Source organism: Ovis canadensis, chromosome 9 (genome assembly GCF_042477335.2).
Source record: "Ovis canadensis isolate MfBH-ARS-UI-01 breed Bighorn chromosome 9, ARS-UI_OviCan_v2, whole genome shotgun sequence".
Taxonomy (NCBI): Eukaryota; Metazoa; Chordata; class Mammalia; order Artiodactyla; family Bovidae; genus Ovis; species Ovis canadensis.
The window spans coordinates 12,656,449-12,769,342 of NC_091253.1; the positions used below are offsets into that span (position 1 = coordinate 12,656,449).

Below are 112,894 nucleotides of genomic sequence, written 5' to 3' on the forward strand. Positions count from 1 at the left end.
TTCAACATAACTTAGTAAAAAAAAAAATACCAACACAAAACAGAAAACTTTTACTTTCTTAACATTATAACCTCCATACACATGCACACAGACACATAAACCCACACACAAATTGTTCAGCTCATTCTTTGACTAAATTTTGGTTTTCAATTTTACTCCAAAAAATTTGGCACAAGAGCTTGGTTACTGGAGGAAAAGGCTATAAGACAAAGTTGTGCTTGAAGTAAGTTCCAAATGGTAGTTTCTAAATATAGTGCTCAAAATGGAGCCCCCCATAGCCTCCACTTTCGCCTTCCCACGCCCACCTCCATCCCCTCCCTAACTCTTCAGCAGTGCCTCTGCACCAAGTTTGCATTGAGACCTTCCATCTGTCTGCTAAACTTCCCAATGGCCACATACCTCCTTGCACCCTCTCCCTCTCCCTCTCTCCAAGACTATTGTGAGGCTGGGGGATTGGGATCAACCATGAACTCCTTGTGTTCAACTCCTGCCTCTCTGGGAAAGCTGTTCAAGTTCCCATGGAGACAAAGCCCCCAACAGCACCTGCCTTTGAAAGTCCATCCAAACATGAAGAATAATCATTGATCAACCTGAGTTCCAAATAGCTACATAACTGAATTCCCTATTCAGGGTGTGATTCTAGAAAAGGAAACACCACGTTCTGCTCTTTCTCATACCATTATTTCCTGCTAATCTTCCACATGTAGAACTTGTCTTTCTAGTTTTTATTTTAATAGTTGCATGAGATTACATTACACAGGGGAAAAAATAATCCATGTAACAATTCTCTAGATGATGAATATTTAGGATTTATTTTGGTCCAACTTCAGTTAATTTTCACTAAGATAAAAATTACATAGTTTCTCCATAAAGACAAATTAGTGAAATAGAATTAATCCTAGCTCTCCAGAGAAACATACCTCCATGGAGTAATGATTTCCAACAGGATCCCAAAGTATCAGTGGGAGGCTTCCACACAATCTAACCGAGTCTGTAAAATTAAGTATTCTAGGTTAAAAGTTACCTATTTGTTAATAATGAACTTATTAACAGGAACTTTTCAAGCTCTGTTCACTTGGGAATCCAGGAACCATGAAAAGTCCAACATGCTTAACAGTGTAAGCATTTGTAGATTTTCCACAATGTATTTTGATGTTGGATTATTACTCTCGGAAGAAGATCTGATGTTGCCTTTCCCTCTCTGTTGCTTTCTCCATCTTAGGGTGTTGACCTTCTCCCCAATCCCACTGCTGAGCTTTTGGGGTTGAATGACTGTGGCATCCAAGGAAATACACCAAGCGACTCAGTGAGAAGCTTCACATTGTTCAGAGGCTCAAGGCCCCTTAGTCCAAGGCTGGAGCTGGAAAAAGCTGAATCGTCCATGGGTCACAGTCTGAGAACAGTCATCAAGGGATCCAAAAGTGATGCCTGAGGACCACATCCCATGGGAGAGGTGAAGGAGAAAGTGGAAGAACATGAAACCAGGTAAGACTTCCAAAGAATAGAGCGTTGGTCAGGACAAGATGTTCAGAAGAGGTATGAGAAGTAGATTGATTGATTGATTTTTATTGGTGACTGTTATTTTTACGAAACTCTACTATGCCAAAGAAGCCTGGGGAAAGCTGTTTGTGGGACTATTGGGTGTCCCCACCCTGAGGGAAGCAGGCAAGCCCAGCAACTGCAGCTTCTGGAGCAGAGACTCCTGGAAGCACATAGGTTTTCAGCTCTCCTCTGCTTGAGATGCTGGCTGGCAGCCCCTGGTTTCCAGTTTTTGTCCAAGACAAGTTTGTTCCCACCACCCTCACAGAGAGCTATCTGGGGTCTCTGGGCCAGTCCACTCTGAAACAAGGCCCCAGAGTGGCTTCAGAACAGGTCCTCTGCCTCCACTGAACTGATGGTTCTTTGCTCTGAAGTCACCTCTGCTTCAGCCCACAGCTGGGTCCTCTTCAGCTACAATTTATGAAACAGGCTCTGCATATAGGATGCATCAGTGCCAGGGGTGAGGAAAAGTGTTCTTGTCCACCTGGTGCCTGAAAAAGGGCTGGATGCAGCCCCCCATTCATTTCCTCCTTGCTGAACTTTGATGGCCACTCAGACTCGCTCCTCCAGCAGGGAGAGCTCCCTGGTGAGGTCTGTGACAGCACAGGTGGGGGCCTCCTGGGGGTGCAGTCCAGGGCACTCTGAACATGGAAGATGGTCTTGTGCTGCAAGGGGCGAGGGACTCTGTGGTCAGCAAACAGCACCTGTGGGGCCTTCAGCAGCTGAGATTGAATGATGTTTCCTAGTGTGTGGTTTTCCTTGTTGATGGTAAACAAACAGGCTTTGGGTACCTTAATGTCCTTGTTAATGGTGATCTTTTTCTTACCCAGGAAGGCAGAAGGGGTGGTCATTTCAGCAGTGCAGCTGCCTCCAAAGCCTCAGTCGCCACCACCACAACAGGAAGTAGATTTAAAGTGGGTGCAGCATCTTATCAGGACCATTGCCTGGCACTCGGTTAGCAAGTGTAATTACAGATGAGTGATGATGTATTTACTCAGCAACAACCTTAAAGTGATATAAGATCTAAAAATGAATTCCAAATTATTCATAATATTTCATCCAATCGAGGATGCTATTTTGTGTCCTATGCATCTGACTTCTTTAAATGAAATTTAATATGGGTAGAATGTAAAAACTAAATATACAGACAAAATCAAAAGAATGTGTAGAAGAATATTTGTACAATTTTTGTCAAGGAAGAGACCTTAAGATGACATATACATATGTGTGTGTGTGTGTGTGTGTGTTTTATACACATGACTCCAGAGAGAATATGTAAGTTCTATAGTCCCTAAAAGTACTATCTGTACTGTTGTTTCACTTAGGTTTTGTATGTCTAGTTAGGCTAGAACACAGTGACCAGATTGACCCCCACATATCAGTAGTGTAATCCTGTGAAGGTTTCCTTTGCTCTCTCAGCCCAGGCTGATGGCGTCAGGAAGCTTCCTTCTGTACCGTCAGCAGCCCCAGTCTGCCAGCCACTGCCGCGCGGAAGGGACGGAGGAGACAGACGGAGACCCTGAGCGGCTCTGGCCCAAAGCCAGCCCTGTGCCTCCTGCTCCTGCTCCATCGGCAGAGTAGTCTCACAGGCGATTGAAAGTTACATCATAAGGCAAATTATCCAGCTGGTTAGTATCGATTTATATTTATAAAAATGCATAAGGACATAGAGTTGTTTTGCTCCTTTTTTCAGATTTTATTGGCATATAGTTGATTTAAAATGTGTTAGTTTCAAGTGTACAACACAGTGATACAGTTATATATATATATATACACACATACGTATATACATATTCTTTATATATACTCCTTTTCAGATACTTTTCCCAAGTATAGTTCCCTGCGGTATACAGTAGACCCTTGTTGCTTATCTATCTATACATAGTAGTGTATATATGTTAATCCCAAACTCATAATTTATCCCTCCTAACCCTTTCCCCTTTGGTAAACCTTTCCCCTAGGCTTTCTACATCTGTAGGTCTATTCCTGTTTTGGAAGCAAGTTCATTTGTATGTTTTTTTAGATTCTATATGTAAATGATATCATATGATATTTGTTTTTCTCTATAAGGACATATACCTTGGAATGGGAAGGGCACCCCACTCCAGTATTCCTGTCTGGATAATCCCAAGGGCAAAGGAGCCTGGGCAGCTAGAGTCCATGAGATTGCAAAGAGCTGGACACAAATGAGCATGCACGGAAGGACATATGACTGTAATAATCAATATGGCTTCACTTTGCCCTACACACAGTTCTGAAAGATACTTTGCTAAAATGTTTTCAGCTCAGACAGCTGACATTAATGCTATTAGGTATTATTCACCAGAAATCACTGTGAAGTCTACTCTGTTTATTCAAGCAATTCACATCCCCAGCAGCTGGATGGCTGACCTATTTCACTGTAGTTGGATGATGTTACTTTTTTGTTTGCTGTTTTGCTTAAGTGATGCATTAAAATTTTCATCTGATTTTTGTATACTTTGTACCTCTGATTCCCTAGTGAGGAAGAAAATGTTTGTAGTCATTTTTCTTCTTTTAAATTTATAGCTTGCCTTTCCTTTTAACGGCCATTTGTATATTAGGAATAGCAACTTGTTATGTCTTCTGATAGTATTCTAATTGCATATAATTTTCCCAATTCATTGTTTTGCATAAGCTATATACTAAATACTACATATATAATGCACATATATGTATATAGGGAGACTGTGTTTTCCAAGTTTCCAAGTTTCATATCTACTACCTTAAAATCTTCCCCTTGAACAAAATGTTATAAATATTCTTCTACATATTATTTTATCTTTATTTTATAGTTAGTTTTCATATTTTATTCATATTAAGCTTTCACATGAAGACAGGGTCAAGGAAGAACTTCTGGGAGTTAGTTGCCCTTTTAAGTTGCAGGTTTTTCTACCATGTCTTTATATCACTCTTGTCCCACAGGTCATTTCTTCCTATTCAAACTATATCTTCTAAGTGTTTCCATTAGTGTCTGTGGAAATAGTAAACTGCTTTTCTTTTATACTTATCTACAGAAATTTTTCTTGAATTTACTCCATTTAATTAAAAAAATTTTAATTGAACAAGCACTTACTGTCTACTGTTTTCTGCTGTTTCTCCAATGTTGGGAAAAGATTTCCTGAAACACCAAAAGGGACCTATGTGACATGGTGATTCCCCATAGGCCCTTCCAAACCCATCAGATAAGATATGATTCCTGAGGCCAACATTCCCCAGGGTTTAGTTTACAGAGTGAAGCTTTATATTAAGGGGCCAATTTTCCATCCTCTAATCATCATTTGGGATTTGGTGGTGGGAGGGGAAATGTTAAAAGAATGTCAGTCATGTGGGGGAGGGACTGTCTTTTCTGTCCTCTTGTAGGAAAAAAAAAAAATAAAATCTGATTTTCACTTCCTTTTTTTCAGTCTGTACGTGGTTTAGAGGAAGGAAGTGCTTAGGGGAAAAATCAGTTTCCTAAAGTTTTTAGAACCCAAAGACAGGAGATTGGCTTTTTCTTTTGCTAAAACAACAACTGCAAACGGATATTTATATAAAGAGTTTGGTCAAACCTAACAACTTAAGAGTGTATTTTTAGATTTCTGCTTGGCCAAGGGGGAAACATAATAAATGAGCCTTATGTTCTTAAATGGGCATGCAGTTGAAATCAAAATATTTGCGCAATCTGACAGAAGTCACCAAGGACCATAGCTTTCCTAGGTGTTGTTAGAAATTGCCGAGCAATGACCCTATTATCATGGTTTTCTTTATTCCTTTTTCTCATAACTTATTTTCACTTTCAGTACTCAGAAGCTTTCTAGTGTGAATATGTCAAAGCAAAAGGAATAAAGATTATGTAAACATAGAGATACAAATACAGAGTTCAGTAACTCTGGCTGAGTGAATACAGGGTTGTGCTTCCTGCTGTGGATACCACCAGCTGCACGTGGCTCCTGACCACTTGAAAGGTCCTAATAGAGTTGTGCATAAGTGCTCACTCAGGACATATGATAAAAAACTATGTTCTGTGATTACATATTGAATGGTTAACTTAAACATACGATTAAAATTAATTTCAAGAATCTCTTAGAAGGAATGGAGTAGCCCTCATAGTCAACAAAGGAGTTCAAAATGTAGTACTTGGATGCAATCTCAAAAATGACAGAATGATCTCTGTTCATTTCCAAGGCAAACCATTCAATATCACAGTAATCCAAGTCTATGCCCCAACCACTAATGATAAAAAAACTGAACTTGAAAGGGTCTATGATGACCTACAAGACCTTCTAGAATTAACACCCAAAAAAGATATCCTTTTCATCATAGGGGACTAGAATGCAAAAATAGAAAGTCAAGAGATACCTGTAGTAACAGGCAAGTTCGGCCTTGGAGTGTGGAATGAAGCAGAGCAAAGGCTAATAGAGTTTTGCCAAGAGAATGCACTGGTCATAGCAAGCAAGCTCTTCCAATAACATAAGAGAAGACTCTACATATGGACATCACCAGATGGTCATACTGAAATCAGATTGATTATATTCTTTGTAGCTGAAGATGGAGAAGCTCTATACAGTCAGCAAAAACAAGACCAGGAAATGACTGTAACTCAGACTTTAACTCCTTATTGTGACATTCAAACTTCAATTGAAGAAAGTAGGGAAAACCATTAGACCATTCAGATATGACCTGAATCAAATCCCTAATAAATAGATTCAAGGGAATTGATATGATAGAGTGCCTGAAGAGGAATGGACAGAGGTTCGTGACAATACATGAGGCAGCAATCAAGACCATCCTCAAGAAAAAGAAATGCAAAAAGGGAAAATGAGTGTCTGAGGAGGTCTTACAAATAGTTGAGAAAAGAAGAGAAGTGAAAGGCAAAGGAAAAAAGGAAGGATAGAGCCATCTGAATGCAGAGTTCCAAAGAACAGCAAGGAGAGATCACTGCCTTCCTCAGTGATCAATGCCAAGACATAGAGGAAACCAATAGATTAGGAAAGACTAGAGATCTCTTCAAGAAAATTAGAGATGCCAAGGGAACATTTCATGCAAATGTGGGCACAATAAAGACAAAAATGGTATGAATATAACAGAAGCAGGAGATATTAAGAAGAGGTAGCAAGAACACACAGAAAAACCATATCAAAAACATCTTTATGACCCAGATAATCAAGATGGTGTGATCACTCACCTAGAGACAGACATCGTGGAAGGTGAAGTCAAGTGGGCCTTAGGAAGCATCTTATGAACAAAGCGAGTGGAGGTGATGGAATGCCAGTGGAGCAATTGCAAGTCCTAAAAGATGATGCCGTGAAAGTGCTGCATTCGAATGCCAGCAAATTTGGAAAACTCAGTAGTGGCCACAGGACTGGAAAAGGTCAGTTTTCATTCCAATGCCGAAGAAAGGCAGTGCCAAAGAATGTTCAAACTGCCATACAATTGTACTCATCTCACATGTTAGTAAAGTAGTGCTCAAAATTCTCCAAGCCAGGCTTCAACAGTACATGAACCGTGAACTTCCAGATGTTCAAGCTGGATTTAGAAAAGGCAAAGAAACCAGAGATCAAATTGCCAACATCTGCTAGATCATTGAAAAAGCAAGAGAGTTCCAGAAAAACATCTACTTCAGCTTTATTGAATATGCCAAAGCCTTTGACTGTGTAGATCACAACAAACTGGAAAATTCTTAAAGAGATGGGAATACCAGACCACCTGACCTGCCTCCTGAGAAGTCTGTATGCAGCTCAAGATACAACAGTTAAAACCGAACATGGAACAGCAGACTGGTTCCAAACTGGGAAAGGAGTATGTCAAGACTGTATATTGTCACCCTGCTTATTTAACTTATATGCAGGGTACATCATGAGAAATGCTGGGCTGGAGGAAGCACAAGCTGGAATCAAGACTGCCAGGAGAAATATCAATAATCTCAGATATGCAGATCACACCACCCTTATGGCAGAAAGCGAAGAACTAAGAGCCTCTTGATGAAAGTGAAAAAGGAGAGTGAAAAGCTGGCTTAAAATTCAACACTCAGAAAACGATGATCATGGCATCTGGTCCCATCACTTCATGGCAAATAGATGGGGAAACAGTGACAAATTTTATTTTTCCGGGCTCCAAAATCACTGCAGACGGTGATGGCAGCCATGAAATTAAAAGACGCTTTCTCCTTAGAAGAAAAGCTATGATCAACTTACGCAGCATATTAAAAAACAGAGACATTACTTTGCCAACAAAGGTCCATCTAGTCAAAGCTATGGTTTTTCCAGTAGTCATGTACAGATGTGAGAGTTGGACTACAAGGAAATCCGAGCGCCAAACAATTGATGCTTTTGAACTGTGGTGTTGGAGAAGTCTCTTGACAGTCCCTTGGACTTCAAGGAGATCCAACCAGTCCATCCTAAAGGAAATCAGTCCTGAATATTCATTGGAAGGACCGATGCTGAAGCTGAAACTCTAATACTTTGGCCATCTGATGCGAAGAACTGACTCATTGGCAAGGACCCTTATGCTGAGAATGACTGAAAGCAGGCAGAGGAGGGAACAACAGAGGATGAGATGGTGGGATGGCATCACTGCCTTCATGGATATGAGTTTGCATAAGCTCTGGGAGATGGTGAAGGACAGGGAAGACTGGCATGCTGCAGTCCATGGGACCGCAAAGAGTTGGACACGATTGAATGACTGAACTCTGCTGAACTGATTAGCAGGCAGATTTTTTACCACTAGTGCCACCTGGGAAGCCTAATACACACACACACACACACACACACACACACACACGTGTATATATATGACTGAATCACTTTTCTGTTCGGCACAATAAACTTCATGGTATCTGTTTTCTCTGTTGAAATGTGACTAGGAAAGCATTATATTTGCGTATGTGACTCACAAACTCTTTCTACTATGCAGCCCTGTAGTAGGGTATTGGAAATAAGGGCTGAAGTAAACGTACCTAGATTTAAATCAGACTACCATTGCCCCAGCCATATGTGGCCTTGGGCAAGTTACGGGGACAGTCTGTGCTTTCTGTTGTCCTTTATCTAAAATGTGAGTAATATAATATCCCCATTCTCATAGGGCTGTGCAAGGATGAAGTGATCAGAGCCTGGCACAAAACAAGTGCTCACTAAGGCTTGATTGTGTTATTTCTTACTTCGGAATCCAGAAGAATGAGAGAAATTTCTCTGCATGAAGAATCTCTCAAGTTAAAGTCAGGACTGTGCTGAAGTGATGCTCCTCTCCCCCTTCCCCGTCTTCCTCCAGCCAGCTTATTGTACTGAGAAGTCACACCATCCCTCTAAATATGGCACCTATCCAGGATTTGTAGATTCTCTAATCAGGTATGTTTGACCCTCCATAGCTCCATCCAGTGCTCTGAGGAGTCCAAAGCAATGAGACAAAACTGCAGGTGTTTCTTTTCTGAGGGCACACTTAATATTCACATATACATGGATCTGACTTTAACGAGATTAAGAACTTATTTATGACACCCCTGAAACCATGGGACATAGTCCAAGAATAGCATTATAATGCATTCTGTTGAGCTTTTGCTACATATAAAGTATCACCCCTAAAGGCTTTAAGTGATTTTTTTTTCCATGTAAATTTACACCATTGTTTACTGAAGTGGGTCTTAGATCTTCTCCATCTTATGGTGAAAAGGATCTCAGAAAGACTGAGGAATTCCCCAGTGGTCCAGTGGTTAAAAGCTCCATGCTTCCAATGCAGAGGTCTTGGGTTCGATCCCTGGTCAGGGTAGATCATGCGTGCTGCATGGCATGGCCAAAAGCAAAATCAGTAATTGCCCAAAGTTTCATAGTTAGTGGTGGGCAAGGACTGATTCTCGCCCAAGTCTGTGTGTGGATGGGTACTGCCATGGGGTCATTTTATTTCTCAGACAACTGTCCATAGCTTTTGTTGTTGCTCAGTTGCTAAGTTGTGTCTGACTCTTTGTGATCCCACAAAATGTCAGCAGGTCTGCACAGCACAAATCACAGTCCTGTGGAGAAAAACAAGCGCTCTCATTTTACGGCAAAGATGTCACACTTATGAAAATGGAATACTTATTAGGATCATCACATTGTTTCTGCCTGAGCATGACTTCAGAAATTATTTTCAGCATCTCCTGTAGTCTACTCAGGGTGATGTTTTTGAGGGAAAATCTGTATCTCACTCGTCTCAGCTGTCACATCACACAACACAACACTGAGCACATAGTTAGTGCCTGGTTAATGACTGCTCAATGAATAAGTGTGTGATTGCCTGTGCTACCAGCCAGAGCTTGTCAGCTGAACCTCAGAACACAAAAAGGTTTTGAGTGAGTACTCAGTTCTCCTAATATAACAAGTACCTTTCTAAGAGCAGCTGATTCACATCATACAAAGGTACAATGGGTGCTTTAGAACATGAGGGTTAAATTCCCACTTGGAACCCCATGGAGGACCTTCCTCAGATTAAGGCATAGTCTTTCAGGGCCACCTTGCTGTCAGTCAATGGTAACAAACTGGGACAAATGTGACTCATAGCCTATTTTTATAGGACCTCTGAGCTAAGAATGCTTTTACATATTTAATGGTTTATTTTTTTTAATGAATATGCAACAGACCATATGTGGCCCGTAATGCCTAAAATACTTACTTTTGACTATTTGCAGACAAAATGTTGACTTCTGCTTGAGGTCAAAGTGGCTCTATACCCAAGTGGAGTAGAACTACTTTACTTGGAAATATTTAGGATGGCACAGTGGTAATAGTATCCACCTGCTAATGCAAGGGATGCTGGTTCAATCCCTGAGCTGGGAAGATTCCCTGGAGGAGGAAATGGCAACCCGCTCCAGTATTCTTGCTTGGAGAATCTCATGAACAGCGGAGCAGGGCATTCTACAGTCCATAGGGTCACATAGAATAGGACGTGACTGAGTGACTAAGCATGCATGCACATACTTTGATCTGTGATCCCCAAACCAATCTGTCTCCAGCTGTAAAATTCTTATCTGCTTTCATTTGTACAAGAACACCAAAGTAACAGCCTTGCCACCTTCATCCCCTACCTAAAGCACCTGTGAAAAGGCACATGTCTTCCAGCAGCACAGCTTAGAGGCTGAGGCCTTGGGCTTTGGGGGACCTGAGTTCCAATCTCACCTCTTATTAAGCACCACTTGTTGGATGAAAAACTGGAGCATGTCAGTTAGTTTCCTCATTCACCAGCCATAAGGGCAACTTGCATGCTAAGTCACATCAGTCGTGTCCGACTCTTTGTGATCCCATGGACTGTAGCCCGCCAGGCTCCTCTGTCCATGGGATTCTTCAGGCAAGAATACTGGAGTGCGTGGTCATTCCCTCCTCCAGGAGATCCTCCCAACCCAGGAATTTAACCTAGGTCTCCCACATGGCAGATTCTTTACCAGCTGAGCCACCAGGGAAGCCCACATGACTTACCTAGGATTGTCGAGTAAAGCAGTACACCAGTAAAGGAGCTCTGAAAAATGAGGAAAGTGTCTGGTTGAGTCAGAACTGAAGACATCCTGGTGCCAGGATTCCCAGTGAGGCAGGAGGCCACATGGTCAAGAATCCAGAGGGTCCCCCACAGCAAAGGACAGAGCAGATCAGTGAGTCAGCAGCCAGGAAGCGAGTGGCAGTCAGAGCTTGCCAAGACAGAGCTCAGAGCAAATTTTAACAGAAAAAAAAAATGCAGTCAGGAAATATCCATGCAGCTAGAGCAGAAGAGCGAGGCTGGAAAAGGCTGGGAGGTAAGGAGTCTGGGGCTTGGATGGAGAACAAACAAATGGGAATTGGCAGCGGAGGCAATTTGAGTGTAGCTTTGACACTGCCAAGCAGCAGTCAGAAGGGCGTGGGGGTGAGTGGCATGAGTATATGTGAGTGGCATCCCCTGGGTGACTGGCTTAGAGAGGTCATGACTGCAGGCTCAGGGGCCATGGGGCAGACTCTTTCCTGATGGTAACTTGGTCCCAGAGCTGATTCACTGATGACATGATCAGACTTGTATTTTAGAAAAAATCAGTTGGCCTCAGAAAAGATGGATGGATTCACTGGAGAGAAATTTGAAACAAAATAATTTATTCTCAGCATAGCTTCTGAGAAAAGGCTATATCAAATCAAAACCACCTAACTGCGCGCACATTTCCCACTGGGTGCTTCCTCCCTGGTTCCACTGTTCAACACATTGTTAGTGATCCCTGTCTACTTCAGGCTGGAAACCACTTTAATGGGTACCTCGGATTATCAGTCCTCTTCTGAATGTGAGGAACTGTGATTCACTTCACTTATTCACAAACTTCTAGAAACACACTGCATTGGGATTTGAAAGCTACTGTATTTTTCCTTTTGTCATTTAGAATTAGCTTCATATTCTATTTCAGAAATGATAACCAAAAGAGTTTGTTTTTATGGAAATAATGAAGCAGAGGAGGATGCTTTACCATTTGTTAGTGGCATCTGCCAGTCTGCTTGGCAGCACATGACAGTAACTATCTTTCTTGCTTTATAGAAATGACAGACTTAAATATGACTTCATTTTCAAATGCATTGTGAAGGGAATGAGGTACATATCATGTGTATCACAAGCACCATAATGCCAAAGAGGTTACACCTGACTTTCTTAACACAGCCTCTGCAGACGTCATTTACAGCAAGAAAGAGAAGGTATGGATATTACCAAATGACACATGATAGCCAGCTGCCACTAGAGAATTTGACTGTGTAATTCTGTGGCATTAGAGAAGGGAGTGGCTATCATGTGTGTGTGTGTGTGTGTGTGTGTGTGTGTGTATGTGTGCACACACACACATATGTTGGAAGAAATTGTGGCAAGGTGATCAGAAAACACTAGTAGCATCAAGGACCCACAATTTTTGCCACAGATAATCCCCAGTTGCTCTTTCTCCCCCAAGTAGTTTGTTAACTCCCAGAACTAACTCCCAGCTCTTGAGAACTGACACTGAATAGTAACCATGAGTGCTGTTCACCAAGAATTTCTGGTTCTCTTTCCAAGCATGAGATAGGACAGTCATTTCCTGCCCCCTTAAAGTTCAAAAAGCACTCATTTGACATACCTTGGTCAATGAAGCATTAAAAAGTGATCCGTACCATATATGAGAAGAGGCTTCAAGGGCCAAGGGCTCTCTTATCCTCCTGGCATGACAAGAGGGTGGTCACTCCATCAATGAGGATTCCTGAGTGCCCACTAGGTTCCAAATATCAAACAGGCAGACGGGCAGCATAAGCAGAAGTGAATACGAAGATTTTGAGGTAAAATTGGTCTGTTTTGGCAAGTACTGACATCGGAGCCCTGACATAGAGTGCTACCATAGCTGATAAGCCTAAAATAGATGGCATGGCCAAGGGCTGGATGATGGACAACAAGCCTCTGGGTCCAGAACACTGGTCATCCATGTAATCGGAATTTTTGTTGTTGTTCAGTCACTAAGTTGTGTCTGAATCTTTGTGACCCATGGACCGCAGCACTCCAGGATTCTCTGTTCTTCACTATCTCCTGGAGTTTGCTCAAACTCATGTCCATTGAGTTGGTGATACCATCCAACCATCTCATCCTCTGTCACCCCCTTCTCTTCTTTCCCTCAATATTTCCCAGCTTCAGGGTCTTTTCCAGTGAACCGGCTCTTTGCATCAGGTGGCCAAAATATTGGAGCTTCAGCTTCAAGATCAATCCTTCCAAAGAACATTCACGGTTGATTTCCTTTAGGATTGACTGATTTGATGTACTTTGCTATGTTTTCCCAAAATTTTGGTAAAACTGTTACTGGTAAAAACATGATAGACAGAAAAAGTAGTTCTAGAGAAAAAGATTCAGTTCAGTTCAGTTCAGCCGCTCAGTTGTGTCCGACTCTTTGCGACTCCATGAATCGCAGCACGCCAGGCTTCCTTGTCCATCACCATCTCCCGGAGTTCACACAGATTCACGTCCATCGAGTCCATGATGCCATCCAGCCATCTCATCCTGGGTTGTCCCCTTCTCCTCCTGCCCCCAATCCCTCCCAGCATCAGAGTCTTTCCAATGAGTCAACTCTTCGCATGAGGTGTCCAAAGTACTGGAGCTTCAGCTTTAGCATCCATCATCCCTTCCAAAGAAATCTCAGGGTTGATCTCCTTCAGAATGGACTGGTTGGATCTCCTTGCAGTCCAAGGGACCCTCAAGAGTCTTCTCCAACACCACAGTTCAAATGCATCAATTCTTCGGCTCTCAGCCTTCTTCACATTAGAAGCAATATTAGTGGGATGTATAGATTACCAATTGGAGGTCTTTCACAAGGCACCATAGAAAGAGATCTTGAAAACAATCAAGCCATTCACAAACCACTGTAAAAGAGAGGCAGGAATTGTTCAGAAATCTGGGAACCTTCAGTGTTAGAAGACACAGCTTCCTCACTCCAGCAGGTGAAAGATGAAGCTAAAAGCTTTGAAGCACAAAAGTCAATTAAGATTCTGCCTGTAGCAGTAGTGTATCTAGTGAGCTGGATTTTGCCCCAACCCACATTCATGTGCTAAAGTTCTCAACTCCAAGAACCTCAAAACCAATTCAACCCTAGTTTACACTGGAGCTTTGAAAGGTGATAGGCTAAAATGAGGCTGTTAGGGTGGGGCCCTCATCCAGTAAAATTAGTGTCCTTATAAGAAGAGGAAGATGCAGAAGCCAAGGGTGCTGAGGGAAGAGGCCAGGGGAGGACACAGTGAGAAGGCAGCCTCCTGAGCCAAGGACAGAGGCCAAAGGAGAAGCCACACCTGAGGCACCTTGACCAAGGCGTCCAGCCTCCAGATAGTGCAGGAATAAAGTTCTGTCCTTAAGCCCCCCAGTCTCAAGTGTGCGGCTATAGAAGTCCTAGCCAACTAACACAGAGAACATGGCCAGCATGCTGCTGAATGAAACAAGGTGTTTCCATAAAAACCAGGAAATACTCTCAACTGGACCAGCTATCAGACATCCCAAAGTTCTAACAGTTGTCACCTACAAACTAGTACTTGCCATCATGCGCTGCTGTAGCTGCTGACCTTCAACACCCTCCGAAAGGATTTCAGGGTGGAGAGCGGAAATGAGGCACTCTGTGCTCTGGGGAAAACTGGCAGAACAGGTTTGTAGATAGATATTTTCAGGAACTGATTTTATGAGTCCAATTCTTGTATCGTCTCATATCTAGAAATGCCCTAAAATTCTTCATGGTGATGACTGTTCCTTGTGACTACCAGGAATCTTCTGCAAAAATATGTGGTTGATTGCATGTACTCCCCCTTCACCAAAATTGCATATATCCTGACCTTCCCCCCTGCCTCTTTGAAGCAATTTCTCAGAGCCATCTGAAATGTTGTCTCCCAAGCTACATATAGCCTTCATTTTGTCCCCCCAAAACCTTAACTCACAACTCTCACATTGTGCTTTTGTCAGTCGATAGAGTGAACAGAAAGAGAAAGGAATAGGAGTAAGAGAGCTGAGAAATTAGGCACATCTAAGAAATATGTGAAGGAAAGAATGGTGGGTGAGGATGCGTACAGCTGTTTGGAACCCTACAGGTCAGATGATGTATTACTCAGTTTGTCAGGGAGCAGATGAAAGACACAAAGCCTTTAACTACAGGGAACAGACAAGGAGGTGGTTTATGTCGACACAAGAGTGAAGATATCAGTTAGGGATGATGAGGTTCTTAGAGATCAGCAGCAACAGGAAACCTACACCAAGCCAAGGCCCAAAGGACTGAAGAAGGGTTCCCCTGGCAAGATCCTGGTGGGGTCTGAAGCCACAGAGGAAAGGTTTCAAGACAGAACCCAGGGCCACAGAGCTAGGAACCCCCGCAAGGAAAACAACAAGGTCAGGGATGGAGCTTCAGGATGGGGGTGATGATCCCAACCTCTCTCAAATTCTGCCCTCCAACTTCCTACCTCTGTGCTATGGTCTGAATGTTTATGTCCTCATAAAATTGGTGTGAGGTGACCTATGTCACATCTGATGGAGACAACTCACCCTCATCTCCCTCTGTTTCAGCTGCCCCAACTTCCAAATCATGAGTCCTCCATCTGGTTTGGTCCCTGAGGCCCTACAAGAGGCAGAAATGATGAACGCATATATCACACACTAAAAAATCAGTTTTGATTATTTCAAGTCCCTGAGACATTTGGGGGTTGTGTGTTTTGACCCCTCCCTAACCTGACCAATCCTGACTGGTCAGTGTAAACATTGAGTTAACAGCTATAGTTGAGTCATGGTAAGTTCTAAGGTAGAAACAATCACATCAGAATTCTTAAATCAATACCCCCATCAGGTGTCACTCTTTCGGGCCACACTAATTGTGGACCAGAAGGAGTTTGATTCAATTCTCTGCAACCCCCACCCCCTGCCCTTGGCCTCCCCAGAGTTCAGCTTAGGGAGCATGGTAATCCGAGTTGAACTTAATAATAACAGCTAATAACAAGGGCTTCTTTCTCATTTCATCAGACCCAATGAGCCCCTCCCAGGACTGTTCATACATTTGTAAACTGTGGTTACAACATAATGACTGGGGCAGAGAAGGGCCTGCTTTCCTGAAGCCCACCTTCCAGCATGGTGCAACCTCCCAGTAAAACTCAGCCACTTTAGCAGGGAGGTTGGAGAAATCTTCTCTAAACTGATGACATGGAAAGTAAAATCAGAATGGCAGGGAGCCAGCCACCTGAAGACAAGGAAGGAAAACAAAGTGTGATAAGGCCCGTGAGTGGGAGGAACTGGATGTATCTGGGGAAACTTTGAAAGTCCAGAGCCAGGGCTGAACTGGGCAGTTGAAGGAACAGTAGTGGAAGGAAACGTTCAAGGGTGGGCAGTTTCAGATCACATGTGGCTTTACAAGTCACCATAATGGTTTCCCAAGTAGCGCTAGTAGTAAAGAACCTGCCTGCCAGTGTAGGAGCATTAAGAGATGGGAGTTTGATCCCTGGGTTGGGAAGATCCCCTGGGGAAGGAAATGGCAACCCACTCCATTATTCTTGCCTGGAGAATCCCATGGACAGAGGAGCCTGGTGGGTTACAGTCCACAGGGTCACAGAGGGTCTGACATGACTGAAGTGACTTCGCCCACATGTAGAGGTTTAGGGTTTATTTTAAACACAGTGCAAAGGCAAAAGAGGAGTTTAAACAGAAGTTATGTTCTCTTATGAAGCTGCAAAAACCTCCCCCTAACTGACACGTGGAAGAGTTAAGAGGAGATAGTACGGGGACAGCTGAGAAGGTACAAGCTCACAGTGATATAGAGAAGAAGGCAGGTTTGAGATGTTTTCATATGGATTTTGGCATCTCCAAATGTTCAGTTGAACGAAGAAATGAGAGAATCAAGAATAACTCCAAGACTTGGCTTCAGCAGCTGGATGAGGCTGCTGCCATTTCACCAAGTTGGGCTTGGTCTCCATCCAGGTGCTTTGTTAATATTTGCATTTAATTGTGGCCATCAGTACTGTAACCCAGGATGGTGACTGCCTGGAGTTGTGATAGGAAGAGTGGAGGGAATATTTTGGAGATGCTTTGAGACAGTGCCTTCTAAGGAAAAAAGAAAAGAAGAACGGAAGGAAATAAAAAGAGGGAGGGAGAGAGAAAGAGATTGATTTTTCTCACTTGGGCATGAAAGAAGGATCTCTTCATGGCCTGACGTTATCCGACCTTGAAGCTTTAGTCCTCCCAACAGATTCACCCCAAACCTTTGGTTAAATCTTACCCTTTGGCCCAAAGAGTGAGAAGCTAGGGGAAAGCCCTATTTCCCTTTAAGGTTAGATCCAAACTATTAAAAGAAATGATTAAAGACATTTTGGGTGATACAAACAAACTTGAACACTTTATGAAGCCACAACTTCCTCTGTAGAAGAATGAAGTGGAAGGCAGGAAGCTTTTATAAGTTTAACAAACAAGGAAGAGTAAATAATTGGCCGGGGCCACAGATGCCAACTCACTTGCAATTGGAAGGCTTGGCATTCGGGATCAGCTGCCTGGATGTCCTGCATTTCTGGTCTAGCAGAGCATTTACAGGGAAAGTGACCTAAGTTTCAGTTTGCTGACATGCCCCCGCCTACCAGGCCTGAAAGTTATTTCAACACAACAGCTGCAGCACTTTTTCCTTAGGAGCCTTGGAGCATCTCTTGGACAGAACAAGCATCAAATGTGACTTCACTGAGGGAACCAGATGGAAGGCAGAGCATGAAACTTGTTTTTCCAGTTGAACAAAGCCAATCTTCCTCAATTTGTTGCCCCCAGCATGAGTGGGATAATTTACAAATTCCTAGTCTGTCCCTGGAGGCAGGAATGGGGGTTGAATCCAATACCCAAAGACACACTGAGTCTCCAAGTCACTAATCTCATGAGTCTGCTGCTCCAGCCTCCCTTCTTTCTCTCCCACAAGGTCTCCTTTCCTGGATGATGAGGCTGGCAATGCCCCTCATCCTACCCCAAAGATGGTAGTATCTGGACTTTAAGTTCCAAAGAACCAGACATGCGCTCTACACAGACACTTGCTGGGTTAGAAGAGTGGGGTCTTTTCCATATTTTAACTTTTTGGCCACTCATATGAGTCCATGTCAAGGGCTTTCTCTCTGTAAACATCTATGCTAGCAGTAAGGGGCTTCCCTGGTGGTTCAGATAGTAAAGAATCTGCTTGCAATGCAAGAGATCAGGATTTGATCCCGGGGTCAGGAAGATCCCCTGGAGAAGGGAATGACTACCCACTCCAGTATTCTTGTCCAGAGAATGCTATGGACAGAGGAGCCTGGTGTACTGCAGTCCATGAGGTCATGAAGAGTTGACATGACTGAGAAACTAGCACTTTCGTATTTCATTTCAGTTCACTAGTAGTAGGAGCTCCGACCCTGGACACAGACCAAGAGTTTTTAGCCTTGCTGCTTACTATGTGAGTGAACTTGAGCATTCCCTTAAACTCTCTGAGCCTTAGTTCATGTGAAGATAAAGGGTGTCAACTTAAAAAAATGCTCAATATGAGAGTTGCCAGGTAAGTTTTATTTGGGGGTAAAGTGAGGACTGAAGCCTGGGAGACAGCACCTCAGATAGCTCTGAGAAACTGTTTCAAAGAGGCAGCCGGAAATCTCAGTATATGTGTGATTTCAGTGAATGAGGAGTACATGCAATCAACCACATATTTTTCCAGAAGGTTTCTAACAATCTGAAGCTTTCTGCCAGTCATAAGGAACAGTCATCACCATAAAGGATTTTAGTGCTTTTCTAGATAAGAGGAGATACAAGAATTGAGCCAATGAAATCGGCTCCTAAAAATATCAAGCTATCTGAAGACTTCTCCTGCCAGTTTTTCCCACAACCCGGAGCCTCACTCCTGCTCTCCATCCTGAGCTCCTTTCATGGGGTGTTGAAAATCAGCAGCTGCAGCAGCACATGATTTAATCCTTGTAGAGGTAGAGGGCAAGTGTTCATGGCAAGGGCCAATTTATAGTTGACAGAGCTTTAGAGGAATTTCTGGAGAGTGTGCATAGATGGTTATCAATAAATAACTCAATAAACATCTCTCTGTGTATTTTTCTCTCAATCCAAAAATATTTATCTTTCTTAGATGTTAAAAAAGAATTAAATTTGTGATTTCAAAAGCAACATATTTAAAAATGTTAAGGTATTCACCTGATATAAGTCTATCGTTTTCCAGTATTAAAATTCTCAAATGCTCAGCTCATACTATGCTTTACTATAACTGAGAGTTGCTCCTTTCATAGTTGCTGCCATTCCATTTAGCTTCCACTATAAGTTCACTACAGGGTAGCTGTTTGCAGATTGATCTTAATAACAATGCAGTCGAGTTTTGAACCTATAATTCTTGAATAAGGTTGAAAACTAAATGACAGAAGATAAAACTGTAAATCATAGTACTAGAAGAGCAACTTGGAATATTCAAACAGATGGAACCCAGACATCTAAGATTTGTGATCTTCTGGCTCCTAATTATTATTCTTAGCAGCAGAGAGGATTAAAAATAGTTGGATGTCTATGATAAACAAAGAGGTAGCTTACACAAGATCTTTTTGGGTTAAAAATAGAAATATAAATAAAAGCAAAGAGGTCACCAAATAGTTAAAATCCCCTAGAGCAAAAATAGCCACTTCTGAGTTCAGCTGTTATTTGCAATAAGTTCCACTGATAGCCCCAGTCATTCTAAAAATGTCCCTTCATCTTATCCATTTTTTTCCTTAAAAGACAAAAAGGAAAGCAAAACAAAGCAAAAACAAAGAAACAGAGGAGACAAGTTATATAATCTAACTCTGGAAGACTAACCATTTTTATTTCTTATTGCCATTTGAATTGGAAAGGAACACTCAGTCCTAGAACATGGTAGTTCTTCTCGTGTTTCTTTGTCCACAACTACAAGTAGGAGATAATTCAGAGCCCTTGCCAATCAGAAAACACAACAGAGCTGTACTCACTTCTCATTTGTTTTTTAGCCATCACAGGCATGCTCCTTGAACCTCAAACATCCTGTCAGATCCTGGAAGTTTCACCCAGGCTTACCTAGAGTGCTTCTGAAAAGAAAGGCATCTGAGAAGGCTCCACTTATTGTTCTGTGAACATGTCATAGTTGAGTTGACTTCTTAAAATACTCTCCACCCTTGTTTCTTAATGTGGCACCAAAATGTAATCTGTATGGAAGCCAAAACTGCAGACATGCTGAATCTGTGAATACTGAGGAAGTGGTTTCCTTAGCAATAACTGGCATGTGAAAGTCAAAACTTCCTCTCCCTCTCATGTGACCTTTTTTCAAAGCAATTCAGCTCGAGGACAATAGAATTGAATTCCAGGCACCCACAGTGTTCATGAATTGCTAAGCAGTGATTCACCAAGCACCCAAATTACGATAGACAGCTTGAGCATTTTGTTAGTGGAATGGCTTAGTATTTAAATTTTTTCTCCTCACTCCGTACATTAGTTTTCCTCATTCCTCTTGCCCACCACTCTGAGATAATGCAGATAAACACAGTGGCCCCAATTAGTGATTAATATATGGACTTTGGACTGTTAGAAGTAGAACATTATATTACCTATGATATTCATAACTATTTGCTCCCTTTGGATAACTTCGATACTAGATAGTTATAGAAAGGTTTGGTTGATAAATAAAGTCTACTATTTGCTCAGACAAATATAATTTATTTTTTTGACTTCTTAAATGATATTTTAGAAGCACTGAAGATTTTACTCATTCCAAAGATCAATTTATCTTGACTCACTCATCCCACCCCACCGCCCCCCCCAAAATGCTGAATTTGTCTTATAAATTGCAGGTTCCGGTTGGTCCTTAGAGGTTGAAAGTGAAAGTGAAAGTGAAGTCACTCAGTCTTGTCCTATTGTTTGCGACCCATGGACTGTAGCCCACCAAGCCTCTCCATCCATGGGATTCTCTAGGCCCATGGGATTCTCTAGAATACTGGAGTGGGTTGCCATTTAATTTAACAATGTACCAAGAGCTGTGACCTGAGGGTGCCCTACTCTTTTGCCTTTGATTAATTATCAATGTTCTTGAGGGACATAAATAAGACTCTCCTAGGAATTTCTCTTTGTACCTCTGAATTGTGAATCTCAGGATCACTAACATTACTCATCTTCCTGCTACCATCGTCCTTTGAACTGACTTTGTAGTAAATGACGCCAGACAGACCCAGAACCCAGAAGCTGGGTGCCTTCTCCTCTGTGATCCTTCTGTACCCCAGGCACTGCCAGTGACTCTCATGTTTGCTTATTTCACTCTTGAAATGCATAAAGAGAGGACCTGGCAAAAGGAGTGTTGCGTAACAGTTGATCAATAAATAAGAGTTTTGCCTCTGTCCTCCATGTGGCTTCTCCATTCTAATAGTTTTCATTCAGTTTATGCCTGTCTGCTCCTGGTTTAATGTCTCTCCTGGACTCAGGCCTAGAACTTTCTTGTTCCAGTGGCCCCAACTGTTAACTACCTTGATGATAGATAACAGACAAATCCTGATAACAGTGTGAGGATCTCCAGAGAATTCATTCTCACTATGCTTGTGAGACTGTTAACAATCTGAGTGGCCCAAGCAAGCAGGGAAATCGTCCATACCCTCTGACAGAGGCAGAGGCCCATGCAAGTTTGCAATATTCTCATGGGCCCAGAACACACTGCTCTCTGGCGGTGAGAGAGCAGGGGCTTAGCGGAGCTTATTTCTCTCCTGGACATGTGGGCCATTGTGTGTGTCGACTGGGATTCCTCCATGAGAAACAGATCTCATTTTTGTGGCATCAGATCTGCGAGTATCCTCTTCTTCTCCTGCACAGGCTCACTCGACTTTGGGTAGTTACACTGCCAGTCTCACTAGTCCTGCATCACTGGATGCAGTGTCACAAGGGAAGCACTGAGTTGCCTATTGGAGTAAAATCCAGATGAAGACAGTGGGGGGAAAAAAAGAAAAAACAGTGATAAGGAATTGCAATACGTTTAGTGCTTATTTGTTGTTGACTCAGTTGGTCAGACAAAGGTGACTCCAGGAGTCAGGGGTGACCTCTAGACTTTGGAAACTTGGATAAGCCACAAGTATTCAAACTGTGTTCCATGGAGCCTTGGAGTTCTGCTTTGCTGGGGTCCAAGGACAGGTGATAAAAGGGACATGTAGCAGGTGGGATTCTGGGTGTCTGGGCTTAGTGAAGCTCTGCTTTTATCTAATTTTATATACTGATTTAGCTTGTTAAAAGGGGTCCTTTGGCCAAAAAAAAAGGTGCGGGGGAGATACAGGCCATGTATTTTCTAATTTCTTTCAGCCTTTATATTCTGCAATTGTGCAACTACGAACTTTTAGTTTATAATTCATATTAAAACAAATTATGAAATCCAAAACACTCACACAAACAGGAACCGCAAAGTTTGTTTCGTGACCAAAGACTATTTTAATCTTAGTCAGAATCTTATTAATGTCCGTTTTGGTCCAAAGTGTTGAGAAATACGTCATAGATAATTCAGAATAAATCTGTGGCAATCACTGGAGGGAAACAAAGACAAAAAAAAAAAAAAAGGCAGTGCAACCGTGAGGTTAACGTACTTGTAATTCAGTTCAGTTTTCCTTATTATTCTGGTGGTGGTGGTGAAAGTCCCTTACACTGGCAAGGCATTGTGGATTATATCAAATTGAGTGATTTTATTGATTCTTTTCAACCTTTGAAAATGTCATAGGTTTTGCTGGGTATTCAAAGTGAATATCTGAAAAGTAAATGATACTTTGTCCACAGGTTGGGCAATGTGGGAGGAATCACGGCCACAGAGTGGAGGCCGCCCTCATTCTGGCTGTGTGACTGTTCTCTAAGTGAGAGTTGGGTCACTCTCTGCACAGCCAGTTTCTTAGGAAGTAAATTGCTTGACACCTATTCCTCTTTATTCAATGTCTTCAGAAAAGGCTGCAAGTGAAGCAGTCAGCCTTTCTGGCATGGTTTTATCCCGATTACAAAGGCTATTGTTGAACGGTGCCAACTGGAATTCTTTGACTGTTAGTAGGTTCAGCAGGCTGTGATTACAATAATTACAGACCTGTGAAGGTCAAACTGACAAAACCGAATATAAACTGGGATAACCCACTGCACTGGTTCATTCCTTGCTCTTTGGGATTTGGTGGTGGTTGTTGTTAGAAGATTTGCCAAGTGATATTTGGTAAGAAAATAAAAATGGAAGTTGTTGATTTCACAATTTGGTTTGACCCCATAGAATCACTGTTCCAGGTAGGTCCCTATGTGAAGGCAACACTGTATTTTCAGGTCCAGGTATATTTTTGGTTCCATCACATTTCTCCCTAGTCATGACCCTGAGTTTGTGTGATGTATCTAGGTACTTTTTAAAGAACATTATGAGTCTTCAATATTTTACCCACTTATTTTTCTCTTTGTGTGACTGTGGTGCTGCATACAAATGAACAGATACGTGTGTTTGGTTCATCTGTGTATTGTTTTTGGAATATTTAGAAGCAATGACTCTCATGGAAAGAGAACCTACAAAATTCTACAAACAATAAATGGTCTTCTGATAATTGTCTAGCTAAAGACTAGAATAAAGTGACTTCTCAGGTACACTAAACACAAACAAGTCTTTATTTTCCTCTGTCTTTTTGATGGTTACAAGCAATAGTTTAGGTTATAATCAAGTAAAAATAGTCTGTTATCAGGTATACTATATGGAGAAGTACAGACAGGTAGGAAAAAATCCTCTCTGTACACAGATGACAGTGTTTGCACAGTGCTAAGAAAAGGCAAGGGCTCAACACAAAGGCTGGATGAAGCCAAAACAGTGGAAGTGGGTGGAAATTAATCAATTCACAGAAATCCAGATGTTCTGCATACTGAAGCCAAGTCTCTGAATCCTGACTGCCAGAGATTTTCATGTTTCCTCCAGATGTCTGCTTTCAGGTAGAGACTGTCATCTCCCGTGCCTGATTTCATGATAATTTACCACATTGTTCAAAATTTAGAGTGGCTATGACAGGGATAAGGATAGGGTAGTGTAAGTCATTGTTCATGTTTCAGTAGAAATCCCATTGTTAAAGGATACTGTTTTAAAAAAAGAAAAAGGACAAAATCATGCCTCTCATACAAATGTCAAATGAATGCATGTTACAGATTCTATTTAACTCATCAATTAATGAGGGAAGCAGTAAAATGTTATAGCCTGTTCAAAGGAGAGTTCTGAGAACCTTCTATGGGAGGATAGTGATACATATAGAGAACAGATACAGATGTAGATATAACATAGATATTTTAGGGAATTTTGAAATGAAGTTACAAATAGATGCAAAGATCTACCCACAATTGCATTTCGCTGGGTACGATTATTTTCATTTCTGTGGACAAGGGTCTTTTGCATTTTCATCAGTTTCTACAAGTACAGAGCTGTATAATAGCTTAGACAATGAAAGGCAGAGATAACCCAGAAATGTGCACTAAATAAGACACTGACTAGTGTTTTTTTTATTCAAATTTCAAAGTCTTTACTGCAAATGTTCATAAAAGACTTTGTTTACTAAGGTAAAAGTATTTATGTCTACAAATATTTCCAAAACTCCCATAGGACTTTTACCGAACATCACCTAACTGACCACTTTCTTAGACACTCTCAGCTATACTATTGATTCTTATATATGTCTTGCCTTACTACAGCTCCTTGTTTTAATTGCATCCTATTCATCACATTGAATAAGATGAGGGAGGCATTCCTGCACCTATGACCCTGGTGTCAGCCAAACACACAACGTGACACTGGGCAGATGGCTCAAGAGTAATTTCTTAGTCACATTTGCTTTCAGCCAGGGGAGAGGGACATTGTGCCATCCTGCATTACACAGGGCTGCACTCAGTAACAGAGCAAACAGTCAGGGCCATGGGGGGCAGGCTTTGTAGAGTCAAGAGGATGAGGTGCCCTGGGGTTCCCACAGAAGGATGTGACTGGTTTGTTTGACTAAATCCACAGAGGATGAGATGGTTGTATGGCATCGCTGACTCAATGGACATGAGTTTGAGTAAACTCCGGGAGCTGGTGATGGACAGGGAGGCCTGGCGTGCTGCAGTCCATGGGGTCGCAAAGAGTCAGACATGGCTGAGCAACGGAAATGAACTGAACTGGCTAGCAAAGAACTTAAACCCATTATACAGGGACCAGCAAGAACTATCCCAGGTTTGTTTGCTCAGGAGGGTTGATTGGCTAGGGGATATTTTCTGCTGGGTTGAGTAGGGATGGAAATGCGTTAGCCCATTCGAGGTCATCTGCCTTTACCCATTTAACAGTGAGCCTTCATCTCAGGGCTGATGTCACACTTCTCTAGAGTAACAACCAAATATAGCCATCAAATAAACAGTTTCTTGACCTCCTACTATGTGCCAGGTGTGCTTCCAGGCTCTGGATATGCAGCAATGGAATAATAAAGATCCCTTCTATACATGCCAGGAAGAGTCGATACGCAAATATAAAATACTTCGTATGATAGAGTGAAAAGAGCAATGAAGGAATTGTAAGCAGGAGATGGAGAAATGGAGCAAAGGTGGATGGAGGTGGGACAATGCCTTGGAAATTTTAACTGTGGTGATGGGAAACCTCAGGCAAAAATGACATCTGAGCTAAGAACTTGCGAGCCAGGACAGTGTGTGCTGAGGGAGCCTGGAGATGGAGAGACCAGCGACATTTAGCAGAAAGATGCGTTTGTGTTCACGGGTCCAGGATGACTTGAAGAGTGAGCTGGGGCAGGAGTGAAAGGAGATGAAGACACAGAGGTTGGAGCAGGAACGGGATAGGGCTTTCTAGCCTTTGATTTTTGCTGAAAGAGTTGGGAGCCCATTGAAGGAATTAGGACCGATTGACTGGTTTCTCTCTTTCATCTTTCGGAAGAAGTACTGAGAATACAAAGACTGCTCAATAGATTATCATCAGATCATTGCAAAGGAGGCAACCCCTTCCTTCACTGCTTTCCATGATTGTCAACCATGTTCACAATTAGAGGTAGGTGCCTTCTCCCCTAAAACACACACTCACTGCAGGAAAATGGGCACTCAGAGAATACAGTGTACATAATGTTGAGTTTTTGAGGCAATTCCTATGTCTTCCCTGATCACATCTCCTAGCATATCTGGGTCTTCTGCCACAGAAAGCAGAGGGAAAGGAGACACTCACACACTTATCAAGAGATATAGTCTTCCCCTACTCTTGCAAATTCTAGAATTTCCTGCAGCTCTCTCCTACAGGCCAAGAAATGTTTGAACTTTAATGCATTAAACATATTTCAACTAGCTTTACTTCTTCATAAATTTGGTTTATGTGATGGAAATATATTTCAAACTATATAACAGTTTTAAATTTTTGCTAGGATGGACTCAACATATTTTCTTCTATGAACAAGTCTACATATAAAAACAGCACATGTTTTACATTCTGAGATCAGAAACTTGACTGCGCATAGTGCAGTTTGACAGACAAGACTCATAACTTTGTCCACTCATGCCTTTCCTGAATAAATAAATATCTATCACTGACACAATCTCCCCATTTTCCTCTTCTCCCTCCTTGGCCATAGGTGTGATGCTTACACCATGAGTGTTAGAGAGAGAGGTTGGTATATATAATACAGTGAAGAGTTGGAGATGACGAGAAAATTGGAGGACTCACTTCAGCTTCTGCAGAAGAAGTGAGTCATTCTGAGTCCAGAAGCTGATGGTTTGGTTTTAACCAGATTAAACAGCACTTGTCATCAAGATTCAATTCAACCACAACTCGATCCTGAGAGCCTACTTCCTCTCATCCCTTCCAGAACCGACCATGCACTCAATGGGCCATTATTGTCATTCTGTATAAGGCACTCTGTAAGTGCAGTCTCTTTTTCCTATTAGACTAGAGGCAATTTAAGGATAGAGACCACAACTTTGTCATCCCTTTATCCTGAACACAGAGCCCAATGTCTCATACATGAAGGATTCAAGAAATATTGTAGATGGTTCCATACTGTCAGATTCACAAGGTGTGGTGCTGTAACATGAGAGAATGGCACCTGGTTCCACTGCATGATTTCAGGAAGGTCATGGGCTTCCTATGGCATCACTGACTCGATGGACATGAGTTTGCGCAAGCTCCAGGAGTTGCTGATGGACAGGGAAGCTTGGCATGCTGCAGTCCGTGGGGTTGCAAAGAGTCAGATGCAACTGTGCAACTCAACGGACTGATGGGCTTCCCTGATATCTCAGTTGCTAAAGTATCCGCCTGCAATGCAGGAGACTCCGGTTTGATTTCTGGGTCAGGAAGATCTGCTGGAGAAGAGAGAGCCTTCCCACTCCAGTATTCTTGGGCTTCGCTTGTGGCTCAGCTGGTAAAGAATCTGCCTGCAATGCGAGAGACCTGGGTTCGGTCCCTGGGTTGGGATGATTCCCTGGAGAAGGGAAAGGCTACCCACTCCAGTATTCTAGCCTGGAGAATTCCATTGACTGGATAGTCTATTGGGTTGCAAAGAGTGACTTTCACTCCACTCCATTCTTTTTCAGAGACAGCATCATTACGAAACAAAGCCACTATGGGCAGTGGAGTTTGGCGGTATTTCTTTGGTGCAAACTCTTGCTTTGTGTGCAAGAAATCAGCTTACTGATTCTTTTTTTAGTAATTCTCATGCAACCACCATCTCAGATGGCAAAGAATCTGCCTGGGTTCAATCCCTGGGACTGGAAGATCCCCTGGAGAAGGATATGGCAACCCACTCCTGGATAATTCCATGGACAGAGGAGCCTGAAGGGCTACAGTCCATGAGGTCACAAAAAAGTCAAACACAACTGAGTGGCTACACTGTCAGTATCACTTTTCTTTTTTCATGCAACCACTATACGTAATCAAGGGGGAAATCGTGACTGATGAAACATCCAAATGGTCATACCACGAAACAGGACTCAGGTAAACTATAATCTATTTTTATCAGAGTATTGGGTGCCTGCTCAGAGGGCAGCATGACACTGCTGGGATTATTATGATATTCAATATTCAATAGTGTTTTTTCTTCCTCGTGCATGTCCGGGGTGAGGAGTTGGGCTTCATGTTCTGGAGCAGAGCCCTAAGGGAGAACTGCTCAGGGAAGCACACGTGGCAACTTCAGGGCCATCGAGAGGGGAGACCACAGGGTCCTCTGACTGACCCACAGAGACTAACAGCGATTCTTTAAAGTGTTTCCCACCCTGCATTATAAATACCCTCCTATACCCTCCAGGGCTTCATTGATTCTGCCAAATGTGATAGCTTCAGGCATGGGGAGAGCTAGATGGTGGAAGTAGCCAGTGAAAGAGCACGGATGGCTGGTGGGATGCCACTCGGGGGCACTTTCGGTCGGGAACTGACCATCAGAAATCAGAATAGCTTTGTGCAAAGTCGGGACCCTGAAGGATGCTCATTCATGTTGGAGAACAGCCCCCAGCTGTCTTCTTCAAGCAAGCTGGAGACCCAGCTGGTTCTTTGTCCAAAGAAAGGAGGCATCCTGGCAAATGGGAGACGTTGAGGTTACAGACAGATGGCTTCTCTCAAAGAAAGTTTTGGGTAATACTTAAATAGGCACAGCATCTCTTCTAAGGGACAGAAGGTTTCAGGGAAGGTCCTACAGGTAGTCAGTCCTCTGTCTTTACTCCTAGATGGAATCAAGGGCCTCCTGGACCAATTTTGGCTCCATGGGCCTGTGCATTCTCAGAGAAGCCCCACATCGAGTCTGAAGGGCAGGCAAATGAGAAAGCCATGGGAACATGGGACACCAGAGGAAGGGGAAGAGAGATGAGGGGATGGACACTCCCTAGGGGAGAAAGAGACAATTGTTCAGGGCACTCTTGATGGCTCGGATTAAGGTTGAGTCAGTAGGTGCCACTGGCACGGATGCCAACAAGGGGGACAGAGACTGGCACCCCTAGTGGCCAGGCTGGCTGGACATCTGCAGCTGGTCCTGCACACTCTAGATAGCCCTCTGCATTGGCCCTGATGTCACTACGCTCACGGGGGCATCAGAGGTCCTGTGTCCTCGTGGGCAGCATCCTGTCTGGGGGAAGGGGTTTTCTGAAGATGGAATTCTGCATCTCTGGTGAGGAATTCCCCACTTGGACAGCCTCCTTCGCCCACTTATGCCTCCCGCCTCCCTTTCCTAAGTATAATCGCTCTTTGGAATTCTGTGGGCGGCAGGGGTTTTCTCCCCAGCTCCTGTGCTCAACGATGTGGAAAGTGAAGGACTAAGAACTAGGACGCCTTCTTTTCGTGAGCATTTTGATGAAAGGACAAGTGAGAGTCACAGATCTTCAAGCAGGTGGCAGAGGAGTCTGGAAAGCCTTATTTATCACCAGGAGTAACTCCTTTCTGGACCATCCCAAAAGATTGGCATGGGCCCAACAGCCCAGTTGGGAGAGAATCCTGTTTATAGAATAAGCGAGGTGGTGGGTAGCTTTAACAGCATTTCTCTCCCTCCTCTAAGCCCCAGATCTGTCCCTCTAACACCAGTGTCCTCTTTGCCATTTCTCTCTTTCATTAAATGCCTTTGAAGTGGTGGATTACTTTTTTTTTTTTCCTGACTTTGAAAATCCTTCTGGCTAGTGGATTTCAGAAATGCAAGTGCATTAAACTTTTCCCTCCTCTTTTGAATTAATACTATACTCTAGGTTTTTTTTTTCTTTCCATTTTGGGGGACCAACTACTGTGTTGTTTTATATTACATTCTCATTTCAGAACTGTTTGAAAATGGAACTCATGCCATGCACGTGAATATTTTGCCTCCTCTTGGCTGATTTAATCAGCATGGATACCATTATTCATGCAACTGCATGAATAATTTATTTCACTGTTGTAAAAGTTTAATAAAAGTTTTCTTGTCTTTATCAAATTCCATGTTACTCTTTGTTCATTTTATAGCAGCAGCATAATCAGAATATAAAGCAGTGAATGGCTTGGACTGCAGCCTTGAAACTCGGGTCAATTTTATTGCAGTTTTACCTATGATTAAATATGATTTAATACATGGAGGAAATATAGTACCTCTTTAGATCTAAGCATGACCAGCTCTAACCTGTCAGCAACACTTTAAAGTTAGACAAGATTTGGAATCTCATTGTTACAGCTGAGATGCCAGCCTCATTTGTACCATTTGACAAACAATGTGGTTTTTGTGCGTGCACATGTTTGCACATGGGCATGCCTAGTATGGTCTTCTGCTACTGCTGCTGAGTCACTTCTGTCGTACCCCTCTCTTTGTGACCACATGGACTGTAGCCCTCTGGGCTCCTCTGTCTGTGGGATTTTCCAGGCAAGAATACTGGAGGGGGTTGCCATTTTCTCCTCCACGGGGTCTTCTCAACCCAGGGACTGAACTCACATCTCCTATGTCTCCTGCACTGCAAGCAGATTCTTTTCCACTGAGCCGCCAGGGAAGTCCATAGTATAATGATGAATAATGATTGATGATGAATTCCTAATCCAGACAAGTGCTATTTCTTCACATAAATAGAGACACTGAAAACAAAGTTTTGTTAAGAATGATTTGTTCCCCTAAATCTCCAAGTTATCCACTTTTACACAGTGAAATGACTCTATTGATTAAATGTACCTTACTATTTATGTATGTATCTTTAATGTAGTATGTCAGACCTTATAAACAAGAGCCATCAACATTTATATCTACATGTAAGTCAAGTCACATTATTATGAAATTTTGAGTGCTGAAATTGCAAGCACACTCTCTTCTTACCATCGGGCATTACATAGCTGAAAGGTAGAAATTAGCTCAAGAGGGCTATGAAGAATCCAGGGACTTTATCTTGTAAAAGACAGAAGCCTATAATGACATATGATTTAACTACAGAGTATAAAGGGTTACTCATAACTCAGAAAGTGTTCACTTGCTGACACAGATCCACAATCGCTTATTTTAAACTCTTGAAGTCAGGATGAGTTTCATAAATCAGAATTTGGGGGATTTTAGAGAAGTAATAAAATACATCTACTACGTATAATGTAACATCACGCATGTGGCTGAGAGCAGCCCTCTAGAATAAAATGTTTAGTATTTCTTCAAGGAAAATTATAAATGCTCATTTTATATGGGTTAATTAATGACTGGAAATATTTTGTGTCCATTTAGATCAGATTTGGTTGCCAAATGAGCTCAGATCAGTTCAGGTTTTACTATAAATTGTCTGGTTGGGCTCTTTGACACTGTAGAATGGTGCCTACATATCAGTAAACATCTCTAAGTGCCTGCCTGCTCTGGATTCTCTGTTAGATGCCCTGCTTAAGTCAAGTATGACATAGTCTCTTCTTCCAAGGAGTCTAGCTGATGAGTTGCTTAAGCAAACTGATATTTACGTGTGTGCTTTGGATACCAAAGGGAAAATGAGAAGGACCATCTAGATGATACTGGGGATTCAGGGAAAATTCCTAAAGAATTTGTCATCTCTAATCTCACCAGAAATACTTTCATGAATAAATATATATATATATATATTTTACACACTTCCTGAAGAATTGTACTTCTATACCTGCTTTGGGAACCAAGCAATCAACACAGCATAAAATGGTAAACCTCAAAGATTCCCCATGGGTAAAAGTGAACTTTTACTAGATTATGCCACAGTAAGAAACTATTTCTATATTTCAGTGGTTTACAACATAAACAGCTTATTTCTTGTCCATGTTACATGTAGATTGTTCCATGTGTTTTCTCTTCCCTGGGATGCAGACTGAATGATCAGTTCTTACCTGGAACATTGCTACTCTTTGAGAAAATGAAAGTCAGTTCTTGGCTGAATTATGCAATGACTCTCAACATATCTGCCAGAACTGGCACATGGCATTGCTATTCATAATTCACTGGCCAAACCAAGTCACATGGTAAGACCTGATATCAAGGAAGCATAATCTCCCAACATGGATGTCCCATAAAAGCACCCTGTAACATCATACAGCAAATGTTGACATTAATACCATCTACCCAATGACTTCCTCATTCTATCATACATATTCTTCATTGACCAGCCACCCTGTCTCCTCAAGTCAACAGCAAGTGTCTCTCTATTGAACAAGTGGTGAGTCAATTCCCTCAACTAGTGAAAGGGCCTTTCGTACCAGATGGAAAATGTATCTTGTGTAGTGAAAGTAGTTTGGAAAGATGTAGGTTGATGAGAGACAAGAGTTAAGAGCTTAGAAGAGGTATTGGCCAACAAAGGACAACTGGGCCTTTGGAAATGGGTAAAAAGTTCAACAACAACAACACCCAAGCAACAGCAAAAGAGACCAAACATTTCTGGAATCATATATTAAACTATTTCAATCATTTAACTAAAATATAGAACATTTCCACATAGAGCTATCATTGAATGAATGCACTGTGATCATTCAGAAAGATTCATCAGTGAAAATTCATATACGTACTTGATAACCTAGAAACATTTGTTTCCAATCATGTATCCACTGCATTAGGAGCATAGAATAAGATGCTGCAAAGATAGAAGATAGAGGATTAAGCATTTGTTTTCAAGATCAACACATGATAATTTAATTATTTTTTGTTTGTGGAACATACAGTGATCCCTGGAGGAAAGAAGAGCAACTTCATAAAAGACAATAAAACTAGTAAATATGCTGCACTCTATCTCACACTCTTAAACACAGTATCCTGTTTTGGTCTTCCTATGATCACAGAATTGTAAGAATTGTAGAGGTCCCAGAAAAGAGGAACAAAAAAAGTATTAATGGTGTCCAAATGTGTGTATATAACATATTACATGATATTATATATAGTAAGTGAATGTCTAAGGCTATATACAAAGATTATATTCCTATATTTATGAAGAAAGCTATCTGTAAGTTATAATTTTTAAAAATATTGCTTCAAGACACAATCAAAAGAAATGGAATTTAGTTGAATCTTGAAGATCTTGAAGCATTAGTCATACACATACGTATTTGGTTACAGCAATTTCCTATAAATATTATTTAAATATTACTGAAATTAAATAATCTCATAATTCAATGTGTTGAATTCAACAATTCAATAATTGTTACACATTTCTATTTTTAATTTGATGAATAATTTCAACTATGGCCCTTGTTTGCAATCATCAGAAATGACTATTTAAAACAGAAAATGAACTAATTGTAAGGATATAGATGTTTCAGGTTAAAACGCATACATACAGCCATGAGACCACTGTTCCCACTCTAACAGAACAAAGTAGACAATTATAAAATCATGATTTGTTTTTTTTTCCATTAAAAAACTGAAGATTAAAAGGTATACATATTGATTCAAGTCTAAATGTAGTAGAGCAAGAGACCTACACAATATTGTAACAAATGTCCCCCAATAAAAGTGTATCTGGTACAGGATGCTCGGGGCTGGTACACTGGGATGTCCCAGAGGGATGGTATGGGGAGGGAGGTGGGAGAGGGGTTCAGGATGGGGAACACGTGTACACCCTTGGCAGATTCATGTTGACGTATGGCAAAACCAATACAATATTGTAAAGTAATTAGCCTCCGATTAAAATAAATAAAATGTTTTTAAAGTGTATCTGGGAGAGTGTTACTGCTACTGCTGCTAAGCTGCTTCAGTCATGTCCAACTCTGTGCAACCCCACAGATGGCAGTCCACCAGGCTCCCCCATTTCTGGGATTCTCTAGGCAAGAACACTGAAGTGGGTTGCCATTTCCTTCTCCAATGCATGAAAGTGAAAAGTGAAAGTGAAGTCACTCAGTCGTGCCCGACCCTCAGTGACCACATGGACCGCAGCCTTCCAGGTTCCTCCGACCATGGGATTTTCCAGGCAAGAGTACTGGAGTGGGTTGCCATTGCCTTCTCTGTCTGGGAGAGTAGGTAGGGATAAATTGGAAGATTGAGGTTGATATATACAGGCTGGTGGTGGTGGTTTAGTTGCTAAGTCATGTCTGACTCTTGCGACCCCATAGACTGTAGCCTGCCTGGCTCCTCTGTCCATGGGATTCTCCAGGCAAAAATACTGGAGTGGGTTGCCATTTCCTTCTCCAGTACACAGGCTGCTGCTGCTGCTGCTGCTGCTGCTGCTGCTGCTGCTGCTGCTGCTGCTGCTGCTGCTGCTGCTGCTGCTGCTGCTGCTGCTGCTGAGTCACTTCAGTCATATATGGGAGAGTTGGACTATAAAGAAAGCTAAGCACCAAAGAATTAATACTTTTGAACTGGAAAAGACTTTTGAGGCTCCCTTGGACTGTAAGGAGATCAAACCAGTCGATCCTAAAGGAAATCAGTCCTGAATATTCATTGGAAGGACTGATGCTGAAGCTGAAACTCCAATAATTTGGCCACCTAATGTGAAGAACTGACTCACTGAAAAAGACTCTGATGCTAGGAAAGAGTGAAGGTAGGTGGAGAAAGGGATGAGGATGAGATGGTTGAATGACATTACCAACTCTATGGATGAGTTTGAGGAAGCTCCAGAAGTTGGTGATGGACAGGGAAGCCTAGAGTGCTGCAGTCCATGGGGTCACAAAGAGTTGGACACAACTGAGCAACTGAACAGATGGATATATAAAATAGATAATTAATAAGGACCACTGAATGGAACAGGGAACTCAATTCATAGTTTGTAATGGCCTATATGGGAAAAGAATCTTAAAAAGAGTGGATGTATGTATATGTACAACTGATTCACTTTGCTGTACACCTTAAACTAACAGAACATTGTCAATCAGGTCTACTCAAATGAAAAAATTTTAAAGAGAAAGAACAGAGATGAAGGAATCATGTGCCTGAATTTAGACTATACTACAAAAGTACAGTACTCAAAATATATGGTACTGGCACAAAAAAACAGAAATATAATTCAATGGAATAGGAAAGAAAGCCCAGAAATAAATCCATGTCATTGTGATCAATTAACCTACTACATAGGAAGCAGGAATGTACAACAGAGAATATATAGTTTCTTCAATGAGTGGTGCTAGGAAGCTTGGACAGCTCATATAAAAAAATCAAACTGTACTGCTTTCTCACGTCATATGCAAAAAGAAACTCAAAATAGATTAAAGTCTAAATGTAAGACCTAAAATCATAAAACTCTTAGAAGAAAACATAGGTACTATGTTCTTTGGCATCTTAGCAATATTTTTTTGAACATGTCTCCTTAGGCTAGGGAAACAAAAGCAAAAAAAAAAAGAAAATTAATGGCACTATATCAAATTAAAAAGCTTTTTCACAACAAAGGAAACTATCAATGAAATAAAAAGGTAATCTACTGAATGGGAGAAGATATTTGCAAACAATATATTTGATAAGGGGGTAATAGTACTTTGGCCACCTCATGTGAAGAGTTGACTCATGGGAAAAGACTCTGATGCTGAGAGGGATTGGGGGCAGGAGAAGGGGATGACAGAGGATGAGATGGCTGGATGGCAGCACTGACTCAATGGACGTGAGTCTGAGTGAACTCCGGGAGTTGGTGATGGACAGGGAGGCCTGGCGTGCTGCGATTCATGGGGTCGCAAAGGGTTGGACACGACTGAGCGACTGAACTGAATATCAAAATATACAAATGACATACATCTCAACATCAGAAGCAAACAACTGATCTTAAAAATAGACAATTTTTTTTTTCAAAGAAGGCATGCAAATGACCAGCAGACACATAAAAAGATGCTCAATATCACTGATCATCAGGGAAATGCAATTCAAAACCACAGTGAGATACTATCTCACATCTGTCAGATTTGGTTATCATCAAAAAGACAAGAAACAACAACTATTAGCTGGGATGTAAGCAGAAGGGAATCCTTATGCAATGCTGATGAGATTGTAAATTGGGGCAGCCACTATGAAAAATAGTATTGTGGTTCCTCAAAAATAAAAATGGAGCTGCCATATGAATCAGCAGTTGTACTCTTTGGTATTTGCCCAAAGAATATAAAAACACTAATTTGAAATTTTTTAAAAAAACTAAACACATATAAATGAAATAAATTTCAGAAAGGCAAGAGCCCTTCCTAATACAGAAAATCTTTAAAATGCTGGAAAAAAAATGTCAATTTGGAATTCTATACCTTACAAAACTAGCCTTCAAAGTTAAGGTGAAATAAAGATCTTTTCAGACAGATGAAACCTGAGAGATCTGGCTCTAGTAGAAGGCCATTTTAAAAATTTCTGGAAGACATTCTTTAGTCTACATGGATCAGAAGAGATTCAGTGAAAATAGGTGACACAGCTCAGGTAGTATGGTCATCTTTTATTCCTTAATCAGGTGTTCAGTTTCTACAGGCTCAGTAGTAAACCAAGAGTTGTTTTTTCACCCCCCATGGGAAGAAGAGCACACTGAGGAAGGCTCTGTGACTTTTCTCCAGCCTCTCTCTTCTGCTTTTTCTGTGAGATCTTTACATACATCCTGATCTACCATAAACATTTCAAGTATCATCAGATCAACTGATTCTGAGTCAAATGGCGGAACTGCTTTCAATGAAGCCTGACTTAGACAAAGACTCTTTTCTCTAGAACATATTTCTTGCAAATATGTCTCAAAATATATTGTGGAAATTAAAGTTGAAGCAAAAAAAAAGTGAATTATATGAATTCTATCATCATGAATATATCATCCTCTGAAATAGTACAGTACTTACATTTAACAAACAACTTGCTCTGATAGGATTTCCCAGGTGGCGCTAGTGGTAAAGAACTCACCTGCCAATGCAGGAGATGTAAGAAAGCGGGCTCAATCCCTGGGTCGGGAGGATCCCCTGGAAGAGGAAATGACAACCCACTCCAGTATTCTTGCCTGGAGAATTCCATGGACAGAGAAGCCTGGCAGGCTTCAGTCCATGAGGTTGCAAAGAGTCAAACATGACTGAAGCAACTTAGCATGCATTCACATAGTTGAAGCAAATAAAATATGTATGATGAATTATATCATTCTCTGATATAGTACAGTAATTACTTTTGACAAATAACCTGTTCTGATCATTTATTGCTGATTAACAAACCACCTACCCTAAAATTTAGTGATTTAAAACTGCAATGGTCATTTATTTTTACTTACAAAACTTCAATTTCCATGTCCCTGTGAGATAGGACAGTTCACCTTTGTTCCACACAATGTCAGCTGGAGTTGCTTGTTTAGTGCAAAACAATGTACTCAAGGTCAAAACTGTTAAGCGACAGCTGTTAGCCGGAGACTTAGTTGGGGTAGTTGGTTGGGGGTCTTAATCCCCCTCCAGTGACCCTCTCCATGTGGCTGCTTGGGCTTCTCCATGCCTGTTAGCTCAGTTTCAAGAGCAAAATTCCTGTAATACAGAACATGAAAACTGCCTCTCTCTTAAAATCTGGTCCTGGAAATAGTCACAGCATCATTTGCACTATGTTCTATTGCTCAAAAAGTTACCAAACCCACCCAGAGTCCAAGGACAGGGCAAAAACTTCTCCTTTTAATGGGAAAAGCACCAACAAAATTCAAGACTATCTTCAATACACAATATATCATCTACACTTTCACATCCTCATAGCACTTCATAGTTTACAAAACAATTTATCATGTTTCTCATTTGATTTTCACAAATGCCATTCATGAAGAAAGGATAGAAATATTTATCCCAAGTTTACATAAGAAACTGAAGTTCAGAGATATTGACTATCTCAGTTTTCAAATACCAAGTCTAGATTTGTTATTATCTTCATTATAATGTGCAAAAGACTTCTATTTCAGGCTCAGTGTGTACTAGGAACCCCACATCTCTATTTTCTTATGGATAATGAATCTGTCATGCAACCCCAGAATCAGGTGATCCTAAAATTGAATAAAAATGCTTCAACCTCACTAGCACCATCCTGGAAGAGTCTGGAGACTTTCTTGCCATAAATCATCCTTCTTTGTTTTGTTGGCTTTGACTGTGGATATTCAACTTGTCTCAAAGACACCAAATATTTCCTTTTATCAGGTGAAGTTGCTCAGTCGTGTCCGATTCTTTGTGACCCCTTGGACTGTAGCCTATCAGGCTCCTCCGTCCATGGGATTTTCCAGGCAAGAGTGCTGGAGTGGATTGCCATTTCCTTCTCCAGGGGATCTTCCCGTCTCAGGAATCGAACCAAGTTCTCCTGCATTGCAGGCAGACGCTTTACCGTCTGAGCCACAGGGAAGCCTCCATCCCAATTCTTTCCTTCACTGTGAAACCTCCTCCAGCTGCCACTCAAGCCCCTGTATCCATTCTCTGAACAAAGTCCCCACATCACTTATTACTGTACAACTCTTGGTGTTTATCATACTCTATTACACATGACATGTTTGAGTACACGTCTAGCCTCTAAAATTTAAGAACTTGGAGAACAGAAGGTGTAAAACAGTGACTCATATTTGTTTCTCACTGCTTCCAGGGTCCAGTGTGGTAGTTTATATATCTCAACAACTCCACAAATACCTGTTAGAAGACATAGATAAGCAACTTTTAAAAAGTGTACTGCAAATTGTCTACATAAGTATTGAAACTCCGTATTGTATTGGCTCTAAATTAGTTTTTCTAGCATTTCATTAGGAAAAACTTGTCCTTGGTTATCTATGATTTAGTTCCCTATTTAGCATATCCAGCCCAATGATAACTTTCAAATGTTCATACATTTTATTTAAATCCCATTTCAGTTTTTGAAACTAAGTTCAGGTTTAAATAGTTAAATACGCAGTCATTCAGCAGAAACTGATCACTGAGATACCATTTAATAATCTGTGCCTTTATTTTGTTTAATGGAAAAAAATAGAATTCCATTACATAAATATGGCTTATTTTCAGTTGTAAAAACTCATGAGTGGGTTATATGGGAATACCTTTCATGAACATAAAGCAAATTTTTCTGCTTTCCTCTGATATACCTGAATTAGAGCTGTAGAAAACCATGCCTTTAAGTTAAAAACACATTTTAAAAAGGATAATTCCTTGGAGAATGGGTGTGAGATGGCAGGTACCCTCCAGGGTGGCGTTAGTTTAGGTTGCACTGACCATGTAACAGATTAGCCACCAATGCTTGGTGGTATAACACAGGTTTATTCCTTACTCATCTAACTTTCACATGTGGGTGCTTCTAGTCCCAGGGACCTGGGGACCCAATCTCATCCTCTTTCAGCATATGACTCTCAAAGTTCATCTGGAAATCAAGAAGATAACAAAAAAGATTATGTAAGGCAATCAAATCTAATCTTTAAAAAATGGATTATCACTTCTTTTGTTCCCTCAACTATTAAGTAATAAACTAACTGCTGAACATTAACCACTAGGCTCTAAATTTAAAGATTTTGGTTGAAATAAAAAGCTACTAATGGATATTAATGGCAGCATAGTTTATGGGCTGACATATAATTGTTCATATAATTCTCTTTGTATCTCTGCCCCTAGGAAAATCTTGTAGCTCTACTAAGTAACAGATTGCATTTTTCTTTTGTCATTCTAAAAGGCAGAATTAAGATTTTCTGTTGAAATCAATTTTATTGTGTTCTATAAAATGATTTTTCTGCCAAATTAAAGATTTGATTTATTTTTAATAATTCCATTTAAAACTTAGAGTTTTCAAAATGAGATGTAATTCATGAGAAAATTAACTTGAATTATGTCTTAAAATGACTCCATCACAGTCACTCAGGTAGCTTCATCTTAATTCAATGCCTGTGACTTCAATTACAAAAAAAACAGATACTGCTATATCATTCCATAAAATATATAATGGAGACTTTTAGTCAAGACAGTGGCATAACTTTATGTTGTTACACTCCTCTGCTCCAAATACATGCCAATAATATGATTTTAATTTTTTAAAGAAATGCAAAAAATAATACCAGGTTTAAAAATATGATGTGATAAACAATTCTGGAGTTCATAGGCAGCAGAAATACAAATTGATGAGCCAGACAAAATTACATGCCTGCTCATTTCTCAGGTTAGAAGCAGGCAGCGTTCAGTAGGAGTTTGCTCCTGAATGATACCAGACATTAGAAGAAGCCAGTGGCTGTAGTGGGTCTGCCTTCTTCTCTGATAAATAGAGACTCAGAATATGCTACCTATCTTCATCTGCAGCTAAGTATTAATATCACCTGTCAGGGGAGCCTAAAGGCAGAAAGAGTGTTGAGATTACACAAACTATTCTTCTCTTTTGGTTTCTGGATGCACAAGCATCCCACAGTCATCAGGAAGGAAATAATCATCAGCCAAACTGTGAGATTGATGTCTGCGCAGCAGAGTTGGGATCCAATGTTGGGGACCAAGAGAAAACTGAAAGAGAGCGGAGACAGTGAGAGAAAGAGAGAGAGTAAGAGCGAAAAAAGGGAAAAACAATACATACCAAACTAAAACATTTCCACTGAAAATGAGCTTATAACCCCTAGTTTAAAAGTACCTGAAGAAGAAAAAACAAGATATGTGAAGAAACACAATTCTAAGTCTACCAGATGAAATTAATAGTTGTAAAATAGTTTGACAAAAACTTTTTAAAGGTATATTTAAGATGACTCAAACAGGAGAAAAAAAAATGAGGTCCTATTTATTCATTGAAAGCAGAGGTCTGCAAACTTTTTTTGGTAAAGTGCCACTAAGTAAATTTTTTTGGCTTTGCTTGCTCTTCTGTCTTTTCTGTACCTACTCAAGTCTGTTTTTACAGCAAGAAAGAAGCCATGGATAATACACAAATGAATGAGTGAGACTGTGTTTCAATAAAACTATATTTATAGAAATAGCTGCTGCTGCTAAATCGCTTCAGTCGTGTCCGACTCTGTCTGACCCCATAGACGGCAGCCCACTAAGCTCCCCGTCCCTGGAATTTTCCAGGCAAGAACATGGAGTGGTTTGCCATTTCCTTCTCCAATGCATGAAAGTGAAAAGTGAAAGTGAAGTCGTAGTCGCTCAGTCATGTCTGACTCTTTGTGACCCCATGGACTGCAGCCTACCGGGCTCCTCCGTCCATAGGAATTTCCAGGCAAGAGTACTGGAGTGGGGTGCCATCACCTTCTCTGATAGAAATAGCAGTAAGCTAGGTAGAGACTGAATCATAGTTGCAGACTCCTGATTTAAGGAAACATGAAACTATGAAACCAAAACAGGCAGAACTATGATAGGAACTGGCAGATATGAAAAAGGAAAGAGTTAGAAACCTTGAACTAAAAATATGATCATTAACATAAAATAATGATCAAAAAAGAATTAGCAAACTGTTCGTAAAAAACAAAGCAAAAAAAAAAGATACAGTTCTAAAAACCATTAAGATTTTTGTTAAATTTGGGTGGAAGATGAAAACATTACATACATTTTAGAACTTACCAGGAAAATAAGGATCATTAAACAGGTATGTTTAAAACACATTTAAGGAAAACTATTAAAATAATAAGAATACATTTTATAGCTTCCAAAGCAGCAGAGGGAGACAAAAGGTATAGAGTCAATAGGACAAGGAGCAAACATCCTATTTTATGTAGACACAATACATAATTGTGTACATGATTGCATTTCACTGCCCATTTAAATTCAAAAGTGACCATGTAACTCCTTTTGGTCAGTGAGATGGGGGTGGAAGTGGCTAGTGTCACTTGCAACTCAAAGAAATGTAGTGCTGGGCATATTCTCTCTTCTCTGCCTCTTCTACAGGAACACATGTCCAGATGGAGGCTGCATAGGTCTGAGTTTCAGTGAGTTAATTAGCCATCCCACCATCATCCTATAGAATGAGTGAGAAATAACCTTGATTTGGAGCAACAAATTTGGGACTTTGTTATCCAGTATCACAAGATTCTTCTGAATGATAGGCTTTAGCAGTCCACAAAAGGGGAAGGTACAAGGAAAAGAGAAAGCTTGGCAAACAGAAAATAATGCAATCATAAGACTGAAGGCAAAAGGACAAAAGGGTGGCAGAGGATGTGATGGTTAGACAGCATCACCAAACCAATAGACATGAATTTGAGCAAACTCCAGGAGATAGTGAAAGAAGCCTGGTGTACTGCAATCCATGAGGTCACAAAGAGTCAAACGACTTGGCAACTGAAAACAAGACTAAATCTATTATAAACCACAATAAATATATCACACTCATTTGTTAAAAAAAAGAGCTGGACTGAATTTAGAATCATATGATTCTTAATAACAGGATTTAAAAGCACATAGGCAGATGAATGGATAAGAAAGTTGTGGTACATATACACAATGGAGTATTACTCAGCCATTAAAAAGAATACATTTGAATCAGTTCTAATGAGGTGGATGAAACTGGAGCCTATTATACAGAGTGAAGTAAGCCAGAAAGAAAAACACCAATACAGTATACTAATGCATATATATGGAATTTAGAAAGATGGCAATGATGACCCTGTATGCAAGACAGCAAAAAAGGCACAGATGTGTATAGCGGACTTTTGGACTCAGAGAGAGAGGGAGAGGGTGACATGATTTGGGAGAATGGCATTGAAACATGTATACTATCAGGTAAGAATTGAATCGCCAGTCTATGTCCAATGCAGGATACAGCATGCTTGGGGCTGGGGCAGGGGGATGACCCAGAGAGATGTTATGGGGAGGGAGGTGGGAGGGGGGTTCATGTTTGGGAACGCATGTACATCCGTGGTGGATTCATGTCAATGTATGGCAAAACCAATACAGAATTGTAAAGTAAAATAAAGTAAAAATAAAAAAAATAAAAATTCAAAAAAAAAAAAAAAAGCACATAGGTACACTGTTCATTGAATGGTTTGCCTTGGAGACGAACAGAGATCATTCTGTCATTTTTGAGACTGCATTCAAGTACTGCATTTCGGACTCTTTTGTTGACCATGATGGCTACTCCATTTTTTCTGAGGGATTCCTTCCTGCAGTAGTAGATATAACGGTCATCGGAGTTAAATTCACCCATTCCAGTCCATTTTAGTTCACTGATTCCTAGAATGCCAACATTCACTCTTGCCATCTCTTGTTTGACCACTTCCAATTTGCCTTGATTCATGGACCTGACATTGCAGGTTCCTATGCAATATTGCTCTTTACAGCATCGGACCTTGCTTCTATCACCAGTCACATCCACAACTGGGTATTGTTTTTGCTTTGGCTCCATCCCTTCATTCTTTCTGGAGTTATTTCTCCACTGATCTCCAGTAGCATATTGTGCACCTAATGACCTGGGGAGTTCCTCTTTCAGTATCCTATCATTTTGCCTTTTCATACTGTTCATGGGGTTCTCAAGGCAAGAATACTGAAGTGGCTTGCCATTCCCTTCTCCAGTGGACCACATTCTGTCAGTTTTCATTCCAAATCCAAAGAAAGGCAATGTAAAAGAATGCTCAAACTACCGCACAGTTGCACTCATCTCACATGCTAGTAAAGTAATGCTCAAAATTCTCCAAGCCAGGCTTCAGCAATACGTGAACCGTGAACTCCCTGATGTTCAAGTTGGTTTTAGACAAGGCAGAGGAACCAGAGATCAAATTGCCAACATCCACTGGATCATGGAAAAAGCAAGAGAGTTCCAGAAAAACATCTATTTCTGCTTTATTGATTATGCCAAAGCTTTTGACTGTGTGGATCACAATAAACTGTGGAAAATTCTGAGGTGGGAATACCAGACCACCTAACATGCCTCTTGAGAAATCTGTATGCAGGTCAGGAAGCAACAGTTAGAACTGGACATGGAACAACAGACTGGTTCCAAATAGGCAAAGGAGTACGTCAAGGCTGTATATTGTCACCCTGCTTATTTAACTTGTATGCAGAGTACATCACGAGAAACACTGGACTGGAAGAAACACAAGCTGCAATCAAGATTGCCGGGAGAAATATCAATAACCTCAGATATGCAGATGACACCACCCTTATGGCAGAAAGTGAAGAGGAGCTAAAAAGCCTCTTGATAAAAGTGAAAGAGGAGAGTGAAAAAGTTGGCTTAAAGCTCAACATTCAGAAAACGAAGATCATGGCATCTGGTCCCATCACTTCATGGCAAATAGATGGGGAAACAGTAGAAACAGTGTCAGACTTTTTTTTTGGGGGGGGGGCTCCAAAATCACTGCAGATGGTGATTGCAGCCATGAAATTAAAAGACCCTTACTCTTTGGAAGAAAAGTTATGACCAACCTAGATAGTATATTCAAAAGCAGAGACATTACTTTGCCGACTAAGGCCCATCTAGTCAAGGCTGTGGTTTTTCCTGTGGTCATGTATGGATGCGAGAGTTGGACTGTGAAGAAGTTTGAGTGCTGAAGAATTGATGCTTTTGAACTGTGGTGTTGGAAAAGACTCTTGAGAGTCCCTTGGACTGCGAGGAGATCCAACCAGTCCATTCTAAAGGAGATCAGCCCTGGGATTTCTTTGGAAGGAATGATGCTAAAGCTGAAACTCCAGTACTTTGGCCACCTCATGCGAAGAGTTGACTCACTGGAAAAGACTCTGATGCTGGAAGGGATTGGGGGCAGGAGGAGAAGGGGACGACAGAGGAAGAGATGGCTGGATGGCATCACAGACTTGATGGACGTGAGTCTGAGTGAACTCCGGGAGATGGTGATGGACAGGGAGGCCTGGCGTTTTGCGATTCATGTGTCACAAAGAGTCGGACACAACTGAGCGACTGAACGGAACTGAACACTGTTCATTAGTTCGAGTATTCAAGCAGACACAAAGATAAGGTTAAACATGTAGGAGGTTCATTGGATAAACGCCTGTACAAAAAGGTGAAGGTGCGAAAAGAGGGGAGTCTTCCAACTGTGATGCATGTCTGAATTCTGTATAGGACAGGGAGCAGGAAGGACCTAGTAGGAGAGTCTAATGTACAGTGCAATTCCAGGAAATTCATTTCAGTTCAGTCGCTCAGTCGTGTCCAACGCTTTGAAACCCCACGAATCGCAGAACGCCAGGCCTCCTTGTCCATCACCAACTCCCAGAGTTCACTCAAACTCACATCCATCGAGTCAGTGATGCCATCCGGACATGTCATCCTCTGTCGTCCCCTTCTCCTCCTGCCCCCAATCCCTCCCAGCATCAGTCTTTTCCAATGAGTCAACTCATCGTATGAGGTGGCCAAAGTACTGGAGTTTCAGCTTTAGCATCATTCCTTCCAAAGAAATCCCAGGGCTGATCTCCTTCAGAATGGACTGGTTGGATCTCCTTGCAGTCCAAGGGACTCTCAAAAGTCTTCTCCAACACCACAGTTCAAAAGCATTAATTCTTCAGTGCTCAGCTTTCTTCACAGTCCAACTCTCACAATATGTGACACTAATTGAGGATCCCTGAGTTAAAGCCATCTGGTTAAAGAGCCCTACATGTCAGAGAAAGGCACCTGCTGTAGTTCTCCTGATCTGCTCTGTCTTTGACTGGGAGTGGCCAATGGGAAGCCCGGTTCATCATGACTTGGTGGTGGATCCAGAGGAGCAGCCACTGGAGCATCTGGTTGATCACATTTCCTGATTCGGAGACCTAAACCATATGTTTCCATGGTTACCAAAACCAGAAAGTTACATATAAAGGGGTGGGAAATTTCTATCAAAAAAAACCTAAGCAAAAGAAAGCAACATACAAATATTGATATCTTTTAAAAAAGAATATGTATATTAGAATAGTTGAAGGCTAAAGCATTCGAGGGACTTCCCAGGTAAGTGGTGGTAAAAGAATCCAAAACTGCCAATGTAGGAGATGCAAGAGATGCTGGTTCATCGCTGGTTCAGGAAGGAGGAAATGGCAACCCACTCCAGTATTCTTGCCTGGAGAATCCCATATATAGAGGTGCCTGGTGAACCCCAGTACATTGGATCACAAAAAGTCAAACATGACTGAGCAACTGAGCATGGACTCAAGGGCATTTAAAGAACAAAAGAAAGAAACTACTCACTAATAGCTTCAAAAGGAGCCCTGGTGGCTTTGCACTGTGTCAGCTCAGCTAAACTGAAGCTAGACTTCTTGGAATACCTGTGTTCCTTCTCATATTCCTCTCTGTTTCTATTTGAAGGTTGGTGTCAGTAGAAATTTACATGAGACTGGGGAGGCAGAAGTTGTAATACTCACCTTTGTGTGCAGCAGCACCCAGGACATCCCTGGGCCCAAGCTCCTCTGACTTCTGCACCCATGTCCACCGTTCTGGGCATAGAGAACCAGCTTCCCCTATAGGTCACCTTCATCACCCAAGGCCAAGGCTTGCAGACAGTGAGATACAGACATGGGTTCCAGCTTGTGCCTGCTGGGTTGCTATTTATCCTTGCTTTGCCCACTTCCTGGCCATCTCCCTTCCCAGCTTTTGCCCTCAGGCTCTGCAGCAGATGCAAAGCAGCACAGAACTTGAACCACAGTCCACGGTTCCATTCGGTCAATACTCCTGCACCAAATCCCTCCTTCAACATTCCTCACAGTGGTTCTGAGTCTCTGACCTTGCCCTAGCTGATAGACCAGAATCATCAGAGACAATGAGACTATTAAGAATTACAGAGTGAAGTAAGCCAGAAAGGAGAACACCAATACAGTATATTAACACGTATATATGGAATTTAGAAAGATGGTAAGGATGACCCTATACGCGAGACAGCAAAAGAGACACAGAAGAACAGTCTTTTGGACTCTGTGGGAGAAGATGAGGGTGGGATGATCTGAGAGAGTAACATTGAAACATGTATATTATCATATGTGAAATAGATCGCCAGTCCAGGTTCGATGCATGAGACAGGGTGCTCAGGGCTGGTGCCCTGGGATGACCCTGAAGGATGGGATTGGGAGGGAGGTGGGAGGGGGGTTCAGGATGGGGAACACATGTACACCCATGGCTGATTCATGTCAATGTATGGTAAAAACCACTACAATATTTAAAAAAAAATTAGCCTCCAATTAAATTAATTAATTAATTTTTAAAAATATATTTTAAAAAATTGTTAAATTCATGGTAGAATTTAATACATTTCTATGAGAAGTTGAAAAATCAAGCAGACAAAAAACAAATAAATATATGAAAGATTTAAAAATCAATATTAACAATATTGATCTAATATGTTTATAATATATATAGTATATAATATACATGCTTTATATACATATTAGAGATATATATGCCCAGAAAATAAAAAAAGAAATTTTCCATAGATAAGAAGAATATTGCCTACAAAGTTTCAATAAGCTGTAAAGAAATCATAATATATACATGTTTCTGTATCAAAATTATTGACTAAAAATATAGCAAAATATTTATGTGTGAGTGGAAACTATAAACTGCTAAATAATCTTTGAAACAAAGAAGTCACAATTGAAACTACAAAATATTTAGAGTGATTTTTCTACATGCCATATATAAAAATACATGCAATAAAACTAAAGTACATTTACAGTAATTATGCATACATCTTAAAAACAAAACAAAATGAAAATAAATTTTCTAATAGGCACCAAGTATTCAGCTCAAAAAAAAAAAAAACTAAAAAGGAATGATAAAGTAAACCTATAGAAGTAAAAGAAAAGAAATAATAAAAATAAGGGGGAAATAAATAAATGCAAAGCTAAGAAAAATAGAGTGCATCAAGCATACCAGGTCGAACCTTCAGAAATACCATTCAAAACCAAAGAAAGAGAGGTGATGTGGCACACAGTATTAAATTAAAAGAGGACGAATTACAGATACTAGAAGGATCCTAAAAAGTCAGAGCTTGCACAATTTTGGGCAAATAAAATTTGTAATTTTGATGAACTGGATAATATTAACTAAGCCACTTCAGTGTTGTCTGACTTTTTGTGACCCTACAGACTGTAACCTGCCAGGCTCCTCTATCCATGGGATTCCCCAAGCAGAAATACTGGAGTGGGCTGCCATGCCCTCCTCCAGGGCCTCTTCCCAACCCAGGGATCGAACCCATGTCTCTTACATTTCTTGCACTGGCAGACGCGTTCTTTATAATTTAGCACCACCTGGGAAGTTCCAGTATAAATCACTAAAACTCAAGATGAAATGGAAAACCACAATAAGGCAATGAACCTTACAGAAACTGGATTATTAATAGATTACTTGTTAGATTCCACAGCAAATCTAAGACCCAGCTGGCTTTCAAGGTAAACCTGACTCTAAGGAAAAACTTATTGTTTTATATTAACTGTTGCAGAAAATGACATGACAATAACAAAAAAGAAATAGTCAGTAATACCAAGGAATATACAAGGAAAGTATAGACTAATCTCACTTATAAACATAGACACTAAAACATTAAATAAAATGTAAGCAAGTATAAATAAGCTATTAAAAATTAATGTCATGAACAAGAAAAGTTTGCCACAAGTATAAGATGGTTCAGCCTCAGAAAATCTATTATTTACACACCATAGTAACAAGTAAAGGAGAAAAATAATAAAGTAGATGCTAAAAGTATAATAAATTGTTCAAAATTACATTTATAATTTAAAACTCTTAGTAAACTCAAAAAAAGAAAGCTATTTCCTTAATGAAGAATATCTGTGAAAAACTTAAAACAACCATTATCTTTAACTGTAAACATCTAAAGGCACTATTTTAAATAAAAAATAAAATAAAGATGACTATCATTGTATTGTTGCTTGGAGAATCCCATGGATAGAGGAGTCTGGTGGGCTGCAGTCTGAGGGGTCACAAAGAGTCAGACATGACTGAGTGACTATCACTACTACTACTACTATCATTGCCATTTTACTTAACATTTTACTTTTACTGGAAATTCTAACTAGTGCACTAAGATAAGTAAAAGAAATAAAATCTACAAGTATTATAAAGAAAGATATGACTATCTTTATTTAGAGGTGAACTAACTGCATGGAAAATCCATAAAAATATACAACTTATTTAAAATATTGATAAATCAAGAAAGCTCACTGGTTGTGATATCCATACAATATCACAAAATCAATAGCAGTTCAGTGTGCTAACTGAGGAGACTGGCATGCTGCAGTCCATGAGGTTGCAAAGAGTCAGACATGACTTAGCAACTGAACAACAACAAATGCTAATAATCACTTTGAAAATATAAAAAAAGAAACAAGATTCAACTCAAAATATCTTCCAAACCTGATGCTAAGATTCTAGTCAACAATTTAAAATACCTTCCAAACCTGATGCTAAGATTCTAGCCAACAAAATACGGATGGAGAGACTCAAAAATATGAATTTTAAATTTTGCTAATCTATCAAATTTTGCTAATCTATCAACCTATCAAATTAATCTATCAATTCAGTTTGATTATAGTCAAAACTTTTACATATTTTTAAAGAATTTGACACAGCTATCCTAAAATTTACTTGGAAAATTGAAATGGTCTAGACAATTCTGAAAATAAGCATTAAACAGTAACTTGTCCTATGATATAGAATTTCCTTTGTAGTTGTAAATGAAACAGTAATGTATTAGGATAGGGAAAGGCAAATCAACAAAGGATACAGAAAACAAAATTTAGAAACAGACCCAGACATATATCAAAAAGTATTATGTAATACCTGTGTCCTTACAAATTAGTCAGGAACAATGAATTATCCAACAAATGGTCCAGGGAGAATTGGTTTTCCTTATGTGGGGAATATCAGATATCCATTCCTACTATACACACCAACAAATATCAAGTTCAATAAATACCTAAAAGTGAGAATTAAAACTTTTAGGGAAAAAAAAATCTTAAAGAAAAAACCACAAAACTTTATGATTTTGAAGAAAAGGAGAATTGCTTAAATGACACTCAATGAACCAAAATCCTTAAAAGAAAAGATTGATAAACATGCCTACATTAAAAATAAAACATTAGACATGTCCCAAGACAAACAGCATGGGGTCGCAAAGAGTCGGACCCGACTGAGCGATTGAACTGAACTGAACTGAAGACAAACGGAATGAAAATCAAAGTCCAGACTGGAATAAGAAATCTGCAAATGCTTTGAAATGTGATTTTCAGTTTGAAAAAAATTAATTCACAGCATAGTTGATCTATTTTTTGTATTTAAATTAAGAATAGCTGAAATTGACCTGTGGGCACTGCATCTTTACATGACTAATTTTCTAAATGTTCTAGTTTCTGAGCCTAATAATCATTTAGAAAACTTAAAATCCTAATTAGTTTAAGTCAAAGATGTCCGTTGTCATGTTTCCACGGTTGAAAAAATTTATACGGTGTTACCCAAAGTGATTCCTGTTGCTTTTGAAGTACTCAATAAATGTCAGTGAAATGAAATACGAGGGCTTAGCTCTTCTGGGGTCAGTGCATCAGTGACAGCCTGGGAGCTCTGTTCCATTCGGAATCAAGTCAGAGTCCTCACGGGAGTCCAGTGTGTGTTTTGGCCCACATTATCCAAAATGTACCTTCTAGAAACATTTTCTTTCCTAACCCTGATCCTTAAGTATTTGTCATAGACAATTTTTCCAGACCAGTAGGGAGGATTTTTTTTTTTTTAATTAACTGGAGAATGGTGATGTTGGAAGCATGGGGAGTCTAAATTACTAGCACTTTTACCTTCCATTCCTGAGACCATCTGGTTGAAATATGCTGAAGGGAAAAGCAGCATATGGTTTATTTCTCTCCTTAGAAATTTCAATTTAGTAGGGACATCTTGGTAGGAGTTTGAAATGGAGAAATGGTATCTGAAGAAACCTGAGAGACATTTTTCTATTAAATTCCATGGACACACCAATGCAAAAGGGGATTCTTCAAGCACCCCTCCCCCCACTGTCTTCGTAGGAGGAAACACAGTGTCAGAGGCATGGAGGCTTGAGAACAAGGGAACCCCTTGTAGTGGAGGGACACATCGCACCCAGTGACATTTCTGAAGAAAGAGGTAAGAGAAAAGAACCACCAACCGTGAACTGTCTCACCCTCCACTGTGCTTCAGCTACAACCCGAGTCAATGAATGACTACATTCAGTTAAGTGATTAGAAGAATAAACCAGTTCAGTTCAGTTCAGTCGCTCAGTCGTCTCTGACTCGTTGCGACCCCACGAACCGCAGCACACCAAGGCCTTTCTGTCCATCACCAGCTACCGGAGTCCACCCAAACCCATGTCCATTGAGTCAGTGATGCCATCCAACCATCTCGTCCTCTGTCATCCCCTTCTCCTCCTGCCCTCAATCTTTCCCAGCATCAGGGTCTTTTCAAATAAGTCAGCTCTTCACATCAGGTGACCAAAGTATTGGAGTTTCAGCTTCAGCATCAGTCCTTCCAATGAACATCCAGGACTGATCTCCTTTAGGATGGACTGGTTGGATCTCCTTGCAGTCCAAGGGACTCTCAAGAGTAAACCATGTTCTGTCCAATTCAGAATATGCTTTTGTTGCATTCTTAATTGCCTAAATAATTACTATGGCACCTATATGCTTTGAATGCCATGACAAAATTTTGGATTAACAAGGAAGGGGAAAAAAGTTGCCATTTGTGTATGTGTGTGTGTGTATTTGTTCATCTGGCTGTCTCTAGAGACAGGATTCACAGAACATTCATCAGATGTTCCTAGGTTGAGTCCTGCTTCTTCCAGGTGTATATTGGGACCCGGACAAGTTACTTACTGAATTTTAGTTTTCTCACCTATAAAATAGAAATTATAGTACCTCCAAGAAAAGACATTTAAAAATTCAGGATTGCTAAAACGTGTAACTATAATAATGACATGACATAATAAAAAATTGTCTTCTCTACTTGGGAAAGATAAGGTGATAAGGGACTGTCAGTGCTTTATTCTTATAGACCTTTTAAATCTTTTAGGAAATGTTGTTTTCTGAAAAAACTGAAATATGTCTACAATTAGATATTAACCCCATGCTTAAAACATGATTAACTATTTTTTCTCATTACACTTTAAGTTTGTGCTCATCATAATTAAAATTTACCAAAGCTATAAAACTGTTTTAAAAGTTGTTTATATGAATGTCTACCTAGATATATCCATGTCTATCAACTAGAACATACTATTACACTTTATAGAGATCTTCACAGTCTTGTAAAATATTGTAAATATTCTTGATTAAAAACATAGAATCCAGAAAATAAAAGATTCTTAGTTTTAATTTTGGAAGACTTAATCTAAAATCCACAAATAATAGATTAGACTATAATCATCAATAGAGTGAAAGCTTTTGCTTTAGATTATCCATTTCTTCCATAACTCAGTTATTTGTTCATATATTCAATCAAGAAATAAGTACCAACCAGATTTTAATTACTCTCCTATTTTGTCCCTCTAAAGAAACAAGTATCTCACACTTCAGGAGTTTTCCATCTCCATATCCATTGATCACCCAACTGCCTTCTTCAATTTAAGCATCTTTGGAATTACCGTTTCCTCCTGGGAGTTAAACTTCATGAAAACCTGCAAACTTTCCTTGACACTCCTGTATCTAATCACACAGCCCTTGAGGATACCTGAACTCGCTCCTTCATGTTGCTGTACATTCGCTAAGTTGTGGCTGACTCTTTGAGAACCCATGGACTGCAACATGCCAGTCTTCCCTGTCCTTCTCTATCTCCATGAGCTTTGCTCAAACTCATATCCAGTGAGTCGATGATGCTGTCCAATCAATCTCATCCTCTGTTGCCTGCTTCTCCTCCTGCCCTCAATTTTTCCCAGCATCCAGGGTCTTTTACAGTGAGTCAGCTCTTTGCAACAAGTGGCCAAAGTACTGAAGCTTCAGCTTCAACATCAGTTCTTCCAATGAATATTCAGGGTTGATTTCCTTTAAGGTTGACTGGTTTGGTCTCCTTGCTGTCCAAGGGACTCTCAAGAATCTTCTCCAGCACCACAATTTAAAAGCATCAGTTCTTTGGCATTCAATCTTCTTTACTGTCCAGCTCTCACATCCGTATGTCATCACTGGAAAAACCAAAGCTTTGACTTTAAGGACCTTTGTTGGAAAAGTGGTCTCTGCTTTTTAATATGCTGTTGAGGTTTCTCATAGCTTTTCTTCCAAAGAACAAGCATCTTTTAATTTCATGACTTCAGCCACCGTCTGCAGTGGTTTTGTAGCCCAAGAAAATAAAATCTGTCATTCCTGACACTTTTTCCTCACCTATATGTCATGAAGTGAGAGGACAAGATGCCATGATCTTGCTGCTGCTGCTGCTGCGTCACTTCAGTCCTGTCCGACTCTGTGCGACCCCATGGCAGCCCACCAGGGATGGCAGCCCACCAGGCTCCCCTGTCCCTGGGATTCTCCAGGCAAAAACACTGGAGTGGGTTGTCATTTCCTTCTCCAATGCATGAAAGTGAAAAGTGAAAGTGAAGTCGCTCAGTCGTGTCCGACCCTCAGCAACCCCATGGACTGTAGCCTTCCAGGCTCCTCTGTCCATGTGATTTTCCAGGCAAGAGTACTGGAGTGGGATGCCATTGCCTTCTCCGGCCATGATCTTAGTTTTTTGAATATTGCATTTTAAGCTAGCATTTTCAATCTCCTCTTTCCCCCTTGTCAAGAGGTTCTTTAGTTTCTCTTTAATTTCTGCCATTAGAGTGGTACCATCTGCATATCTGAGATTGTTGATATTTCCCCCAGCAATCTTGATTCCAGCTTGAGATTCATTCAGCTTGGCATTTTGCATGATGTAATCTCCACAGAAGTTAAATAAGCAGGGTGACCATATGCAGCCTTGACCTATTCCTTCCCTAATTTTGAACAAGTCCATTGTTCCATGTCCGGTTCTACCTGTTGCTTCTTGACCCGCACACAGGTTTCTCAGGAAACAAATAAGGTGGTCTGGTATTCCCATCTCTTTAAGAGTTTCCCAAAGTTTCCTATGATCCACACAGTCAAAGGCTTTAGCATAGTTAATGAAGCAGAAGTAGATGTTTTTCTAGAGTTCCCTTTTTCATCTATGACCCAACAGATGTTGGCAATTTGACCTCTGGTTCCTCTGCCTTTTCTCAATACAGCTTGTACATCTAGAAGTTCCTGGTTCAAATACTGTTGAAGCCTAGCTTAAAAGATTTAGAGCATTACCTTGCCAGCACGTGAAATGAATTCAACGGTATGGTAGTTTGAACATTCTTTGGCACTGCCTTTCTTTGGGATTGGAATGAAAACTAACCTTTCCCAGTCCTGTGGTCACTGCTGAGTTTCCCATATTTGCTGGCATATTGAGTGCAGCACTTTAACAGCATCATCTTTTGGGATCTGAAATAGCTCAGATGGAATTCCATCACCTCCATTGGCTATGTTTGTAGTAATGCTTCCTAAGGCCCACTTCACTTCACACGGGATGTCTGGCTCTAGGTGAGTGACCACACTATCATGGCTATATGGGTCATGAAGACTTTTTTGTATAGCTCTCTTGTGCATTCTTGCCATCACTTCTCAATCTCTTCTGCTTCTGTTATGTCCTTGCAATTTCTGTCTTTATTGTGCCCATCTTTGCACAAAGCGTTCCCTCAGTATCTCCAGTTTTCTTGAAGAGATCTCTAGTTTTTCCCATTCTATTGTTTTCCTCTATTTCTTTGCATTGTTCTCTTAAAAAGACTTCAGTGATGATCAGAATAACTCACCAACTCATTCAGTATTTTCTGGGTGTCTGGGTTATTTGCATTGATATCCACGGTATTTTTAGAAAGGGAAAAGATCACTGATTAACTTACAGTTTGTAATATAAAAAGTGAAGTGAAGTCGCTTAGTCGTGTCTGACTCTTTGAGATGCTATGAACGGTAGCCCTAGTCCTCCAGCCTCCTCCGTCCATGGGATTTTCCAGGCAAGAATACTGGGGTGCTTTGCCATCTTCTTCTCCAAGGGATCTTCCTGCCCCAGGGATCGAACTCAGGTCTCCCACATTGCAGGCAGACTCTCCATCATCTGAGCCACCAGGGAATCCCAAAACATAAACAAGCCTGCCACATAAAATTTATCTAGTTCCCTTTGTGATAATAAATACTAACTCCTTAGCTATACTCTTTTTCCTGTTGAATGCAATAGTAATTGTAAGAATATAGAATGGCTATGCATTAGACCCAGGGATCTCTGTGCTTTTAGGCCCCTAAGGGTAAGAACAAGTCAGGGAAGGCAGTTTCAGGAGAGCAGGAAGACTTAGATGTGAGCCTGAGGTTGGAGGCGTGGGGGTGGGCGTGGGGGAGTAGGGAAAGATGACTGCACTGAGGGGAGAAAAACAGAACGACCTAGAAGGAAATTGTGATGGGATGACCCCTCTCCTGTGCCATCACTTGAACTCAAGTTAAGTAAATTAAAATACTCAATGGAAAAAAGTGATGCAAATTTGAAATGATTACAAAAGAGTGAAGGAAAACTCACCTACTGGGTTAACTATGAAAGTGAAAGTCGCTCAGTCATGTCCACCTCTTTGCAGCCCCATGGACTATACAGTTCATGGAATTCTCCAGGCCAGAATACGGGAGTGGGTAGCCTTTTCCTTCTCCAGGGGCTCTTCCCAGCCCAGGGATTGAATCTAAGTCTCCCACATTGCAGGCGGAATCTTTACCAGCTGAGCCAGAAGGGAAGCCCAAGAATACTGGAGTGGATAGCCTATCCCTTCTCCAGCGGATCTTCCCAACGCAGGAATCGAAACAGGGTCTCTGCATTGCAGGCGGATTCTTTACCAACTGAGCTAAATTGAGAGAAAGGTTTCGTTATAGTTCAGTAGTTAAAATCCTTGCAAATCTTTCTTTGATTGCTTCTAACCACCAGCAGGTCTCCATCTGTATACTCCAAAGATTTTGCAGATTATCATTCTAACTGCTTTCCTAGTTGATATATTAACCTCTGATCACTTATTAACTCATTATTACAATGTGTTCTACTTTTATTTCACTATCACAGCATTTTCGGAGCTTTTTTATTGACATGTAATACTCACACAAAAAGCTCATTATCCTAAACATACTAGGTAATGGATTTCCACACAACAAACACAGCTGAGGAAGCGGTACCCAAGCAAAGCAGTAGAACATTGCCAGCACTCCAGAAGTTTTCTTCTTCTCTAGAGGATGGTAGCAATTACCCTGACTTCTAACAGCCCAGATTAGTTTTGCCAGATTTTATACTTTATGTAACTGGAGTCATAGAGAATGGATTGTATGTCTGGCTTTTTTCACTTACTGTAATGTTTGTGAGGTTCATCCACACCATTGCAAGAAGTAGATTTTTTTTTTTCATTGCCAAATGTCATGATGTTGTGTGAATGTACCACAGTTTGTTTTTCTGTTCTGATACTAGGGCCATTGGAGTGCTTTCCAGCTTGAGCTACTCTGATAAGTACTACTATGAACATTCTAGTGCAATAAAACCACAGTGAGCTTCCACATAAAACAATGTCTCTTGGGAAATAATACTCAGCATTTTCGATTTACTAACTGTTTGGCTGTTATCTGCTACATACTAGCCTATGTTCTCAGTACCTTATCCCTATGTATTTTATGATGCTCTTGACTATCCTTTGAGGTTAATATTATCACTATTTAATTCAACTTCTGAGGAAATAAGACAGCACAAGATTCTGGGAAAACCTGAATTTGAATCCAGGCAGGCTCACACTGAAGTCTGAGATTGACTTTTTAAATATATTTAATAAGCCCTAGTAGATATTCAGTAATTATTAGTTGCTCTCATTTCTTGGCACCTGGGCAGACAATGAGGCTTAGAACATTAGTGTACAGGGCATCAGTTTTGAGTGAAATTCAGGATATTTCCTAGTTATAGGAACCTTTTTTTCCCTTCCCTTGGAGCCTGTATATTGGCATAACCTTTTTCCTTTCCACAGAAACTGAACTCCTGAGGAGGTTCTCTCTGCTCTGCATCCAATGGTTTTACAGTTTTTCCCCTGAGTCTCATTCACAGGCCTTGGCAAATTCTGTGCAGCATAATGGGAGACAGCACGTCTTCCTTCTCAGGACAGCCTTCTCACAACTGCTTGCCCTTCTCAGCACAGAAAAAGAGAAATGTAAATGTATATTCTCCCAATATTTATCCCTCTCATTCGTATCACAAATTTACTGAGCAATGTGTTAGGCATTATGATAAATATAAAATGGAATAAGATAGAATCAATGATCTTAAACAACATAAGAACAGTCTAGGAGAAGAAATGGGGTTTCATTTTGAAAAGTATGGTATATAAAATGTGAAAAAGGAGTGATATTAAAAAGATGTAACACCTATGAAGGCATAAACACTAGTCAGTTAGGACACATTTGGGTGCAGACAATGGCATGGTTGACTGTCCTGTAGTCTCTGAATTGCAGCCTGGCTTGTCCAAAGGATAGGACTGAACAGGAGGTGTGACCAGAGCAGGGAATGCCTCGGATGCCAAGTAGTGTGCCTTAACTTCATCCTCTAAGCCCCACAGAGCCGCAGAGCAGCCCTGCCCACGGTTAAGATACAACAGGGCTGTGTTTAGGTCCTTGATTCTTAGCCTCTTAGCTTACTGGAGACCCAAAGTCACAGAATAAAGAGGATTGTTCTTTCCTATTCTTATGATTTTATTTCTCAACCACCCATGACCTTATAAATTTTCCAGTCACGGCAGCTTGCTCCAAGTCCACATAGAACAGACCTAGTGAGTTGTGCTAGGACATCCGGAACATTGCAGCGTTGTCATCCCTCGAGAAGCACACAGGCAGCCGAGCCTTTGACTTGTGTGCCCATGAACAGCTCGGATGAAAAGAGCGCAAGTGCAGCTGGAATGCCCCTCAGCCAGCTGGCTGCCTGACGCTTGTACTCCTTCGCATACTCTTCCCCAATTTGGAAGCTACTAAGCAAGCCAAGAAAGCAAAGGTTAAGCTGGGGGCTGGGTCAGTCCCAGTGGGGTGAAACGAATGTAGGAATGGAGAAAGAGATCTCAAAGAGACACTTCTTTTGAATTAATCTCCACAAGCATGTCCCTTTCAGTACTAATTTTCTTCTTGAATGTGTCCTTTTGGGAAATGGTTTGCTAACTCTTCCCATATGAACTGAGCACTGTTTTATCCACTGGGGATTAGTTGCCTAAACACATCGACTTGGTTTATAAAATAGAATTGAAAAACCCTTGGCTCACTCCGCAGGAAGGATGGCATGGTGGGGAAAAGTGTGTACACTTTCGGGGACACGATACACTTACCCTAAGTTCTTGAGAGGGTTTCTTACTGTCATTTTTCTCATCTGTAAAATGAAAATGATGATGTAACTACCTCATATGGGGTCCTGAAGATTCAATGAGCTGTGTGTAGAAAAGAACTGAACATATAGTAAACACAAAAATGTGAGTTGTTTCTGTTATAATTATTAATATTCTGTCTTCACCTATGTCTCTTTCTACTCCTCAATAGGAAAGCATTAATAAAAAACCTTTTTGTGAATGAAGCCTAGCTACCCATGACCATAACTTCTGAAAGAGACCTCTATCTCTCCAGAGCATAAATCACTAAAAGAATACTAAAACTTTTAGAAATGTAATAGAAACTCAGAGGTTTTTGCATTCCTCTTCCTCTGCAATGATAGGTCTCTATCAAGCCCTCTTTTTTATTTTTTGTAAACTCAGGGTGCTCTGAATGTAAACGGCCAACCAGGGATAAGATCATTAGGATACCTGCTAGCTTACTGGATGAAATTTTTAAATCGTTATTATTGATTATTCCCAAAAGAGTAAATGTGAGGGTGTGTCACCTGGCTGAACAACTCTGTCTTCCTTACCACTCCTCAAAGTGTGCTTGCAAAGGTGTGCTTTGCAGAGAGAACCTTCCCAGAAGGAGCAGCAGTTGTTGGGGATGAACTTCACAGTTATAAATACCCATTAAAGATGGGAAGTTCACACAAATCCTGAGAAATGGGGAAAACCACCTCTCCAGAAATTATATGACTTCGATTGCACTATTGATTTGAGGGGTGCCTTTCTGCTCAGTTATAGCACAATTCTCTTGCTTTTTGCCTCAAGGTGGTCATCTGTAAAATGGGAATTATTTACATTTTCGTGATGGTGACTCTGAGACATTTAAAAAGATGAAAAGCAAAGTAAAACTGTGAAGTGCTTTGAGTTCCACACAGCAATCAAGGACTGATTCTAGAGAGTGTATCGCCCACATCAACAGATGGCACTCTTTGTTAGTTTCACTAAGATCCGCAAGACCAACTAATTGTTATTTTATGAGGAAATAGGTCAGCAGGAAGCACCAAGCTACAAAAGAAAAACGCTACCACAAGCAACAACAAGAAAAACACGCTAGCCTGTATGTTATGAACAATTCTTTGAATTATTCATTCTCATCACCGATAGCTTAATTGAGTCACAGAGGTACAAAATTCCAGAGCACCCTCTGGAACTCAAAATGTAGCAAGTTTTTCTGGCTTGCAAGAATCTATCAGAAATAAAGAGCTCTGTCTTAAAGGGGAACCTGGCTAGCAGGACATGAGGAAGCTTTTTCCCTATTTCTCACCCAAAGTAGTTCAAAATTGAAGAAATTGTAGAAAATACAATGTGAAGAAAGTAGGACTCTCAGGCTTGTGCTGGAATCTGGGAGGGATTTCCAGGAACATCCAGCACCTGGGCAGAGAGGAGAGCCCTGAAACCAGGGTATGCTAGGAGTCGTATCTGTTCAAGTACTACAGCTTTTCAGATGGGCAGAAAATCAGGAGGGGAGATTCAAGGAAAAGACTGCATCATGAGTTAATGGAATTGTCAGGTAGAGCATACAGTAATAAGAGGGCTAAAAGGTGGTATATTAGCCTAGCAGTGGAAATACAGCAGCGCTAAGGTTGACTGACATACCATTAGCATGGAAAAAGAGGGTATTTGTTTTAGTGTGGGTAGAGACAAAACCCCAAAACATACAATAAATTTAAAAGGGGGCAATTAAAAGAAAAGGAACAGATTTCTTAACTCCTATGTCAAAAACACACCCCTTAAAATTACTTACACTACTTTAGGATGATGTTTGTCATCCACTACATGAGGTGAGAAAATGTTTCCTGTATGAAGTAGAAAAGAACGTTATAAAGAGAATCAAAGCAGAGAGATTGAGATACTAATATGAGACATGAATGATACTCAAGAGACATACAAGAAAACTAAAAATGCAGCTGTTACTCAGAAATTCCATTCCTGAATGTGCTCATAACCCTGGAGACATTCTTACACATGTATGTGAGGGTTTTTAAGTGGGGTTCTTATCATATGGTGATCTGACAACAACCCTAATGTCTATCAGGAAAATAGAGGATAAATAAATAATTTTTGAATATTTGAAATATTTAATAATCGAATTAAATCCACAACAAAATCAATAAGCTCCAGAATTTGTACTATGGAAAATCAAATCAAATCTTAAGGACAAATGTTGAGTAGTTTAGTCAGAAAACATAAGAAAATGAAGAAAAGATGAAAATTCTAAGAAATAAGACTATAGTCATACAAAGAACCACAATTCAACCTAAGAGCTATAGCTAATCTCAAGAAAAAGAAAACTACTGGAATAGATGTGATCATAAAAATATTCCAGAGGGGAAAATTCAATGAATAACTGGACTAACTGATTTAAGCATAAAAATAAAAATGTGTCCACTATATTCAAGGCAAAAATTCATGAAAAAGGAGAACTAGAGCTACACTGAATTATGTTCTGGGGAAAAAAAATTTTGAATTCAATGATTAAGAAAGTTTATTTTAAGCATTCAGGAAGGAAAAGAGTTAATGACTTAATAAAGTTGGACCACATGCTATTTATAAGACTTTATTTTCCACAAACAAAATTATGAAAATCAATGTAGCAACATCTCTTAAGGGAAAAATTGTGAGAGTAAAAGTTTCAAGAATTGTGTTCTCAGAGAACTTGACCTTCAGCAAAGAAGGAAACAGAAAGTCTCAGGTTTGCAAGAGCTCAGAAAATGAACTATCCATGTGAAAAGGTTAAAGTTGTACTCTTGGTGACCAAGAGATAAGTCCTAACAAAGACCTCAAACACAGGAAGTCAGGGCATGCATCAAACCTGTTCAATACAAAAGTAATCTCAAGAACTGTTGCTAATTTTGTCACAGAGCAGAAGGCAAATATATCAAGTATTTAATGATAATTATCTAGGTCTATAATTATACATTATTGTAAGAGAAAGACACAAGTGAGGAAAGGTCAAAGCTGAGAGGAAAATGAACAAGCATGAACAAGTATGAAGATGTATGAAGATAGTCAAAAGTCTATTTTGTCTTTTTTTTTTTAAATATGAGTGAAAGTACAATTTCAAAAAACCCAAAGATAATCTTTATACATAACAAATACTAGAGACTGGAAAAGCTTATAACATAAGCAATATTACTAGGAAAATGTGAGAAAAGTCACAAATCAAGATAAAAGAAATGAGCAAACATATTAGTTATAACAATTGGGGTAATTGAGAATCTGTAATAGAAGGCAAAAGCAGTTCAGATCTAGTTTCAAAACCATGAACCTCATGATACTTGTAAGAGAAACTCTGAAACAAACTGACACAGACAAGATAAAAGACTGTGCAAATATACATCAGGCATTCACAAAAGAAAACAGGATATAATTTCAGAAAAGGCAAAAGATATTAATGGTGACCAGAGGATCATCACATATTAATAGAGACACATATCTCAAAAAAATAATAATCATTCAATTTTATAAGCTAAATGAAATATCGATATAAAACAGTCTATCTGAAATGTAGAAAGTAAGGCATGTTGTTATGGGAGACGTCAACACATCTTGATAAACAAATATGCCATTTTATTTATGTATAAATAGAGTTTGTTTACCATCTCATATTTATTATCTCACTGCTTTTGTGGATCAGGATTCCAGGCCCAGCTTAGCCGGGTCGTCTGTTCAGTGTCTCACAAGGCATACAGCCAAAGTGTTGCTGGTGCTAGGGTCTCACTGGGGGCTCAGGATCCCCGTCCCAGCTCATGCCTTTGGTGGCAGAATTCATTATTTTGCAACTGCAGAACTCGTGGCAGCTTGCTTCTTCCAGGACAGCAGAAGTGTGCTGCTGCTAACAAACTCAACTTCCCCCTTCTCTGATCTCTGTACTCTCTTTTAAAAGACTCACCTGATTAGGTAAGGTCTATTCAGGATAATTTAATTTAAAAAAAAATTCTACTTGTTTAAACTGAAAATAGAAACAAAAACAGTTCACCCATTTCTCTTCCATCTCACCCCCTGCCCCCCAGCAGACACCAGTCTGTTCTTTGTATCTATGAGTTTCTTTTGTTGTAACACAAACCTACATTTTTGATTCCACATGTAGGAGAGATCAAGTGGTACCTGTCTTTTTCTATATGACTTATTTCGTCTAACAAAATGCCCTTGAGTTTCATCCATGCTGTAGCAAAAGGCAAGATTTCATCCTTTGTTATGGCTGAATGTCATTTCATTGTATGGTGGCTCATTCAGTAACGAATCTGCCTGATACACAGGAAAGCTGGGTTAGATCCCTGGGTTAGGAAGATCCCCTGGAGAAGGGAATGGGAACCCATTCCAGTATTCTTGCCTGGAGAATTCCATGGACAAAGGAACCTGCTGGACTATAGCTCATGGAGTCGAAAAAAGTCAGACACAACTGAGTGATCTAACACACAATATTTCATTGTATATATGCAGTCGCCCTTCAGTATCCCTGGGAGATTGGTTCCTGGATCCCCATACATATAAAAATCCAGGATGTTCAAGTTGCATAGAAAGTGGCATAGTACAATAAAAACAGTTTTCCCTCTGTATCCCCAGATGCCCCCCTTGGATTCAATCAATCATGGAATGAAAGTGGTTGAATCCATGATGCTAAACCAATGAACGTGAGGGCCAACTGTATTCCACAATTTCTTTATTCATTCATGTACTGATGGACACTTAGGTTGTTTCCATATCTTGGCTATTGTAAATAGACCTGCGGTGTACATGGGGATGTATATATCTATTTAAGATAGTGTTTTCATTTCCTTTTGGTAAATACCCAGAAGTGGAATTGCTGGATCTATGGCAGTTCTATTTTTTATTTTTTGAGGAACCTCCATAGTGTTTTCCAAGTGGCTTCACCAGTTTACATTCCTACCAACTGTGTGTCTGTCTGCTAAGTTGCTTCAGTCATGTCTGACTCTTTGTGACCCTATGAACTGTAGTCCTCCAGGCTCCTCTGTCCATGAGATTCTCCAGGCAAGAATACTGGAGTGGGTTGCCATGCCCTCTTCTAGGGGATCTTCCCCATTGAGGGACTGAATTCACGTCTCTTATGTCTCCTGCACTGGCAGGCAGGATCTTTACCAGTAGCACTACTTGGAAAGCCCACCAACAGGATAGTAGTGTTACTTTTTGTCTCCACATCCTCATCAACATTGTTTATTTCTAATCTTTTGATAGCAGTTATTGCGACAGGTGTGGACAGTGATATTTCATTATGGTTTCAGTGTGCATTTATCTGATTGATTGGTGATGCTGATCATCTTTTCATGTACCATGTCTTCCATGGAAAACTTTGTATTCAGATCTTCTGTCCATTTTGTTAAAATTGGTTTGTTTGTTGTTTGTTTGTTTTTTTTTTTTTTGCTTAAAAAAAAGGAAGAGACTCTTCTTTCCCCATTTTATATGCTTGACTTCATTGTAGTAAATTAATTGACCAGGTATATGTGGGTTTATTTCTGGTTTTTTGTTTTGTTCCATTGATCTGTGTGTCTGTTTTATGCCAATACCATATTGATTTAATTGCTATAGCTTTGCAATATAGTTTAAAGTCAGGGCACATACAGCTCCAGTTTTTTGTTTTCTTTCTCAAGATTACTTTGACTATTTAGGGTCTTTTATGATTCCATACAAATTTTAGAATTGTTCTATTTCTGTGAAAAAAAAAAAAAGAGTCATTGGAATTTTGACAGGAATTTCACTGAATCTGTAGATTGGTTGAATAATGACATTTTAACAATATTAATTCATCTAATCCATGAGCACAGAAAATCCTTCCACTTCTTTTGTCTTCTTAAATTTTTTTCACTAATGTCTGGTACTTTTCAATGTACATATGCCTCACATCTTTGGTAAATGTATTCAAATTTTCTTCTTTTTGATGAACTTTTAAATGGGATTATTTACTTAATTTCTTTTTGTGATTGTTAATTATTCATATGTAATTATGAAAGAGATTTTTTAATATTAATTTTGCATCCTGGGACTTTGTTAAATTCATTTATTAGTTCTAACAGGTTTTTAATGCAGTCTTTAGGGTTTTCTAGGGGCTTAACTGATAGCTCAGTTGGTAAAGAATCTGCCTGCAATGCAGGAAAAGAAGATCCGCTGGAGAAGAGATAGGCTATCCACTCCAGTATTCTTGGGATTCCCTTGTGGCTCAGCTGGTAAAGAATCTGCCTGCAATGTGGGAGACCTGGGTATGATCTATGGGTTGGGAAGATCCCCTGGAGAAGGGAAAGGCTACTCACTCTAGTATTCTGGCCTGGAGAATTCCATGGACAGTAAAGTTCATGGGTTGCAAAGAGTTGGACATGACTGAGCGACTTTCGTTTTCAGTTTTCACTTTAGGTTTTTCTATATGTGTGTGTGTGTGTGTGTGTGTGTTTAGTCACTCAGTCTTGTCCAACTCTTTGTGACCCCATGAACTGTAGTCCTCCAGGCTCCTCTGTCCATAGAGATTCTCCAGGCAAGAATATTGGAGTGGGTTGCCATGCCCTCCTCCAAGGGATCTTCCCAACCCAGAGATCAAACCTAGGTCTCCTGCATTGCAGGCAGTCACTTAACCATCTGAACCACCATTGAATCTACATAGAGTCAATTTTACTTCTTTCTTTCCAGTTTTGATGCTCTGGTTAAGACAAAATACTATGGTAAATAAAAGTGGCAAGAAAGGGCATCCTTCTCTTGCTCCTGATTTTAGAGGAAAACCTTTTAGTTTTTCACTGTTAAATATAAGGTTAGCTTGTGGGTTTCTCATATATAGTCTTTATTATGTGTACATTCCTTTTATACAGTCTTTGTCAAAACTTTTATACTAAATGAATGCTGGCTTTTGTCAAATGCTTTTCTGCATCTATTGAGATGCTCATATTATTTTTATCCTTTATTTTATTAATTGTTGTATCACAGTGACTTATTTTCAGATATTGAACCATTCTTATATCCCTGGGATATATTGCACTTCATCATGGTCTTTATCATGGTGTCCGGTCTTTTAAGGTATTATTGAATTCAGTTTACTAATATTTTGATAAGGATTTTTGCATCTATGTTCAGTAGGTAATTTTCTTTTCTTGTGGCATCCTTGTCTGTTACCCATTTCATGGCAATGCTTGCCTTTTATAATGAGCTCAAAAGAAATCCCTTCTTCCTGTTTTTAGAAGAGTTGGAAAAGGACTGATATTAATTCTTCTTAGTTGTCAAATAAACTACTGTACTGAGTTCCTAAAGACAAAGAACAGACAACTATCCAAAATTGCTAACAAATCTAATCAAGAATAAAATAATGAACAAATAAACACAATTAGAAGAAAAAAATATAGTATTTAAAGAACTTATATCCAAGGATGATTTTAAAAGTATTAGCATAAATGAATTAGCTAAATAAAGTTAAAAATCTCAGTAATGAGATTCAAAGACAATGAAGGAAAATAGCTGTAAGCTGAACTACAAAGATCACTATCTATAAAAAATGAAATTGGAAAAATTTTCAGCAACTACCATCAAGGCAGCTGCAGAGTCAAGAGTTTTACCGGCGGTTACTTTCCAACATTGGAAATAAATTATTCCTGTAATGTATACTGTTCTTGTCCATATTTTACAAATGGGAAAGATGATCTAATTCATTTTACAAAGTCAGAATGACCTTGTAGAAAAACCTAAAAATGCTTAGCATAGACACAAAAGTTTGATAAAAGATTAGCATAGTTAGTTCAGATTATATTTAAAAACCCTGAATATTTGAGGATTGTTGTAAGAATGCATGTAAATAATTCCAAATGAATAAATCACATCAATAGGCTGAAAAATGAACATAAACATCTCAATAGGCCTGGAAAATGATTTGACAAAATTTAATAACTCTCTTGGAGAAGGCAATGGCACCCCACTCCAGTCCTCTTGCCTGGAAAATCAAATGGACGGAGGAGCCTGGTAAGCTGCAGTCCATGGGGGCACGAAGAGTTGGTCACGACTGAGCGACTTCACTTTCACTTTTCACTTTCATGCATTGGAGAAGGAAATGGCAACCCCCTCCAGTGTTCTTGCCTGGAGAATCCCAGGGATAGAGGAGCCTGGTAGGAGACCGTCTATGGGGTTGCACAGAGTCGAACATGACTGAAGCGACTTAGCAGCAGCAGTAACTCTCTTGGGCTTTAAAACTTGCTTAATAAGTTTAAAGTGATAATTCATGGATATGATAAATAATAACTATCTTTAACATACAGTCTAAATCATATTTTTATAACAACACACTTGTGCAATCATAAGTAAAATATATTTATTATTACCACCACCTTTCCAACTGTTCTAGAAACAATAAACAAAAACTAGAAACATAAGGTATATTTGTCAATTTAAAGCAGTAGGGAAACATACACATTTATTTACAGATAATATCTTTATAAGTAATCTAAGGGAATGAGCTGAAAAAAGTATTGGATCTAATAACATAGTTCAGTGAAATGATGAAATGTAAAATAAATATAAAAATCAATCATATTCTGTCAATAATGTACAATCAAAATATAATGAAAAATATATTGTTCACATAATTATCATAATATATACTTACAAAATTCTTTGAAAAAGAATTATTTAAGGCCTATACAGTGAAAATTACAAGTAGTTGTTAAAAAAATAAAAAGATTTAATTAATAGACATGCATACCTTGTGACTAAATGGGGAGAAAAAAGATTTAATATAATCCATCAAAATCTCAATAAATATCCTTGGAGTATCAGTCAGAAAGCCTATCCTCTATCTTTTCAAAGCAGTTCCAAAGATTATTAGAAATAAGAGGGAAGAACTAAAAACAAAAATAAAAAGTTTAATGGAGAAAGCGTGTCCCACCAGATTTTATTGAGATGTGAAAATAAGTAATAACAATGGAATTAAACAGATAGACAACCAGTCAAAACCAGTAGATTACATAATAAAACAATGAATAAATCAAAAAAGAATAAAAAAAGCCCTGTGTGAATTAAAGGTGACATCACAAGTTAGTGAAGACATTAAAGACAACTTAGTAATAGTATGACAGTTAATTTACAAATTGAAATAAAATAAAGTTCTCACTTTAAACCATGAAACAAAATAAACTGTAGACTGTAGACTGATTGGTTGGCCATGTGGCCTAATGGATAAGGTGTCTGACTCCAGGTCAGATGACTGAAGGTTTTAGTCCCTCATGGGCTTCCCAGGTGGCGTTAGTTGTAAACAACCTGCCTGCCAATGCAGGAGACATAAAAGACACAGGTTTTATCCCTGAGTCAGGAGGAGCCCCTGGAGAAGGGGATGGCAATCCACTCCACTATTCTTGCCTACAGAATCCCAGGGACAGAGGAGCCTGGTGGGCTTCAGTCCATGGGATTGCAGAGTTGAACATGACTGACATGACTCAGCAGATGGATTAACTATTTTAATGTTAAAAATTAAAGCCACACACACACAGAAACACACAAATCTAAAAGAAAATGGGGAAACCTACCAGACCTCAAAGTGAGAAGGAGCTTTCTAATTAGTAAAAGCATTGGAAAAAAACATGTAAAAATTATAGTATGCATTTGACTATGCAGAATAAAATGTGAAATTTCCCAGAAAAAGAGAAAGCATCAAAAACAGGAATGAAACCTCCATTATCATGAAAAATAAATGTAATTTTAAAAGCATACAACTGGGAAAAATTCTTGACTTAAACCTATATCCCAAACATATCAATAAATATTGTATCTTAACCGTAAACCTCAATAGAAACATTGGCAAAGGATGTAAAGCATCTATTTCAGGTAAGAAAAGAAGAAGGGAAAGAGTGAGAGGGAAAGAAAAATAAGGAAAGAAAAAATGGAAAGAAAAAAACTAAAAAATAAACATGAGGGAAAATATTACTCAGTTTCAAACACTTTTTAAGGTGTTTTTTTGTTGTTGTTGCTGTCAATAAGTGAAAGTTAACTCTAAAGTCCAGTATTGTTGGATGTGAGACTAGAAATGGGAACAACTATTCTGAAAGGAAATTTTGATGATCTAAATCAAGAATTAATGTTCTTAGATTTAATAACTCTACTTTCAGCCATTCGTATTGCAGAAATAATTAGGGGACTTTTGAGGGCGGGGACATTCATTGCTGCATTCACCTATATTTAGTTGAATGTAGTGTCAATCACCTGAGATGTCATAAAATATCCAATACCAGTTACAGAGGGTGTCACACTTTGATACTACACACATCTGAAGTACTGAAGTTTAGACATTAGCTGATGAATTAGAGTCTAGTCGCGGTTATCTGTGTAATGTTACTTTTACTATATGAGTGGGAAAGAAAGAGCAATACCCAATGCCCCAGAAATTTGCCTTCCTTATTGATATGCACATCAGAAGTCACCTGTGTGTGTCCTGGAAGAGAAAAAAAATCAGAACCACTTACAGAACTGAGTTGGGTGCAGCCATTGAAAACACTTGAGGGAGACGCTGTAACCGTGTTTGGAAGAAGTTTGGTGAGATGGGTGAATGTTCAGTACAGTGGAGGCAGAAGGTAGCCTTGGGGGACAGGGACCCCCTCCTTTCATGGAAGAACCAGAAAGAAGTTGTCCTGTGTTAGAAGTGGTGGCCTCTGAGACATCTTTGCTTTTAAACTTTCCTGACTCGTCCAAATATGAAATAGTGAGCAGATATTTTTTTATGAGCAAAAAGAAATTATTGTTAACAAATAATATTGTAAAACAAGGTGCATTTACAAACTAATCCTGTAATCCTCTTTCCTTCCTGATTTCTACACCAATTAAAACCTACAGTAAATATTTACAGAACGGGATTTATGCCTTCCTAATTCACCTTCTAGAGTCAATTCTATCACAAGAAACAGAGCCCCTGACAGCATGAAGTAACTTGATCTGCAGCATGTCTTCATCTAACTTGCCAAAGACAATTTGTGGCTGTTGAAGCAGAAACATTTAATTAAAAACTAAGCCAAAATATAATCATGACATATCACTTCACCATGTGCGAAAACATACATGATTCTTTGAGGAGAGGAGCAAGTATTCCAGACTACATAGGTATGCTTTAGTTAACACTCTTCATTCACATTTACAGGGAACCAAGTTAAATGCCCTCTCTAGGGAAAAAAATTAAAAAGCACAGAGTGACTTTCACTGGACTTCATGATAGCCAACCGAAAGCATATTTTTAAATGCCCTTAAAAAGTGTTTCAGGGTTGTGGGGTTAACACAATACAACTCAGTTCAATCGCTCAGTCATGTCCCACTCTGCAACCCTATGGACTGCAGCACACCAGACATCCCTGTCCGTCACCAACTCCCGGAGCTTACTCAAACTCATGTCCATTGAGTCAGTGACGCCATCCAACCATCTCATCCTCTGTCATCCCCTTCCCCTCCTGCCTTCAATCTTTCCCAGCATGAGGGTCTTTTCCAATGGGTCAGTTCTTCACATCAGATGGCCAAAGTATTGGAGTTTCAGCTTCAGCATCAGTCCTTCCGATGAATATTCAGGACTGATTTCCTTTAGGACTGACCGGTTGGATCTCCTTGCAGTCCAAGGGACTCTCAAGAGTTTTCTCCAACAACACAGTTCAAAAGCATCAATTCTTCAGTGCTCAGCTTTCTTTATACTCCAACTCTCACATCCATACATGACTACTGGAAAAACCATAGCTTTGACTAGACAGACCTTTGTTGGCAATGTCTCTGCCTTTCAATATGCTGTCTACAAAGTGTGGACAAATTTCCTGTTATTATTGTGTTCTTAATCCAAGAATCTTAGTGGGAGAAGACAAATCTCACTTTGGGGTTTCTGTACTGCATCCACAAACCTGGTCCCAAAACTGCCTTAGTAATAACTTTTGATTCCGAAAGGCACATAAAACATTTCAGAAGTGCATTTTGGGTTTTCATTTATTGCTTGGGAGAATAGCAGTCATCATCAATGTGTGTTCTTGACATATCATTGGATTCCCATTCCCAAACATTTTGAATTACTGCCTAAAATACTCTTTTAAGGAATGTTTTTTTATTTAGCCATCCCCAGCTAACTTGCTGGAGCATATTTGTTTTCCCTGAACTGGACCATTTCAATTATGTTTTCTCAAACACTGGGAAAAAATATCTTAGGATTCTTTGCTGTTGTTCAGTCACTCAGTCATGTCCAACTCTTTGCGACCCCATGGACTGCAGCATGGCAGGCTTCCCTGTCCTTCACTATCTCTCGGACTTTGCTCAAACTCATGTCCATTGAGCCGATGATGTCATACAACCATCTCATCCTCTGTTACCCGCTTCTCCTGCCTTCAATTTTTCGCAGCATCAGAATCTTTTCCATCTAGTTGTCTCTTCGCATCAGGTGGACAAAGTATTGGAGCTTCAGCTTCAGCATCAGTCCTTTCAATGAATATTCAGGGTTGATTTCCTTTAGAGTGACTGGTTTGATCTCCTTGCTGTCTAAGATTAGGATTCTTGATTTTTACATATTATGTTATAACATAAAAATGAACTGGGAATAGTTCTACTTTTGACTTTGGGGGAAGGAAAATATCACTTCCATTTTCCATTGCTTGAAAAAAATGTATAAGCAACGATTGTTTTCTTTTTTAAGTTTTTCAGCTGATGGTGCCATTTTGTTTATATGTAGATAAAAAGGAGTCCAAGGCAGTGTTTCTCAGCCTAGGCACTAGTGACATTTTGGGCTGATCCTTTGAGCAGAGAGGGTGGGAGAGAGGGTGTCGTATACATTGTAGCAGACACAACAACATCCCTGTTAGTCCTCCCCTCTGAGTGGTAACAACCAATGTCTGCAGACCTTGTCCAAAGTCCCTTGGGAAGGCAAAATCTCCCTGGCTGAGAATTCTGCTCTAAATTATATACCCCACAGAGAGCTGTGGAGTATACACCTATCTTCTTCCTCTATTACAAAATCTTCACAATGTGAAAATGCCTGTGTTTCAAATGTTGAGACTACTTGTTACTATATATTCTACTATTCCTTAGTCTACCTAAAGTGAATAAGGAGGTAAGCTTTTCCATATCCTTCAAAGAAAAGCAGCTGACCAAAAAACTGGAATTCAGATTTTACAGGTAACTGTCACACTGAAAATTGAGCTGACTTCTCTTTATATTATTTCCTGGTTCTAACTTCCAGGTCAGCTACTTCAAATCCTAAAAGATGATGCTGTGAAAGTGCTGCACTCAATATGCCAGCAAATTTGGAAAACTCAACCATAGTCACAGGATTGGAAAAGGTCTGTTTTCATTTCAATGCCAAAGAAGTCAATCCCAAAAAATATTCAAACTACCACACAATCACATGCATTTCACAGGCTAGCAAAGTAATGCTCAAAATCCTTCAAGCTAGGCTTCAGCGGTACATGAAACAAGAACTTCCAGATGTACAAGATGGATTTAGAGAAAGCAGAGGAACCAGAGACCAAATTGCCAACAGCTGTTGAATCACAGAAAAACAAAGGAACTCCAGAAAAACATCTACTTCTGCTTTACTGACTACACTAAAACCTCTGACTGTGTGGATCACACAAACTGTGGAAACTTCTTAGATGAGAGTGCCAGACCACCTTATCTGCCTCCTGAGAAAACTATATGCGGGTCAAGAAGAAACAGTTAGAAACTGACAAGGAACAATGGATGGATTCCAAATTGGGAAAGGTGTACATTGAGGCTGTATATTGTAACCCTGTTTATTTAACTTAGTGCAGAGGACATCATGTGAAATGCCAGGCTGGATGAAGCTCAAACTGGAATCAAGATTGCTGGGAGGAATATAAAAAACCTCAGATAAGCAGATGACACCAGCCTAATGACAGAAAGTAAAGAGGAACTAAAGAATCTGTTGATGAAGCTGAAAGAGGAGAGTGAAAGAGCTGACTTAAAACTCAAGTTTCAAAAAACTAAGATCATGGCATCCAGTCCCATCACTTCATGGCAAATAGATGGGGAAAAAACTGGAAACAGTGACAGACTTTATTTTCTGGGGCTCCAAAATCACTTCAGAGGGAGACTGCAGCCATGAGATTAAGATACTTACTCCTTGAAAGAAAAGCTATGACAAATCTAGTTAGTTTTGTCTAATATGCTAGACAAACATAGTATATTAGAAAGCAGAGACATCACTTTGCTGACAAAGGTCCACACAGTCAAAGCTATGGTTTTTCCAGTAGTCATGTAAGGATCTGAGAGTTGAACAATAAACAAGGCTGGGCACCAACAAATTGATACTTTTGAACTGTGGTGCTGGTGAAGACTCTTGAGAGTCCCTTGGACAGCAAGGAGATCAACCAGTCAACCCTGAAGGAAATAAACCTTGAATATTCATTGGAAGAACTGACGCCAAAGCTACAATACTTAGGCCACCTGAAGCAAAGAGCTGACTCATTAGAAAAGACTCTGATGCTGGGAAAGATTGAGGGTGGGAGGAGAAGGGGGCGATAGAGGATGAGACGTTTGAATGGCATAACTGACTCAGTCAACATGAGTTTTAGCAAACTCCAGGAGATAGTGAAGGACAGGGAAGCCTGGCATGCTGCAGTGCATGGGGTCACAAAGAGTTGGATACAACTGAGCATCTGAACAACAAGTTCTTGACTTGGTCATAGTGAAAGTGTTAGCCACTCAGTTGTGTCTGATTCTTTGTGACCCCATGGACTAAAGCCTGCCAAGCTCCTTTGTCCAAGGGATTCTCCAGGCAAGAATGCTGGAGTGGCTTGCCATTTCCTTCTTCAGGGGATCTTCCCAACCCAGGGATAGAATCCGGGTCTTCTGCGTTGCAGGCAGATTCTTTATCTACTGAACCATCAGTTGGTCATAAAAGTCACCTAAATAATGTGTTCAAACTGTTTTTCAAAAGTCCAAATAAAGAGATTTTTTTCAATAAGAGGGTGATAATAGAATTCATATGAATGCATACTTTTTTATTCATAGACTTTGTAAGTAAAATAGCAAGGGAGAAAAGAGAGTTTCTGTATCAGTGACATACCTTTTAAAGAGATTTTTATCTATTTTTTTATCTCTAAATAAACATTTATTGGAAATAAACATATCTCTAAATTTTTATCTCTAAATAAACATGTTTATTGGAAATTTTTCAGAAAATACAAAAAAGCGTGTATATCACCATAATCCTACGTAAACACAAGTAGGATCCAATCTTGCTAGATTTTATTTTACTTATATAAATACGGAAGTGACAGTGTTAGTCAGTAGGTCATATCTGACAGGCTCCTGTGTCCACGGGATTTCCCAGGCAAGAATACTGGAGTTTATAGGGATTGAACCTTAATCTCCTGCATTGCAGGTGGATTCTTTACCATCTGAGCCACCAGGCAGGCTCCTCATATAAACATATCCTATACTATATCCTTAGTATAGGATATATTTATATGCTGCTGCTGCTAAGTCACTTCAGTCATGTCCAGCTCTGTGCGACCCCATAGACGGCAGCCCACCAGGCTTCCCCGTCCCTGGGATTCTCCAGGCAAGAATACTAGAGGGGGTTGCCATTTTCTTCTCCAATGCATGAAAGTGAAAAGTGAAAGCGAAGTCACTCAGTCGTGTCCAACTCTTAGGGATCCCATGCACTGCAGCCTACCAGGCTCCTCCGCCCATGGGATTTTCCAGGCAAGAGTACTGGGGTGGGGTGCCATTGCCTTCTCCGATATTTATATGAGGGGATACTATATCCTTTGGATATAAGTGGGCTGCAGTCTATGGGGTCGCATGGAGTCAAACACGACTGAAGTGACTTAGCAGCAGCAGCATACTATATCCTTAACTGATCACAATTTATATTCCCCTCTGCAAGTTAAACAGGATGTTTGGTGGATATTAAGAGCAAAATTTTGTAATTATAAATATACTCAGCTTTCTCAAATAATTATTTTTCACAGCAGTACAGCACACAACTTTGGATTTCCTGCTTCCAGCGATAATCTCCACATGCTCCAATTTTCCTTTCTGTTTCTCTGCCCCATAGGCTTAGCAATAGTGAGGAGCGAGCCCTCAAATACAATTAGAGCTCATCTGTGTTTTCATTCTGTTCTGTGTTATCTAGATACAGATGTCCAAAGCCCTGACCATTTTCCTGAGAATTCTGGGGGAAGGAGAAGAGTGTCTTACACTTTCATGGCCATCTATTTTTCTTTTTTTGCTCTTCATGGATCCATTGAAACAAAACAAACAAGTTATAGCAACAATAACAAAGCTTTTCGTGTGTTTAGAAGATGTCACTGAACATTTGCCCTTGAACCTTAGAAATTCTCTCTCTGGAGGACAAAAGAACTTGGGTCCCCTAGTCTTGGAATCTTCAGGAACTGATTCATCCTCTGTAGTTCCCAATTCATAGCCTCTCCCTGGTGCTTTGCATCCATTCTTTTCTCCCAGGAGCTAGGAAAATTTCTGTTTACTATACAGAGTTCTGTGCCCACTGCCCTGGCCTCCTGCCTCCCCTTCAGTTCTTGTGAGAACTTGTGATTAGTTAGGAGGCCTGGGCACCTGGGATCATGGACCCAACTTTACCTGTGTCCCCTCTGGATTCTCTATAAAGTGAGAGATGCTAAGAACATAGGCAATTCTTATGGTATTGGACCCCTTAGGGATTTGCTCCTTAAAGGTCCCTCACATTAAAATTCTTTTGAATTAAAAAACGAGAGAGAGAGAAAGTTGGTGACTCACATAATGGTCTGCACAGCATGTTCAAACAAACTGGCAACTCCCATCCTCAGGACAATACAGGGAAGGAGATACACCATTTATTATTATCATCATCCTCTGTGTAGGCTCAGAGGACTTAGTTGCCTCACTGAGACCCATGGAAATAGCAAAGCTCAATAATGTCTCTTAACCAGAGTGCCCCACCGAGTGGCCTTCTCTTCATCTGGAGGGAAAGTTAATGGATCTAATGATACATGTGGAGAAGGAAACGGCAACCCACTCCAGTGTTCTTGCCTGGAGAGTCCCAGGGACGGGGGAGCCTGGTGGGCTGCAGTCCATGGGGTCACACAGGGTTGGACACGACTGAAGCTGTTTAACATGCATGCATGCATTGGAGAAGGCAATGGCAGCCCACTCCAGTGTTCTTGCCTGGAGAGTCCCAGGGACGGGGGAGCCTGGTGGGCTGCCGTCTCTGGGGTCACACAGGGTCGGACACGACTGAAGCTGTTTAACATGCATGCATGCATTGGAGAAGGCAATGGCAGCCCACTCCAGTGTTCTTCCCCGGAGAGTCCCAGGGACGGGGGAGCCTGGTGGGCTGCTGTCTCTGGGGTCACACAGGGTCGGACACGACTGAAGCTATTTAACATGCATGCATGCTTTGGAGAAGGAAATGGCAACCCACTCCAGTGCTCTTGCCTGGAGAATCCCAGGGAAGGAGGAGCCTGGTAGGCTGCCGTCCATGGGGTCACAAAGAGTCGGACACGACTGAACGACTTCACTTACAGTTTTCCCTTTCATGCATTGGAGAAGGAATGGCAACCCACTCCAGTATTCTTGCCTAGAGAATTCCATGGATGGAGGAGCCTTATAGGCTGCAGTCCACGGGGTTGCGTAGAGTCGGACATGACTGAAGCAACTTAGCAGCAGCAGCAGCAATCACACATGAAGGTTCTTTCCAAATGAAAACAAAAATCCAACATTTATTGATGTGTTTATTTTCAGACAACTTTGGAAAGATTCCACTGACGAGAGAATGCTTTGGTTAGAATTCAGGTAGTTTCCACGAATACTCTCTCCAAATGGCTATACGTGTGCTTAGTCGTTCAATCCTGTCCAACTCTTTGTGACCCCATGGACTGTGGCCCTCCAGGCTCCTCTGTCTGTCGGATTTTTCAGGTACGAATACTGGAGTGGGTTGCCATTTCCTCCTCCAGGGGATCTTCCCGACCCAAGGATAGAACCCGAGTCTCCTGCATCTTCTGCACTGGCAGGCGGATTCTTTACCACTGAGCCACCTGGGAGGCCTCCAGGTGGGAGAGCACATTATAAAATAAAAGTTTACATACTAGGATTAAAAACCATTACATTCTGACAGTAATTTTTACTCCCATAATGATTCTTTCATTTTCTTCCTGCACTTGTTTTTTATATTTATCCTTTTCCGTATCTAGTGACAGGCAATCCAAATAGCTGGTGATCCAAACATTGATTCCACTTAGTCCCTCAGATACACACACACACCCTTTTTCTTCCTTCATCAGTTCAGTTCAGTTCAATTCAGTCGCTCAGTCATGTCCAACTCTTTGCAACCCCATGAATTGCGGCACGCCAGGCCTCCCTGTTCATCACCAACTCCCGGAGTTCACTCAAACTCATGTCCATCGAGTCGGTGATGCCATCCAGCCATCTCATCCTCTGTCATTCCCTTCTTCTACTGCCCCCAATCCCTCCCAGAATCAGGGTCTTTTCCAATGAATCAACTCTTCGCATGAGGTGGCCAAAGTACTGGAGCTTCAGCTTCAGCATTATTCCTTCCAAAGAAATCCCAGGGCTGATCTCCTTCAGAATGGACTGGTTGGATTGCCTTGCAGTCCAAGGGACTATCAAGAGTCTTCTCCAACACCACAGTTCAAAAGCATCAGTTCTTCACAGTCCAACTCTCACATCCATACATGACCACAGGAAAAACCATAGCCTTGACTAGATAGACCTTTGTTGGCAAAGTAATATCTCTGCTTTTCAATATGCTATCTAGGTTGGTCATAACTTTTCTTCCAAGGAGCAAGCGTCATTTAATTTCATGGCTGCAGTCACCATCTGCAGTGATTTTGGAGCTCAAAAAAAATGAAGTCTGACACTGTTTCCACTATTTCCCATGAAGTGATGGGACCAGATGCCATGATCTTCGTTTTCTGAATGTTGAGCTTTAAGACAACTTTTTCACTCTCCTCTTTCACTTTCATGAAGAGGCTTTTTACCTCCTCTTCACTTTCTGCCATAAGGGTGGTGTCATCTGCATATCTGAGGTTATTGATATTTCTCCCGGCAATCTTGATTCTAGCTTGTGCTTCTTCCAGCCCAGCGTTTCTCATGATGTGCTCTGCATAGAAGTTAAATAAGCAGGGTGACAATATACAGCCTTTATGTACTCCTTTGCCAATTTGGAACCAGTCTGTTGTTCCATGCTCAGTTCTAACTGTTTCTTTGTGACCTGCATATAGGTTTCTCAAGAGGCAGGTCAGGTGGTCTGGTATTCCCATCTCTTTCAGAATTTGCCACAGTTTATTGTGATCCACAGAGTCAAAGGCTTTGGCATAGTCAATAAAGCAGAAATAGATGTTTTTCTGGAACTCTTCCTTCATGGTTTCTACTAATTATTCTTTTCCTTGCTTTTGAATATTTACAATGCAGACTACTAGTCTAGCAGATTTATTTCCCTTTTATCCAAGAAGAACTGATTCCAAAAGATCCCCAGTGGAGCACCTCACAGCAGTCCCAATATTCTCCTTCACTGACACAGAAAATTAGCAATGAATCACATCTGAAAAATCTGGAACCCCCAAACTCATAAATATCAACTCCTCAAATATTCTGTGTTCCAGATTTCTAATTCCTTTGTAACTTTCCACAGAATCCTCTGCATAATTTTCAGTCATTTCTCAAGCTACAGAGTTCACAATTGAACACATTTTCTATTGAGTCTTCCTGTGTGCTGAGTCAAATGGTTTCAAACGACGCAATTAAAAAACAAACAGGCATTTAACAAACACCCTTCCGTACACAGTCTGTACTAGAATCTGTGGGCTCCAGAGGCACAGTTGTTCTCAAGCACAAAAAAAAGGATAGTCTACTACATTATGAATTGCTTGTGAAGAAAACAAAATAATTTCACAATGTATCCATTGTATTTGCTTTCTTAAAACCACCATATATTGATACATTCCCGATTAATGCTTGTATTTCAGCATACTAGGGCCTAAATCCAGTATTTATCCTATCCTAAATACTTTACAACTCTGGTTTTTCAACTTATATTGATTTGTTGCCTTTATTTTTTAATAAATTTCATGCTAAAACTTTTTTGCAACATTGAAGACTTTCATTGAAAAAAAAAAAAGATAGAAATGAACTTATTTACAAAGCTGAAATGGAGCCACAGACATAGGAAACAAGTTTGTGATTACCAAAAGTGTTTGTTGTTTATTGTCCTGTTGGCCTCTTGCAACCCCATGAACTGAAGCCCGCCAGGCTCCTCAGTCCATGGGATTTCTCAGGCAAGAATACTGGGGTGGGTTGCCATTTCCTTCGCCAGGGAATCTTCCTGATCCAGGGATCAAGCTCACATCACTTGCATTGACAGGCTGGTTCTTTACCACTGAGCCACTGGAAGCCCTTACCAAAGGGGAGGAGGGATTAACCAGGAGTTTGAAATTAACATATACACCCTGCTATATATGAAATAGGTAAGAAGCAAGGAGACGGAATGGCAACCCACTCCAGTATTCTTGCCTAGGAAATTCTGTGGCCAGAGGAGCCTCGGGGCTACAGTCCAATGGGTCACAGAAGAGTTGACACGACTCAGCTACCGCACAACAGCAAAGCAACAAGGACCTACTGTTTAGCACAAGAAACTACTCAGTGCTCAGTAATGACATATAGGGGAAAAGAATTTTTAAAAGGGTGAACATATGTATATGTATAACTGATTCACTTTTTTGTACACCTGAAACTGACACCAATATATGTTAGTTCAAAAAGAAACAATATTCACACTTGAGAAAAAAAAATCAAACAATAATTATCCTCCTGCCCAATGGCAACATCCCCCAAAAGAAAAAGTCTTTCACGTGTGTCTGCTTTTGGAAAAATGAAACAATAACCTTATTTGAAAAGAAAACATGAAATTTAAAGAATTATGTACATGTATATTTGTCTTTTTATCTCTTTATGCGCTTGACCCTCGATTGTGTGAAATGACGTTTTAGTTCCTTTACGGTAGTTCTTTCCTCAACATCTCTACAAATCTGATAATTTCATTATTATTTTAAGTTTTGCTCCTTGTAATTTAGAAATATCTACTGACAGTTGTTTCTCATCCAGTAAATGTTGCTCAGTTTCTTGACGCCCTTCTGGGTGGAGAGGGGCTGTTGGCACCTCTATCCATCTCCCAACTTTTGGTCTTATCTCTCATCTTCTACCTTCTATCGGCTAGTTATTTATTTCTTTTTTCATGGTAGTAAAGTGGACTGCAAATTATAAGAGCTGATAAAAAATATTTTTATAATTTAAGTCAGGTCGAGTTGCTTTTTCTTCACTGAGCACCTCCTACATACCAACTTGTTGGCCAGGGAAAGGGGTGCAACCATCAATTTTGTGTAAAGACTGTATTTCAAAGGGATATATGGTTTTCTTAATCTGTGAGTTAGAGTTAATTATATATCTCATAAAACAAAACAAAACGATAAGATGAAGTTCTGCAGTGGTTCTAAAAAAAGATCTTAGTAGGCTAACCTTTGAAAATAAAACCATGATGGAATATTATCTGAAAACAAGCAGATGCCTTGTTTATTTTCTAAAAGAGAGTACTAAAATTGAAGGAAATGGGTGTATACTAATCCTAGTGGAAAGGTTTATTGCATTTGAAACATATTCTAAGGGATTACTGTATTAAGCATAACGACTACTGATGGATAATGTGGGAAGTGACCATGATTTTAGCATAATTTATACTATGCATTTCAGTTTGTATCTGAGTCAAATATCCTATTTTTGAGCTAAACCCATGATTTTGCAGAAAACCCATAAATATATGTTTCCCATAACTTTAAAAAATAGTGCAATAAACTTTCCCTATCGTGTACCACTATATTTTCCTGCCTCTCTGAAAACAGTTTTGAGATGTTGTGCCCGGTGAATCAGACTCTGCTTCCTCTGAGAAGGAACAACAGACTCTTATTCCTGCTGCCCTTACTACTCATTCTGTGTAAGTGACATGAGCTCAGGAGACCCAGGGTTTACCTATGGCTCAAAGCACGTCATTATGCATTTAATACGGCCTCCCTGGTGGCTCAGACGCTAAAGAAGCCGCCTGCAATTAGGGACACCTGTGTTCAATCCCTGCATTCGGGAGGATCCTCTGGAGGAGGGCATGGCATCCCATTCCTCTGTTCTTGCCTGGAGAATCCCATGGATGGAGGAGCCTAACAGGCTACGGTCCACAAGATCGCAGAGTTGGACACGACTGAGCCACTAAGCACAGCACACATATGCATTTAATAACATGGTATTAACATTTCAGAAAGTATTTTAGATAAATAAAATATATACATAAAAATATGATAGCAATGTATCAGCTCAGTTCAGTGGCTCAGTCGTGTCCGACTCTTTTCGACCCCATTAACCACAGCACACCAGGCCTCCCTGTCCATCACCAACTCCCGGAGTTTAACCAAACTCATGTCCATTGAGTTGGTGATGCCATCCAACTATCTCATCCTCTGTCATCCCCTTCTCCTCCCGCCCTCAATCTTTCCCAGCATCAGGGTCTTTTCAAATGAGTCAGCTCTTATGGTGAAAAATAAATAAATGAAGACAGGATAAATATTATGTTTATATATATTTTAAAAACACAGTGAAGGGGGCCATAATACTTTCCTAAATCGAGCTGTAATTTTAGTTCAGAGCATCTTGATAGCTCAAAGATCTAATTCAGAAGAAACAAAATGTCTCTTAATACTAAACTTTAAAACAATTTTCTTCAAGGACTGTGGCCCAAGATAAAATGGGGACAGAAGTTTAAAATGCTTATCACCTGTGATTTCTGGAATTTTCTCTCTGTTCCTTCACATGCTTATAAACAACTCTTACTATAAACATATCCTACAACAAGGAAACACTCCAGGGTTAGATTCAAGAAATAAGAAAAATATGTTTTGTAAAAGCAGTGTTAAAAGCATCTGATATTGTGGTTCACAAAATGAATTTTCCCCCATCTGAGCCCAAAATAGAAAGAAAAACAAGCAAAGTATTTATCCATGCTCTCTATATATAGTTATTATTTCAGTGTTCCTAATAACAATATCTTCAAACCAGCGAATTGGATCCAGTGGATTGAAGAAAACTCACATGAGAATCCAGTTTCTCTAAGACACACAAAAATCCAGAGGCAAATCAATGATCAAAATCCAGAAGATGGGAATCCATTTATATGTTATGCTCACTGATGAAACAATATTAAGATGACAGTATCTTAAATGTAAAAATACAGAGAAAAAAATATTATCATTGGTCATATTACCACTTATCATGTGATACAATTTATAAAAGACCTCACGTCTTGCATTAAAAAAACTATCTTACAAATGCTAAATTACCCCCAAAGTCACAGCTTCCCTACTTACGTTTCAGTTCAGTTCAGTCACTCAGTCGTGTCCAACTCTTTGCAACCCCCTAGTGTGCAGCGGCACACTAGGCCTCCATGTCCATCACCAACTCCTGGCGTCTGCCCAAACCCATGTCCAAAAAGTCAGTGATGCCATCCAGCCATCTCAACCTCTGTCGTCCCCTTCTGCTCCTGCCCAGAATCCTTCCCAGTATTAGGATCTTTTCCAACGAGTTAACTCTTCACATGAGGTGGCCAAAGTATTGGAGTTTCAGCTTCAGCATCAGTCTTTCCAAAGAACACCCAGGGATGATCGCCTTTAGGATGGATTGGTTGGATCTCCTTGCAGTCCAAGGGACTCTCAAGAGTCTTCTCCAACATCACGGTTCAAAAGCATCAATTCTTTGGCGCTCAGCTTTCTTCACCATCCAACTCTAACATCCATACCTGACCTGACTACTGGAAAAACCATAGCCTTGACTAGATGGACCTTTGTTGGCAAAGTAATATCTCTGCTTTTCAATATGCTATCTAGGTTGGTCATAACTTTTCTTCCAAGGAGTAAGCGTCTTTTAATTTCATGGCTGCAGTCACCATCTGCAGTGATTTTGGAGCTCAAAAAAATAAAGTCTGACACTGTTTTCACTGTTTCCCCATCTATTTCCCATGAAGTGATGGGACCAAATGCCATGATCTTCATTTTCTGAATGTTGAGCTTTAAGCCAAATTTTTCACTCTCCTCTTTCACTTTTATGAAGAGGCTTTTTAATTCCTCTTCACTTTCTGCCATAAGGTTATTGATATCTCTCCCTGCAATCTTGATTCCAGCTTGTGCTTCTTCCAGTCCAGCATTTCTCATGATGTACTCTGCATAGAAGTTAAATAAGCAGGGTGACAATATACAGCCTTGACATACTCCTTTACCAATTTGGAACCAGTCTGTTGTTCCATGTCCAGTTCTAACTGTTGCTTCCTGACCTGCATACAAGTTTCTCAAGAGACAGGTCAGGTGGTCTGGTATTCCCATTTCTTTTAGAGTTTTCCACAGTTTATTGTGATCCACACAGTCAAAGGCTTTGGCATAGTCAATAAAGCAGAAATAGATGTTTTTCTGAAACTCTCTTGCTTTTTTGATGATCCAGTGGATGTTGGCAGTTTGATCTCTGATTCCTCTGCCTTTTCTAAAACCAGCTTGAACTATGGACGGAGGTTCGTGACATTGTACAGGAGACAGGGATCAAGACCATCCCCATGGAAAAGAAATGCAAAAAAGCAAAATGGCTGTCTGGGGAGGCCTTACAAATAGTTCTGAAAAGAAGAGAAGCAAAAAGCAAAGGAGAAAAGGAAAGATATAAGCATCTGAATGCAGAGTTCCAAAGAATAGCAAGGAGAGATAAGAAAGGCTTCCTTAGCGATCAAGGCAAAGAAAGAGAGGAAAACAACAGAATGGGAAAGACTAGAGATCTCTTCAAGAAAATTAGAGATACCAAGGGAACATTTCACACAAAGATGGGCTAGATAAAGGACAGAAATGGTATGGACCTAAGAGAAGCAGAAAATATTAAGAAGAGGTGGCAAGAATACACAGAAGAACTGTACAAAAAAGATATTCATGACCCAGATAATCATGATGGTGTGATCACTCACTGAGTGCCAGACATCCTGGAATGTGAAGTCAAGGGGGCCTTAGAAAGCATCATTATGAACAAAGCTGGTGGAGGTGATGGAATTCCAGTTGAGCTATTTCAAATCCTGAAAGATGATGCTGTGATATTGCTTCACTCAATATACCAGCAAATTTGGAAAACTCAGCAGTAGTTACATTTAAATATGTGTTAAAACTGAGAGATCTCTAAATCAGCAACAGCTCTCCTGTCCCATTTGGACAACTGAAAAAATCATTAAGAAAAATCTTTGAAACTATCACTTAGTGAATATCATCCAGAGAATTAATAAAATATTCATTCCCTGTAATAGATTGCTAACACCCAATACTGGTTTTGTCTTACACTTAATAAGTCATGCCTATTTGATTCATATTCATTAATTCTTCCACAGTTTTCCATCAGAAAGTCAAATCTGTGCAGTTAACTAGTTGAAAATAACAACTGGTGGTTCAATTAAATTTAGCAAATTTCACATTGTAGTGTTACCATATGTACATTTTTTAGAAGTAATATTTAAACTTCTGTACTAGATTGCATATTTTTGAACAAAGTAAACAAATTACATTATGACACATGGAAATATCTCTTAAAATATGCCTTTGGTTTCCTCTTTGAAAATTAAGCACAATTGCCTTAAGTGAATCCCTAATGTGTGAGTGCTAAGTCACTTCAGTCATGTCTGACGCTTTGCGATCCTATGGACTGTAGGTCACCAGGCTCCTCTGTCCATGGAATTGTCCAGGCAAGAGTACTGGAGTGGATTGCCATGCCGTTCTCCAGGGGATCTTCCTGACACAGGAATTGAACCAGGATCACTTATGTCTCCTGCATTGGCAGGTGGGTCCTTTACCTCTAGCACCACCTGGGAAGCCCTAATAAATGCCTGCAAAGTTACTTGATTATATGGGTAGAAATCTGACCTAGACAATAACAATTTCCATGTAAAACTGTGCATATTGCCAGTCATAGCATACCTTCAATTTTTCTCATAGCATCTCCATTAAAAAAGAGAGAAAAAGGAAACAAAGAAAAAGGGGATGGAAGGAAGATGCTCTGAAGTACAGCTTTGCTCTAGAATTAAGAGGCAGAAATTTCATTCACATCTAGTTTGAAGGAAAACTGATAGACTCAAAAAATATTTCAGATGGAGAAATGTGCAGTCAGAGGAAATATTAATAGGCTGCTATCGGGCTAGTATATTGACACGTGCTTGTCAAAAAGACTTGGCACAACATCCTAGAGAAAACGCACTGTTGACAAAATGCTCCAATGGTTGAACCTCAACGTCCCTCCATAAGGCAGACAGAGTTTGAGATATTGACTTTTTATAACAGAATTAGTCATTACGAGCTTTGGTCCAGGTCAATCCAGAATCTGAATCATCTGATAAATCTTAGTCTTGAGTCAGTGAAGTTGCTCAGCCATGTCTGACTCTTTGCGACCCCATGGACTGTGGACTACCAGGCTTCTCTGTCCATGGGATTCTCCAGGCAAGAATACTGGAGTAGGTTGCCATTTCCTTCTCCAGGGGATCTTCCAAACCCAGGGATCGAACCCAGGTCTCTCGCATTGCAGGCAGATGCTTTACCTCTGAGCCACCAGGGAAGCCCTAAGGTCCATACTATCTCTTAAAGTTAACAAGGTGTGGTAAGTTTCAATCATGAAAGCAAGATGGTAACAAAAGCCATTCATCACTTGGTTTGACCTCTCTCTCTCTTTCTCTCCTTTTCCTTCTTTTGGTTCATTGTACAGATCATCATTAAAAAACGAAATCTGGTCAGCAAAATACTTTAAGCAGGGCTTCCCTGGTGGCTCAATGGTAAAGAATTCACCTGCCAATGCAGGGACATGGCTTCCAGTCCCGGTCTGGGAAGATCTCAAATGCCATGAAGCACGTAGCCCGTTGCCCCAACTATTTAACCTGTGCTCTAGCGTAGGGGGAACAGCAACTGCTGAGACCATATGCCACAACGAGAAGTCCACATACCCTAAATCCTGTACTCTGCAACAAGAGAAGCCACTGCAAAGAGAAGCCTGTACTAACTATAGGGTAGTCCCCATTCACCACAACTAGAGAAAGCCTCTGCAGCAAGGAAGACCCAGAACAGCCAAAATAAATAACTAAAATTATTTTTAAAAATGCATGCAGAAGGAAGAGGCCATATCTGCACAAAAATGTTTAAGTGCAGTCTATTACCAGAAGAAATAAACTGAAGGTGTCAGCTATTTGAAGTACAGATAAATGTGGTTTGATTTTAACATTTGCAAATATGTGTTATCAAAACTGTTTTCACCATACGTAATTCGCTTTCAGTAAAGAGCTCTCAATAAAGCTTACAAGCCTTGCATGACCAACAACAAATGGGTAATCCTATTCACAGCAAAGAAACAATAGAGTGCTTATAATTTGCAAGCTTTTGTGTTAACAGCTTTTATAACCAGTGGTCTATTTAAGTCTCTCCTCTGTGTGTGTACTACACACATACATACTATATACCTGGAGAAGGAAATAGCAACTCACTCCAATATACTTGCCTGGAAAAATTCCATGGACAGAGGAGCCTGGCGGGATCCCAAAACAGTCGGACACGACTTAGCGACTAAACACGAGTATATAATAGTCTACTTGGCTATATAATTTAACGCCTTTTGAAGATAGAATGCGAGTTTCTTAAAGAAATAAAGCTTACAGTAAAGATGACTTGCATACAGAAATTATCTTTTTGTATTATTTTTCATTACAATTTTCTTTTAGAAAGGGGGGGAAAAAAAAAAGACAGGGCAAGTGCCATGAGCACCTGCATTTTGCAGCAGGATGGAAACTGACCCCCGTTCCCCACCCCCACCCCCACTTGCAGATCCCTAGCATTCCGACGATTTTATGAAGGGCAGAAACAAGAGCTACGGACTGCGGCGCAGCATCTTGAGCGCTGCCTGACTGAACCCTTGGCGCAGAGCCAGCCCCAAAGGAAAGGCAAGGCCTGAACTGGGACAGTCACCGGCCGCAGCGAGTTTGTGCGGCTTGCTTTTCTGCGTGAACTTCGGGCAGAAAAGGAGTGTAACTTCGGGGTGGGGAGCAGGACAACTACAAGGAGGAGCGTCCAGTGTCCCCACTTTCGTCTGCATCTCATACTCTAGTACCGCCCTGCAGCCCGGCGCTCCCCCGGACTAAACCTACGCTCGGCGGCTCCGTCCGGCCCAACCCACTCGTTCCGGTGGCGCTCCAGTTCCCCCATGGCCCTCGGAGCAGTAGGCTCCCAGGGCTCGGGGCGGGTGTGTTGCCGGAGTCGCCTCCTATTGGCTCGCCTCCCGGGGCCGGGCCGCGCTCCCCGGCTCCTTATTGGACGGAGCTGGCCCCAGCGGGCCTCACTCATTGGAGGGAGCGGGCAGGGGCGGGGCCGGGGCGGGGCCGGGGCGGGGAGGGGCCGGGTCCTGACGGAGCGCGCCGGCGGCGGAGAGCCCAGCAAGGCTGTGCGGCTGCCTGGCCGGGGTTGCGGGCGGCGTGGAGCCTGCGGGAGGCCGGGCGGCGCGGAGCCTGCGGGAGGCCGGGCGGCGCGGTGAGGCCGCCGGCGGGAGGTGCCGTCTCTCGCGGGGTGGCCGCTCCGGAGGCGCGTCTGTCAGCTTCCCTCGCCTCCCCGGCGGCGCCGCGGCCCGTCAGCTGTCAGGGGGCGGCGGGCGGCGCGGGACACAAAGGGCGCGCGGGCGGCCGGTGCGGGACAACGGCGCCGCCCGGCCCGACCCGACGGGCCCGCCGCGCCGCGAGGCCCGGGAAAAGTTTGCGGCTGGCCCGCGGGGCGACCCGGCCCCCGGGGGCTCCGGGGCGCGTCGTCGCGGGGCCGCGGTGAGTTGGCTTCGGGCCGCCGTCGTAGGGGAGAGGGGGCGGCGGAGAGAGACCGGGGAAGGGCCGGGGGCCGGGGCCGTCAGGGCGCGGGGGGCGGGTGCCGGGGCGCGGGGCGCGGGCGGGGCGGGCGAGGCGTGAGGGCGCTCCCGGGGCGCGCCGGCCAGACCGGCGGCCGGCCGCCTTCGCCCCCATGTCCTCCCCGGAGCTGCAGCTGCGCGACCATCGCGGCACCCTCCCCCCAACCCCCACCCCACCCCCCAGATTCCGAGGCGAACTCGGGTCGCGGTTCTGCCTGGGCCTCAGTGCGAGCCGGACAGCGAAGCGCCGGGCCGAGACCTTGACTTGCGCCGGGAACCGTCCACCCTACCCCACCACCCCCTTCAGTCCGGGAGAAGGAACTTGTCAGCCTCGTGTTTTCAAACATCTATATGTGAAGGTCGCTCTCCGGGTGCGGGGTGAAAATCCATTCCCATCGCCTCAGGACTGGCCAGCTTTGCGGCAGCCCTCGAAGTTGTATAGGGCCAGGCTGGTGCGGAGCCAAGCTCAAGGTGAAGTGGCAGGTGCCCCAGCAGCCCCTTCACGCCCTCCGGACTCTGTTTAGGACAAAAACAGAGCTTTGGTTACCCCTGGGAGACAGTAAACAGGACGGCTGTTTGGTGGTGTTTTTCCGAATTGCTGCTGCTTTCTACGGAAAACTTTCCTGTGAAGGCTGTGGGGGAGGGAATTCTAGTTTCCGACAAAGAAGTGAAAGAAATTGTCACTTCCAACCAAAGTAAATCTTAAACTAATGTAAATCTTCTCTATAGGAGTGGTAACACACAATGCAAGTATATCTTGATCTAATTTTAATGAAGGGTTGAAAATAGCTGCTGTGTTCAGCTATCACCGAGGCCAAAACGGCTCACTTACATAATCTTCTTTGTTGGGATATCTTAGTGACATGTATAATTTTGATAAATGATTAATGTTAAAGGTTTGGCCTTTAAATGGTATTGAAATAATGTCTTGACAGGTTGTGTCGAAATACAGTGCAGTGTGAACTTTTGGTTATCTTGATAACCTGCATTTTTTCCGTACAAAGTGAAATGAAACATTTTCCCTAACCAGAATTGTCTCCACTATGAAATGTGGACTCAGTACTGAATCAGGAGAAATTACCTTGTTCTCTCAATAATATATTCCCCAGGTTTTCTCACTATTCATGCAGTGCCTTCTAGAGGCCAGGTGCTCCACTCAGCATTTTTTTTCTGCTCAAGAAGTTTATAATAACAAAAGTTGATTTTTTGAAAACGTGAATGCATAAATAGCAATACTCAACAAATATTTGCTGAATAAAATACCAGGTACTCAGATAAAAATAATAACTTGCCCATCCTTAAGGAGACTTGTTACTGTACTTTGGGAGAAAGAAGAAGGTATAAAAATCCAACAGAAAAACTGAGCTTAATTCCAGTTTGTAGCCTGAAAGTGTATAGCTTAAAATAAAGATGCAGATTTGGAAAGAGACAAAGAACAATGATAGGGTTTCTAGGAGAAAGATAGTAATATTGATTTTACATAATACGTTTTATGACCTCATTTTCTTTGAAGAACACAACCTGTGAAGAGGTGTGTTTCTTAATCAGTAGCTATTTGCATTGTGATTGAATGTCTAGTTAAATGTCCTAATCATATCCTTAATATTTTACTTGAGTGCTGTCTGGATTTTAAACTCATTTTTTTTTAATAGCTTGAAGTAAACTTTTCAGGGCAGTTCAGTTGAATGATAAAAAGTATAACTTTTGAAATCACTTAAATATTCAGTGAAAATGTCATCTCCAGTCTTATACCAGATAGAGAGTAAGTACTGTCAGGAGCATCTTGCTGAAAGGGTCTTCACTCCAGACAGATGTTGGGGTGTGTGTGTATATGTGTGTGTGTGTGTGTATGAGTGACATCAGAAAAATAAGTCCCTAACATTTATGAGTGTGGAAACTTCTGGAAAGCCTGGTGGCCTTATTTAAAAGTAACCACTTCACCCAGAACCTGGCATTGCTATGTGAACAAGCTGTCTTTATAGAATGTAAGGTCACCTGAGAGCAGGTTTGCTGGTTGGGCAGCCCTGAAGGCAGTCAGGGCTGTGTATCAGAAATCAAGATCCTTAGACCCCCGTATCAGAATCTCCTGTAGTTCTTGCAAAACTTCAGACTCCTGGGTGCCTTCCAACACTGGAAGAGTCAGACTATCTGTGAGCAGACTCTGGAACCTGTATTCTTCCCAGAAAGAGTTTATCACACTAAATCTTGAGAATTAATGTTAGTGTTTTCTTGCCAGTGTTTAATGGCAACTGTTGCTTTCCAGGAACACGGGAAAAGCCTCCCCATATGCCCACTGCTCTCATCACTTCTCCTCCAGCCCCAGATAGATTGGCTTCGCCTCTTAGTGGGGCCGTGTGGCCACGGAGCCCTCCATGAACCGCTCCTGCAAGCAGAATTAAGGTCTCAAGGCACAAGGCCCAAGAGACCCCTCCTACTATGGGACCACCCCCATCCCCAGCCTGTGTGTGATCTGTCAGAGTGCCGGCTGCCTCCTCTTCAACTGTCCAGATAAGGTTTCAGGCAAATAATTGGAAAAGGACCCCAAGGGATAGGAGACCTGGGGGAGATCAGAGCAGGAATGCTGGGTGGAAAGCCGTGCCCTCGACATAATGCCGCCCTCACAGTGGAAGAGTTTAGTCCGGAGGCTGACAGGAGGCAGGCAGGTGTGTGTGGTGAACCCAGCGCTTGGCCGTCTCCTCCAAAACTTTCATCTACAAACCATATGTTAGTCACTCAGTCATGTCTGAGTCTTTGTGACCTGCCAGGCTCTTCAGTCCTTGGAATTCTCCAGGAGAGAATACTGGAGTATTCTTGGGTAGCCCATCCCTTCTCCAGGGGACCTTCCCAACCCAGGGACTGAACCTTGGTATCCTGCATTGCAGGCAGATGCTTTACCGTGGGAGCGACCAGGGAAGCCCACAAACTGTATATTAGCTCTTGTAACTTCTGTATCTATAACATCCCTAACACATAGTCAGGATCTTCTTGGTTATTGAAGAAAACAGGGGTAGAGTTTAGGAGGAAGATTCAAAGCCTCGGCTGAAGAGTCAGCCACACCTGATTGAAGTCCTGACTTTGCCATTTACTACAAATGGTAGGTGACCCCGTAAGCTTTGGTTTCCATACTTAAAAATGAGGATAGTGGTTCCTGCCACCTGGGAGTTGTTTGGGGAATTACATAAGGTACCAATTACTGACGGCTAATAACTGGCACTCACTATATACTCCATATATGTAGCTTTTACTTTGGTAACTTCCTAATTCCTTTTTAAACCTGGGGAGTTGCTGTGAAAGAGGGACAAAAGAGGAAGGCAGTGCTTAGAAGTGGACACAGGGAAGGTCACCTGCCAAGTGGTCACAGTGGAGCCGAGGGCCAGGGGCCAGAGGGGGTGCCCACCACGACTCCTGCTTACGGCCTGCTCTTGAAGGCCGCCCCTCCCCTCCCTTTTTGTGCCACCTTATTTGGCACTTTATATACTTCTTAGATTCAGTGAGAAAACCATGGATGATGTGGTCTGCCTCAGAACTGTAACCCTGGATTTGGATTTTAATACCAGTGATCCTCAGCCTACAGAGACTTGTGGACGGTGGCTGTCTATTCCCTCCTTGGGCTCTAGCTTTTGGAATCACTGAAGGAAGATGTTTCTATCTCTGACCTCATACGAACAGACCCAGAATTCGATTGCAAGTTTGCCTTTGCAGAGAGCGGTATGCTGTCAACACACGGGGCCACAATTAGAGAGGTTCTTGCCTGCTGACGTCTAAAACATCTTTACTTTCTAGAGCTTTTAGACTTTTCAGAGTGCTCTTTACTCGCATCAGCTCACTAGTTCCTTACAACAGCCCTATAATACTATGAATATTACTAGACCCCTACGAGGCACTTTGGATCTTTCGCCCCATCTCCATTCTTTCTGGCAAATCTATCTCGAGGTTAGCCTTTTCTGTCTTTGTCTCAGTTTTCTAAAGTAGAAATCCTTTTCTCCCTCTTTGTCTGTCCCACCTCCTCCTGTTCTAAAGCCAGGGTCCCCATCCGTGCATGGAGAGGTGCTTAGCTCACCCACCAGGGGCCTTAGCTCACCCTGCTTCCCTCTTCAGCGAGGCCTCCCCACCAACCATCCACATCTACTCATCTTCAATTTCCAGCTCATCTTGGAACCTTCCCAGACAGATCATTAACATCTTAAAAGATTCCATCTTCCTCTGATTTCCGATGGTAGCCACTGCTATTTGGTTACTTATAACCTGCTGTTAAAGTCCTAATGGAGAACCAGTCTATGATAGATTTGATTCAGACACGAAAATGCTGAACTAAGTAACACTGGGCTTGCTGTCTGGTAGGGGGCCATGGGGACCAGGCCAAGTTGCTCTGCCTTTTTGCTTCTGTTTCCTGTGAATGTGGAGAGGTTTGGGCCAGGTGATGTTGGTAATGATTCCTGCTCCTTCTGAGGTTCTGGGGCAATTTGGCCTTCCTTAGTGGATGGAATGGGGGCTCTTACTGAGTTGCTGGGTGACAGTGTCCTGAATGGGCACTGGTCGTGTTCTGTCCCACAGATGCTAAAGTGGGTAGTTCTCGAATGCCAGGTGCCTTTGGGGATAAGTTATTTAACCACAGATATTCAGGGAAGGTTGGTGGGGGATGAATTTGCAGAATGGTGTATTAGGGCAATAAAGGATCAGCTCTGTGAATGACTTCCTCTGATGGAATAAATAGGATCAGTTATTGGATATACTTTAATCTTAACATTTATGATTTACTTTGCATTTCGTCCTTATTGGTTAGTGACATGTAAATATGCGTGCAAGTACATGCATCGCACGCACATCACCCTTAAGGGTACCCCTCGGTCGTGAGGTACTATTATACACTGACCAGCCTTAAGAAGAATATCTCTTTAAAGTGTGTTGGCATTTAATTGACCTTTGAAAGTTCATTCTGTTAATCATACTCAAAGTGCTAAAGCTATGGTTGACTGCTCTGGTGTTTTTACATTCAGCCGTGCTTAGCATATAAATTCTTCAGCATAATTGTTACTTATTTAGCAGGGTTACCTTTCTTCCTTGAAAATGTGAGTTGTGTTTTATTTTTTTATTTTTTGTTTTTTTAATTTTGCCTCCAGGCTTGAGGGTGTCAGAGGTTTGAATTGAAATGTTTTCCTGCTATTAGTTGTATGGGGTGTGACTTCTTAAGATAGGAGTAATGGAAATTTCTTGTTTAATGGAGGCATACTTTCCTTCTGGCAGAAGTTAGAACTCTTCAAGGTATAATGCTAAAATTTAGAGAAGCTTAAAACTTCAACACTACATATTTTTAACATAATAAACTTGGAAAATCTTTCAAGTCTATTTCTGTAGATTAAAACTATCAGCGCTAATACTTTTTATTAAACAAGGATTCAAAGGATTTATTTTTAAAGCAAATTAATTATATTCCTTGAATTACTCTGAGTAATTTATTTTAGTATAAATGATGTATTTTGTTTAAAAAAACATCAATCAAATATATTTCTTTCTTAAAGCTTAATTTTTTATTAGTCATCCAGAGAACATCAAATGAGATGTCTAATCATTTCTGAGTGTTAAACTTATTAACTATGGAAATTTTTAAATAATTAGTTGCCTTACAGGTCCCTAAATTAGTGTTTCTGATATTTGTGGGAAAGTAGCAATACTTTTTTTTTTTGCTAAATATTGATAGAAAAATTAAAACATGGAATTGCCAGTGTGGGGGTACCTTTAAGACTCCAGACATTTAAAAAAATATTTTTGTCTTAAAAGCAATTTTTAAATAGGGAAGATTAAGTTAAAACTAGAGCTTTTATATTCATGAGGTAATTTTGTACTTTTGAGGTATGTAGCTCCATATTTGAAATGCATTTGTTCCCTGTTTATACTAGGTTTTGGAGTCATTATAATATTTATTTAGTCACATTTTACAAGCACAAGAGATAGTCTCACTCTATGAAGCTGACCTTATTTTCTCATTGTTGTCTCCCTTTTGTCCATATTGCCCTGTATTTTTTCTCTGCCCTTTTCTGTCCTCAGTTTTACAACCTACAACTGTCCTTTTCATCTCATTATGGCCTCACCCCAAAAGAAAAATTACTCTTCCTTTACATGTTTAACTTCAAACTCTTACCATTTTTTAGAAGATACAATGAAGCTTCTTAAATAATAGTAATAATAGTATCTATGTAGTATTAATACAAAGCTTCCCTGGTGGCTCAGAAGCTAAAGAATCTGCCTGCAATGCAGAAGACTTGGGTTCAATCCCTGGGTCAGGAAGATCCCCTGGAGGAGAGCATGGCAACCCACTCCAGTATCCTTGCCTGGAAAACCCCATGAACAGAGGAGCCTAATGGGCTACCGTCCATGAGGTCGCAAAGAGTCAGACATGAAAGAGTGCAAATGGCCGTAGTGCTTGAGTGGTCAGATTCAGTATACCCCAGACTATGTGTGAACTCTCATACTTCCATTCTGGAATCTGTGGTTTCAACACATGTGTTCCTTCCTCACTATAGAAGTGTCTCAGGACCAGGCCAGAAGCGCTTTAGCGCAGAACACGAAGGTACGACTGGTTACTTGGGCCGTCCCTTGGCAGTCCTCCAGGACTGGTGACCCAGAGTGACAGAATCAATGTATTTGCTCTCCTTTTCTGTTTGAAGTCTATTTTGTCATCATAAAGCACTTTCTGTCCTTTGAATCTAGATATATGTGTTCACAGATCATTTATTTTCATTTTATTTAGCAGATTCTTACCTTGTACTTTCACGTGCCAAACCCTTTTCTAAGCACTTTACAAGTTTTAATTTATTTGGTCTTCTCACCCCTGTAGCTGTTATATACAATTGCAGTTATTATACCTTTACAATTGAATAAGGCACAGAGTTTTATTTTAGAGTAGGGCTTGGGTTGAGGGCAGCTAGTAAGTGTAAACGGAGGGGACAACTGAGCAGCAGCGCTGAGAATCAACAAAGAGGTGTAGAAGAGCTTGGGGAAGACAGCTTTCCATGGCTAGGATCAGGGACTCAGCTGGGCCCGGCTGCAAAGTCCAACGTGACTTCCTTCCTCGATTGTTAGTCGTGGAAGTAGAAGCAAAGGCCAGACCAGAGAGAGAAGCCTCTCCAGGCCTGGAAACGGTGGTCCTGTATGAAGACCCCAGCTGCAGGCCTCAGCCACTGGTCAGCCTGAGAGAGGACAGGGTCCCTCGGGGGCCCGCTGTGCTTCACTCTTTCCGTTTCTGAGACTCTAACTTCTTTTCTCCTAGAGGGCTCAGCCTCTTTCTCAGCTGGAAGTTCAGGTGGTACAAAAATGAGTGGACACATTCTGCCCTGTCTTAACCCCAGCCCACTTCATTCTTGCTCTTTGCCCTACTGTGTGTATGACTTTGACAATATTTTCAGCGATGGCTACGTGTGTGTGTCGTGTGAAGTCCAGAGACTGATGGTGAGCAGGGAGACTGAAGGATAAAGCTGCTTCTGTCGGAACTGGGGAGCAGCTGACACTGGGGGATGCAAAGAAAGGAGACAAACAGGGACAAGAGGAGATGCACTAAAGGAAAAAAGAGAGGGAGAAAAATGAAGAAAAAGTATTACTGATTTGTTTCACACCCACACTCGCTCCCCACCTTCACCGAAACAGAGGCAGTTTCAGTCCCTTCTGTCTGACCTGAAGTTTGCCAGGGAGTTAAGCATGGTGGGAGTGGAAAATTTCTCCCTTTCGCATTTTGAGACTTGGGTGTGCTGCTTTGAGATGCCACTGGTATCTAAGTAATATTTGTTTATACTGGATATTTTTCTCTGTAGCCTTTGTGGATGGGGCTTAGAATACAAACAGTCCTGTTAGCAGAACTGCAGGTACTCCATTGCTGTGTTTATTTTACTAGTTAAAAAACTGCTGGAGCCTTAAGAGTTCTGAGCATATTTTAAAAAATACCAGAGGCAAGCTTAAGAAGTGCTTTAGAAAGAAAAAAGTAAGAAAGTTAGAACTTTCAGGCTCTGGAATGCCAGCCAATGCAGTGGGTTTTTAAAAAGTTCATGTTTTCAAAGACTGACTCAGACTCGTTAATTATTTTTTCAAAGTGGCTTTAAAGTGCTCTTCTTGTGTATAAGTCCTCTTAATAGTTTAGGTATTTGTTCCATAGGATGTAAAACTAAGGTTACTTCTTTTGGAGAATTTAGGATCTTTTTGGATGCTGCTTAAATCATCTCCAATGACTTTACTTGGTCAAATCACAGGTCTGAAAGTATTTCCTTAAGGATTTCTAATTATATTGGGATAGAATCATTGAAGACACTTCTAAAAAATTCAAAGTATGTAGTTAGTTTTACCCTTAAACTTTCTGATAATTCATTTTATGTCCCACTGAAGTCTCTCTTTATCCTGTTCCTTATAGAACGGTACCCTATTCAGTAGCATTTATGAAAAACACCCAGTTTAAATAAAAAATGTTGAGCTAATCTAAATGATATAACTATCGATTTGAAGACATTATTTTTAAATAGTTATTCAGTTTTCAGGTAGAGGGTACTGGTCTTAACAGATTTATTGATAATTAGATCCCTCTCAATAAAACAAAGGAAAATGTTTTTTTATCATTGCATGGCAGTAACAAATTCTTGAAGTAGCATTTCAAGAATCACAGATTACCCTTAGGAAGTAGAAAGAGGGAAAGGGAAGTTTTTTCTCATATGATCTGTTTTCATTTATCCATTTTCTCTCCACTTGTCCATCCTTTCCTGTAATCATGGAAATTTTTATTTTTCTCCACTGTCCATCAAATGTTCTCCCTTTGTGTGTCCCAGATCACTGCCACACCAATTTTCCTTAGGATTAGAAACCCAAGTCTCTGGAAGGTGATGGAAACCATCCCATACTTTCTCAGACTCTCTCCCTGGAAGCAGGAGGAACAAATCAGTAGTTGGCGATTCGTCGCTGCTGCTCCTGTGGCTGTTTGGTTGACCTCAGCATTTTTCTTCCATTCTTAATACTTATATCCACAAATGGAATCAGGGCCAGGCACAGTGTATTTCATCATCTGCTGTCCCTTGTGGTTCAAATTTAGCACAAACCTGCTGTGAGCACATGTTAATTAGGTGAATAGAATAGGATGAAATTTTAACAGCTTTTTAATAACTATTCTTAAGTTGGAGTATGTTTTTTTTAAATAATTTTATTTATTTATTCATTCTTATTTTTGGCTGTGCTGTGTCTTCACTGCCGGGCTTTTCTTTACTTGCAGTGGGGGGTGCTCGCTGCAGTGGCTTCTCTGGTGGCAGGGCATGGGCTCTAGGGAGCACGGGCTTCAGCAGCTGCGGCCCCGGGCTCCAGAGCACAGGCTCAACAGTTGGGGCACACGGGCGCGGTTGCTCCGCGCCATGTGGGATCTTCCCCGACTAGGGGCTGAACCCATGTCTCCTGCACTGGCCGGCGATTCTTTACCACCAGGCGACCAGGGAGGCCCCTCAAGTATGCTTTTTATCTTGCAAGTTTACAGTTATTTTGTTGAAAATCTAGAAAATCTTTCCATGAGCAACTAAGCTCCTGTTAGATCAGAACAGTGTAAGTCAAACATTAACTTGCAGTAAAAGTCCAGTGAAAGTGTCTTTGATTTTGAGATGCAGTGAGCTATGTCAGGTGAAGTTGCCCATTCTCCATATGAAATGCTCTGGTGTTGGGCCCCGAAGAGACGGTTTTTGTCACGTGTGCCACTGATATAAAGTATATGAGCCTCTTTTTTTCTGTGACTTATAGCCCAGTCACCATACCAGACAGTATTGGAGAAAATTAAGACAACAGAAAGTTTTGTAAGTCACTGCTAACTGCTGTGTCTATCGGTGTCGTTTCAGCCATCCTGTAGTCTGCTGTTTTAAAGTGTGTGGGTGTGGGAAGTGATGGTGAATGAAGGCGGGGTTCATGGTGATCCTTTGTACTAAGAAAAATCACACTGGTTAAGGGAAGTCGGCTTCCATGATTGGTGTATGTTTATTTTTTAAAAAATCCTTCTGACTCTGCCCCACTCCAGTTCCCATCGCACCTCATAAATTCAAGCAATGAAGGAATTAGAGTCATAGGATTTTATGGCTAGAAGAATTTTAGGATCTGATTTACCCTCTCATTACAGTTGAGAAAAAGGGTATCCAGTGAGGTCAAATAAGATCATGTAACGAGTTTAAAGGCCCAAATGACACTAGTAGTTTATTTCCATTAGTAACCACTGTTCTGATGAATCTGCCCTAACATGTCCACAATGAGAAGGTGAAAAGGAAAATAACTAGCATGTGAGTGGTCCTGTCTCACACAGTTCTCAGTCACTTCTCAGAAGAGCTCTGTGAGGTGGAGATCAGCTGTAATGGATTTCTATCCACAGAGAGAACAGGCTCGACAAAGGGCAGGGGCCTGTGCAGGACCGTCATCCTCCAAAGGGGCCCAGGACCCCATCTCCCCCACCTCGGCAGAAGCACCAGCTGGTTTTGAGACTTCATGTGGAGGCTCTGGCTGTCAGCTTGGACCAGTCATTAGCTGTTGTCTTATTTCATCATTTTTAAAGGAGGGAAAGGCACTCTTTAAAGAGCTGGGAGCTCATAAACTTTTCTAAAGGAAGATGCTGAATAACTCTGAATGAGATGTGTTCTGAGACTCTGCTAACCAACATTTCAGATGTTCAGCCAGAATATATGGACCCCCTCCCATGTGTCAGGCACCTGTGGAGTGCTCCAGCAGCCACAGCCGTGACTGAGATAGAATCACTGCCTTCAGGAAGGAGGCTTGCACAATCTCCTGTCCCTTCAAAGGTTTCTCCAGATTGAAAACTGGTTTTGAGAAATGTCTAGTGCTGTCTACATTATTTTTAAGATGAAAGAGATACTAATTCCTATGTCTGAAACAAGTCAGCATTTTCAAAATAATTGTATTCGAAGTACTCCCATTAAAGAAAACTTGCCAAATTCAGAAAAGTAGAAGGGACAAAAATAATATATGTGTATTCTGATTTTTTAACATGATAATGTGTATACCATACATGCAGTTTTATCTTGGCTTTTCCTTAACTTGTGGGGATAGCGGATGCTCTCCATCATTGCAGAGCTTTGTAAATGTGTTTTAACAATTGCATGATCTAATATATTTGATTTATAAACACAAAACCAGGATTGGTGGGAATTCTGAATTCTGCCATGTGATTATAACAGTGAAATGCACCTTAAACTCACCTGATGTCCCTTTAGAAATAGACCTTGTGTTTCAACAGGAATGGGGCATACTCTTCTTTGGAAATCTGAGGGACAGGAGCCCCTGAAAGGGAGGTGCAGGGCCAGCCGGTGGCCTGGAAACCTCTGACTGGCGGGGACGGGGACTGGAGGGGTGGGATGGAAAGCCCCTGGATTCGCCTGGATTCGGGATGCCCTGGCTCTCTGGAATCCCCCTCCCTAGTGAGGACACAGCCCACGCAGAAGAGTGGGGGTCAGGGCAGGTTGCAGGACAGAGAGGAAGAACCACCCAGAATGCTCTGATAAGCCTGGAGAGCCCCTGTCTGGGGGACCCTGGCCTGAACTGTACCATTTCAAAGGAGTGTTTGGCCACACCACATTTATTTATGTATTTATTTATTTTTAGTTGGAGGATAATTGCTTTATAACGTTGTGTTGGTTTCTGCCATATATCAACGTGCATCTGCCATAGGTATGCACATGCGCTTCCCTCCTGAACCTCCCTCCCACCCCATTCCTCCCCTCTAGGTTGTCACCCAGCACCAGGCTGAGACCCCCTGTGCTATACAGGGGCTCCCCCTTGGCCATCTGTTTTATTCATGGTAATGTATATATTTCAATGCTACTCCCTCAATTTGTCCCACCCTCTTCTTCCCCCGCTGTATCCACAAGTCTCTTCTGTATTTTGAGTCTCCATTCCTGCCCTGCAGAGAGGTTCATCAGTACCATTTTTCTAGCTTCTATATATGCATTAATATATATAATATATATTAATATGCATTTATTGTTTATAAATTTTTGATGGCAATTCTGACCAGCATGAGGTGTACCTCTTTGTAGTTTTGATTTTCATTTCTCCAGTAATAAGCGATAGTGAGCATTTTGTCATATTTATTAGCCATCTGGATGTCTTCTTTAGAGAAATGTCTGTTTAGGTCTTCTGCCCATTTTTTGATTGGATTGTTTTTCTCATGGCAACACAACATTTTCAGTCAACTATCCTTCAATAAAAATAAAATTAAAAAGAAATCTTTTGAAAAAAGTACAGCATTGTAAATCAACTATATGTCAATAAAAAATAAAATTTTTAGAAGGAAACCAAAATCTGGAAAATAGATGTTCTCATTATTACTGGAGCCATAGATTCTAGGCCCTCTTAACTGATGGAAAAAAAAATGTATGTGTGTGTGTGTGTGTGTGCGCGTGCGTATGAGTGTATACCAACCCATCCATGTACATATTATCTACCAAATAATATATGTATATCTCTACCTGTATTGATATTAAACTAAACATGGATTCATAAAAATAATAGAGAGTTTAGGAAATGTATATATATATATATGATGAATGAATTGGTGACTAAATGAATTGTTTTCTCACAAAGGATCTGGATATTTGTTTCTGCTTTTAAAAGTTGGCTTCATTTGCTAATTTTTTACACCCACTTTACAATGAAAACACAATTTTTATTGAATAATTAATAACTATCTTGTATTTATTCAAACTCACACCCTCCTGAACTCCACGAATGATTTCAGAAGAGCTTACAATAAGCAAGACTTCCGAGTGAGAGAGTGAGCGATAGCTGTGACTCCAGCTGTCCAAGCATGGTGTCACCACATGTGTAATGATGGTGAGAGCAAATGCTTCATCAAGGGCACGCATAAAACACGATTGTGCATAGGCATTGCTCAGAACACAGCAACAGTTGTGTCAAAGTTAAGGCTATAGACTTGAGTACACACGGTTTACCTAGCTTAATTCTTAGAGAATGTCAATTGAACAAAACTTTCATTAATTTCTGGAGTAGAAGAGATTTTCTTCTTTATAACTCTGTAGGGTCAGTACTATCCCAGACAATGCTTTTCTTCCTGGAATTTGAGTTTCTTGATTTCCCATGTGTGCACAATCCATGGGAAATTGTTTTCAGTAAATTCCTACAGACTTCAGCCATTTTCAAGATGCAAGGACCCAGTAGGTTTGTGTTTCTATTAATTACAAACAGAAAATAGAAACGGAAAATCCATCATCATTGTTATTAGCAAGGAATATAATGAGCATTAGAAGCCTCTGAATTAGCTTAAAAACAGTGTGGACTACTAAATATCAAGTATAAATAGAAGATGATGAATTTTAAAGGGCAGAATTCTGTTTGTACATTTACTTTCATATCAGATTAGTTCTACAAAAGGAACTGGAGAACACTTGTGTTTCTTGTCTTATTAGATGGATTTTCTGAAGGAAGAGCTAGGCCAGTTGCCAGGATGCCCTTGTCTGAGCCCTTGGGCCCTAGAGAGGCAGATGAAAGGACGCGGTGCAGAGCCCGGATGCTGGGCCCTGCGCTGATGTAGAATGCTCCCTTTCTGAGAGAGCACTGTAGATGCTCAGGACCAGAGTGGTGGGGGTGGATGGACCAGGGAGAATGGAGAAGGTGGGGTCAGAAGCATCATTGTGTAGTGGAGCAGGCCAGCCACATGCACCCCTGCATTCCCATGGCCAAAGCAGAGTCCTAGTATCAGTCAACAGATAGAGCGATGGTAACTTCCGCTCCCTGCTGTTTAGCGACTGAACTCTCACCATCAAGGATGGGCCTTTAGCTTCAGTACTCTGACGTGTCAAAATCCAGAGAATTGGGTTTAGGAAGAATGGGAGGTGGGGAAGCTTGGGTGGCTGTCATATTTTAAGCTATCCTTAATTATGCATAGCTTAGGAAAATTCATGATGATAGAGTCAACAGGAGGGTTCAAGACTGAAAGACATAGGGTAGTTAAAAAAAACTTGTAAACTTTATCTAGGAGCAGTTCTGTACCATCCACTGTCAGAAGGAATTAGTTATTCAAGAAGTTAAATCTAAGGCACTGCCCCGGTGCTCCTGTGGTTAAGACTTTAACTTCTAATGCAGGGGATACAGGTTCGATTCCTGGTCAGGGAGCTAGGATCCCACATGCCATGTGTCCAAAAAACCAAAAACATTAAAGAGAAACACTGTAAAAATCGAATAAAGAGTTTAAAAATAATCCGTGTCAAAAAAAATCTTTAAAATAAGCTAATATGAGGAGACTACAAAACATGCCTAGGGTATAGATATCCAGAGCTGCACCTGCAGGTGAGGAGACTTTTAGGAGCCTTGTCTTAACAGAGCTAGAGCAGCCTGTTTCCTGTGGCTTTGAATTAATTTTGTTGGTCACGTTTCTCAGTTAGTGACAAGATATTGTAGTCCTGAGCAAATTTACTTAGTTCCATCTTTCTAGATTAGTGGTTCTCTGCCAGGAAGGTACAGCAGAATCGTTGTATAGCTTTTGCCAATTGCTCTCAGCACTCCCCTCATCTGAAAAAGAATCAGAGTGTGGATAGGGCAAGAGGCAGGCCAGGTGTGTGAAGTTAGAAGACTCTGTCCCAATAAGCCTATTGCCACCCTCTCATTTTAAGAACTACTATTCCAAGTGGAACCGATACTGCTTAATAACCAGAAAACAAGGAAATAGTTTAAACTAAATAACTGTGAATCTCACAAAAACTGGCAAAATTGTTCAGCAGCTTTTGGGGATAAATCTGCTTTACCTTTCACATGGATTTCCTCTAGTTGGTCTCTTGCTAAAAAGGAAGGCTGTACATACAGGCACTGAAGCACTCTTTTGATGCCTGTTGAATGCCCTTCCCTTTACGAACCCTTGTAACTAAGATCTCATGATCTTTCATGCTTTATTTGGAGGATTTTTTTTTAATGTTTATTCATAGAGCTCTGAGCAAAGTCTGGATCTTCAAAGCTGTGCCAAGGTTTACTATCTTTTTCAACATTCACTGAATTGTTATGTGAGGTGGTTTGCCTAGTTTGCACTAGGCATTTTTAATTTAAAGCTGTTATTGAAAAGCAGTAAGATTCCAAGGCAAGTAGGGGATCTGTCACTTGGAGAAAAATTTATGGGAGTAAAAATATTCTTTTTGTAAACAGTTAGTGCTCTACAATGTCTTCCCAGGGTGAGGCTTGGTATTCATCTGTTTTAATTAAAGAGTATCCGCCCTGTCTGTTTGTGACCAGCTCATAAGAAGGGGGTATCTTGGTGAGAAGTTCACAAGGTTGGAAGCTGTAGCTGAGTTTGCTGAACCGACTCAAGCCCTAGTCAGCAGTGGTATATGAATGCCAAGCACTAAGAATTTCTGGAATGTAGAATCGCACAGCACTGATAAAGTTTGCTTTGTTCCCCTATGTGACTTGACCCATTGAGAAGATGTGGTTCCCTAGGAAGTTTTAATGGTTCAAAGTCCTTAGTTAATAAAGAAAAAGGCCACAACATAATTCAGCTTGTTTTCACCTGCTGCCTCAAAGATTAACTTTCTTAACATTAAGGGGATAGAGTTACCCTTTGCTTTGAAAAAGTAGTATGTGGAGCGCTTCACGTTTGTTCATTTCACTAAACATGACAGTGTGTGTGTGGATTTGGTTTTTGTTTGGGGTTTGCTGTCACAAACTAAGACTTCTGCAACTTAAGAACCTTCTGGTAACATCATCTAAAAACAAATCTTGGGGAAAGGCACACCCGCTTCTTTGTATCAACTTAATCTCTCACTAGGCGAGGAAGGGTTTTGAATTACTTCAGGAAAGCAGTGACTAATAGAGCCTACCCTCTAGTTTTCCTCATTTATTTTCACAAGAGAATGGGAGTGGAATTCAAAACATTCAGATCTGGAGTTAATGTACGTCACCCTGTCAGCAAGTGATAGGCTCTGTGTTTTTCCAGTGGGAAAACTTTGACCCACAAACTGATAGACGCCTGTTACAGGCCTTGCTAGTCTTTCTGTTTCTCTCCTGATTGTTGCTTACTCGTTCAAAAACCAGCTGACTGTACAGGTTGTCTCTAGGAGCAGATTTCGGAGCAAAAGTGATACATAAAAGCAGTGCGTAAGTCTTTTTTTTTTTTTGGTCAGAATTTATAGAGTTTGAAATAAAAATTTTATATTTTCATTGAGACTGTATATGTATTTAATGTTAAATGTGCACTTTATCTTATTAGCATGATTTAACTTGTATGTTTATTCACTTTCACTCAAAGAAAGATTTTAGCTACATCACACATGTTAAGGAAATCTGCCATTGCCTGTGTGTTCCTTGTCGCTAACAGTAATGGATGAATGCCGTCAGCATTCATTGTGTTAGATGATCAGAGGATTTTATAGGAATCTGGTAGATGAATAAGAGACATGCATGAAGCTCTGGATTTGAGACATTCTCTAGAACGTTTCTGGTTTGGGATAAGACTTAGTGGTTTGCAGAACTGCGGCCTGTCTTAGGGACCCTCAGGTAACCAGACTCTCCCTGTGACAGTGAGCGGCTGTAAACATCCTCGACTGGAAGCTGTGAGGCTGCAGAAAGGCTTTCAGTCGGATGTTTGCAGCTGCTGACTGCCGCCCACGTCAGGAGCCCCCTTAGGAGCAGTGGCCTCCTTGACTCCACTGGACACCACGCTCTCCTGGGAATACGTGTTCACATCCTTGGGTGAGAATGGTACCGGTTCAGTAACTTTTAAACCCATGTCTACGTTTTCATTAGAGCAGGGGAGGTGCTCTGTTTGTATAGGGATTTTGCTACATCAAAAAGAAAAAAGAAGAAAGAAAAAAGTAAAATATTCCTAAGAAAAGTGAGGGAATGTATTACAGTATTTTTGTTCTTAGAAAAAAAGTGTTCTAGGACAGTATTTCCACAAATCAGTCTCAAAAGGAATTTTTTTTTGTCCTGCTGTTTATATTTACCTGTAATTTCCAAATAAGTGCCTTTTACAGCCATTTGCAAATATTTCTATTAATAAATCTACATTTCTTGAAAAAGAAAAAAGTAAAGGCCAGAGTAAAGAGTTAATTCACTTTCACATTATTTGGATTAAACATCTTTTACTGTTTATAGGTTTAGTCTTTAAGCAATAAAGTCATTTTCAGTTTAACCAAGTGCCTAAAATAAACTGACATTGGCTCTACTAACTCTTATTTGAGCAACCTATTTGTTCCTGTTTTAACTGATGAGAACAGTATTTTAGGCATTTGTTGATATTGACTCCATTCAACTGAGCTGTTATCTTTGTTTTATGTAATAGCGTATATCTCTTTAAAATGATACAAAATGCTATCCTGTATATAGGAAGGCAGCCTAAGATGTTTAAAAGTCTCCTCTTGTGGATCTCTGTGAAGGAACTAATTTCTAACTTGTCCTTTTTGTAAATCTGTATTTGCCTTATGGCAGACTTGTTTAATATGAGACATTTAAATAGTAGGAAGGAGACAGACACTTTAAGAGGAGATGAAGGTGGCATCCTTTGCCCTCTAAAATGCAGTACCTTCTGCACGTGAATATTGTCAGTAATATGGACATTAGTTCCCTGTTCACTACCCACTGATGACATCAATGTGTGTGTACATGCTCAGTTGCTAAGTCGTGTCCCACTCTGCAACCCCATTGACTGCAGCTTGCCAGGCTCCCTTGTCCATGGGATTTTCCAGGCAAGACTACTGGAGTGGAAATTTCCTTCAGGGGATCTTCCCAAACCAGGAATCGAACCCGTATCTCCTGTGTCTCCTGCATTGGCAGGTGGATTCTTTACCATTGCTGCACCTGGGAAGCTGATGATGTCGGTGAGAGTGCTTATTGAAACAGCAGGACGTAGTGCTGTTTGAATATCATGATTAAGTGGGATGGAGAGAGATCTGTTTAGAAATGCCTTCACATTCTATGCATACATAAAGCTTCTAAGTGGAAAACAAAAAAGGCAGTCATATTGGCCACTGGCCACTAGAGATCAGTAGATTAGATGCCTCTGAGCCAGGGGCAAGAGGGGAGGGACTTCCATCTGCTAGGCCCTGGAATGTGCAGTTGAAAATGTGGCCTGTTCTTTAATAGGTAAACTTGAAACACTTTGGGGGAATAACTCAGCTATGTCGCAGGGAGATGGTTGCAGGCGGAATGAGTGAACCCGCCCCGGCTCTGTGACCTTCACTCCCTTCAGCTCAGATTCCCCTCCCTTGCCTCACTGCCCCCTAAATTTTCCATGTCTCATCTCTCTTTGGTTATTTCCTTCATTTAAGTAATTACTTGTTGGAACATTTTAATATGTAAAAAGTACAGCCTTCTTAAAGACTCTTATGAACAAACTATAAATCTCCAGAAAGCCTTCTGGCTAGTTGTGAAATTAATGCCTATTATTCACTGTTTTATGTGCCTCCTATTTCCATGGTGACAATGTAAAATGCTGCATTAAGATAGTATCAAAAGTGTGCTATATATATTTGGAATAAGATTTGATGCAATTTGTTTTAATTTCACAAAAATATCTGACTTTAAAAAAATGTACAGCATTACACTTCAACTACACAAAGTTATGCATATAAGTTAGTAATTAGCATAAATTAAAATTCTTTATTGCTAATTGCTTTCATGTAGTTTTTCTTCTTTATGGATATATATTTAAAATTCCATGTTCATATCAGCATAATAAAATACCGTATATGATCTAGAAAATAAAATTCTTGAAGTGGACCACAGTAGGTCAGTTACAGAGATTAAAACACTATCAAAATATGTGCTCGGTAAATGGAAACTGTGAAGTTTGTTGTGAAGTTTGTGATGTTAAAAAAAAAAAAACAGCAATCATCACAATCACTGTATCTTTGAAATGAGCTGAAGTGAAAGTCGCTCAGTTGTGTCTGACTCTGTGACACCGAATTCTTCAAGCCAGAATACTGGAGCGGGTAACCACGCCCTTCTCCAGGGGATTTTCCAGAATAAAAACTGATGCATCCTTGAAATGGAGATTTCTAATGGAAGTATATGAGGTTCTAAAAGTGGCAGTGGTAACTCATTTAAATGATACTTATTTTTCCTGAGCTTAAAATTCAGATTTGAACCTGCACTCCATTTTGTAATGATGCTATCTGTAAATGCTATGCATATGCAACCTTTCCTCTATTAAAGAATAACTAAAACCAGGGGTGAATACTCTAGTGACGAGGGAGCCTGCTCAGAAAGCAGTCCTGCATGGGGAATCAGCGCTCTGTCTCTGAAACCCAACTGCACCCAAACAGATTTACTGACAGAATTGCCTTGTTTTCTTTCACTAAAGTTGTAGCTAAATGACCACTGGGAAAAGAAAGAAAGTCTTCCTTGAGTGGTGTCAGTTTGAGGTGGCTTAAAAATAATAATGCAAAGATACCAGTTGTTTTTCTGTATCAGAAGAATAACCAGAGAGTTAGTTATTGTTCAGTCACTAAGTTGTGACCAACTCTTTGCGACTGCAGGGACTGCGCCACACCAGGCTTCCCTGTCCTTCACTATCTCCCTAGGTTTGCTCAGATTCATGTCCATTGAGTCGGTGATGCTATCTAACCATCTCACCCTCTGTTGCCCCCTTCTTCTTTTGCCTTCAGTCTTCACAGCATCAGAGTCTTTTCCAAGGAGTGAATTCTTCACATCAGGTGGCAAAAAGTATTGGAACTTCATCAGTCCTTCCAATGAATATTCACGGTTGATTTCCTTTAGGATTGACAGGTTTGATCTCCTTGCTGTCTAAGAGACTCTCAAGAGTCTTCCCCAGAACCACAGTTTGAAAGCATCAATTCTTCAGCACTCAGCCTCATAAAGATATGAGACCTACTCTCATATCTGTAGATGATTACAGGAAAAACCATAGCTTTGACTATATGGGCCTTTGTCAGCAAAGTGACATCTTTGCTTTTTAACACACTATCCAGGTTTGTCAGAGCTTTTCTTCCAAGGAGCAAGCATCTTTTAATTTCATGGCTTCAGTCACCATCTACAGTGATTTTGGAGCCCAAGAAAATAAAATCTGTCACTGCTTCCACTTTTTCCCCTTTTATTTGCCATGAAGTGATGCAACCAGATGCCATGATCTTGGTTTTTTGAATGTTGAGTTTTAAGACAGCTTTTTCACTTTCCTCTTTAACTCTCATCAAGAGGCTCTTTAGTTCCTCTTTACTTTCTACCATTAGAGTGGTGTCATCTGCATATCTGAGGCTGTTAATATTTCTCCTGGCAATCTTGATTCCAACTTGTGATTCATCCAGCTGACATTTTGCATGATGTACTCTGCATATAAGTTAAATAAGCAAGGTGACAGTATACAGCCTTGATGTACTTGTTTCCCGATTTGGAGCCACTCTGTTGTTCCATGTCCAGTGCTAACTGTTGCTTCTTAACCCACATAGAGATTTCTCAGGAGACAGGTAATGTGGTCTGGTATTCTTATCTCTTTAAGAATATTCCACAGTTTGTTGTGATCCACACAGAGAGTATTCATTTATAATTCCTCTTAATTTTTGAAATGACTTACTGAAATCTTGGTGGCTCGGTGAACTGTCTTAGAGTCTCACTCCAATCATGTGGAAGACTTTATCTGGTTCTGAATCAAAATGAGATCTCTAAATAAATATGGAAGGCGTATCTGGTTGTGTATACTGTGTCTGTCTGTATGCGTGAACTAAACTGTTAAAGCATTGAAGAAATTGGGGGTTTATGATTGTTTTCCTGTTTTGTTACTACTCTTCTTAATGGTAAGAAGCCAGTAAATAAAATGAAAAAAAAAATAATCTTATCCTCTGGATGTGCATATTAGTCAGTGAATTAAATACTCTTGAATAGGCTTCTTCAGTTATACACAAATACCTGTCACTAGTATGCACTTTTAAATCTTAAGCATGAATGTAGTGGGGAAGTTAATGTTACCAAGTGATACTTAGTCTGCCTTTCCTAATTGGTATGTCTAATTATTATATAAATGTAATGATGTAGTACTTTGAGAGCAGAGGCTTTTTAATGTAAATTAAAACAAAGTAGATTGTGGATTCAGCAGCATAAGCACGAGCACTAAATGTGAGCTTACTGTCTCCAGTTCGGGGCCCTGCATGGTTGGGGAAATTAACGAACTCTTTCAGTTACCCTAACAAAATAAAATAAGAATGTCTCCCAGCTCCCATTTCAAAAATGGCAGCATGAGCTCTCCAGATATGCGATCTCCTATCGAAAAGTGTCTTGGAAAACATCAGACATTACACTGTGATGATATGTCATAAGCTTGTTAGTAGCATATGCTCCCTTGCAGGGACTGAACTACTATTTCTGGATTTTGGATTCAGTATTTTTAGCTAAAGAGTTAAACTCTTGAAAAGAGCAAATGCTTATACCAGCAAAGGAAAGCATTTGTAAAAGCTAAAGAAATTCCTGCAGTTCAGTATGTAAATAAATGTCACAATGCCATGTAATGTTGGCGCTTGCAGCCATGATTCCCACAGTAGAAATATATTGACTTGCAGGATGTGTGATGTTAATAAATAGAAACATTATTTTTGTTTCTTTAAATGAAATTTGTGCTGAGCATAAGTATGCTGAAGTGAGTCAGAGAATTACTTACAGATTCAGATATTCAACACTGAGTATTCATGTTTTGTACAAAATATATCTAAGTGCATAGTAAAGAAGTGATTTTGTTAAATTCCTTATTGATTAATGATCATGCTAGATTAAAATTATCTTTGGAATTATAATATTTCAACTATGGAATGCCCATATGGAAAATTTAATTTTGAAACTGACTCCTTTCCTGTACTCTAAGGGGTCTTCTTGGCTGTATCAGATATATAGTTTGTCTTTTTCCAATTCTATCTCTACTCTTTTACCCTAGGAAGTATTTTACTTAAATTCTGACCATCAGATATTGAATAATAAATTAGGAAATTTGCACACTTTTCAGAATAATGTTCAGCTATATCTTGAGTTAATCCTCTAATCTTTCTACTCTTTGGTCTCTGTGTTGATGTTATTGATTTCTAGTAACTTGCTCCTAAATCTGAGTAATTAAAAATAAATCATCATGAGTTATTAGAAATTCTAAAGATCTAAGGTTGTTTTAATAGCATAATTCAATTTGTCAAAATGCAATTTCAGTTCAGTTCAGTCACTCAGTCATGTCCAACTCTTTGTGACCCCATGGACTGCAACATGCCAGGGCTCCCTGTCCATCACCAACTCCCAGAGCTTACTCAAACTCGTCCATTGAATCGATGATGGCATACAACCGTCTCATCCTCTGTCATCTCCTTCTCCTCCCGCCTTCAACATTTCCCAGCATCAGGGTCTTTTCCAATGAGTTAGTTCTTTGCATCAGGTGGCCAAAGTATTGGAGTTTCAGCTTCAGCATCAGTCCTTCCAGTGAATATTCAGGACTGATTTCCTTTAGGATGCACTGGTTTGATCTCCTTGCTGTCCAAGGCAGCCTCAAGAGTCTCCTCCAACACCACAGTTCAAAAGCATCAATTCTTCAGCATTCAGCTTTCTTCACATCCATACCTGACTATTGGAAAAATAATGGCTTTGACTACACTTTGTTGGTAAAGTAATGACTGTGCTTTTTAATATACTGTCTAGATTAATCATAGCTTTTCTTCCAAGGATCAAGTGTCTTTTAATTTCATGGCTGCAGTCACCATCTGTAATGATTTTAGAGCTCCCCAAAATAAAGTCTGTCACTGTTTCCCTTGTTTCCCCATCTATTTGCCATGAAGTGATGGGACTGGATACCATGATCTTAATTTTCTGAATGTTGAGTTTTAAGCCAACTGTTTTACTCTCCTCTTTCACTTTCATCAAGAGGCTCTTTAGTTCTTCTTCACTTTCTTCACCATAAGGCTGGTGTCATCTATATATCTGAGGTTACTGCTATTTTTCCCAGAAATCTTGATTCCAGCTTGTGCTTCATCCAGCCCAGCATTACGCATGATGTATTCCACATATAAGTTAAATAAGCAGGGTGACAATATACAGCCTTGATGTACTTCTTTCCCAGTTTGGAACCAGTCTGTTGTTCCATGTCCAGTCCTAACTATTGCTTCTCTGTAATATAATTGATCCTTTTTGTATAGAACTAATCTATTGATATTTTGGTACAAGTAAAATAACTGTTGAATGAGTGAGATGTACTGATAGCTAATTAAAGCCGACTTGAAGAGTTCCCTAGTCTCCCAGCTGGGCTAGCACCAGAAGCAGTGCTGGGAGAAGTTAGGCCATGCTTAGGGTTGGAGAACCAGTTCCAGGGGCTGGGAGCAATCCTGTCCCTTGAATCTGGGGACATGGTAGCTCACTCTGCTGAAGAAAACATAAACGTTCTCGAGGTGACTCACACCTAGCATGCTGATTCTGTTGAGTTTCAGGGGCCTTGGAGAATACCAGTGAGGGCAGAACAATTGTCTTCATGTGAAGAAGGATCTATGTCTGAGGTTAAGCTATTACTGAAGGGCTATAGCACATCAGCACTGCACACACACCCTCCTTTTAGAGCCTTTTCTAAAGGGAGCTTCATAGCTTGGCTGGTGCCCCCTCTTTTGCTGTCCTCCAGCTTTCTAAGCTTCAGCCACACTGACTTTTAGTTCTTCAAACAACCTTGCTTTATCCCATTCCTCACAAAGCCTTCAAAGGCCTTAGGGCTTCCCTCCACATAGACAGAATGGTCCTAGTTTACCCACTGCTGCTGCTAAGTCACTTCAGACGTGTCTGACTCTGTGCAACCCAATAGATGGCAGCCCACCAGGCTCCCCTGTCCCTGGGATTCTACAGGCAAGGACACTCACATCTACCCCCAAATAAACAAGGCCCACGCATGTATACACACTCACGCTCAATGTTAGGTATCATGCTTAGTGGCATTTTTTTCTGGGGATGTCTTACTACTTCCTTTTCTTCATGCCGTGGACTTTTCCGTCCTGAGATGGAAATCCAGAGGAGCAGCCCATCATGTGAAACCCTGGGTGGAAAAGCTTTCCAGGTAGAAGGGAAAGCAGGTGCAAGTGAGCAGAAGTTGGACCAGGCATAAATGATGCAATGCTGTGGTTCAGGATAGAGCCAGAGAGGTAAGCAAGGGGCGGGCTGTGCAGGGCCATCATGAGGTCAGAGAGACAACTTTGGATTTCCCTGGTAAATGCTGGATTAGTTCTTGTTGTCATGAAATGTTCTTTGAATTTTTAGTTTAATTAGATGATAGGATTTAAATCATAGTGGTGGAGTCTTTCAGAATGTGGGTAACTGTATTCTTTTTAAGATGAACAACAACTCATTTTGGTAAATACTGTATGCCTACTAGTGTAAAGAATAGTGAATGTTAGGGGCTGAAGGATAAAAACTTGGAAAAGATTTGCTCCCTGTGATTGCTTATAAGGTTTGGATGAAATGTCATGTGGACCAAAATGCAGGATTATCCAAATCCTGAGACCAGCCACCCATGCCTGCGAAGTCTCATACAATTGGCCCCTGAACAACAGGAGTTTGAGTTGCATAGGTTCACTTATATGCTTATTTTCCCCAAGTGTACTAGAAAAAATTTTAGAGATGTGCAAAAATTTGAAAAAGCTCACAGATGAACAAAATAGGCTGAAAATATCAATAAAAATGAAGACATCATATATGCATAATATATATAGGTACTTGTCAATTTTACCATTTACTATGCTAAAATATGAACAAATTTATTATAAAAATTTAAAATTTATCAAAGCTAATGCACACAGACATTGCAGGCTGAACATGGTGCCACGTGCACACATGTAAATGAACAGAGGCATTATTAAATCATAATGGCATGAAATTAATTTGGGGGCCATGTCCTGTTGCTACTGCGATAAACTCAAGTGTGGGAAGTCTCTGCTTAAGGTGCCATGAGACACTGATCATCTCCACCTGAGCAGTTCATCTCTTCAGTAAACTGTGCATTGAAATATAAAGTGATCTCTCACATTTCTCCTGTATTTTCCATCATGTTTGTGCAACAGAGTAGACCTTGAATAAGACTGTGGGCCCCACACGAAGTGCCCTAGTGATGCTGGAAGTGCCCCCAATACACAGAGAAAAGTCATGACATTACAAGAAAATAGTTGAAATGCTTTATATGTACCACAGATTGAGGTCTGCAGCTGCGATTGCCACCATTTTAAGAGAAATGAATCCAGAGTAGGGACCAGTGTAAGAAAAGTAAAGGAAACTCATGAAACTGTCACTGCAGCTATGCCAGCAGGTGAAAAACCTTGCATTTTTTTGAGGGAGTGGAGATTATCATGTGTTGAAAATGTAGCTTTTATGTGAGATAAAATTGCTTTATAAGAAAGGCATACCTATAGACTCTAATATGATTCAAAAAATGTAAAGCCATTGTATGACAACTTAGAGCAGAAGGAAGGTGAAAGAGCTAAAACTGGAAAATTTAATGCCAGCAAAGGATGGTTTGATAACTTCAGGAAGAAGTTTGGCTTTAAAAATGTGCAGAGAACAGGAAAAGCAGCATCTGCTGACCAAGAGGCAGAAGATAAGCTCCCAGACACACAAAGTCATTGAGGGGAAAGGATATCTACCTGAAGAGGTTTTTCATGCAGACAGAAGCGCCCTATTCTGGGAAAAAAGAAGTGTCATAAAGGGCATGGGTTAGTAAGGAAGAAAAGTGAGCGCCAGGATTTAAGGCAGGACAAGATAGCCTAGCTCTACTGTTCTGTGTAAATCCAGTAGGGTTTATGGTCAGAAATGCCCTCATCTATAAATCTGCGAACCTCTAAGTCTTAAAAGGAAAAGATAAACACCAGCTGCTAGTCTTTTGGTTGGACAAAAGTCCTGGACTAGAGCACTTTTTCTGCATTGGTTC

At 40.6% G+C, this 112,894-nt stretch overlaps 1 protein-coding gene and 2 long non-coding RNA genes across 5 annotated transcripts; 1 reads left to right on the forward strand and 2 right to left on the reverse strand.

Moving 5' to 3' along the window:
• Window positions 1-8,934: 8,934 nt before the first annotated feature.
• LOC138445575 (uncharacterized) lies at window positions 8,935-20,222 on the reverse strand. 3 transcript variants are annotated; one of them, XR_011258926.1, is made up of 5 exons: window positions 19,965-20,164; window positions 15,532-15,604; window positions 12,614-13,877; window positions 10,980-11,590; window positions 8,935-9,541 (listed from the first exon to the last, which is right to left on the reverse strand). It is a non-coding gene; the product is annotated as an uncharacterized lncRNA (long non-coding RNA). The 3 variants fall into 3 exon arrangements; XR_011258925.1 differs by lacking the exon at window positions 15,532-15,604 and having other exon boundaries at window positions 20,050-20,222; XR_011258927.1 differs by lacking the exon at window positions 15,532-15,604 and having other exon boundaries at window positions 19,965-20,129.
• Window positions 20,223-23,596: 3,374 nt separating this feature from the next.
• On the reverse strand, window positions 23,597-55,651 carry LOC138445574 (uncharacterized). Its single transcript, XR_011258924.1, has 5 exons — window positions 55,221-55,651; window positions 49,452-49,587; window positions 45,303-45,439; window positions 32,438-32,502; window positions 23,597-24,075 (listed from the first exon to the last, which is right to left on the reverse strand). It is a non-coding gene; the product is annotated as an uncharacterized lncRNA (long non-coding RNA).
• Window positions 55,652-85,452: 29,801 nt separating this feature from the next.
• On the forward strand, window positions 85,453-88,290 carry LOC138446263 (translation initiation factor IF-2). Its single transcript, XM_069601112.1, has 3 exons — window positions 85,453-85,456; window positions 86,230-86,932; window positions 87,194-88,290. Exons 1-3 carry the CDS (start codon window positions 85,453-85,455, stop codon window positions 87,531-87,533), a joined length of 1,047 nt encoding a protein of 348 aa, XP_069457213.1. The 3' UTR covers window positions 87,534-88,290.
• Window positions 88,291-112,894: the final 24,604 nt, after the last annotated feature.

Coding starts and splice junctions, on each gene's coding strand:
- LOC138446263 (XM_069601112.1), top strand. Junction 86,933..87,193: donor CGCGTCGTCGCGGGGCCGCG/GTGAGTTGGCTT, acceptor CCCACCCCCCAG/ATTCCGAGGCGAACTCGGGT.